General features: G+C 38.3%; 2 protein-coding genes across 4 annotated transcripts; both read right to left on the bottom strand.

Moving 5' to 3' along the window:
- Window positions 1-14,754: 14,754 nt before the first annotated feature.
- Window positions 14,755-74,196, bottom strand: LOC6651878 (very long-chain specific acyl-CoA dehydrogenase, mitochondrial). 3 transcript variants are annotated; one of them, XM_047012980.1, is made up of 6 exons: window positions 74,040-74,191; window positions 53,717-53,918; window positions 53,537-53,632; window positions 43,418-43,807; window positions 15,114-16,103; window positions 14,755-15,036 (listed from the first exon to the last, which is right to left on the bottom strand). In XM_047012980.1, the coding sequence occupies exons 1-6, from the start codon at window positions 74,096-74,098 to the stop codon at window positions 14,896-14,898; spliced, it is 1,878 nt and encodes a 625-aa protein (XP_046868936.1). In that variant the 5' UTR covers window positions 74,099-74,191; the 3' UTR covers window positions 14,755-14,895. The 3 variants fall into 3 exon arrangements, with proteins under 3 accessions (XP_046868936.1, XP_046868937.1, XP_046868938.1); XM_047012981.1 differs by lacking the exons at window positions 14,755-15,036; window positions 15,114-16,103 and adding an exon at window positions 26,913-27,091 and having other exon boundaries at window positions 74,040-74,196; XM_047012982.1 differs by lacking the exons at window positions 14,755-15,036; window positions 15,114-16,103 and adding an exon at window positions 27,888-28,177 and having other exon boundaries at window positions 74,040-74,195.
- Window positions 74,197-127,333: 53,137 nt separating this feature from the next.
- On the bottom strand, window positions 127,334-129,835 carry LOC124461452. The gene is made up of 4 exons (XM_047012976.1): window positions 129,673-129,835; window positions 128,861-129,429; window positions 127,762-128,806; window positions 127,334-127,710 (listed from the first exon to the last, which is right to left on the bottom strand). Exons 1-4 carry the CDS (start codon window positions 129,833-129,835, stop codon window positions 127,334-127,336), a joined length of 2,154 nt encoding a protein of 717 aa, XP_046868932.1.
- Between the last annotated feature and the right edge of the window lie 14,344 nt (window positions 129,836-144,179).

Raw genomic sequence — 144,179 nt, forward strand, 5'->3', positions numbered from 1 at the left:
CAAGCATCAGTGTCAACGGTTTCCGTTGAGCCCAGGAGTCCATATATCTTGTCGTATAATATTTTGGTGGTAATAATGATACTACGGAAACTTCATGAAGAGAATCTTCATTGTGTAAATAAGGCACTATGCGGAATAGCTCGGCAACAGGACCACATCATTAAGGTGAAGCACTCAGTTCTTTAAACAAGTCATGGGAGACTTACCTGTGCACCGGGTGTCTCAAAATAGACCCTTTCTCAATTCCGGAGTAGACTATTGTGGACCATTCTGGATCCACCATAAGTTTCGAGGAAAACGTCCCGACAAAGCCTACATTGCAGTATTTGTATGCTTTGCAACCAAGGCGGCCCATCTGGAGTTGGTAGGAGACTTGTCCACCTCCTATTTTGTAGATGCACTTTAGCGCTTCATTGGACGCAGAGGCAGATGACAGATGTTATATAACTTTGTTGAAGCAAACAACCAAATGAAGAAACTGACCGAAACAATACACTCAGAAAAGGCAGCAGGTACGATCAAAGAATTTTACTGTTACTGTTACTACTATCGCCAGGCCAGCTTCGGGAACAGCTGAGCCAACTTAAGAGACATCTTCCGTTTGGTTTGGATTTGCCAGTTCCAGATAACGACATCTTGCAATTATATGCCTTAATGAAGGCACAGAACACAATCGCGAACAATCATGTGATATTTAAAGTCACGTTTCCATTAGTGGCAATGCAGACAGTTCAACTATATAACCTGGTACCCATTCCAGCAATTGGAACTCATGGGATTGTAATCATGAACATTAAAATTCCCATCATTGCTGTCAACAAGGAACAGAATCAATACATTGGGCTCTCAAGAGCCGATTTGGAACAATGCCATCAGCTCAACAACGAGCAATATATTTGTTTTGATAAACAAACGACGTTTTCGGCTAATAGCAACTGTGAGTTCCAGCTATTCAAAAACACAAAATCATCAACTTGCCAAATACAACACACAAACAGATCATTCGTGTGGTACGACATATATCACAAAAATCAGTGGATTTTTGCCACCGCCAGACCAATTGAACTCGCAGTGGCCTGTGACGATAATATACAAGGTGTCACTATCAAGAAGACTGGATTGTTAACTCTAGACCCATATACAGCAAGGAGTTCTGCTATCCGACTAACAGGTCACTGTATAGCTACGACAGACACAATGAAACTGTCATATGTCCGGATTGGCAACTTCAGCATTGGCCCAACAAAAGTAGCGCCAACAACAACACATTTTACAAAGATGCAGCTAAGCTACGACGAACTAAGCAACATTCAAGGAAAACTGGAAACCAAGCAAAACTGGAAGTTACCAGAAGACCCCAGACAGCCGGCACACCATGCTATTGTCTACTACGTAGCGCTAACAATACCACTGGTACTTGTTATGGAATATGGAATAACGATATGCTCCCAATTCCCAAGGTACAATGATCCAGAGCAGACAACCGTGAGGATCGTCAAGCCTATACCGACTCCTGCTGCAGCAAACCCAGCCCCCAGTAATTTTGCGGTCAACGTTGGATAACATTGAACAGGTGTTCAACGGCCGGGAGTATGTTGATGTTTAGATTATATAAAATAAGATAACATTAAGATAATTATAATATAGAACAAATGGAAATGTATGTCAAGATAAGTATGTTACCCGATTATAGATATCGATGGCTCATCAGTCATAAGTAGATCTGATATGGTCAGCAGTCAGCACAATAAAGACCTAGTTAATTAAGCTGCTATGCTTGGCTATTATCAATAAAGACGTATTTTCCTGACCTAACACTATGTCGAACTATGCCTTGGTGAGCTCTCTATTTTTACTTTAAAAGAAATGCATTATTCTTGGTAAGATACCAATTGTAGCTACATCGGGTGTGCATCGCTGTGTCTTTGGCCCCCATCTCTACCTTTGTATTCTCACTCCGATGTCCACCTAATTTATGTGTTGGTTGGGACAACCTTTAGTCACTGGTTTATGTGCTAGTGCCTATTTACATATATAAACAAATAAACATTAAATAAATTCAAGAAATACTAATGTCTTTCATTGACCAGCAATATTGCCGGGGTCTCATCGTACCTGTACGAGGTGATATGGAGCTTATTTTTGGGGAGAAAGCTGGTGTACGCTACGTCGACTGTATCCGTTCAGTGCCCGGTGTCTGCAGGAGTGCCTCAGAGCTCAGTACTGGGTCCCCTCATGTGGAGTATCATGTATGATGGCATCCCTTCCCTAGACGTGGCGGATAAACGCGAGCTAGTCGGCTATGCGGACGACGCACAGTTGGGCCTCTGCTCGGATAGCGTTGCAAAAATACGTTTTTTCATGATCGCGTTTGGCAAAAATGATATATGCAATCGGTAGGAAATACTTCAGAGATTATGAATCCGAAAAATTTTTGAAATCGGTTAAGATTCATGGGTGCTAGAGGCGCCCAAAGTTGAGACATTTTTAGTGAAAAAGGAAAAATGGTAATTTTTAAAAAAAATCGCAACTTTATTAAGTTTTTTATTAATAGCATGTTTCATAAATTTTATTATTTAATTACTTAAATAGGTATTGAATTAGAAGCCTTTAAAAAATGTACTAAATATTGGCATTTTTTGAACTTTGATGGAATAAAACTAGCAAGACTCAACGAGTATCAATACCGGACTATATACACTAGGTAGGTGAAATATTTACCTATCAGATGTATATAGTCCCAATATGCGGAGACCTGCGACAGCGATGCGTAAGCCATAAAACTAAGGCAACCTCGCCTAAAAATGCGCTGCAGGTATAAGGAAGAAGAAGAGCGCATGCTTATTGGCCTGTAGCTTCTTTGTATTTAAATGATAACATTGCGTAATGCTGTTTTGCAAATACTACCTGTTTACATATATGCCTTTCTAAAATGATAAATTGTTAATTACCTGCTTTGGAAAAAATGACAAGACAGGTAAATGTTATTAAAGTTGATGAAAAGTTTGTTCTATTTGTGGGTTGGTCGTTTTTATTTCCGTTTACCTAACAACTTAATGTAAATATTAAGTTGTTTACCTAATTAATACAAAAAGGGTAATACCGATTTTTCGTTCTACCTAGTTAATTAAAAAAATATAACATAAAGAGCTACTTATTCCTCTCGTTTGCGACAGTTTATTTTTAACTTCATAAGTGGAAACACCTTAAATCAGGACTGAATAGTATTTGTCAATATAATTCAAGACAGTTTTATTTAATTGTGCAAAAATGTTGTTAAAGAATGAAAGGATTTTGAAAGTTTTCAAAGAGTGTGAAAACTTAAATGATTTTTAAATGGGCGTTTTGCTAAAGGAGATGAGCGTTTCATTCGAAAACGCTAGTACGGAGCTTAAGTTGAAAATCAAATATACACAAAATAACTTAAGGCGAAAATGGATCGCAAGCGGCAGAAATCTGGCAAATTTCGTAAAAAAAAATGAAGTTTGGCTTGAGGAGTATACGACATTCGTAGATTCGGAGCACGAAGATGATCAACCATCAATCATGAAGTGACATCTTTTATAACAGGTGTTAGTCAAGAGATCATTAAAAGGTTGACTGTTATCTTGAATATTATAAATTGCAAGGAAACGGTAAATGGTGAAAAATTTGCCGAATATACTTCAAAGACTGCTAATCTTTTGAGTGAATTGTATCCGCAAAAAAAACTTACCCCAACGGTACATAGGATTTTGGATCACGGAAAGGATTTAATAGAATATCAGTGTTTACCACTTGGAGAGCTATCCGAAGAAGCACAGGAATGTAAAAACAAGGACTACAAAAGGTTCAGATACACTAATACATTAAAAACTTCTCGTGTTAGACAAAATGAAGACCTTTTTAACATGCTAGCAGCCTCTTCGGACCCACTTATTGCATCACTGAGACACGTGCGATTACGAAAGGATTTGGAAAATAGCAACTATAGTCCCGAAATGTTGAGTTTATTAGATACTGATGTAAATATTGAAAATTATTTTGAAGAAAATCAGCCATCAATAGCAAATTTTCAAAGTTAACCTAAAAAAAAAATTAAAAAAATTTTTTTTTTTCTTTTTGTAATTATGTTAAAAAATCAAATTAAAACATTAAAAAATGTTACATAGTCGTCTAAAACAATGAAAAATTCCATTTGTGATTAAAAAAAACCGGGTTTCGATCCATTTTTAAAGGAAAAACATGCTTGGAAATATTTTCTGACTTTGACCTTGAATATTTCAGCACCACGAACACCCAGCACTTTTGACAAACATTCATTTTGAAGCTTAAGGTATTCTTTATCTATTATTTAATTTTTTATTATCTATTTCTATTATTTAAATTTTTGAAATCGCTTTATTGGTTCAGACGCTATGATTTTTGCAATGCTAAATGCCAGAAGGCCCCACTGTGCGACGTCGCAGTCGTAGTGGTGGCCAAAGAACTGAAGGATGTCGAGTTAACTGCAAGTGCAGCCATCGCATCTATAACGAGCTGGCTGCGTTCAGTGGGCCTAGTCCTGGCGTCCCACAACACAGAAGCGGTGCTAATCAACAGCCGAAAGCTAGTCGAAACGGCCACCGTTACAATCGACGGTATCGAGATGAAATCAGCAAGGGCAATTCGCTACCTTGGAGTGTTTGGCTCGACACAAGAATGTGCTTCAGAGAACACCTAGCGGCGGTACAGCGGAAGGCAGCAAAATGGGAGAGCACTCACCAGGATTATGCTCAACACAAGAGGGCCCAGGCAGAAACGCAGACTGCTAATGATGATCGTAGTCAAATCCCAAATGCTATAAGCAGCGCAATCTGGGCCGCATCGGCCATGGATCAAAAGTTACCGTCGACTCATCAGTACCACATACCGATCCTGCGCTCTCAGAGTCTGTTGCACTTTCAGGACGGTTTCAGAATGCAGGACCGCTGGGACGAGTCAACAAATGGTAGATGGACGCATAGTCTCATCCATAATATTGAAGCATGGGCTGGCAGAAAACATGGGCAGGTGGGCTTCTACCTCATGTAGGTGTTGACGGATGCTGCACGGATGCTTCCGCCAATAGGTTTGGCCATGACCAATTGACATCATGCCCCGTATGTCCATAGCATGATTGAGGACGCCCACCACGTGGTCTTCAGTTGCGCCTGCTTCGTTACTGACAAAGAGCGAGTAAGCGGGCGATTGGCCAAACTCTAACACAGGCCAACTTCGTATCCAGCATGCTGGAAAGTGAGGCTAACTGGGAAGCGGCGAGCAGGTTCACTGGAGTCATTATGGAGAAGTTTAGGAGACTTGAGCGGGTTACAGGTTATCTTAGTTTTATTAGATCTAAAACCCTTTCTTAGGGTCCTAGGATGTACGATCAATTTTAAAAAATTTTAAAATGTGTCTTTTTTTGCCAGCTCTAAATTTTGAAGCTATTTATCATCATCTCAATAGAACGACCGAATCAACGTTATAAATTAACACATCAAAGCTCACTTACATTATATAAAAATCGTATAAAATCAACAATTAGGGTTAAAAAATGTATGTCTCAACATACCCACTATATATGTACATATATATGCAGCTGATTGTCGAAAGTGTTTCACAAAAAATCGTACCACTTACGTGTAATTAAATTGTCAATGCTTTTGATCAAATGCAAGACACAGTATAGGATTCTGCGTGATCTATGGGATAAGACAAATGCTGAAAGGTGCACAGGCTGCTATAAAAAAGCGGGAGATCTTTCACCTTTAAATGTCTAAAAGAAAAGTATAAATTGGCAATGAAATTGTGCCTATCGGGAATACCCACTGATGCTGCTGGATGTTGGGTAGTACATACATGAAAAAAAATAAACATTAAATAAATTCAAGAAAGACTAATGTCTTTCATTGACCAGCAATATTGCCGGGGTCTCATCGTACCTGTACGAGGTGATATGGAGCTTATTTTTGGGGAGAAAGCTGGTGTACGCTACGTCGACTGTATCCGTTCAGTGCCCGGTGTCTGCAGGAGTGCCTCAGAGCTCAGTACTGGGTCCCCTCATGTGGAGTATCATGTATGATGGCATCCCTTCCCTAGACGTGGCGGATAAACGCGAGCTAGTCGGCTATGCGGACGACGCACAGTTGGGCCTCTGCTCGGATAGCGTTGCAAAAATACGTTTTTTCATGATCGCGTTTGGCAAAAATGATATATGCAATCGGTAGGAAATACTTCAGAGATTATGAATCCGAAAAATTTTTGAAATCGGTTAAGATTCATGGGTGCTAGAGGCGCCCAAAGTTGAGACATTTTTAGTGAAAAGGGAAAAATGGTAATTTTTAAAAAAAATCGCAACTTTATTAAGTTTTTTATTAATAGCATGTTTCATAAATTTTATTATTTAATTACTTAAATAGGTATTGAATTAGAAGCCTTTAAAAAATGTACTAAATATTGGCATTTTTTGAACTTTGATGGAATAAAACTAGCAAGACTCAACGAGTATCAATACCGGACTATATACACTAGGTAGGTGAAATATTTACCTATCAGATGTATATAGTCCCAATATGCGGAGACCTGCGACAGCGATGCGTAAGCCATAAAACTAAGGCAACCTCGCCTAAAAAATGCGCTGCAGGTATAAGGAAGAAGAAGAGCGCATGCGTATTGGCCTGTAGCTTCTTTGTATTTAAATGATAACATTGCGTAATGCTGTTTTGCAAATACTACCTGTTTACATATATGCCTTTCTAAAATGATAAATTGTTAATTACCTGCTTTGGAAAAAATGACAAGACAGGTAAATGTTATTAAAGTTGATGAAAAGTTTGTTCTATTTGTGGGTTGGTCGTTTTTATTTCCGTTTACCTAACAACTTAATGTAAATATTAAGTTGTTTACCTAATTAATACAAAAAGGGTAATACCGATTTTTCGTTCTACCTAGTTAATTAAAAAAATATAACATAAAGAGCTACTTATTCCTCTCGTTTGCGACAGTTTATTTTTAACTTCATAAGTGGAAACACCTTAAATCAGGACTGAATAGTATTTGTCAATATAATTCAAGACAGTTTTATTTAATTGTGCAAAAATGTTGTTAAAGAATGAAAGGATTTTGAAAGTTTTCAAAGAGTGTGAAAACTTAAATGATTTTTAAATGGGCGTTTTGCTAAAGGAGATGAGCGTTTCATTCGAAAACGCTAGTACGGAGCTTAAGTTGAAAATCAAATATACACAAAATAACTTAAGGCGAAAATGGATCGCAAGCGGCAGAAATCTGGCAAATTTCGTAAAAAAAAATGAAGTTTGGCTTGAGGAGTATACGACATTCGTAGATTCGGAGCACGAAGATGATCAACCATCAATCATGAAGTGACATCTTTTATAACAGGTGTTAGTCAAGAGATCATTAAAAGGTTGACTGTTATCTTGAATATTATAAATTGCAAGGAAACGGTAAATGGTGAAAAATTTGCCGAATATACTTCAAAGACTGCTAATCTTTTGAGTGAATTGTATCCGCAAAAAAAACTTACCCCAACGGTACATAGGATTTTGGATCACGGAAAGGATTTAATAGAATATCAGTGTTTACCACTTGGAGAGCTATCCGAAGAAGCACAGGAATGTAAAAACAAGGACTACAAAAGGTTCAGATACACTAATACATTAAAAACTTCTCGTGTTAGACAAAATGAAGACCTTTTTAACATGCTAGCAGCCTCTTCGGACCCACTTATTGCATCACTGAGACACGTGCGATTACGAAAGGATTTGGAAAATAGCAACTATAGTCCCGAAATGTTGAGTTTATTAGATACTGATGTAAATATTGAAAATTATTTTGAAGAAAATCAGCCATCAATAGCAAATTTTCAAAGTTAACCTAAAAAAAAAATTTAAAAAAATTTTTTTTTTCTTTTTGTAATTATGTTAAAAAATCAAATTAAAACATTAAAAAATGTTACATAGTCGTCTAAAACAATGAAAAATTCCATTTGTGATTAAAAAAAACCGGGTTTCGATCCATTTTTAAAGGAAAAACATGCTTGGAAATATTTTCTGACTTTGACCTTGAATATTTCAGCACCACGAACACCCAGCACTTTTGACAAACATTCATTTTGAAGCTTAAGGTATTCTTTATCTATTATTTAATTTTTTATTATCTATTTCTATTATTTAAATTTTTGAAATCGCTTTATTGGTTCAGACGCTATGATTTTTGCAATGCTAAATGCCAGAAGGCCCCACTGTGCGACGTCGCAGTCGTAGTGGTGGCCAAAGAACTGAAGGATGTCGAGTTAACTGCAAGTGCAGCCATCGCATCTATAACGAGCTGGCTGCGTTCAGTGGGCCTAGTCCTGGCGTCCCACAACACAGAAGCGGTGCTAATCAACAGCCGAAAGCTAGTCGAAACGGCCACCGTTACAATCGACGGTATCGAGATGAAATCAGCAAGGGCAATTCGCTACCTTGGAGTGTTTGGCTCGACACAAGAATGTGCTTCAGAGAACACCTAGCGGCGGTACAGCGGAAGGCAGCAAAATGGGAGAGCACTCACCAGGATTATGCTCAACACAAGAGGGCCCAGGCAGAAACGCAGACTGCTAATGATGATCGTAGTCAAATCCCAAATGAGATAAGCAGCGCAATCTGGGCCGCATCGGCCATGGAGGTCAAAAGTTACCGTCGACTCATCAGTACCACATACCGATCCTGCGCTCTCAGAGTCTGTTGCACTTTTAGGACGGTTTCAGAATGCAGGACCGCTGGGACGAGTCAACAAATGGTAGATGGACGCATAGTCTCATCCATAATATTGAAGCATGGGCTGGCAGAAAACATGGGCAGGTGGGCTTCTACCTCATGTAGGTGTTGACGGATGCTGCACGGATGCTTCCGCCAATAGGTTTGGCCATGACCAATTGACATCATGCCCCGTATGTCCATAGCATGATTGAGGACGCCCACCACGTGGTCTTCAGTTGCGCCTGCTTCGTTACTGACAAAGAGCGAGTAAGCGGGCGATTGGCCAAACTCTAACACAGGCCAACTTCGTATCCAGCATGCTGGAAAGTGAGGCTAACTGGGAAGCGGTGAGCAGGTTCACTGGAGTCATTATAGAGAAGTTTAGGAGACTTGAGCGGGTTACAGGTTATCTTAGTTTTGTTAGATCTAAAACCCTTTCTTAGGGTCCTAGGATGTACGATCAATTTTAAAAAATTTTAAAATGTGTCTTTTTTTGCCAGCTCTAAATTTTGAAGCTATTTATCATCATCTCAATAGAACGACCGAATCAACGTTATAAATTAACACATCAAAGCTCACTTACATTATATAAAAATCGTATAAAATCAACAATTAGGGTTAAAAAATGTATGTCTCAACATACCCACTATATATGTACATATATATGCAACTGATTGTCGAAAGTGTTTCACAAAAAATCGTACCACTTACGTGTAATTAAATTGTCAATGCTTTTGATCAAATGCAAGACACAGTATAGGATTCTGCGTGATCTATGGGATAAGACAAATGCTGAAAGGTGCACAGGCTGCTATAAAAAAGCGGGAGATCTTTCACCTTTAAATGTCTAAAAGAAAAGTATAAATTGACAATGAAATTGTGCCTATCGGGAATACCCACTGATGCTGCTGGATGTTGGGTAGTACATACATGAAAAAAAATAAACATTAAATAAATTCAAGAAATACTAATGTCTTTCATTGACCAGCAATATTGCCGGGGTCTCATCGTACCTGTACGAGGTGATATGGAGCTTATTTTTGGGGAGAAAGCTGGTGTACGCTACGTCGACTGTATCCGTTCAGTGCCCGGTGTCTGCAGGAGTGCCTCAGAGCTCAGTACTGGGTCCCCTCATGTGGAGTATCATGTATGATGGCATCCCTTCCCTAGACGTGGCGGATAAACGCGAGCTAGTCGGCTATGCGGACGACGCACAGTTGGGCCTCTGCTCGGATAGCGTTGCAAAAATACGTTTTTTCATGATCGCGTTTGGCAAAAATGATATATGCAATCGGTAGGAAATACTTCAGAGATTATGAATCCGAAAAATTTTTGAAATCGGTTGAGATTCATGGGTGCTAGAGGCGCCCAAAGTTGAGACATTTTTAGTGAAAAGGGAAAAATGGTAATTTTTAAAAAAAATCGCAACTTTATTAAGTTTTTTATTAATAGCATGTTTCATAAATTTCATTATTTAATTACTTAAATAGGTATTGAATTAGAAGCCTTTAAAAAATGTACTAAATATTGGCATTTTTTGAACTTTGATGGAATAAAACTAGCAAGACTCAACGAGTATCAATACCGGACTATATACACTAGGTAGGTGAAATATTTACCTATCAGATGTATATAGTCCCAATATGCGGAGACCTGCGACAGCGATGCGTAAGCCATAAAACTAAGGCAACCTCGCCTAAAAAATGCGCTGCAGGTATAAGGAAGAAGAAGAGCGCATGCGTATTGGCCTGTAGCTTCTTTGTATTTAAATGATAACATTGCGTAATGCTGTTTTGCAAATACTACCTGTTTACATATATGCCTTTCTAAAATGATAAATTGTTAATTACCTGCTTTGGAAAAAATGACAAGACAGGTAAATGTTATTAAAGTTGATGAAAAGTTTGTTCTATTTGTGGGTTGGTCGTTTTTATTTCCGTTTACCTAACAACTTAATGTAAATATTAAGTTGTTTACCTAATTAATACAAAAAGGGTAATACCGATTTTTCGTTCTACCTAATTAATTACAAAAATATAACATAAAGAGCTACTTATTCCTCTCGTTTGCGACAGTTTATTTTTAACTTCATAAGTGGAAACACCTTAAATCAGGACTGAATAGTATTTGTCAATATAATTCAAGACAGTTTTATTTAATTGTGCAAAAATGTTGTTAAAGAATGAAAGGATTTTGAAAGTTTTCAAAGAGTGTGAAAACTTAAATGATTTTGAAATGGGATTGCTAAAGGAGATGAGCGTTTCATTCGAAAACGCTAGTACGGAGCTTAAGTTGAAAATCAAATATACACAAAATAACTTAAGGCGAAAATGGATCGCAAGCGGCAGAAATCTGGCAAATTTCGTAAAAAAAAATGAAGTTTGGCTTGAGGAGTATACGACATTCGTAGATTCGGAGCACGAAGATGATCAACCATCAATCATGAAGTGACATCTTTTATAACAGGTGTTAGTCAAGAGATCATTAAAAGGTTGACTGTTATCTTGAATATTATAAATTGCAAGGAAACGGTAAATGGTGAAAAATTTGCCGAATATACTTCAAAGACTGCTAATCTTTTGAGTGAATTGTATCCGCAAAAAAAACTTACCCCAACGGTACATAGGATTTTGGCTCACGGAAAGGATTTAATAGAATATCAGTGTTTACCACTTGGAGAGCTATCCGAAGAAGCACAGGAATGTAAAAACAAGGACTACAAAAGGTTCAGATACACTAATACATTAAAAACTTTTCGTGTTAGACAAAATGAAGACCTTTTTAACATGCTAGCAGCCTCTTCGGACCCACTTATTGCATCACTGAGACACGTGCGATCACGAAAGGATTTGGAAAATAGCAACTATAGTCCCGAAATGTTGAGTTTATTAGATACTGATGTAAATATTGAAAATTATTTTGAAGAAAATCAGCCATCAATAGCAAATTTTCAAAGTTAACCTAAAAAAAAAATTAAAAAAAATTTTTTTTTTTTTTTTGTAATTATGTTAAAAAATCAAATTAAAACATTAAAAAATGTTACATAGTCGTCTAAAACAATGAAAAATTCCATTTGTGATTAAAAAAAACCGGGTTTCGATCCATTTTTAAAGGAAAAACATACTTGGAAATATTTTCTGACTTTGACCTTGAATATTTCAGCACCACGAACACCCAGCACTTTTGACAAACATTCATTTTGAAGCTTAAGGTATTCTTTATCTATTATTTAATTTTTTATTATCTATTTCTATTATTTAAATTTTTGAAATCGCTTTATTGGTTCAGACGCTATGATTTTTGCAATGCTAAATGCCAGAAGGCCCCACTGTGCGACGTCGCAGTCGTAGTGGTGGCCAAAGAACTGAAGGATGTCGAGTTAACTGCAAGTGCAGCCATCGCATCTATAACGAGCTGGCTGCGTTCAGTGGGCCTAGTCCTGGCGTCCCACAACACAGAAGCGGTGCTAATCAACAGCCGAAAGCTAGTCGAAACGGCCACCGTTACAATCGACGGTATCGAGATGAAATCAGCAAGGGCAATTCGCTACCTTGGAGTGTTTGGCTCGACACAAGAATGTGCTTCAGAGAACACCTAGCGGCGGTACAGCGGAAGGCAGCAAAATGGGAGAGCACTCACCAGGATTATGCTCAACACAAGAGGGCCCAGGCAGAAACGCAGACTGCTAATGATGATCGTAGTCAAATCCCAAATGCTATAAGCAGCGCAATCTGGGCCGCATCGGCCATGGAGGTCAAAAGTTACCGTCGACTCATCAGTACCACATACCGATCCTGCGCTCTCAGAGTCTGTTGCACTTTTAGGACGGTTGCAGAATGCAGGACCGCTGGGACGAGTCAACAAATGGTAGATGGACGCATAGTCTCATCCATAATATTGAAGCATGGGCTGGCAGAAAACATGGGCAGGTGGGCTTCTACCTCATGTAGGTGTTGACGGATGCTGCACGGATGCTTCCGCCAATAGGTTTGGCCATGACCAATTGACATCATGCCCCGTATGTCCATAGCATGATTGAGGACGCCCACCACGTGGTCTTCAGTTGCGCCTGCTTCGTTACTGACAAAGAGCGAGTAAGCGGGCGATTGGCCAAACTCTAACACAGGCCAACTTCGTATCCAGCATGCTGGAAAGTGAGGCTAACTGGGAAGCGGTGAGCAGGTTCACTGGAGTCATTATGGAGAAGTTTAGGAGACTTGAGCGGGTTACAGGTTATCTTAGTTTTATTAGATCTAAAACCCTTTCTTAGGGTCCTAGGATGTACGATCAATTTTAAAAAATTTTAAAATGTGTCTTTTTTTGCCAGCTCTAAATTTTGAAGCTATTTATCATCATCTCAATAGAACGACCGAATCAACGTTATAAATTAACACATCAAAGCTCACTTACATTATATAAAAATCGTATAAAATCAACAATTAGGGTTAAAAAATGTATGTCTCAACATACCCACTATATATGTACATATATATGCAGCTGATTGTCGAAAGTGTTTCACAAAAAATCGTACCACTTACGTGTAATTAAATTGTCAATGCTTTTGATCAAATGCAAGACACAGTATAGGATTCTGCGTGATCTATGGGATAAGACAAATGCTGAAAGGTGCACAGGCTGCTATAAAAAAGCGGGAGATCTTTCACCTTTAAATGTCTAAAAGAAAAGTATAAATTGACAATGAAATTGTGCCTATCGGGAATACCCACTGATGCTGCTGGATGTTGGGTAGTACATACATGAAAAAAAATTTGTAACTAATATTTAAATGAAGTACTAAGCCAGTATACATACTAAATTTGGTGACATTAGCTTTGTTAGTTTTCGAGAAAGTCAGTTTTGTTTAAATTGCGGGGGCGGAAATGGGCGTGGCAAAATTTTTAAATAGTCAATACCTGCGCGTCTATTAAGCTAGCTTACATACCAAATTTAATGTCGGTAGCTTTCATAGTTTTTAAGAAAATCTGTTTTATGTAAATTCCGGGGGGGGGTCTAACTGCGCGCTAACTAAACGAGTATATAAACCAAATCTGATGTCTTTATCGGTTATACTTTTCAAGGGGGGTTTCTACCTTGTTGGGCCGAAAAGGCGCTTTTTTGTAAGAATTTTTTTTTTTGAGAAAAGTCAAATAGATCAAGGAATGAATTTTTCCACAGTTGTTGGGAAAACTTTATTCTATGTATAATCATTTTTTTTCGGCGATCCGTGGAAAGGGGGAGGGGTGAGGAATTTTCCAATGGCATTCCCATTTTGTCCTTATGGAAGTCCTACCGTTCGCAAATGAAGTCTGAATCCAAAAATTACACTTTTTTTAGTCTAGACACTTTTCTGCAGCGCTGGTAGTAGAATTGGGAAAAAAGGATGAAAAATGAAAAAATTATGAACTTTTTTAGAAAAAAATCTATCATCAGCAGAATTCGCTAAAGAATCCACAATTGTAATGGCCATACCATATCTTCAACGCTAAAAGTAGTTGAGAATTCATACATGAAGCGAAAAAAGAACGGCAAAGTTTGCAACTGTAGATTCCACCTGTTTTGTGTGCATACAGCATGGGCGCCAGCTGAAAAAAGGTGGAATCTGCAGTTGCAAAAAAAATCGATTTTTTTTATAACAGGGGTAGAAACCCCCCTTAAGATAAACCGTTTTATGTAAATTCTGGGGGCGTAAGGGGCGTGGCCAAAATTCCAATTAACTCTGTACATTTATATACCACACGAGTCTACATACCACTCGGTTGTTGATCCTGATCAAGAATATATATACTTTATGGGGTCGGAGAAGCTTCCTTCTGTCTGTTACATACATTTTGGCGACTTTAATTAAAAAATCTCTGCCTGTTGCTTACCTTTAATCAGTCGACCGTAACAGTTTTAGGGTTTATTCAAAACAAAAAACAATAATAAAACTTAAGCGGCTAAAATATGGCATGAAATGATTTTCATAATAATAATGTTTTTTCATTAACATCAGAAATGGTTTTAAATTTTAATTTATTTTAACAATAAAAATTAATAATTAACACTGAAGATTTTTATAAAAATTATTGTATCAATGATTTTTTCAAAAAATATTTAAAAAATTTTTTGTTCCGTTTTTTTATAAATTTTCATTGCTCTAATTTAAATCTAAAACACCAGTGCAAACAACACCATTGTTCTCACAAACTGTTTGTGCTATGCTTGACATCTTTTTCGTGAGTGCTTCCGAATTTTTTGAAGTAGCATTCCTTAAATTCCTCAATGCTCTCTCGGATGCCTATATAATATACATAAAAAAAAATAATTTGTATATTAAAAAGACCCCAAAAATATGTAACTCCTCGATACACCTACCTGAATGGTTAAAGCTTTTGTCAAATTAAGTTCATGTTCTGCAGTTGTTAGTTGAAGGCTGAAAGCTCGAGATGACCGCGACTGCGTTACAACCATGGCATAGATATCAATGGCAGCGTTTGCTAAGCAATTTAACACAAACTGCTCGTTTACTATATTCTTCTTATATTTTAATAAAAGCTCCTCTACAGTTTGGCCAAAAACATTAATACAAACAGCAGTATTCTTCGCATAGGGTTTAAGCTCTGCAACTACATGTGAGTTCAAGTCAACTCCACCGAGACCAATGCTGGACGCTGCACGTCGTGAGGCTTCTTTAAATATTAGTCCCAAATTTGCCGATGGATTTTTAAATGCTCGTTGCAAGTCTGTTAGGTGAGAACCTGCATATTGTATTCCAGTCAACGCTACAAACAAACGTAGAATGTCATTTGTGCCTTCAAAAATGCGAAAAATTCGAAGATCTCGTAAAATTCTCTCCACACCAGCTTCCTTCATAAACCCCATTCCACCAAGTATTTGAATAGCTTCGTCACAAACGTACCATGCGCTTTCAGAAGCATAAATTTTTGATATAGCAGCTTCCAAATGGTAGTCTTGACTTCCGGAATCCATGATTTGCGATATTGTGAATGCCATAGATTCAGTGGCATAATGAAGTATACTCATTTGCGCCAATTTTTCTTTAATAGATCCATAGTTTTTTAATTTTTGTCCAAACTGAGCCCGGTTATTAGCGTGTGCAGTGGCGATATCAATACATCTTTTCATCGTGCCAGACAAAGTGGCACCCATTCCAAAGCGACCATTATTAAGAATGTTCATGGCAACTTTAAAGCCGTCTCCTTCTTTTCCTAGAACATTTTCGATAGGAATCTTTACATCTTCAAAATACACTTCTGCTGTATTTGAAGCTTTTATTCCCATTTTTTTTTCTGGTGGACCGTGAGAAACACCTCCGAAAGATCGCTCTACTATAAACGCTGTTACCTACAATATATAAATGCAGAAATAAAATTCATTATAAAATAACTTTTTTGCAGCTCTGATAATATTTAGAATTTCATCTTCTTTTAGTATCTGGCATAGCTTTTTGTGGCCGGAATAACTTCGGTAGTGCCGAATTTCGTATTCTCTTGCAAGTTTTCCTTGGCTTACTGACAGGCGGCAAAACGAAAAAGAGTTCGAATTTCTACCAAACAATGAACCACAAACTTGCATAGCATAGCTACCTGATTTTAATCAAATTAACACAAAATATAGATGAATTTGTAATTATGTTAACACTTGTCGGACCGTCGGTCCTTTTAAGCATGGATATACGACTATTCTTGTAACTCGAAAACGAATTAAAATTTTAACCAAGTTTATTCACATTATAAAAATTGAAATAACAAGAAGCCATGTCGACCAACCCAAGATCTCTCGATGCTAGCGAGCAACAACTAAAAGAACAACTAGTACTAAACGACTCAACCGCCGTCTTTGCGAACAACGTGTACTTTTCGGTTCTGTCGCTGACCCCACAAGATGCACTGAGATGGAGGTGCAAACAACTCACCAACCAACAACAATTTACTGTGGAGTGCTCAATGCGATTCTCGATCATCGATTGCACCGACCAGCACCGACCAAAGAGTTGATGTTGACAAGCACAAGAACGACGACAGCAACAAAAACAATTATGTCAACAGAAACTATCGGAACGGCTGCAAAAGTATTGACCCACAGTAAGTGCCAAGCTAAAACGGAGGACAATTTCCGCATCATAGAAAAATACCTCCGTTCCGGTAACATCAATGTCTTTTTATTATACCATTACAGAGGGTATTGTAAAATTGGTTAGATGTTTGCAACGCACAGAAGCAGACGTTTCCGACGCCAAAAAGTATATACATATATACATAAATCAAATTGACCTTCCCCGAACTCCCAACGATAAAAAACAATGAAAAAAATCTCAGATTTCTCCTGTATTGCCGTGTACAACGCCCTACGACTAATATCTAAAAACATCTCCTCCATCAATAACTTGCGTGACGGCAACCTGCTGATGCTGGTTAAAAATCAAACCGAGGCTGTAAAATTCATCAACTCACCTTCTCTACCGGGCATTTGCGACATCACATGCAAAATGCACGAAACTCTAAACCAAGTAAAAGGCACAATATACTCCGTACCTCTCCGACGTTCCCAACGAAGATATTGTAGAAGAACTGCGATCCCAAAATGTCATTGATTTATTCAAATTCACCAAAACCACGAATACTGGCACTAAACCCTCCGGAGTCATTCTGGTTACATTTGATTTATACAATCTTCCCAGAGAAATCTATATTGCATGGCATTCGGTAAAAGTACGGGAGTATATACCAAACGCAATGAGGTGTAAAACTTGCCAGCTGCTTGGCCATACAGCTAAACACTGCAATAATGAACCACTTTGTGGTAATTGCGCTTTACCTCCCCATTCGCCTGATAACTGCACACAAACGAAATGCGTCAACTGCTCAGAAGATCACCCATCTTACTCTTGCCAATGCCCGAAATATCAGCAGCAAAGAGAAATTTTGAAAATCAAGACAGCAAAAAAATGTACAATGCGCGAAGCTAAGTTAATCTTCAATGCAACAACAACAAAGCAATCCAACCCTTCTTCCTACGCTGCAGTAACGATGGCTGGACACCATAGAAACGAAAAAACATCTGATCAAAATAACAACAAAAACTACAACTCAAGACCAAATCACAACAAACTAAGCAAAGATAAGACAATTACTGTCACAAATGAAGGAACAACAACAACATTATCAAACACCTCTACGCCGCTGTCTTACCAGCAAAAACAACACGAAAATGACAAAAACGCATCAGCCGATTTCGACTATGCTACTCTGGGCTGCTCGCCTAAAACCACTGAATATTTAAAACAACCCCAAACTAACAAAATTACCAAATTTTCTAACACAAACCTCCCAACTACCTCCACAAATTTAACTCAAAAAGAATATAACACCACATCAGAAGAGTTTATGGAGGACTCTGATACGTAATTAGATATAAACTTTCCACTGCATACACAGCTGTGTTCACTAAAATAGCAGTGCCCCTAAGCTTTGACTTTAAAGTTGATAAATCATATTAAAAAGACCATAAATGCACCAATCTTTTATAAATTCATAATCTATACTTATATATGTATAATAATATTAGTACTATTTTGGACTGAACAAAGAGTCCCCCATTTTCAGAAACGAGCAAGATACTGAAGGAAGGGCATTTTGAGCTGTTCATTAAAATAGCAGTGACAACTAAAAATTAAAATCTGTCGATTCTAAATTATTCGAAACTTCAAATTCAGGTCACCTTTGGTTCTTTGGACTTAATACTTAGTCCTGAACCAATTATTGGCAATAGCCGGTGGGCACCTGCGCCGCACCGACTCCAGCAATGCTGAACTGGGATCTGTATCCATTTTTCATGGATAACTTCCCAATGCTAAGCTTTATTGGAAGGTTTTCTCCTTGTGACGCTTCTCTGAATGTTTCCCCATACATATTTAATGGGTTACCAATCCGACGACTGAGCTGGCCCTGGCATAACATCGATTCTTTCGAATTGAAAACAAATTTTTTGAGCTTGCTCCTAGGTATTGGGTCGTTAGACCCGTGATATGTCCATTTTCTGGGCAGATTCCATATGATATAGGAGAGCTTAACCTTCCTTATGATGTCCACGTAGATATTTCGATTCAGATTTTCATGAATCTTATGTATTGGACCAAGTCCTTTGTATGAGAAACAAGTCCAAATCATGCCGGATTGCTTAACCGTTTTAGCGTGTCGTTTGGGTGGTATTCCGTATATTCTGGGCGACGTACATACTGTTTAGACCCTGCACCACCAAACAGGACTACTTTAAGGACGCCAGGACGCTATAAAGTCTATATAAGATTCATATAGACTTTTGTCAAAATACAAACGTGATTTACAGGCTTCAAAGTCAAGAGTGGGACATTCCTTCGACTTCGCGATATTAGCTCTTGTACTAGGAGTCTACACCGACAAGTGACACTGCTTACCGACATGTTTAGATCATGTTTGACGAAATTAGACGATGCAAACTGATTGAATCTGCTGTATATAACAAAGTGCCAGTCATCTAAAGACGTTTTTGCACGTTTTACGCCACGTTTTTTGGTTATTTTTGGTAGTCTGGGGCAGCAGAGATCATCTTTGCAGAACATCCAACTAAAATTTGGGTTTCTTAAAAAGTTTTGCATGGTTTTTAACGTTTTGGAGCCACTCCGTCTTTTCAGCATACCAATGCGTTCCTTTTCCGACTGCCATGAAATTTTTAGCATTAGTTGACGCAAATAATAGTACACCATAATTATCTAATTAATTACACTTACGTCTAACAGATTTGTAAACTTTTAATTTGTTTTTTTCGCAATTAAACCAGACACTGCTATTTTTGTGAACAGTTAAATTTTTGGGGTTAAGCACAAAAATGTGAAAAACTACCCAAAAATTAGAAAAATTAACGAAATTTTTTCGGGTTTCCTATGCCTATATACCATTTTACAAAACCAAAGTCAAAAAACTGAATGTATAAAAAGGAATATGTAAAAAATTTTTGAATCTTTGTCAGCAACTACTGCACTGCTATTTTCGTGAACACAGCTGTAGTATCCACTTTACGCCTTCAAAATAATGACCCTTACAATTCTGCAATGGAATATAAACGGTTATTTCAACAATTACATTGATCTAGTATTATTAATTAAACAAACAAAACCGGATATTATATGCCTACAAGAGACTAATCTCAAATCTAACAATACTAATGTTGCAACTCCCAAACCATTTCTTGGTTATTTTTTCAATAACTCTCCCAATCATCATGCGAAGCATGGCGTGGGTATACTTATACGTCAAAACATCCCACACAAAACTCTCAACATAATCTCTTCCACTTGCTCCATGGGCATTGAGGTTTTATCCCACCCCAATATTATAATATTTAATTCCTATATACCCCCCAACCAAAGACTAATAGCCTCAGATTTAATAAATATTGTAGAGTCAGCTCATAAGCCTATAGTCTATGTCGGGGACTTCAACGCTTGGAGTCCTCTTTGGGGGTCCAGCTCTCGCAATCCCAAAGGTTATCAAGTTAAAGATCTCATAGTCAGAACAAACTTAGCTATTTTAAATGACGGCTCTGCCACCCACCATTCAACTCACAACTCTTTTACTAACATTGATCTGAGTATGACTTCCGTATCGCTAGTACCATACAGCAAATGGTCCATTTCCCAAAATTTACACGGGAGCGATCATTTTCCTTTTACTATTAACCTTCTGACTCATTTAAAACCTGAAAAGATCCCACCTATAATTAGGTTCAAAACTGACTAAGCCAACTGGAATATCTTCCAATCGGTTTGTAAAAAACACTTCCAGTTCCCTTTGACCAACGACTTTAACCTCTTCGTTGCCAGAATTACGAAAAGCATAAAAACAGCAGCCAACGCAACCATTCCACAAAGCAATCCTTAAAAACAGATAAGAAACCCTGTTTGGTTCAGCCCAAGTCTCCAAGATCTAAGAAAACAAAAGCAGACTCTCTGGCATAACTATAAAACCTTTCGAAACTCCACCAATATAGTAGCCTACAAAAAAGCGAGAGCCCTGTTTGAAAGAGAAGCTATTAGAGCTAAACGAGATTCTGTTTGCAATTTTACTTCTAACATTAACCCACTTTCCACAACAAAAAAATTATGGGAGGATATCAACAAATTAGTCGGAATTTTCCCAGGGCCTCTTAAATCCATCGGAGATAATAATGTTGAGCTACAAAATTCGGTTGACATTGGTAATGCTTTTGGAGCTATGTGGTCCAATTATTCCAGCGATGAAAACTTCTCTAATGTGTATAAAGTAAATAAAGAAAACTTCCTCTCTCTAGCATACTCGCCCAATCACATTTCCGCAGATGCTAAGTATCTTGATGCTCAGATCACATCGATTGAGCTAGAGTCAGCCCTGCAGCACGCTAAGGGGAAATCTCCTGGTTATGACCGCATCTCATACCCTATGCTTCGAAACTTGCCAATAGAAGAAATGCAAAGATTGCTAGAAATTTACAACAAAATGTTAGATACAGGTAGCTATCCTTACAGGTAGCCAATCCTTAAGCCAAAAAAACCTTCCCACGAATTATCATCCTTCCGTCCCATATCCCTACTCTCTTGCTTGAGCAAAACACTGGAAAAAATTCTTGCCAAAAGGATCTTGTGGTTTATTACCAAAAATAAACTTATCAGCCCCAACCAAACTGCATTAAAACAACAACACAGTACCATGGACTCACTATTGCATATCCATCATTACGCGTCAGATGCTCTTTCCACAAAAAATCATGTAACCATTCTGGCTACTGATTTTGAAAGAGCTTTTGATCGCGTTGGTGTGCACACCGTACTGGAGCAACTTTCCCGATGGGGGGTAGGTCCTAAGACCTTCTACCTAGTGAAGGCTTTCATGACCAAGCGATTCATCCGTGTTAGAGTTAATAATACTTTAACTAATTTCTATAAATTACACAACGGCATTCCACAAGGATCACCACTCTCAGTGGTATTGTTCATGCCACTCCCTAGACAATATAATACTAAAACACAAAAAAATACAACTCTCCGTTTACGGGGATGATGTTATGATATACAGCAACTGCAAAAATACAAATTCACTATTTCTTACTTTTAAACAAATACTCATGGATATCGTTGAATGGGGTAATTTCTCAGGGGCAACTCTTGCCTTAAACAAATGTAAATTATTTCATATTTGTAAAAAACATCGTTGTACATATCCAACTCTAACGGTAAATAACACAACATTAGAATATACATCTAGTCTTAAAGTTCTAGGCCTTACGCTCGACAGTAGACTTACGTTTAAGCAACATTGTGTTAATCTTAGAGATAGCCTTAACAAGCGCCTTAATATCATTAAGTTTCTTGGGTCTAAGCGTTCTCTTGTCCATCCAACATCTCTAATTCATGCGACAAGAGCCCCAATACTGGCCAAAATCGACTATGGGCTGGCAATCTAAGGATGGTGTGCGCCATCCAACATCAAATTGTTCTCCCCCGCATACCATGCAGCAGTACGGCGTAGCATTGGCGCCTTCCCCACAACTCCGACGAAATGCCTTTTAGCGGAAGCTGGGCTTTCTGAAGTACACACGAGAGCCGCGCAACTGACTTTTAAGCTCATACCTAAAATTCTCTGCTCGACCAACCAAATTCTGCTAAAAGACTTCAATACAACGGTTAAACAGCGACGAAGGTTCAAAGTCAAGTCTACTATACGCAGATGTTCCAGTTTCTTCAAAAAACATCAACTGGATATGCCATATCGTTGGAACAAAATCAGCCCATCTCCTCCTTGGCAACTTCCGGGCCACACCGTGAACACGTCTCTCAACTTATTAAAAAAATCAAAAACACCAAAAAATGTATTTCAGCAAATGCTAGCTGCCGAAACGGAAAAAGTCCACAGCTGGACCTGGCTTTACAGTGACGGATCGAAAACAATTGACTCCACGAGCTTCGCAGTCGTTAGCCAATCTGGAACCCTCGTCTCATCTGGAATTCTCCCCTCATATTTCTCAATATTTTCTGCCGAAGCGGTTGGAATCCTTAAAGCAATTAAGCACGCTCTCGAACTTAAAGGCAAATTCATAGTATGCAGCGACAGTCTTTCTACCCTCAATGCAGTTAATAACATATACAACCAAACTAGCCTGATATGTGAAATTCGACATCTTTGCATAAAACACGCTAGCAAAATAAAACTCCTTTGGGCTCCTGGTCACATGGGCGTAAAAGGTAACGAGCTTGCAGATGCAGCGGATAAACAGGCAGGACATTCTCCTTGCCTAACTGTCATCCCTGGTGTCAGAGAAGACTTATGGCGGAACATTGAGGAGATACTAAGGAAAAAAGGAAATCACTCAATGGGACAGTTATGATCATAGGCTTAAACAATTTAACCCAAGCAAGGTACCAGTCCGATATCCACCTTCATGCAACAGAAGACATTGCAATATCGTCACCAGCCTCAGAACGGGTCACTCCGCCTTAACCCACGACCATCTGCTAAATGGAAAAGCTATGCCCAGATGTGTGAAATGCGAGGGAGAATTATCAACCAAACACATATTGGATACCTGCCCACAACTGCATAATTCAAGGATTCGTCTATTTGGCCAAACCCAACCCACCTCTCTTCTTATTTCACCCACACTCAATAACATAAAATCAGTAATCAAATTCCTAGATGTAAATAACTTACTCAATAAGATATAAGTTAACGGTCGAGTCGATGGCCTTAGCAGCTAGCACTCTTAACCCGTTAGTTATTATATTATTTTCTAATAATTAATAATAAATAATAATAATAATAATATATAAAACCATCAGATCCGAAATTTTAATTATATCGAATAAATAGAACGCAAGTTACACTCAATATAAATCGGCTCCCATTTTTCAAGGTAACTTAGGAGACCAGAACGCATTGTCCAAATAACAATAAAAATATCAAAGAGGCTAACTTCGGCTATGCCAAAGTAGTACCCTTGCAGTCTCATTGGCAATAATTTTTGTACATTTTGAAATTTCTTTTCCTGCAACTCAATTCATCAATACACAAAAACAAAACATATTACTATTTTTGTTGCGTCTGTGTGTGTATGCATGTGTTCTGTTGATTTGATGATAACGTAGTATGCAGCAAAAAGCACTACCGGCAGGGGTTGAACCGATTTATATTGACTGTAACTTGTGTTCTATTTATATAATCACATTCAAATTTTGGGATCTGAGATTTTATATCCAATACTAACATATTGGTAAATTTCATGGGGATACTCCAATTTCTGCAAAAATGTTTTTTTTAGAACTATATGATATAGTGTTCCGATCCTGATAATTTTCATACTCCTTCTCTGTGTTACAAACATCTGACCAATTTTATAAAACCCTCTGCCCGGGTATAATTAGCACCACAACGTTGGGTACTTGTGTATAAATCAAACGCGACCAATTACAGAAACAAACGTAGCACCAAGTGATTAGGTTGAATCAGATTATCAACGTCACAGTGCTACAACAACCGTGGTGAAGTCAAGTCTTTCTTTGAGCAGACTTAATTGTGAAAAAACCTTAAAGAAACCAGCACAAAATTATTTTTTTTCTCCACACTCCGATCTCTGGAAGTTTTCATCGGTTACATGTACAGTTGCGGACAAATATCTTTCGGTAAACGGCATTGAAATGTAAAAAAATAGATATGCCACAATTTAGGGGACAAGCAGTTTCAACTCTTCGAGAAAAAAAATTGTTAGTTAAACTGTGGAAAGTTATGGACAAAGAACATAAAAATTAGCTTAACAAAAGTCTACATACGCCGCAATCCTTCCTTTAAATGAGTTAAAAAGGCAAGGAAATGAAGCACAATTCTGGATTTGATAAACAGCTGCATTGTCCATCTGAGTAAGTCCTAATTAATTTCGGCAATAATAGGATAAGGTAGTATCGATTATGGAGTATCCTTACAAAAGTCCTTCAAAAGCCAAATCGAGTGCATAATAAATGACCAAACACACCGCGTTATGTTTCTTACGGAATAAAGAAATAATTTTTGGCCAGAGGGCGTAATTGTACACTAGTTTGCGTCCTATAAGCGCTCACGCCCGTTGACTGTACACCTTCCTAACTTATCTTCTTCGTTGTCTGCTTGCTCTGTCATAGCCAAACCTTTCCTGCCAAACCTGTCATATTAACTTTTTCTGAAACTTACCTCAACTCCTCTGTTTTAGATAACGAAATTCTTGTAGGCTTGATCGTGTTGTTCGTCGGAGCGATGGAGTTCTCATTGCTGTCAACTCGAATCTGTGTTCAAGTGTTGTGCCGATTGATCTGCCCTTAGGTGTTACATGTTCCAACTTTAGCTTCTATATTTCTTGTTCATATATTCCTCCAGCTTCTGATATCATGACCTACTTATGCACCATGCTGATGCTTTGCAAACTATTTTTAGTCGTCTTAAAGACCGTGATTTCCTTATAATTTTAGGTGATTTTAGCTTGCCTAATATTTCTTGGCTGTTGTTGATGATAATCTATCTTTCTTAATTCCTTCATCTCAACATGTTTTTCTTGATAGCCTACTTGAATGTCCGCTATATCAGTTGAATTCTGTCCTTAACTCTTCTAAAAGAATCCTTGATCTTGTTTTTGTCTCTGATCCCACTGTTTGTGCTGTATCACAAACACAGCCCCTAGTGAAACCTGAAGATCCTTATCACCCTACCATTGAAGTTATTATTTCTTATAATTCCGTTACTAATTCATTTTACAACATCTCAGTTTCTCGTCGTAGATGTGTTCGTAAAACAAATTTCAATCTTCTTAACAACCTTATTTCCTCTTTTGATTGGTCATTTTAATTTGAGTGCTGTGATATTGATTGTGCAGTGAATTTTTTCTACTCTGCTCTTAATTCTCTAATTAATAAATGCGTTCCTTATGTGAATGTCTCTACCGTCTCCAGCGCGCCAGTCTGGTTCACACGTAGGCTCTCTAATCTCCGTAACATTAAATCGAGATATTTTAAAAGATTTAAAAAAACTGGTTCGCGACTTGACTATGCAAATTACTGTATAGCCAAATCTCAATTTTGTCTTTTAAACACTCAATGCTGTAATAATTATATCGTTCGCTGTAAGGTTGAATTTTATAAGAACCCCAAAAGATTTTACAACTTTATTAATTCCAAAAGACGCTCTAATGTACTACCTTCCACCTTCAGACTTAAGGACCAGACTGCAAATAATGATTCAGATATTGCAGATCTGTTTGCTAAATTCTTTCAGTCGACTTATTCTACTACTGTTTTGGAACCCACATTTAAATTGTATGTTTTTTCTTAGTATTACTGAAGACTGTATTATCTCCAGCTTGTCATCTATCTAAGCCTTTATCTCGGTTATTCTTTATATCGAGTGAGACTTGTAGCTTTCCTGATGTTCGGAAGAAGTCTTTTATTATTCCGCTTCAAGTTACCTCAGGTATCCCCTAAGGCTGTCATCTAGATTAATGATTTGCCCTTGGCCTTGGATCATTCACGTGTGCTCATGTTTGCGGATGACGTCAAGATTTGTTATTCATATAATAATCCTTCTTTCCAACAGTACTTGCAATCAGATCTCGATGCGTTCTGTGATTGGTGCCACGTTAATAAATTACACCTTAATGCCTCTAAGTGCTCTTTTATAACTTTCAGTCGCTTGTCTCCGTTCCTAGTTTTCCTACTTTTTAATAATCTACAACGAAACCGCTGAATATATTTTCGACATCGCATTGCTTGCAACTCTTCCCTGACCACATTGGCTGTAAATCGGGTTATAGCTGGCACCTTTTACAAATAAAACACCTCCATGGGGTCGGGGATGTTTAGTTGTTTATAAGGCTAAACTTACTTTCTTCAATTAATTGTTATCTAATTTTTAGCTTGAGCTTTTTCGACGACTGCTGTGTAAGTTGACGTAAATAAATAAATAAAGTTAAAGCTTTTATAATTTAATAAAATTTTTATTTTTAATATCATAGTATTGGTATAAATGTCTGTGTCCAATTCTTTGTGTATTAACAAAAAATATGAAAGAAGCTAAATTCGGTAATGCAGAATGTTTAAATGATACAATGGACTTCACTGAATCACCACTCAAAACCATTATATGTGAACGTCCGGAAAAACCTTAAAGGCATTGGCATTGGCAAACAAATAAATTTTAACCTTAAGGATGCTTTACCTCTTTTTTTAACTTCATCAAAAGTTTATACCGTCTGTTGCAAGGATTCCCTGAAGAACCTGTCTGCAAAGGCAAAAAAGGCATGTCACCCTGAAAATATCACCACATGGGAAACTTGGGCTGAAGTCGATTTGCAAAATTAGGATTATCTACTCTTCATGCATGGATTCGATTCTTTGAATGCATAATTCATATTTCTTATCTATTGCCCATGACAAAATGGCAAATAAATTTCGAGTGCACGGAGAAAATAAAGATATTGTAGCACTAAAAAAAAAAAAAAAGGAATTCAAAAAGGTCTAAGCAAAGGAATGGGAATTTCAGTTGGTATCCGTTCCTAAATCATTTTTGTCTCAAAAAAAAAAATTTTATATTCTTGAATCGTAAAAATAATGTCAAAATGGGACATTGGCATTAAAGTAGCCCTTTTGCGTTATTTCGCCCTTTTTTTAACCTCCCTCGTTCTCTTTAGAGTTATCCAATTTGAAAAATGTGATGACTCGATATTTTCAGAAGTTTCAAAAAACACGTCGTTCATCAGATTACGCTCTATATACAGTCACTCGTTCAAAATTCATGCACAATGATAAAAAAATTATCTTCAGCGCTGTAAGCTTCAGTTTTCCTCTGACCCTAAACAATTTTATAATTTTGTTAATTCCAAGCATAAGACTTCGCTTGTATGGCCTATTTTAGAGTATGGATCTTGCATTTGCTTACCTCAATATGAGTCGCACCAGACTAGACTTGAATCCGTTCAAAAGTAGTTCTTGATGTTTGTGTCAATTTGCCCTCGTATTCTAGTAGACTTTTTTTGATTAACCTTCCTTCCTTAACTAACCGTAGAATAATGCTTGGTGTTATTTTTATCCACAAGCTCCTAATTGGTGATATTGACTTGCCTGAACTATTGGCTCAGCTAAATCTGTCGGTACCATGTAGAAGGCGTAGACATCCTATTATACCTTTAACCCTTAGTCGTTGTTCTTCTAACTATGCCCCGCATAAACTATTTAGCGTTATCTGCTCTGATTACAACCTTCCATTCCCTCTAATCTGCTCAGAGTCTTTTATTACTTTGGCATTGTCCTGGTGTCGTATAGTCGCATAGTATCATCAACGTCCGCTATTTAGACTTTGTGCACAGATCGAATTGTTGTCACCGTCGCCATAAAGCTGTAAAGGAAGAATATTTATCCCAACACGTCTTTAGCATCGAAAAGTGTTTTTTAAATTGGATTTAAGCTTAAGTGCTGTGGGCATATGGTTATCATACATACAACAACATACTACACACTACATTGAACAACTAATAACGGAAAAACGACGTCTCAGAAGAAAAAGGCAGAGTTTGGTTTTCCTGCCAAATACTACATTAAACTCGTTTGTTCTACTCCCTTCTAGTAATTTAAGCTCCAGGAAATTATACACAAACTGTTCAGAGCTATAATTAAACTTGGCTTAAGTTTCCCTGAACGTGAAAAACCCTGACATCATCATTCAGACCGCCAATTAGTCTGCTGTGGTGTCATTTGAAGCTATTTGAAAAGGTATTGCAGACTTCGAAATAAGAGCAGATGAACTGCAAGGAAGCTTACTCGGAATGTTGCTCTACATTCAATACAGTTAGGGCTCAGGGCTTGCATCGTCCACATCGGTCCGTTTTTTTACTTTGGTTTTGTAAAATGGTATATAAGCATAGTAAAACCAAAAAAGTTCCGTTAATTTTAAAAATTTTTGGGTTGTTTTTTACATTTTTGTGCTTATCCTGACAAATTATAATTAGATAATCATGGTTTATTAGTATATGCATCAACTAACGCTAAAATTTTCATATTAGTCGGAAGAGGAACGCATAACTCTACCGAGAAGACGGAGTGGATCTAAAACCTCAAATCAAGGTAAAACTTTAAAAATAATTCAAAATTTAAACGTGCGCAAACGGGTTCAGATGGCTATGAACATATGAATCTTCCCATTGCAAAGTAGCGTAATATTCTCGGGCCAGACGTCCGCAAAGTACCGTTAAAACGGTTAAGCATTGTGTCAGGACTTGGGCTTGTTTTTCATAAAAACGACTTGGTCCAATTCATAAGATTAATGGGAAAATGAATCGAAATATCTACGTGGACATCATAGGGAAGGTTAAACTCTCGTATATCTTATGGAATCTGCCTATAAAATGGACATATCACCGGTCCAACGACCAAAAACATAGAAGGAAGCTCGAAGATGTTGATTTTAGTTAGAAAGAATCGATATAATGGCAGGGCCAGCTCAGTCGTCCAATTGGTAACCCATTAAATATGTATGGGGAAACATTCAGAGAAGCGTCACAAAGAAAAAGGCGTCCAATAAAGGTTAGCATTGGGAAGTTATCCATGAAAAATGGCCACAGATTCCAGTTCACCATTGCTGTAGTCGGTGCGGCACAGGTGCCAACCGGCTATTGAGAATAATTGGTTCAGGACTAAGTATTAAATCCTAAGAACCAAAGGTGACCTAAATTTAAAGTTTAAAATAATTTGCTATTTTAATGAACACGTTAAATCACTATCTTGCTCGTTGCTGAAAATGGGGGACTCTTTGTTCAGTCCGAAATGGTAGTAATTTAAATATATGTAAATATAGATTATGAATTAATAATATATTGGTGCATTTATGCTGTTTTTAATATGATTTAACAATTTTGAAGTCAAAGCTTAAGAGCACTGTTATTTTCGTGAACACAGCTGTACATATGTATATAAAACAAAACTTTAGTTCTATCTGGAAGATCCTGATGCATGTAAACTTTTTAGTCTTCTTGGTGTTATATTATCAAGTAGCCTTTGAGCTAATTTTATTTTTAAATCAAGTAAATTGTAATTAATAAATATTTTAGTCGAACATTTCCATACATTTTATAATTTTAATCAATCATTGTTTTTTTTTTGTATACCCTTGCAGAGGGTATTATAAAATTGGTCAGATTTTTCTAACGCACAGAAGGAGACGTTTCCGACCCCATAAGGTATTAATATTCTTGATCAGCATGAGAAGCTGAGTCGATATAGCCATGTGCGTCTGTCCGTCTGACCGTCTGTCCGTCCGTCGGTGCGGTGAAACTTGGGATTTAAGCTACTTATAAGCCGGGTAAGATAAAGTATGAAAATCATCAGGATCGAACCACTATATCCTATAGCTCTAGAAAAAACATGTTCATCAAATTTGGAGTATCCCCATAAAAATTCTAATATGATAGTGTTGGATACAAAACCTCAGATCCCAAAATTTGAAACTGATCGGATAAATGGAACACAAGTTACAGTCGATATAAATCGGTTCAACCGCTGCCGGCAGCGCTGCTTGCTGCCTACTACGTCATCATCATCATAGGAATCAACAGAGTACATGCATACAGACACAGACGCAACATAAACTGTATGTGTATGCGTGCCGTGATTTGCTTAGGGAATGATGGAAGAAGAAAAAATTGTAGTAAAAAGAGTAATAATGTTTTGTTTGTATATTGATGAATTGAGTTGCAGCGAGAAAAATTTCAACATGTAAAACTATTATTGTTAAGGACTGCAAGGGTAGCTTCTTTGATATTTTTTTCAAGCATTTAACAATTTTATTATACCCTTGCAAAAGAGGTATATCAATTTTTGCCAGTAGTGTGCAACGAAAAAAAGGAAGCTTTTTTGACCATATAAATATATGTGGAAAATGGCATTTAGAGAGCAGAGAGCAAACACGTAGTGGCCGAACATTCTAGTAGTAGGAGAGAGACCAAGGCATAGGATCAACATATAAGTTGAGAGACATCATGTTAGAGAGGCCCTAAATCATACGTGAAGAAACTGTGAATAAAATCTTAACAATATATTAAACTTCATTGTCATCAAACAATTAAAATATTAATAAATAAATAAATATAGTAACGATCATTAAATCAACGCTACATATATATATTCTTGATCAGCACGACAAGACGGGTTGAAATAGCCATCTGCGTCCGTCTGGATCAACGCAAACTCTTCCTAGACCGTAAGAGCTACAGAATTTTGCTGGTAGGCTTGTATATACTGCAGGGGTTGTATATTTTGGATTCAGCCGGATCGGACCACTATATCATGTAGCTTCCATAGAAACGTTAAAAGTCAAGAACAGCGACTTTACACTTATAAACGACTGTGTTAAGATCGGGTGACAGTGAATTTTATGAATAACTTTATTACTTTTGACGCGACTACTTTGAAATTAAACACTTGACAGTTTTATATATCTGTTAATGACTGTGAATTGGATCAAAAACTTCGTTATTTGCTATGCTAAGATTGTATGCCGTTCTCTAGCAAACATTAGACGTTTTAGATAAAAAGTTTTTCCCGTTTGGCGGCTATAGGTAAGGAATGAGTAACAAAACTGGCAAGGGTATACAAATTTTGAAGCAGGGGAAGTTACAAATTTTGAACACCCGGCACTCTGGTGTTTTATACGTGTTACCTTGTTTTCCAAGGTTTGGATCAACTCCGTCTTCTCGGTAGAGTAATGCGTTTATCTTCCGACTACCATGAAAATTTTAGCGTTAGTTGACGCAAATAATAGTACACCATAATTATCTAATTAATTACTACTGACAGATTTGTAAACTTTTTATTTGTTATTTTTTTCGCAACTAAACGAAACACTACTATATTTGTGGACAGCCAACTTTGTGGGGTTAAGCACAAAAATGTGAAAAACAACCCAAAAATTAGTAAAATTATTATAGTATAAAAAGGAATTTGTGAAAAATTTTTGAATCCTTGTTAGCATGTACTGCACTGCTATTTTCGTGAACACAGCTGTTTATTCATACCCATACGTACCAATATGCACACATTTGTATAAATTCACAGTTTCTTCACGAATGATTTACGGCCTCTTTAACAAGCTCTCTCTCAACTAATATAATGCTCCTATGCCTTGCTCTCTCTCCTACTACTAGAATGTTCGGCCACTACGTGTTTGTTTCTTCTCTTCTATCACTTCAGATGCTTTTCTCTCAATGCCATTTCCTACATTCGGCCCTTCTGACAGTACATTCGACCCGAATGGCGGTCCCCACAATTTCCCAGGCCCTTCCGCCTGTCCGACTATCTCTACATCATATCTTCTACTTTCCCTTAAGTTTTAGACCAACGCCATATTGGGTACGCTTAATAGCAACCAAATCATTTATTTTGAATCGTTTTCCCTCTTTTCTCTTCAGATTTTCCGACTTCTTGTGTATTTCGTATTTTCTTCCTATGTTCTGCTATTTCTTCGATTAGCAGATTATCAAGTACCTCAGTGAAAGACGCATATGTGCATTTTTTCTTGTACTTGTATTTTTTTAAATCTGTCCGTACATTGATTTGGAGTATGCATGATTTTGCATGCATACCTATAGCATATGTACACATTCCACGACTTCTCTTTGGACTTCATTCTTAGTACCGTTACATCAAATTTGCGTGTCAGATGGTCGGTTTCTTGTGAAATAAGTATGTATATGTGCATTCTGCGAATAGTGTGCTTTAATGTAAAGTAAAGCGTTCAGGAGTACACAACACAAATTCTTTCCTAATTAGAAAGTGATCAAAACGATTTAAGTTCTGTTTGAGCTCAACAATCTTGTCGCTAATTTGATATTAGACAGCTGCATGACTTCATTCACTTAATAAGTAAAATAGAGTATACTCGGATAGAATTGAATAGAGTGAGTGACAGACGCACAATGAGTGAGTGTGTATGGGTATTAGTATATTTTGGTACTCAAACAAAGCAAATTAAATGACACTGAGTACTGACTGAGTACTGAGTAAAACGGAGTGTCAAATTTGACACATCTAAAAACATTCGAGTTATCCAAGTATCAGGGTACATATTTTGTGTATTTATTTTCTTTGCATCGTTGAAACACAGCAGTCGCAAAAATGGAAGGAGGAAAAACTACCCAAAGTGAGAAAGTATGTAATTTAAAGCGTATTTTGTTGTTTTTGTTTTCGTTTGTTTTGTTATTGCTGTAGTCAAATATTGCATATATCTTTCTGCTTAGCTTGTGGCATGTCCATAAATGTTTTTTGTGTAATTTCTTTCAGATTTAATTTAGTTCAATTAAAATATACAGGTTGTTAAAAGAGCGGCGAGCACAAGAGAGATCCTTGCACAGGAAATAAAGGAGAATCTGCATTCTGGATTGTATAGCTTAATAGAAAAGAGGGGTCGAAGCGAAGTGTGTCAATTTTTCTCAAGAATAAAAAATGAAAATGGAGATGAGCTAGTTGAACTTGTAGCCTGCAAGATGTGTTTGTCAGTCTTGAAATTCACAGGTAGCACTTCAAATTTAACGAAGCATAAATGCTACATAGTCAATGCCAGCAAAACTCAAAAATCTTCCCCGGTTGATGTGAGTTCAGAAACTAAACAGGAAGGCGTAGCTGTTGCCACTGAATGGGTTGTCAAGAACTGCCGCCCATTAAAAATTATAGCAGATTCCGGACTAAACAAATTTGCATCATTTTTAATTAATGTTGGTGCAACTTATGGTCCAAATGTAGACGTGGATAAATTGTTACCACATCCAACAACAGTTTCCCGGAACATAGCAGCGATATTTGACTCGCACTTTGTTCCAATAAAAGAGGAAATTATTAAATACAAAGTTTTTGGATACGCAATCACTAGCGATATATGGACAGATAACTTTTCAAAAGATTCATATTTATCGTGCACTGTGCATTATGTAAAGGAAGGAGTACTTGTTGATAGACTCATGGCCATGAAATCAATGAAAGGAATGTCCTGCACAGGTGTGTTAACTTAATGAACGAGTGTACTTGATTTTAATAAATTTTTCTATAACTAGGTGCAAATATTCGGGCAAAAATAGGCGATATCTTAAAAAACTTTGAATGTGATCTTGAATTGGACAACCCCGTAATCGTTACTGACCGTGGGTCAAATATGGTTAAAGCTTTCCACGATTTGCAAAAAATTCATTGCGTCAACCATCTCCTCAATAATGCTGTTGAAAAAGGTATGAATGCCGTACCTGAGCTGGGCTATATGTTCAGTACGTGCACCAAGCTGGTGAAATTTTTTAAAAAATCGGGAAAGAATTCATATTTGGGATTTACGCTGAAAAGTTTTTGCCCCACTCGTTGGAACACAGTTTACTACCTGCTTAAATCAGTTGAAATTAATTGGATAGAACTGACAACAATATTAAAAGATAAGAACCAGACCAATAGAATCGAAGGTATTAACGTCAACCACTTAGGTTCTGTTGTTCAAATTCTAAAAGAGTTCGAAACCGTCTCAAAAAAATTGGAGGCAACCAAAAGTCCAACAACACATTTAATTATTCCAAATTTAAACAAATTAAAGAAGATCTGTCTGTCCGATTCCAATGATATTGTAAATATTCAAGCTCTAAAGTCCGCATTGTATACTCAAATTTTATCGACAATTGAACCAAATTTATCAAAATATCACAAAATAGCCCTATTTCTATTTCCACCCACAAACAAATTGTTACAATTTTCTCCGCATGAAAAGAAAACCGTAATTGACGAGTGCAAACTAATTATGGAACGTTTTTTAAAAAACAGTGGGTCTAACTCTTTACAAATACCAATAGCAAATGACGAATTTGCTGATTTTGTAGAGGTTCAACAAGTTGACCCGAATAATAACCAAATTGACCAAGAAATAAAATGGTACTCCAATATAAATGTACCGTACAGCACAAATTTCGATGCACTGGCTTGGTGGGACATGCACCAAAAATTTTTTCCATTATTGCACAAAGCAAGTTGCAATATTTTTTGTATAGCGCGGCGTCTGAAAAAACCTTTTCAAACGCAAGAAATTTAATTACTGAAAAACGCTGCTTAATTGCTGCAAATGCAGATAATATTAATAAAAATAATGTTCTTGAACTCAAACTTGAATTAAATGTAGTATATATGTAAATAAGTATATGAAATGAATATTAAAATGTAATCTATCTATGTATTTGCTTTCGTTTTTATGGGTTTTGAAGTAAAGATTCTGTACGCACAACAAAAAAACAACAAAAATGCTGTGTCGGCACCTGTCATTCGGATACATTCCGAAACATACTCACTTATACTCACTTATACTCTCTGTTTTAACATTGGGCGGCCGAGTATAAAGCAAGCCTATCCACTCACTCATACTTATTCCGTTTCGCACTCATATTCACTCAACTCAATTTGAGAGTAGTATATCCGAATGTCACTTTTTTGACATTCATGCAGATGTCTATTTGATATTCGGTTAGAATGCCTTGTGGATCACATTTGTCGCAGAAGGGCCAAGGTCTGATCCTTGGATTGGCCGAAGCTGGAGAAAAAATAGCATATATTGCTTCCAGAGTCAAAAGACATAGAAATACAGTGGCCAATTTCCTCAGAAACCCAGAAAACTACGGAAAAAACAAGCGGACTGGCCGACCTACCGAAATTGATATTCGCTGCAGGAGGCAAGTTCGACGGCTGGCCGTGGAAGAAAGCATGTCGTGTAGTGAAATCAACTGAATGTGTCGAGTAAAAGAGTTAACCAGATTTTACAGGAGAACGAGTAAAAGAGTTAACCAGATTTTACAGGAGAACGACACGGTAATATATTCTTACCGTGAGGCTATGCCTAGGCTATTGAAACGTCACATAACAGCTCGCTTAACGTTTGGCGAAAAATATAAATTTTGGTCAGAAGAATTCAAAAACGTTATTTTTTCGCAAGAAAAAAAGTTTATCTTAGACGGGCCAGACTGTTTCCAAAAGTATTGGCGGGATATAAAGCAAATACGCAACCACGGTGGAGGATCATTGATGATTTGGGCAGCATTTGGTTATGCAACAAAGTCTCCACAATGTTTTATACCCACGAAAACCAATGCAGAACTATATATAGAATTGTTAGACACAATACTCATTAAGTTTGCTGGAGACCTATACGGAGATGACTGGATTTTCCAGCTGGACAACGCACCAATTCATACTGCGGGGAAAACCAAACAATTTTTTACAGATAGAAAAATACCTCTTTTAGAATGGCCTGCGATCAGTCCTGACCTAGACCGAAAAAAAAATTCTTTGTGGAGTATTGTCACGAAAGGTGTACAGGAATAACCGCCAATTTGATACAGTTAAGGACCTTAAAAAGGCACTAATCGATGAACGGAATAAAATTGACCTTCCAACACTACAAAACTTGTTAAATTCAATGGAAAATCGAATTAATCAGGTGCTTGTTAACAAACAATTTAATTTTTCTTTTTTTTTTCATTTTGCACATATACTTTCTTAATATGAAATGAATTTTATTAGTTAAACATTTTAAGTTTCTTGCTGAAAAGTAAATGAAGTAAGTAAGTCGTCTCGCCGACTTAGGTATACCTTACACCAGTAAAGCAAATATTTCAACTTTATTAAACAAATGCAATTTCACATGCTTTTTACAAGCATATCTTAGTATCTCGTTCACTCAATCATACGAGCACCCTAGCGCCCCCACCAGCCAACGGCCAACTCCGGCCTTATGGAAAAACGTTTATATGCATAACTCGACTGTTTTTTGTCCGATTTTGATCAAATTTGGTATTTTGCTAGATATTAGTATTAAATTTAAGTGTGCCAAATTTGATTGCATAAGGTAAAAAAATACGGGAGATAATCAAATTTTCAAATTACGGAGGCGGAAAAGGGCGTGGAAAAATTTGTACACATAAAAAATGTGTGCATTTACTAAGCGAATATACATACCAAATATGGTGTCTCTAGCTGGAATAGTTTTTGAGACAAACGTTTTTTTTAAATTGCGGGGGCGGAAAGGGGCGTGGCAAAAATGTGAAATAAACTTGATCACTCTACATACTACACGAGTCTACATACCAAATTTGGTGGCTCTAGCTCTTACAGTCTCCGAGATCTAGGTGTTCATACGGACAGACGGACGGACGGACGGACAGACGGACATGGCTAGATCGACTCGGTTGTTGATCCTGATCAAGAATATATATACTTTGTGGGGTCGGAGATGCTTCCTTCTGCCTGTTACATACATTTTGGCGACTTTAATATACCATTTCACCCTATGGGTGTATGGTATAAAAAATTCTTTTTTAAGGGGGGTTTCTACCTTGTTGGGTCGAAAAGGCGCTTTTTTGTAAGAATTTTTTTTTGAGAAAAGTATAATAGATCAAGGAATGATTTTCCACAGTTGTTAAGAAAACTTTATTCTATGTATAATAATTTTTTTTCGGTGATCACTGAAAAGGGGGAGGGGGGAGGAATTTTCCAATGGCGTCCCCATTTTATCCTTATGGAAGTCCTACCGTTTGCAAATGAAGTCTGAATCCAAAAATGAAAATTTTTTCTTAATCTAGACACTTTTCCGCAGTGCTGGTAGTAGAATTGGGAAAAAAGGATAAAAAATGAAAAAGTTATGAGCTTTTTTAGAAAAATTTTGATTTTTTGCCTATTTTTCGTTATTAATTAATTTTTTAAATTAACAATTTTGAATATTTTATGCCAATTCTACTACCAGCGCTGAACAATATCCTAAAGAACATGTGTAAAATATTTCATAGCGATTCGTTTATTTTTGCGCCCTGTAGGACTTCCATGAGCTTCAAAAATGTAGTTTTGAGAAAAACGCGTTTGAAAATTTGCGCTACGGCACAGAGCGCTTGACACCGCACCACTTAACGGCCGACAACTTTCGTAATTTTACAGATTTCAACTTGAAATTTTTACACAGTATTTTTGAAACATATATCTATCTGAAAATGCAAAAAAAAAAAATCGAATTTTTTTATAACACAAGGTAGAAACCCCCCTTAAAGACTAAAAAATGTTAAAAACTGAAAAATTTTAATTTAGTTTATATTGAGTTTTTGTTAAAAAATTGCAATGCACATATACTTCTTTCACTGAGGTAGTTATTTAATGAATACAGCAAGAGGTTGTTTATTTATTTATTTACGTCAACTAACACAGAAGTCGACGAAAAAGCTTCAGATAAAGACAGATAGTAATTAATTGAAGAAGGTAGCTTAGCTTTATACACAACTAAACATCTCCGAGGTGTTTTATTTGCACAAGGTGCCAGCTATGCCCCGATGGTCAGGGATGAGTTGCAGCCAATCCAAGTCTAGAATGTTTTAATTGGTTTCGCTGTAGATGATTAAAAAGTATAGCGCGAAGAGAAGTGACAGAAAGATGAGGAGAAATTAGGTGAGAAAGGTTGTTAAAAGATTGGCAAAGAACACGAAAAGGTTCGTGAAGAGAGTAGTTAGTCAGGCATCTACTAAGGTGAATAGGAAAAAAGTTTCTAGTCCGACGTGAGGGAACACAAAAATATAGCGTATCTAGTAAATTAGTAGAAATGACTTCGCCGTTGACTAGTTTATGGAGAAAGAGAATGCCAAAAACGAGCCTACGGTTGTAAAGTGAAGAAAGATTAATAAGAAGAAGTCTGTCAGGTAGGCAAAGACTCTGATCCCAATTAAGACCGGCTAACGCGAACTTAAGGAATTGGAAGTACTGTTGGAAAGAAGGATTATTATAGGAATAACAAATCTTGACGTCATCCGCAAACATAAGCACGCATGAATGATCTAAGGCCAAGGGCAAATCATTTATAGACAGGGTAAAAAACAGTGGGCCAGATGACTGCCTTGGGGAACACCTGAGGTAACTCCTTTGGGTAACCTTTTGGGTTCTGCCAATAAGATACGACTTTAACCAAGCCAATAGTTTCGGGGAAAAACCCATGATGTTAAGTTTCGCGAGAAGCATAGAATGATCAACCGTATCGAAAGCATTACTAAAGTCAGTATAAATAACATCAGTTTGACACTTCTTACGGAAGCCGTGGTGTAAAAGGGTAGTCAATTCTAAAAGGTTGGTAAGCGACGAACGACCTTCCATAAGGGCATGCTGACAAGGAGAAATATTGTATCTGGATAGATGTTGAAGGGAAGACGTAATAATTTTCTCAAACAGCTTAGGTATTGCCGAAAATTTGACAATGCCACGGTAGTTAGAAACATCCGATTTGCTACCCTTTTTAAAAAGCGGAATAATAAAAGGCTCCTTCCAAATATCAGGAAAGCTACAAGTCTCACTCGATATAAAGAATAACCGAGATAAAGGCTTAGATAGGAAAATCGAACACATTTTAAGGATGCAACTAGGTATATTATCAGGGCCGGAAACGAAGGAAGACTTCATAGATGACAAGCTAGAGATAATACAGTCTTCAGTAATACTAGGAAAAAACGTACAATTTAAATGTGGGATAGAAAAGGGATAGGGTGTGGGATCCGAAACAGTAGTAGAATAAGTCGACTGAAAGAATTTAGCAACCAGATCTGCAATATCTGAATCATTATTAGCAGTCTGGTCATTAAGTCTGAAGGTGGAAGGTAGTACATTAGAGCGTCTTTTGGAATTAATAAAGTTGTAAAATCTTTTGGGGTTCTCATAAAATTCAACCTTACAGCGAACGATATAATTATTGTAGCATTGAGTGTTTAAAAGACAAAATTGAGATTTGGCTATACAGTAATTTGCATAGTCAAGTCGTGAACCAGTTTTTTTAAATCTTTTAAAATATCTCGATTTAATGTTACGGAGATTAGAGAGCCTACGTGTGAACCAGACTGGCGCGCTGGAGACGGTAGAAACATTCACATAAGGAACGCATTTATCAATTAGAGAATTAAGAGCAGAGTAGAAAAAATTCACTGCACAATCTATATCGCAGCACTCAAATAGAAATGACCAATCAAAAGAGAAAATAAGGCTATTAAGAAGATTGCAATTTGTTTTAAGAAAACATCTACGACGAGAATTTACGATGTTATTATATGAATTAAAAACGGAATTATAAGAAATAATAACTTCAATGGTAGGGTGATAAGGATCTTCAGGTTCTAGGGGCTGTGTTTGTGATACAGCACAAACAGTGGGATCAGAGACAAAAACAAGATCAAGGATTCTTTTAGAAGAGTTAAGGAAAGAATTCAACAGATATAGCGGATATTCAAATAGGCTATCAAGAAAAACATGTTGAGATGAAGGAATTAAGAAAGATAGATTATCATCAACAACAGTCAAGAAATATTAGGCAAGCTAAAATCACCAAAAACTATAAGAAAATCTTTAAGACGACTAAAAATAGTTTAAAGTTGGAACATGTAACACCTAAGGGCAGATCAATCGGCACAACACTTAAACACAGATTCGAGTTGACAGCAATGAGAACTCCATCGCTCCTACGAACAACACGATCAAGCCTACAAGAAATTAAGTTGTTAGAAAGAATTTCATTATCCAAAACAGAGGAGTTAAGCCAAGTTTCAGAGAAAGCTAATATGTCACCCGAAAAGGTTTGGCTATCACAGAACAGGTTCGAGAGCTTGGTAAGAAGTCCTCTTACATTTTGATAATGAATATATAACGGATGCTGTATACAACAGATGCCTAACATATCGGACCCAATTTTTCGTGAAGAAACAAAGGAAGAAATAAGACGAATTTTAAAGGATAATGACTTTCCAATCCACACCATAAGGACTTTACTAAAATATCACAAAAAGAATAACAATAAAGAGGTTTCGTCACATACGTCCCACAACTGTGGAAAAGATTAGCAAACTCGGATTGCTATGACACAGAACAAATACAGATTGCACACAAACCCAACAACACGTTACGGAGTATTTTCAACAGGACAAAAAACAAGATTGATACAATGGACAAGAGCAACGTAGTAGAGAAAATACCGTGCAACGGGACCAACGAAGAAAAGTGTGATAAAATGTATATAGGGACAACCAAATCGAGGCTAAAAAGTAGACTATCACAACATAGATCTGACTATAAACTTCGTCAACACTCCAACGTACAAAAAACGGCACTTATGGTCCACTGTGCCGCCAGTGGATATTCCCCACATGTTGACGAAGTAAGCATAATAGACCAAGAACAATATTACAATAAACGTTATACTTTCGAGATGCTGCACATAATAAATACCCCGACAAATATAAGACTTAATTATAAGGTAGATACAAACAACTGCGCGCATTTATACAGGCATTTATTAGGGACAAATACTGATTTGCTACACGTTGGTGTAGCTCCACGTCTCAGTGTGCGGACGTGTAAAAATAAGTAGGTGTTTCTTGTTGTTAAGTTAAAGTTATGATAATTATCATTTTTTCATTTAAACAAAAAAATGGACTTCGAGCCGGCTAAACATACCACAAACAATCAACAGGTCGCTAAAATCAACAAATTAGACCTTTCGCGATGAGTATAGCGATTTATTAAAAATAAGTAAGGCAATGAATTTAAATTGAATATTATAAATTAGCTTCACGAAAGAATGAAAGACAAAAATTAAGCGAGAGCGCAAAAAAAACACGACCGACTTCGATGAGTGACAATAAGAATCTGTCTTTACTTATGGCATTTAGAGCTCGAACACGAAAACTCCGATATCGGCTTGTCAGTGTTTTTAGATGTCATGATCCGGGATTTTGTTGTTTTTTTTTTTGCTTTGGGACTTGCGCTAAGACTTGCAAAGCGGTTATCCCCTAGATTAGGGTGCAGGGGGCATGGTTAGAAAAGTTAAACCACATTACACTGTGTTTTAGATTAACACGTGAAAGATTAAGAATAGAATATTAAAAAAGAAGGGAAAAACGCACTGGCGATAGGAAGGCAACGACGCACAGTTGGGCCTCTGCTCGGATAGCGTTGAAAAAATCATTTGTTTTCTGTTCGCGTTTGGCAAAAATTATATATACAATCGATAGGGAATACTTATTTTTGAAATCCAAAGATGAGACATTTTTAGTAAATGGGAATAAATAATAATTTATACAAAAAATCGCAACTTTAAAACTAAATATTGGGCGATTTCAACAATCGATCTCGAATTTTTTGATCTGAAAAGTATGTTCTTTATTAGTAGCATGTGAAATTTTAATAATCACTTAGTTATTGAACTAGAAGCGTTTAAAAAATACACTACATATAGGCGTTTTTTGTTCTTTGGTGGGAGAGAACTAACAGGGATCAACTAGTATCAATATTTACCTATCATATGTATAAGGTCCCAATACGCGAAGAGCTGCGAAACCGATGCGTAAACCATAAAACTAACGCAACCTCGCCTAAAGAATGCGCTGCAGGTACAAGGAAGAAGAAGCGCGCATGCGTATTTGCTTGTAGCTTCTTTGTTTTTAAATACAACATTGCGTAATGCCTGTTTATATATATGCCTTTCTATTTGAGAAAAAACTCAAAAAGAATTTCACGACTTAGACGATTAGACGAGTGAAGAGAACTGCTACGAATATGGAATTTCTCCGTTGAATTGCAGAATAAAGTGTATGGATTTTATGCTGAAGCTAGTTACACACTTCCTCGGCCAGGAGAAGCAAATATGGATAAAACACTTGGTGAGGATATTCAGAGCAGGAAGGAGATTATACAAGCTGAATTCTCTCGGAAGCTGGGACTGAAAGTTGACTGCGCAAAGCACTGATACGAAAACACTTTAAGGAGATTTTTTGAAAATGATGAAATGACATCTTTAATAACAGGTGTTAGTCAAGGGATCGTTAAAAGGTTGGCTGTTATAAATTGCAAGCAAATTGTAAATGGTGAAAAAAGGATTTTGGCTCACGGAAAGGAAGCACAGGAATGCAAAAAACAAGGACTACAAAAGGGTCAGATACACTAATACATTAAAAACTTCTCGTGCTAGACAAAATGAAGACATTTTTAACATGCTGGCAGCCTTTTCGGACCAACTTATTGCGTCACTGAGACACGTCTGATCACGAAAGGATTTGGAAAATACCAACTATAGTCCCGAAATGTTGAGTTTATTAGATACTGTTGAAAATTATTTTAAAAAAATCAGTCATTAATAGCAAATTTTCAAAATTAACCTAAAAAAATTTTTAAAAATTTGTATTTTTTAGTTTTTGTAATTATGTTAGAAAATCAAATTAAATTTTAATCGACGTCCGCACTCGAAGAGAGATAGTCGGTGACTGTCTACCCGTATTATACAAATAGGACGACAAAATAAAAAAAATTAGCACCATTTTTCTACTAAACTTTCATTTGTTATTACGTTTATATGTAGCGTGAATGCAATTGTTATTGTAAAGCTCAAGCCCTTTTGCGGTAGAAATTGTAAGTTGTACGTAAAATATCCATCACTATGTGCAACAAAATTTCTAGATAAGAATTTTTCTTATAAGCATAGATTATTATGAAAGAAAAGACAAAACAAATGTCACTTGTGTTTCCGCAGGTTATAAATAAATTGATTTTATATGAGAAAACTTACCTTATCTTTTTTTTGACCCGTTTTTTTATCCACTTGCTCTGTTTGTGCAAAAACGGTCATAATATCAGCGATTCCTCCATTAGATATCCAAATCTTTGAGCCATTTAGTATATAATAATTGTTATTTTTGACAGCCCGACATCTGATTGACCCAGCGTCAGAGCCTGAACTAGGCTCGGTTAGTGCGAATGCAGCATACACCTTTCCAGAGGATACCATAGGCAAGTATTTAGCTTTTTGCTCAGGTGTACCATAAAGAAGTATTCCCTTAAAACCTATACTTTGATGTGCACCAATTGTTATTCCAAGGCCTAGATCGTTCGCACCAACTATTTGACAAAGTCTTCCGTATTGCGTGTTATTCAAGCCCAAGCCACCATAATCAACAGGCTGCAAAACATGAGAACAATATTTAGAACAAATGAATTATATCTAAAGATGTTAGTTAAAATTATACGGATTATTCGAAAGCATTTAAATTTTATTTCTTATTCGGCAGCTTTTTTGACTAGATATCGTTTCTTTTGAGTTTATATAATTGAAATTTCTATTTTGATGTAATTTTTTGTATTCAAGGATTTTAATACAAGAATTTCTAACTATAAGCTACATTCATTAAGTTTCTTCAAGGCACATAATATTCTACAGAAATGTACCTAGTCTTATAAGTACATTAGTAGTGTAGAACTTTTACGATTAGAGGTCTTTTTACTGCTTCCGACAAGACCAAGTAATCAGATTATGTAGCTTTCATTCAATTAATGTATTGGAAACAAAGGTTGCCATTGTTTTTCTGTCTAATTGTGACCTAATTTGTGGTTCTTTGTTGCAAGTATTATTATTTACATACATTTATATAGTCAATAAATATAAGTATACCCGCAAAAATATTTGTGTGTATTCCCTTCGAGTTACCAGTTTCGGATACATTTTGAAGTCTTGTCCGTAACTTCAGTTTAAGAAAAAATTAAAATTTTTCCCGGTTATAGTTATACGCTAATATAAATAAAATGAAAACGACAAAAGGTAACGGCATTTAAAAACTCTGGGTTCAATGCCTTTAAACCACACCATAAGGACATTACTAAAATATCACAATAAGAAAACAAATAGAGAAACCTCGACAAAACGCTTTATGTCCGTCACATATGTCCCACAACTGTCGGAAAAATTGGTAAACTCGGATTGCTATGACACAGAACAAATACAGATCGCACACAAACCCAACAACACGTTACGGAGTATATTCAACAGGACAAAAAGTAAGATTAATACAATGGACAAGCAAAACGTAGTTTATAAAACACCCACCATGTAACGGGACTAATGAAAACCAGAGGGCCGGGGCTAACTTCGACCGCGTCAAAGTTTGTATACCCTTGCAACTTTTATGGTAACTCTTTCCTTACCTATAGCCATCAAAGTGGAAAAACGTTCAAGCTAAAAAGGCTAACATTTGCGAAAGAACGGCCTACAATCTTAGTATAGGAAATAACGAAGATATTGATCAAAGTCACTGTTTTCCACCGATTGTTCCTATGGGAGCTATATGATATAGTAACCCGATCTTTATCAAATTCAGCACAGTCATTAACAGATATATTAAACTAACAAATGTTTAATTTAAAAGCAATCGCGTCAAAAGTAACGAAGTTATTGACAAAAGTCACTGTTTTCGAAAGATCGTTTCTATGGGAGCTATATGATATAGTCACCCGATCTTGATCAAATTTGGCACAGTCGTTTATATGTGTAATTAATTCACCACAATTTCATGACAATAGCTCAGAAAATAACAAAGTTATTGAGAAAAGTCACTGTTCGTGACTTTGCCATTTGTATGGGAGCTATATGATATAGTGATCCGATCCGGCTGAATCCGAGATATACAACGCCTGCAGTATATACAAGCCTACATGCGAAATTTCAGCTCTGTAGCTTTTACGGTCTAGGAGGAGTTTGCGTTGATCCAGACGGACGGACAGACGGACGGACGGACGGACGGACGGACATGGCTATTTGAACTCGTCTCGTCGTGCTGATCAAGAATATATATACTTTATATGGTCGGAAATGCTTCCTTCTATGCGTTGCACACTTCTGACCAAAATTAATATACCCTTTTTGCAAGGGTATAAAAACTGTGATAAAATGTATATAGGGACAACCAAATCGAGGCTAAAAACTAGACTATCACAGCATAGATCTGACTATAAACTTCGTCAACACTCCAATGTACAAAAACGGCATTTATGGCCCACTGTGCCGCCAGTACACTTTCATCAAATTTTGACGCAGCAAACAGATTAGACCAAGAACAACATTACAACAAACGTTATACTTTGGAGATGCTGCACATAAAAAATACCCCGAAAATATAAAACTTAATTATAAGGTAGATACAGACAACTGCGCGCATTTATACAGGCATTTATTAGGGACAAATACTGATTTGCTACACATTGGTGTAGCTCCACGTCTCAGTGTGCGGACGTGTAAAAATAAGTAGGTGTTTCTTGTTGTTAAGTTAAAGTTATGATAATTATCATTTTTTCATTTAAACAAAAAAATGGACCTCGAGCCGGCTAAACATACCACAAACAATCAACAGGTCGCTAAAATCAACAAATTAGACCTTTTATATAAAGCATTTTTTCTTGTTAACGGCTATAGGTAAGGGAGGATTGACAAAAATTGCCCCGGCCCTCGTGTCTTATTTTATGTAGTTGAGTTTGAATTTACTCACTCTTACTTGTTAAACGTGGAAGGTATTCTTGCATATGATGATAAAATAGAAGACCCCTAATACTAAAAATCAATCACAATAAAGTAATTTAGCATCTCTCTAAAATCAGGAGCTTAAGGTAGAAAACCTAAATCTTAAACGGCGGACACTTCGAATCAATAGCGCTTAGATCGCTCATAGCAACAACCAACTCAAATTGATGAATTGAGTTAAACTTTAAAGTCATTTTCGGGGAAATGTAATTTGAAAATTTGAATTTAAATAATTCAGTTGGATAAACTTAAAACCTCTACCTCACCATTTTATTAATACTGGAAAAGCCTTCTAATAAGTACAAAATGGGAGTATTCAATTTGATGCATGTCTTATAGGTCCCATAGTTTCTTTAACGTGCAGTTATTTTATATTAGTTTGCAGAAATTTGCAAGTACTTTTAATCGGAAGAGCTAGGGAATGGTTTGAAGCTATCAACCCTCAACTGCTGCAAAATTATAAAGCGATCGTCAGTTAATTAGAAGTGGTTCGATCGAACGTCTGCATTGCTTACCGCGAATCATCATGAGGAAGACGTCATTCAGTTAACAGAATAATAAGAAGAGAGGTGCAATACGAGGAAAACCGAAAACCTCTTCTCCTATATAATATTCCGTCGATAGCAAAGCGAGTGATTTTGGAAATCGATTCTTTGATATCTTTTAAGTTGTGTCCAGAATTCTCATTCAAATTCACTCCGTTGATCAAGATAAGAAATGTTCAGTAACCGCGGAGCAGAAAAAACGATAAAGTAATGTTGGAATTGTTGGTCACGACATATCAAAGAAGCAACTTCAATTAAACAATGCTTTTATCACGTGTCTCGAACAGTTGATGTGCAAAGGATTCGATTGGATGGTAAAAACGGGAGAATATCAAAAGAGCTAAGCAAATATAAAATTGGCCAATTTCGAAATCGATTGATCAGACCAGAGGTTTCGTAGGTGTTGTTGGTTGGTAAGTAAATTAGGTGTTCAAGCGTTTCTGGAAAATCCGTCACCCTACATATCCTGCAGATGATGCAGTGTAGTAGGTTAAACTTGTTCGCATGGGTTGTAAAGCAGTGTCCGGTGAATATGCCGGTAAGCATCCTCAAATCCATGCGGTTCAGACAAAGCATCTGCGCTGGCAGTCTATCGTTTCGCGTTCTGCACATAGTTTTGGTTATACGGCAGGTGGTAATGGTTTCCACCGCTCTTTTGAACGGAACGTTTTTAGAATGAGGCGTTTAGAGGCAGGCTCTACGCCTGCCTTTGCTTCTTCTTGAGCAAAGACCTCCGTTTTGAATATGCTGCAGTAGTCAGGTAGTTTTTATGAGAGTTGAACCAGGTGGGTTTCGGTAGTACACCGCTGACCCCAGTCCTGCCATTTTATAAAGAGGAGTGCCCTTCTTTGCGCACTCTCCACACAAACACACCATAGAAAAGTATAGGTCGCACCACTGAGATGAAAATCCAATGTGTGAGTTGGGGTGAAAGCCATTAAGTGCTACCCAATATACGGTGGGCTGTGTAGAGCGCATTGCTTCGCTTCTTAGCCATTTCCATTATATCGGCCTTCCAGCCCAGTCTGTTGTCTATAATTAAACCAAGGTATTTTATCTGGTTTCTTGGTGTTAGAGACATACAGCCTATCTTGGGTGGGATCCAGTGCGGAACATTATATCTCTTGGTAAAGTGAATCAGTTCGGATGCACGTGCCCTTTCTAGCATAACACCGAGAGAGTAGTACATTAGAGAACTAACGGTTGTGGGACATCTCTCCGAGATGATGATGCTTATGTCATCTGCTTAGCTAGCAATCTTGGAGGAAGTCCTCACATACCTTTTGAACTGTTCGTTAACAACGATTTTTCATAGGGGATAAATCTTTCTTTGGTGGGTTCCACCATGAACCTCTTTTATAATGGACATTGGTCCCATTCAATGGATAGGAATTGCTCTTTTATCTCTATCGTAGTGTTAATTAAAATTTTCAATTAATTCAACAAGTTTTTATTGACGTTATATTCATCGAGAAGTTTTAAGTAAAAGTTATATGCAAAACAAAAATTCTTTAATATTAATTTTAAAACGTTCACAAACGTACATTTTGTTTTGTTGCTGCGCTCCCTAGTTTTACAGTTTACAGTTTGTTTTTGTTAGTGTGGTGTTGCTGCTTTCTCTTCTTTGTTTGTTTCCTTTTTTCATCGCGCTCACTCATGAGACAAGTTTTTGTTGTTGTGTGTTTGAATACTAACAATATTCTTTTTTTCTCTCTTCTTTTCCGTTTGTATGTTGCAGTTAGATGATGCGTTGGTTTGTAAACGCCTCTCTTAACTTACATATTTTCCTTGATATTTATAAATAAGTTTCCATATTGATTTATAAATTAGTTTTTTCCATTTAAAGTATTAAATAATGACTTTCTGTTACAAATATAATTGCAATAATCCCAGCAAGACAACTGAAGAATTTCTTTACTGTTGGCTGTGTGACAATGTAATGGACTTTAAATGTGCTGGTTATACAGTCAAACGGTGACGGCCTCAAATTGGGCTGTGATTCGTGTCGTGGCTTGTAGCTCGAGATGCGAAGTTTTATTAAACAGACTGGCGATGCATTTAAAACCCAGTCGGCTGGCGTTAATCAGCTTGAAGGGGAGCTTTTAGCGATGGAGGTTCACCTAAGAAGTTCTAAACGTTTTATTGAGTCTCCGACGCGAAAGTGCATGAGGTTTACGGATGCGTCATTCAGCTCGTAGGCACATCGATCTTTACCAGTTCCGGCTGCCAATAATGACCCTATTTTAACAAATGTACAGGGTAGTCATTTGGGTCCATTGGTATTCACTCTTTTTATAAATGATCTTCCATTGGTAGTGACACATTCTCAAGTGCTTATGTACGCAGATGATGTTGAGCTTTCCCTGATTTTTAAAGACATTTTCGTCAGCAGGCAAGAACTGCTTCAATCCGATCTTAATGATCTTCAGAGTTGGTCTGTTAAACCAAAACGGCTCTAAATGTAAAGTTATGTATTTTTACAATTGCACTCCATACTTAGCAACTTATTATCCTAACGACACTCCCTTAGAGCGGTTAGATATTATCAATGAATTTGGTGCTCTTATGGACCATAAATTAATTTTTAATCCTCTTATTTCTGCTACAGTTAGTAAAGCTATGAATGTTTGTTGGTTTGTGAAACGATGGTCAAAAGAGTTTGACGATCCGTACACAACCAAAATTCTGTATACTTCTTTAATCCGTCCTATCTTAGAGTACGGATCTTGCATATGGTCACCTTAATATGAGACGCACCAAAGTAAAATTGAATCTGTTCAAAAGCAATTTCTGCTTTTTGCTCTTCGCGGTCTAAATTAGGATCGCAATGTCAATTTGCCATCATACTCCAGTAGGCTTCTCTTAATCAATCTTCCTTCTTTAATTAATCGTAGAGTAATGCTTGGTGCTTTCTTTATTCATAAACTTTTAATGTAGGTGAAATAGACTCTCCTGAGCTATTGAACCAGTTAAACCTATCTGTACCCCATAGACCTACTAGATATTTTATTCCTCTATCCTTAAAACACTGTAGTTCTAACTATTTTTTGCATGAACCTTTTCGAGTCCTATGTTCTGATTACAATCTTCTGTATCCCGTAATCAGATCAGAAGCCTCTCTTTCTCTTGTGAAAACCTCTATTTTAGCACATTTAACTCGTAATTAGCCGTAGTTATTCATATTTTTAATTGTTGTCCGATATGCGGCTGCGCCCCACGGTCGGTCGGGCGGGAGGTGGACAGCGCTCTACTTGGGCTCGCGCGAAACAGGCTATGTCCTGGTGTCGTATGGGACACTTGTCAATGTCCACATTAGACCGACCTCGTAACTGCCATTTATCAAGGCGGTAGTAGATTCAAGTCTATGTGGTTGCTGCCATGCCCCCTCTTTTATTTTAAGGGGTACGACGAGTGTGCGTTGGTATATGATGCTCACGGTAGTCCTCCTAGGTGGGGGATTTCCTTGGCGAGAGCCCTTATGTCGATAGACTATACAGGTAGATCCAGGGTCCAGGGTTCCGATGCCTTTTCTTCGCGTGTAGTGCATCTGGAACGGCTTTTAAGCCGAGCTGCTTAAAAATCTTGTTGTCAATGAGCCTTAGTGCCGATTCTTCATCTAGAAATTCAAGAGTGTTAGTAAGTTTCGTTTTATTAATGATTTGTATTGGCAAGACACGGAAATAGGTTGAACCAGACTCTCTGGGTCGCTGGATGTGCTTGCGGCGTATGCACGTTGGTGACCATAGATGGCCCGTTTGGGCTGCTGATATTGGCTGCATCTGGAGGCTCAATGGGTGATGTTTGCTTCGTATGCCACAAACCTTTTCAAGTTGGCCCTTTTGGTGATAAGTGTTGACCTGCTCTTTTGGTGCTTCTGGGTGATGGTTTAGGCTTACGCTCTTCTTATGGCAAAGTGGCAATGTTACCTGTCTTGCTGCTTCAGCTATGTCGTAGATGCATTTGCTAAAAGATTCCATTGATGGTGTCTTAGTGTCTTGGGGAACATTGCCCACTGCAGCTTCAATTGAAACACATGCGTAATGTTTGTATGATTTCAGGGACTATTGTTGGCAAAATGAGTTTGACGCAGTCGCTGTTCGAGCTGTTCTCAAATTTCTCGTTTTTTACTGCAACGCAGTCAAAATGGTACCAGAAACAGCATCGATTGCATTCACCATACGGTCATTGTCTTCCTGCATGCATTTTTTGCAGTGGAATATTAAGTGGAATATCCACTTGAAAGGTCTTGTGGTACAATGATACTCTTTATACTCTTTAAGCGATATTGATTAAATACAAGACCTATGTAGGTCGTAAACGGTTGACCGTTGAGGTTATGAATCACAATTTAGTGATTGGTTAAGCAATTATCGAGGTTAACCACAATATGATTGGTGTGTATAACCGTGGGTTGACCCGTCGAGTTGACTTAAAGAATTAACCTTCTGAGATCATTTAGTGGCTTACCACTGTTAGATTAATTAACAGAATTGTTGAGTTTGGCGCTAAGTTCGATTTTTTAGCAGGCCCACAAGAAAACTCTTCCACTTTCACGTGATACGTCATTCATTTCTTCAACGTGTATTTCTTATGTTAATGGTGGGCTGAGCTATAAATTAATCGCCCTTACTCGCGGTTGTAACTAAACTGTTGTTAAAGCGCAAGATGCAACGGTTAATTTCCCAGAACGTAGGCTGGCGCTTAAGTATAAGTACGAAATGATAGAGAATGAGTGATATGGATTAACTTATTGGCGGCCGCGTCGGGTCTGCTGGGCAGTTAGCGGATTTCGGCGGCAACAGTAGGTATTACAGGAGTCTTAGTACCAAATTTCGAGACTCTAGCTCTTATAGTCTCCGAGGTCTACAGACAGACAAACGCACAGAGGGATGCCGAGCCATTTTTTAAACACATAAGTCAATTTTTAAAAGTTTTTGAAACCGAAATATTTTGATGCCAATTTATAGATAAAATATCCAATCACATTTCTGCATACTAGGTTTTTTAAATTTGTTCAACACTGGTAAGAATAACGCTGTCGAAAACAAGTGTTGGGAACAAAAGAAAACTGCTTTCATTTGGTGCAAATTGTTGCTTGACTTTGAGTGTATATAACTTTTAAAAGAAAGATGTGATGGATAAAACTGAAGATGCAATTGAAAAAGTCGGATTTGTCCTATGTGTTAGTAGATTTGATTTGTTATAAATTTAGGTGTGCTTCTTCAAATCTGGCTAATTCTGAGCGACTCTCAAAGACAAAACCTGTTACGAAATCTCAACTTTAGGAAGAGTTTTAAAAAAATGTCTACCAGTGTCCAGTCTAAAACTTTTACTATTGGATAGAATAATAAATTCTTTGTAAAATAAAAAAGTCTCAATATCCACAAATAACTACTTTTTTTGCAATTTAACTTTTTAGCGCATAACCTCATATTCCTGCATATGGACGAGATTTTAATATAGCAGGAAACAACGAATTAGGAATTAAGTATATGGAGTTAATGTTTATAGGCGCATGTAGTGTACAGTACTCCAGGTGTATTGGATGCAAAATTATAAGTTAATAGCGTTTTTTTTTTTTTTGCAATAAAACATTTAGGACAAATTGAATGTTTTTAAGTTTAGCTTTTTAGATGACAGATGCAAACGACCTTTTGTATAATAGGGAATAGCTCCAATAACAACACCACAATTGTTTGCGCGACTTTAATGTCTCATTTATGCATACACAAAGAGGAGAACGAATCAGAAAATAAAGTTAGCTACCGAAAGCGGTAAGGAGTACTACACAGTTCCTGGTTGCTATACATATAAGGCGAATCGTCACGCCAAGAAGAACAACAGAAACGCATATTTTAAAAACACTTTCCGTATAAACGTGGATGTTCAGATCCCTTGATTTTCGCTTTAAACCTAGAAAAAAGCATTTCTCTAATTCCACGACCGACAGAAGAAGTTACTTGCTTAAAGTGTCTATATTACTTATGCTGATAATGATATAAATCAACTTTAAAAACATTTTCTAGATTTTTCTATGAATCTTGGCCCTGAATTTTAAGAAAATATTAAAATCACAACGGTTGTATGAAAAGTATTATATTGAATGAGATACTTAGCATACTTTTTTGGGCAAAATACGGTTTTTTGACCGTGGAGGCGAGATGCCACGCCCATTATCTATAAAAATTTTATTACAAAATTACAAAATATATTTATTACCTCACGCAATGCAATGAGACTGAAAATTTTTGTTAAACATACATTTTTGGAACGGACGGATGGACGGACGGACATTGCTAGATCGACTCGGCTGTTGATCCTGATCAAAAATATATATATATATTTTATGGGGTCGAAAATGCTTCCTTCTGCATGTTACATCCTTTTTGGCGACTTTAATATACCATTTCACTCTCTGGGTGTATGGTATAAAAACTCGTTCGAACGAATAAACAGAGTTGTAAGACTGATTTTCTTATCAACAATAACTAGTTTAATTGTCGTAAATAAATGAAAAGTTCGTTAAAAGCTTTGAATGAAATGTTTTCCTTGAAGGCGATTTCAATTTTTAAAGCGTAGGAATGGCTATGTTTTTTAATTTATGTACGTAAACACTTGCTCAAATCAACCTTAGTACTATCAACAAATCAAGAGCCCATTCAACATCGGTTAAAACCACAGCATTTTATTCAGTTTATTGGATTCAATGGCGTCTGCAATTCCATATTTTCCACTGTGTACTCGACCAAAACTCTAATTTTTTCAACCAAGAAAAATATATATTTCAAATAATTACCACTTGAATACCAAACGCGCCTAATTCCCATAATGCGGTCAAGGTGTTTTCATCGATTTTTGAATTGTCATCATTGCGAACGGCATCGTTGACTCCCTTTAAAATGAATGTTAAACATTTAGGATTAATTTAACTATACGAGTAATTGATTATCAATGATGTGTGGACAAAAAAACTCACCAAAAAAAATCGTTCAAATGGATTTATTAGACTGTTGGTAAATTCTTTTTGTTCGGTAGTTAAAACATCAGGATAAGGGAATACATGCTTGCACATCAAGGATCCACGAAATATATTTGCCATAAAGGATTCGTTTGGTTTTGGTAATAAATCTTCATTATGCTTCTGATGAATATTTGTGTTGGAGACAGCTGTAAAACACCTAAGGAATAGACAAATTGCAGTCATTGACATTAGAAATGCGCAAAAACACTTAAGCAAATAAGAATGACCATACCGATATTGCTGGAAAATATATCAATAAATTAGCAATTGAGCGGTATAGAGGTTTAAGCTGGACGAAGTGTTGCGTTGCCGAATAAGTCTGTTCATTTTTTGGGTAAATAAATATATTAATCTAATATAAAGGGAAGTTCATGTCTAGTAGACTCAAGCCCTAAATATGTATATGTTTAAAATTCAAGTTGAAGATTAGAATATGCCTGAGCTCGATAATATAAATAATGTGTGCCTAATGGCACTGCCAAGACAAGCTATCATTTCCATCACTTCCCCTAGAACTGCAAACATGCCAAAGTTATAGCAGTTTAAAAGCCAAATAAGCCAGCCAAACTACCAAATATAACCAATTTAATAATTTTATTGAAAAAATGGGTAGTGGGTAGACGTGTACCATTGAGGAAAGAGCAATCATTCACCGGCCAAGTTTGTCGGGTAAATAGCCAGAAATCGCTGAGCTAATGAAATGTTCCAGAAAAATGGTATACCTACAATGCACTTGCCTTGGTCATGGCTTGCAAGAGCAAGGCTGACCCTTGCTAGATAATGTGTGCCTAATGGCACTGCCAAGACAAGCTATCATTTTCATCACTTCCCCGAGAACTGCAAACATGCCAAAGTAATAGCAGTTTAAAAGCCAAATAAGCCAGCCAAACTACCAAGTTCTTATCGACCCATATCTGTGTTCATAAAAATAGCAGTGCTCTTAAGCTTTGACTTCAAAGTTGTTAAATTATATAAAAACGACCATAAATTCACCAATATTTTTTCGGATTCAGCCGGATCGGACCACTATATCATATAGCTCCCGTACAAACGCCAAAATCACGAATAGTGATTTTTCTCAATAACTTTGTTATTTTCGGAGCTATTATCGTGAAATTTAATATAAGAAATTTGATTACACATATAAACGACTGTGCCATATTTGCTCGGGTGATCAAATATCATATAGCTCCCATAGGAACGATCGGTCGAAAACAGTGACAATAACATCGTTACATTTAACACGATTGCTTTTAAATTAAACATTTGTTAGTTTAATATATCTGTTAATGACTGTGCCGAATTTGATAAAGATCGGGTAACTATATCATATAGCTCCCATAGGAACGATCGGTGGAAAACAGAGACCTTTATCAATATCTCATTTATTTCCTATGCTAAGATTGTAGCCAATTCTTTCGCAAACATTAGCATGTTTAGAAAAAACGTTTTTCCACTTTGATGGCTATAGGTAAGGAAAGAGATACCAAAAAAGTTGCAAGGGTATACAAACTTTGACGAAGTTAGCCCCAGTCATCTAGTTTTATCTTAAATTGTGATTTCATTCGATTGTTATATAATGTTAATTTACAGCTTTCAATTGGTCATTCTATTGAGATAATGTTCTGTGAATTTCGTGTGTCTAACGGTTTTTTTTAAAAATGAATTTTGATAAAAAGCCCCAAAATTCGGATTAAATATTTATTACCTACTGCATCTTCTGATTGCTTGCCTGTTCGCAAATGTCGCTTTTACCTACTTAGCGGCGTTTTGCATCAAAAGAAAGAGAGGAAAATAATTGGGCTGTATATAGTCCCCCATTAAAGTAAGTAAAAAAAAGAGCATTTTGAGCTGTTCATAAAAATAACAGTGACATCTAAGAATTAAAATCTGTCGATTCCAAATTATTTGAAACTTTAAAGTCATGTCACTTTTGGTTCTTAGGACTTATTACTCAGTCGTGAACCACTTATTGGCGGCTTGGCACCTACGCCGCACAGTGGGGCCTTCTGCAAAAATCATAGCGTCTGAACCAATAAAGCGATTTCAAAAGTTTAAAAAGTATATGATAAAGAATACCTTAAGCTTCAAAATGAATGTTTCAAAAGTGCTGGGTGTTCGTGGTGCTGAAATATTCAAGGTCAAAGTCAGAAAATATTTCCAAGCATGTTTTTCCTTTAAAAATGGATCGAAACCCGGTTTTTTTTAATCACAAATGGAATTTTTCATTGTTTTAGACGACTATGTAAAATTTTTTATTGTTTTAATTTGATTTTTTAACATAATTACAAAAAGAAAAAAAAATTTTTTTTAATTTTTTTTTTAGGTTAACTTTGAAAATTTGCTATTGATGGCTGATTTTCTTCAAAATAATTTTCAATATTTACATCAGTATCTAATAAACTCAACATTTCGGGACTATAGTTGCTATTTTCCAAATCCTTTCGTGATCGCACGTGTCTCAGTGATGCAATAAGTGGGTCCGAAGAGGCTGCTAGCATGTTAAAAAGGTCTTCATTTTGTCTAACACGAAAAGTTTTTAATGTATTAGTGTATCTGAACCTTTTGTAGTCCTTGTTTTTACATTCCTGTGCTTCTTCGGATAGCTCTCCAAGTGGTAAACACTGATATTCTATTAAATCCTTTCCGTGAGCCAAAATCCTATGTACCGTTGGGGTAAGTTTTTTTTGCGGATACAATTCACTCAAAAGATTAGCAGTCTTTGAAGTATATTCGGCAAATTTTTCACCATTTACCGTTTCCTTGCAATTTATAATATTCAAGATAACAGTCAACCTTTTAATGATCTCTTGACTAACACCTGTTATAAAAGATGTCACTTCATGATTGATGGTTGATCATCTTCGTGCTCCGAATCTACGAATGTCGTATACTCCTCAAGCCAAACTTCATTTTTTTTTACGAAATTTGCCAGATTTCTGCCGCTTGCGATCCATTTTCGCCTTAAGTTATTTTGTGTATATTTGATTTTCAACTTAAGCTCCGTACTAGCGTTTTCGAATGAAACGCTCATCTCCTTTAGCAATCCCATTTCAAAATCATTTAAGTTTTCACACTCTTTGAAAACTTTCAAAATCCTTTCATTCTTTAACAACATTTTTGCACAATTAAATAAAACTGTCTTGAATTATATTGACAAATACTATTCAGTCCTGATTTAAGGTGTTTCCACTTATGAAGTTAAAAATAAACTGTCGCAAACGAGAGGAATAAGTAGCTCTTTATGTTATATTTTTTTAATTAACTAGGTAGAACGAAAAATCGGTATTACCCTTTTTGTATTAATTAGGTAAACAACTTAATATTTACATTAAGTTGTTAGGTAAACGGAAATAAAAACGACCAACCCACAAATAGAACAAACTTTTCATCAACTTTAATAACATTTACCTGTCTTGTCATTTTTTCCAAAGCAGGTAATTAACAATTTATCATTTTAGAAAGGCATATATGTAAACAGGTAGTATTTGCAAAACAGCATTACGCAATGTTATCATTTAAATACAAAGAAGCTACAGGCCAATACGCATGCGCTCTTCTTCTTCCTTATACCTGCAGCGCATTTTTTAGGCGAGGTTGCCTTAGTTTTATGGCTTACGCATCGCTGTCGCAGGTCTCCGCATATTGGGACTATATACATCTGATAGGTAAATATTTCACCTACCTAGTGTATATAGTCAGGTATTGATACTCGTTGAGTCTTGCTAGTTTTATTCCATCAAAGTTCAAAAAATGCCAATATTTAGTACATTTTTTAAACGCTCTAATTCAATAACTATTTAAGTAATTATTAAAATTTATGAAACATGCTATTAATAAAGAACATACTTTTCAGATAAAAATATCCAAGATCGATTGTTGAAATCGCCCAATATTCAGTTTTAAAGTTGCGATTTTTTTTTAAAAATTAGCATTTTTTCCTTTTCACTAAAAATGTCTCAACTTTGGGCGCCTCTAGCACCCATGAATCTCAACCGATTTCAAAAATTTTTCGGATTCATAATCTCTGAAGTATTTCCTATCGATTGCATATATCATTTTTGCCAAACGCGATCATGAAAAAACGTATTTTTGCAACGCTATCCGAGCAGAGGCCCAACTGTGCGCCGCACCGAATCCAGCAAAGTTGAACGGCGATATGCTGCCACGTGTCTTGGATACTTTCACATGTGAAGCTATAATTGTACTGTTTATTCTTTGTGACTCTTCTATAAATGTTAACCCATACATTTTTAATGGGTTACCAATCTTCTTTTATTTTTTAAATTGAAAACAATTTTTTTGAGTTCATTTACCATTGTCAAACTATTTTTTGCTTATGGGGTGGTATTCCGTATATTCTGGGCGATGCGACGTACATACTGTTTAGACTCTGCGCCACAAGACTACTTTGCGAGGGTCTGCCCGAATGTATTACGCACTTTGTAATATGAAGGTTTGTTGAGTTTTGTCAAAAGACACGTGCTTTTAGAGGCTTCGAAGTCAAAGGTCTACGCCGACAAATGACAGGTCTAAGGTCTATAGATGATTGTATGTCTAATGTAGAATGAAGTAGTCGTCTCGCCGACTTGGGTATACCATACACCAGGTGAAACAAATATTTAGAATTTTGAAAACCAAATTGTTTTAACATGCCTATACCATATGCTATCTCGCTCACTCTACAAACACACGAGCACTCTAGCGCCGCCACTAGCCAACGGCCAAATCTGCCCTTATGGATCGCGTAGCAAAATACGTTCATACGTATATTTTGTATGTTTCTAGTCCGATTTCAATCAAATTTGGTAGTTTGATAGAAATAGATAAGATTTATTAGTCTGCCAAATTTGATCGCGATAGTCAAAAAATTGCAGGAGCCCATCGGTTTTTTCTAAATTATGGAGGCGGAAGTGGGCGTGGCAACATATTAAAATATATGTATTCTGCGCGCATACTAAGCCAATATACATACTAAATTTGGCGACTTTAGCTTTGTTAGTTTTCGAGAAAATCAGTTTTGTTTAATTTTCGGGGGCGGAAATGGGCGTGGCAAAATTTTTAAATAGTCAATATCTGCGCGTCTATTAAGCTAGCTTACATACCAAATGTTAATGTCGGTAGCTTACATAGTTTTTAAGAAAATCTGCTTTTTGTGAATTCCGGGGGCGGAAGGGGGCGTGGCAAAAATTTGAAACAAACTCGATAACTGTACATACTACACGATACTGCATACCATTTGGTGGCTCTAGCTCTCTCTTATAGTCTCCGAGATCTAGGTGTTCATACGGACGGACAGACGGACATGGCTAGATCGACTCGGTTGTTGATCCTGATCAAGAATATATATACTTTGTGGGGTCGGAGAAGCTTCCTTCTGACTGTTACATACATTTTGGCGACTTTAATATACCATTTCACCCTATGGGTGTATGGTATAAAAATGGATGGATTTGTGCACGTGCACTCCCATTTATGCACCCACTTCCACCCACAGAAAATATTTAATTTTTGTTTTTATTGTAAATTTTATTTTTAAATTGTGTCTTCTAATAAGTCGATTGCAGACCTTTAAAGCGTTGATCTGTGTTTATTGGAAAGTTTTCTGATTCCTGAAATTAACGGATCTGAGCTTAAAAGTAATCTATTCATTAAGTCAGTATTAGTTATAACTCTTAAAAGTTTACGGGTGTGCTTGTATATTTAATATCTTTATTTCTCGCCTCTGCGGATTCTTCAGAAAGCTCTCCGATTGTTACCAAGCAATGTTTTATTACTTCAGAGCCGTGAATTAATAACTTATGGACAGTCTGAGGAAGATAGTACCAAGGATATTCACTGACAAGCAGCTTAGCGGCTTCATAGTCCCTGAAATTTTCTTCATTTATTTTGAGTCCTGAAGACATGGCCTGAAGAATTGTTGAGCATCTTATAATCAAAACCTCATCGAGTCCTGTAATTTAACAGATTCATGTGGATTCCACTTCCACCAGATTTGGGTTTGTCGACTATTAATCCCATTACATTTCGAAAGTCTGTCTGAATTTGTTGTTTCCTTTTTAGTCGCTTCTGCTTTCCTTTATGTGTGCGAATTTGCGACGCTTTTTACGAAATATGAAGAAAGTATTCGAAGAAACTCATATATGAATGTAATGTGGAGAGCCCAAATCTATAGCTTTCATCTCGAACTGGTTTTTCGATGCATTTATCTAAATCATTTGTTACCGTAGGCTTTGCTCCGCATATATAACTCTTAGCTGAGGATTGCATATCTTTCCATCCACCATAGTGAGCTGTAGTGAGTGTTTTATTTTTATCTTCTTAATTTCACTTTCCAATATTCTTGGTTTAAGCATGTCAATTTTGTGTCGTTTCTCTTTTAAATTGAAATCGAATGGGCCTACAAAAACGGGAGGATGATGGTCGTGAATTCTTTCAAATAATTTTAGACCCATCAGATTTACTTATTAATCTGAGGATCATCATTTCACCCTATGGGTGTATGGTATAAAAATATATAGGCGGTCAAAAACACACCTCTAAGATTCGCCTACCAAAATAAAATCCAAACGAACAAATAAAAAAAAATTAAAATTATTATTTAATAAACAAAAAACTTTGCAACGATATACACAACTGTTATTTACCCTGTCCCACTGTTATTTACCCTGTTTATTAATGATTTGCCCTTGGCCTTGGTTCATTGACGCGTGCTCATGTTTGCGGATGACGTCAAGATTTGATATTCCTATAATGACCCTTCTTTCTAACAGTACTTGCAATCAGGTCACAATGCGTTCTGTGATTGGTGCCACGTTAATAAATTACATCTTAATGCCTCTAAGTGTTCTTTTATGACATTCAGTCGTTTGTCTCCATTCATAGCACATTACTCTGTCAAGTCTGTTCTGTTAGATTGTGTACCATCATTCAAAGACTTAGGCGTTATGTTTGACCCAAAACTTTCATTTAATACTGATATTTCTTCAATTGTCAATAGAGCATGCAGCCTTCTTGGCTTCATTAAACGTTGGGCCAAGAATTTGATGACCCCTACGTAACAAAGGTTTTATACAGTTCGTTAGTTCGCCCAACTCTAAAATATTGCTCGCCAGTGTGGAACTATCAATATGATGTTCACCAGCGTTTTTATTGTTTTAATTTGATTTTTTAACATAATTACAAAAAGAAAAAAAAATTTTTTTTAATTTTTTTTTTAGGTTAACTTTGAAAATTTGCTATTGATGGCTGATTTTCTTCAAAATAATTTTCAATATTTACATCAGTATCTAATAAACTCAACATTTCGGGACTATAGTTGCTATTTTCCAAATCCTTTCGTGATCGCACGTGTCTCAGTGATGCAATAAGTGGGTCCGAAGAGGCTGCTAGCATGTTAAAAAGGTCTTCATTTTGTCTAACACGAAAAGTTTTTAATGTATTAGTGTATCTGAACCTTTTGTAGTCCTTGTTTTTACATTCCTGTGCTTCTTCGGATAGCTCTCCAAGTGGTAAACACTGATATTCTATTAAATCCTTTCCGTGAGCCAAAATCCTATGTACCGTTGGGGTAAGTTTTTTTTGCGGATACAATTCACTCAAAAGATTAGCAGTCTTTGAAGTATATTCGGCAAATTTTTCACCATTTACCGTTTCCTTGCAATTTATAATATTCAAGATAACAGTCAACCTTTTAATGATCTCTTGACTAACACCTGTTATAAAAGATGTCACTTCATGATTGATGGTTGATCATCTTCGTGCTCCGAATCTACGAATGTCGTATACTCCTCAAGCCAAACTTCATTTTTTTTTACGAAATTTGCCAGATTTCTGCCGCTTGCGATCCATTTTCGCCTTAAGTTATTTTGTGTATATTTGATTTTCAACTTAAGCTCCGTACTAGCGTTTTCGAATGAAACGCTCATCTCCTTTAGCAATCCCATTTCAAAATCATTTAAGTTTTCACACTCTTTGAAAACTTTCAAAATCCTTTCATTCTTTAACAACATTTTTGCACAATTAAATAAAACTGTCTTGAATTATATTGACAAATACTATTCAGTCCTGATTTAAGGTGTTTCCACTTATGAAGTTAAAAATAAACTGTCGCAAACGAGAGGAATAAGTAGCTCTTTATGTTATATTTTTTTAATTAACTAGGTAGAACGAAAAATCGGTATTACCCTTTTTGTATTAATTAGGTAAACAACTTAATATTTACATTAAGTTGTTAGGTAAACGGAAATAAAAACGACCAACCCACAAATAGAACAAACTTTTCATCAACTTTAATAACATTTACCTGTCTTGTCATTTTTTCCAAAGCAGGTAATTAACAATTTATCATTTTAGAAAGGCATATATGTAAACAGGTAGTATTTGCAAAACAGCATTACGCAATGTTATCATTTAAATACAAAGAAGCTACAGGCCAATACGCATGCGCTCTTCTTCTTCCTTATACCTGCAGCGCATTTTTTAGGCGAGGTTGCCTTAGTTTTATGGCTTACGCATCGCTGTCGCAGGTCTCCGCATATTGGGACTATATACATCTGATAGGTAAATATTTCACCTACCTAGTGTATATAGTCAGGTATTGATACTCGTTGAGTCTTGCTAGTTTTATTCCATCAAAGTTCAAAAAATGCCAATATTTAGTACATTTTTTAAACGCTCTAATTCAATAACTATTTAAGTAATTATTAAAATTTATGAAACATGCTATTAATAAAGAACATACTTTTCAGATAAAAATATCCAAGATCGATTGTTGAAATCGCCCAATATTCAGTTTTAAAGTTGCGATTTTTTTTTAAAAATTAGCATTTTTTCCTTTTCACTAAAAATGTCTCAACTTTGGGCGCCTCTAGCACCCATGAATCTCAACCGATTTCAAAAATTTTTCGGATTCATAATCTCTGAAGTATTTCCTATCGATTGCATATATCATTTTTGCCAAACGCGATCATGAAAAAACGTATTTTTGCAACGCTATCCGAGCAGAGGCCCAACTGTGCGCCGCACCGAATCCAGCAAAGTTGAACGGCGATATGCTGCCACGTGTCTTGGATACTTTCACATGTGAAGCTATAATTGTACTGTTTATTCTTTGTGACTCTTCTATAAATGTTAACCCATACATTTTTAATGGGTTACCAATCTTCTTTTATTTTTTAAATTGAAAACAATTTTTTGAGTTCATTTACCATTGTCAAACTATTTTTTGCTTATGGGGTGGTATTCCGTATATTCTGGGCGATGCGACGTACATACTGTTTAGACTCTGCGCCACAAGACTACTTTGCGAGGGTCTGCCCGAATGTATTACGCACTTTGTAATATGAAGGTTTGTTGAGTTTTGTCAAAAGACACGTGCTTTTAGAGGCTTCGAAGTCAAAGGTCTACGCCGACAAATGACAGGTCTAAGGTCTATAGATGATTGTATGTCTAATGTAGAATGAAGTAGTCGTCTCGCCGACTTGGGTATACCATACACCAGGTGAAACAAATATTTAGAATTTTGAAAACCAAATTGTTTTAACATGCCTATACCATATGCTATCTCGCTCACTCTACAAACACACGAGCACTCTAGCGCCGCCACTAGCCAACGGCCAAATCTGCCCTTATGGATCGCGTAGCAAAATACGTTCATACGTATATTTTGTATGTTTCTAGTCCGATTTCAATCAAATTTGGTAGTTTGATAGAAATAGATAAGATTTATTAGTCTGCCAAATTTGATCGCGATAGTCAAAAAATTGCAGGAGCCCATCGGTTTTTTCTAAATTATGGAGGCGGAAGTGGGCGTGGCAACATATTAAAATATATGTATTCTGCGCGCATACTAAGCCAATATACATACTAAATTTGGCGACTTTAGCTTTGTTAGTTTTCGAGAAAATCAGTTTTGTTTAATTTTCGGGGGCGGAAATGGGCGTGGCAAAATTTTTAAATAGTCAATATCTGCGCGTCTATTAAGCTAGCTTACATACCAAATGTTAATGTCGGTAGCTTACATAGTTTTTAAGAAAATCTGCTTTTTGTGAATTCCGGGGGCGGAAGGGGGCGTGGCAAAAATTTGAAACAAACTCGATAACTGTACATACTACACGATACTGCATACCATTTGGTGGCTCTAGCTCTCTCTTATAGTCTCCGAGATCTAGGTGTTCATACGGACGGACAGACGGACATGGCTAGATCGACTCGGTTGTTGATCCTGATCAAGAATATATATACTTTGTGGGGTCGGAGAAGCTTCCTTCTGACTGTTACATACATTTTGGCGACTTTAATATACCATTTCACCCTATGGGTGTATGGTATAAAAATGGATGGATTTGTGCACGTGCACTCCCATTTATGCACCCACTTCCACCCACAGAAAATATTTAATTTTTGTTTTTATTGTAAATTTTATTTTTAAATTGTGTCTTCTAATAAGTCGATTGCAGACCTTTAAAGCGTTGATCTGTGTTTATTGGAAAGTTTTCTGATTCCTGAAATTAACGGATCTGAGCTTAAAAGTAATCTATTCATTAAGTCAGTATTAGTTATAACTCTTAAAAGTTTACGGGTGTGCTTGTATATTTAATATCTTTATTTCTCGCCTCTGCGGATTCTTCAGAAAGCTCTCCGATTGTTACCAAGCAATGTTTTATTACTTCAGAGCCGTGAATTAATAACTTATGGACAGTCTGAGGAAGATAGTACCAAGGATATTCACTGACAAGCAGCTTAGCGGCTTCATAGTCCCTGAAATTTTCTTCATTTATTTTGAGTCCTGAAGACATGGCCTGAAGAATTGTTGAGCATCTTATAATCAAAACCTCATCGAGTCCTGTAATTTAACAGATTCATGTGGATTCCACTTCCACCAGATTTGGGTTTGTCGACTATTAATCCCATTACATTTCGAAAGTCTGTCTGAATTTGTTGTTTCCTTTTTAGTCGCTTCTGCTTTCCTTTATGTGTGCGAATTTGCGACGCTTTTTACGAAATATGAAGAAAGTATTCGAAGAAACTCATATATGAATGTAATGTGGAGAGCCCAAATCTATAGCTTTCATCTCGAACTGGTTTTTCGATGCATTTATCTAAATCATTTGTTACCGTAGGCTTTGCTCCGCATATATAACTCTTAGCTGAGGATTGCATATCTTTCCATCCACCATAGTGAGCTGTAGTGAGTGTTTTATTTTTATCTTCTTAATTTCACTTTCCAATATTCTTGGTTTAAGCATGTCAATTTTGTGTCGTTTCTCTTTTAAATTGAAATCGAATGGGCCTACAAAAACGGGAGGATGATGGTCGTGAATTCTTTCAAATAATTTTAGACCCATCAGATTTACTTATTAATCTGAGGATCATCATTTCACCCTATGGGTGTATGGTATAAAAATATATAGGCGGTCAAAAACACACCTCTAAGATTCGCCTACCAAAATAAAATCCAAACGAACAAATAAAAAAAAATTAAAATTATTATTTAATAAACAAAAAACTTTGCAACGATATACACAACTGTTATTTACCCTGTCCCACTGTTATTTACCCTGTTTATTAATGATTTGCCCTTGGCCTTGGTTCATTGACGCGTGCTCATGTTTGCGGATGACGTCAAGATTTGATATTCCTATAATGACCCTTCTTTCTAACAGTACTTGCAATCAGGTCACAATGCGTTCTGTGATTGGTGCCACGTTAATAAATTACATCTTAATGCCTCTAAGTGTTCTTTTATGACATTCAGTCGTTTGTCTCCATTCATAGCACATTACTCTGTCAAGTCTGTTCTGTTAGATTGTGTACCATCATTCAAAGACTTAGGCGTTATGTTTGACCCAAAACTTTCATTTAATACTGATATTTCTTCAATTGTCAATAGAGCATGCAGCCTTCTTGGCTTCATTAAACGTTGGGCCAAGAATTTGATGACCCCTACGTAACAAAGGTTTTATACAGTTCGTTAGTTCGCCCAACTCTAAAATATTGCTCGCCAGTGTGGAACTATCAATATGATGTTCACCAGCGTAGTATTGAATCCGTTCAGAAGCAATTCTTTAAGTTCGCGTTACGCCGTCTTAATTGGGACCCGAGTAGTAGTAGGGTAGGCGAAGGCCTACCTTCTTATTCTGACAGACTTCTTATTAATCTTCCTTCACTTTACAAGCGTAGGCTTGTATTTGGCATTCTCTTAAACTATAAACTAGTCAACGGTGAAGTCATTTCTTCTAATTTACTAGATACGCTATATTTTTGTGTTCCCTCACGTCGGACTAGAAACTTCTTTCCTATTCACCTTAGTAGATGTCTAACTAACCAATCTCTTCACGAACCTTTTCGTGTTCTGTGCCAATCGTTTAACAACATTTCTCACCTAATTTCTCCTCATCTTTCTCTCACTTCTCTTCGCGCTATACTTTTTAATCATCTACAACGAAACCGCTGAAAATGTTTTGACTTGGATTGCTTGCAACTCATCCCTGACCACATTGGGTGTGAATCGGGGCATAGCTGGTACCTTGTGCGAATAAAACACCTCCACAGGGTCGGGGATGTTTAGTTGTGTATAAAGCTAAGCTACCTTCTTTAATTAATCTGTTATCTGTATTTTAGCTTAAGCTTTTTCGTCGACTGCTGTGTTAGTTGACGTAAATAAATAAATAAAAATAAAAAAAATAAATAAATAAATAAATGTATTACATGCGAATACGAAAACGAAGACAAACAGTAGGTAAACAAACTACTTGCATCGCAAAGTGACTTTGAAAGAACGTAAGTCGCCTTTAATATTGTTTCGTTTATACGAACATCTGCCAATTTCTGTAGCTAAACTCAATACAATTATTACCTTAAATCGAGACAAACACAGTGACATATAAACCAATTGTAGAACTTTCTGGAAACACAACTAAAACTCCACCTAAACATAAAAAAGACGTTCACAAAACACATAAAATACATTGAAACAAATAAATAAATCTTAGATAAACAATTTTAGTATTTTGGTAATTATTTATTCAAAGACTTGAAGTAAATACCTTCAACATTAAATTCCATTATAAATAATATAATCGTAGCACTTTACTAAACGACTGACCACTTTGAGGAGCAACTTTTTTGTGACAAAAGCTAACTGCGTTCAGTTGCATTGAAAACGTGAACATGATTTCAATGCTATTTTTAGAAAGCACAGTTAGATTTCCAGTAAAAACCAATTTGGGCGAACGAAGACTAGACATATCAGAGACAAAATAAATACATTTCGCGAATATATTTTTGGTCGAGAATTTTGATTTTTAACCTATGGGCGCAACCACTGTGCAATGTGTCAGTCATCGTATTTTTTTTTTTTTTTTTTTTGGAAATCTAGTGCAGTAGACACTATTTATGTCTTATGTCTTCTCGGTTGAGTAATGAAAATTTTAGCGTTAGTTGACGCAGTAGTAAACCATAATTATCTAATTAGTTACACTTACTACTGACATACTTGTAAACGTTTTATTTGTTTTTTTTCGCAACTAAACGAAACACTGCTATGTTTGTAAACATCCAAATTTGTGGGAATAAGCACAAAAAAGTGATTCAAGACTAAAAAATTAGTAAAATTAATGGAACTCTTTCGGTTTTCCTATGCCTATATACCATTTTACAAACCCAAAGTCGAAAAAATTATATCCATAAAAAGGTATTTGTGAAAAATTTTGGAATTTTTGTGAGCACTGCTATTTTTGTAAACACAGCTGTAGTGTAAGTATACTTTCGACTGTCAGAAACTTTTTAGAAAACATTTCACAGCTCCACAAAAAAAAAGCTCAGTACTTTTAACGCAACGTATCTACTTACAGTGGCGAGCACATGTGCATACATGTTTTGATACTGTGACTTTGAGTGGCTGTAAAAGCCACAAAAATGCATTAATCGATTCCAAATTTTTAACATAAATCCACTAATAATATAAGAAGTGAAAAACAAAGAATTTTATTCATTATATTCTCCTTACCTCGAATTATCCATAAAAAAACTTAAAAATTAGCATATATCCACTTTTGCTCGTATAACAAAACTTATAGATTAAGGAATTTTTTCAATATTTAGTCCAAGGGTCTTTGGCTGTAATCACACTTTTAATGCACCTCGGCATACTTACCACCAATGTATATGTATTTTGATGCGCTGAATCCGAATTAGAAATAAAAAAAGTTGGTAAAAAAAGGACAAGAAAATTTAATTGGTGTTTGATTTTAGTCCATGTTTGGCATAGTATAAACGGTAGCACAAAGTTCTAAACGAAGTATACTTTGTGGTTTGGGTGGGCGCAACTCTTGATCTTGAAGTGATTAATAAAGTTACATATTTTATCCCATATTACATCCCATAGGTAACAGTATTCAATTGAAATAATTGAATAGGTTCTTGCGGTGACTTTCTCCACAAGATTTGTTGGAAATTTCTATCCTCAGGTGCGACGAGAAATTGTCTGTACATTTTTGTTATGTCAGCTGTAATGGCATGGCGATACAAGCGAAACGATAATAATGTTAGGATCAGATCTTGTTGAATAGTAGGACCAACCATGAGAATATCATTTAATGATATATTTGATGATGATTTGGACGAAGCGTCAAATACTACGCGAAGTTTAGTTGATGTGCTCTGCGGTCTGAGGAAACAATGGTGAGGAATAATGTAATGATTTCCCGATTGCAAATAGTCTAACAAAGCTACCTCCATGTGATTCAACTTAAGATATTCATCTAAAAATTCGACGTACATTTCCTTTAATTGGTGTTGAGATGTAATCCGTCTTTCGAGTTGAAGAAATCGTCTTTTTTGCACCGGAGAACGAGTCTCCAAGTTGTTCAGGCGATTTCTTGAACGGCAACCGAACCTGTATGCGCCTTGAATTTAGGAGTTGTGTGCGCACGTGCTTGTTCTTCTGAACTTAATGATATATCTTTACTTTGAATTCCATGTATTTCATCCATTTTTCAAAACCTTTCTAATAATATTTTAAGATCTTGCTGCGTTAAATTACACGTGTAGTGTCAAGTTGATTGAGGTTCAACAATCTTACCACCGACGATCTATCCTAATGCAGTTTCTACTAGATGAGAAAAAACAGAAAACACCTTTACACATAAATCTTCCTCAATTTCTTTGGGAATAGCACAATTTGACACATCTAGTTTCTTTTCAGGCTGAGGTAGAGATATAGATTTAGTCACGATAAAGTCCATACTCCATGCTTATGGAGATATTCTTGAACGAATTTTGGTAGATCCGGAATGTTTTATATGTGTACGTATTTCACCGATTCCAGCAATCTCATTACTCGTAACGAAACGGAAGCTGAAGCCGTTTGGCTAATTATTTAGTTATAATGGTAAGCTCAGAGCGGGAATCAAATAATGCTCTTGCGAGATGAAACCCACCAAATTTGTCTTGAATTAGAACTATTGCTATTGGAAGCAATCCCCTCCGAGGTTGGCGAGTCAACATCGATGTTCCAAATGTTTTACCTTCGTCATGAGTACGTTTGAATCCTTATGCATGTTTGTGTGATGTAATTTGTCGACATCTGTTCAATGTAGAACACTGTGAGGCTGGATAACCCTTATTGAGGCAATTAAAACAAAGTCACGCTGTCTTAACAATCTTTAATCACTCTATAAAAGGTAGCGAATTAAAAATTGGACAGAATGCTAACCTATGCTTAGTTGACTGACATTGCATGCATCTGCTTTGGGCTGCAAAGAATACTTTCGAAGTACAATGAATATTGTCTCTGACGGGTCTTTCCTTTTGTCGATTTCGCAGACACCCTTCTAAATACTGATCATTGAGGCCGTCTAGAGACTTGGGATAATTTTCGTCTGATACTTGAAATGGCGACACTGCTTAGAGCTTTAGGAAACTAAATTCTTCTGCTTTTTCCTTGCACCGATGTGCTGTAATATGATTGACTTTGTTTCGATAAAAATATTTTCTATTTCAGCCCGGGTCGCGATTGCTGGATCTAGCTTCTCAATATTGGTAAGAACTTGTAATGCAACTTTTGATATTTATTTGCAGTTGATTCCGTTGTTGTCTAAGAGGTAAAAGCTGACTTTGAATTGTTGGTCGAGTCATTTTGTGCCATTAATGGAAGAAATGTAGCAAGTTAGAAATGAATTAAAGCTGAGCTAGACGAGTTCTAGTTTTAAGAAAACACTAAAAGCATTAAGTTAAGGGTTTCTACATTGTATGATAATAAATGGTGGAGTGATGACAAGCGCTACATGGCACAAAAATCGATATGCAATTTTTTACACATGTTCTTTAGGATATTTTGCATCGCTTGCACCGCTCATTCAAAAAAATAATTACTAGCCAAAAAAAAAGAGAAAAGGGCTATGATATACATAGCCATATATATATGTATAATAGGGCTCTAGTTTGAATTTCCCACATTAATAAGTTCCGCAAAGGTCAGGAATTAAGAAGTCCAATGACGACTATCCAAGATGATTATGTAAAGATGAATGGAATCAAATTAACGAATAAGCGAATTTAAATAGTTTTCATGTTGGGTCCTGTCATGAGCCATGTAACAAAAACTTTTTGAACATGTTAATGTAAATACAGTGGTAGAAATTCCAATTATCTTAAACAAATAATATAAAGAAATCCTCATATATACAATTTATTAGTTATTTAGTCTTAACATTTGTCAAATTTGATAACTCTCGACAGTACCAGGGAGGTCTATTAACTCTCTCCTGTCTACTAAAAGGCACACAAATCAAAGAGTGAATTAGGAGTATCATAAAAGAAGCGAACAACTAGGATCATATCCTTACAATTGTGCAAATAAGACCGATCGGGGGGAAAAATAATTTCATGGAGGCTGGCAAATTATGTCTTACGATAGCACCAAGTTAAAGGTTTTTCATTGAATCCAAGTAATGAGATAGAGAGATCAGATCGATTTTAAAATTTAATGTAGGATGAGATTTGTCTTCGGAAGAACAAATGGTTCGATTCTAGAAACATCGCAATAAGAAGAATATAATACAATAATAAGAATTGCCTCCAAATGATTTAAATAGACCACAATGTCTGACGATGGTGGAATATAGGAACAAGTAATAAAAGCATTAAAAGATTTAAAATTTACTTTAACACCGACAAACTCAATCTTCTAGTTAGTAGAAAATTGAATTATTTCAGACGATAAAGCAGCATCAACATCTATAAAAACGCCACCGGATCATGAATGTCGGGTTTTAGCCACGTCTCCGTAAAAGCTAAAATGTTATGATCAAAATAAAGAGATTCATAGAGATTAGGAAGATTTCAGTCCTCTAACGATCTTAACCTGGGTTAAGGGACGGATCTAGTTTTTTAAAACAACAGCAGTTGCTGATGGGGCAGGAACAGTGTTAGTTGTTGTTGTTGGCAGGCGAATCGGTTGCCGATTTTTCTTCTTTACAGTATATTCCTTCACTATTATATGCTTCGGCCAAAAATCTTCTCGACATATAATGTCTAAGATATTGGAAGAAACACAATAAGAACTGGCTAAGCATGACACATGCGCTCGCGGACTACATTCAGGGCAATCAGCTACACTGGCGGTCATGAAAACTGCACCACTTGAAAATTTCATGTTTTTTTGGAATCGTTCAGATAAAAATAAGAGAATAAGGTTTCTTTATTAACAATAAGATAATTTACTAGGAAAAAGACGTTATGGAGTAAAATATTTATTTCTATACTATTGATATCCTTGATTTTTGCCCCAAACAAAAAAACAGCAAAATTGACCAAAATTCAATGGTTAGCGGAAAAAATTTCTTGTCGGCTCATCTCCGATGTAAGGTTTATAACTCATTTAATTTTTTAAAAGTAATGTTAAATGAAAATAAAAAAAATACTAATAGGTTGTCACGCCCCCTTTAGCCTGTATAACTGCCATTATTCGCGACGGCATTGAATCAACAAGGACTCGCAGAGTATCCTCGGTAATAACGTTGTCCCAAACATTTTCCAAGGACGAAATCAGCTGCAACTTATTTTGTGGTTTCTGGTCTGCCACTTTTCGTTGCATTTCGTGACATAAGTGCCCAATAGGGTTTAAGTCGGACGAATTTCCCGGCCAAGTCAAGCGAGAAATTTCTATGTCCTTAACACTTTTGTTAACTAAAAAAAGACAACATTTTTTAAAATATTTTTTTTTTTAGTAATTTCGTGTTTGGAAAAGGTGACAGCAGCAAATAAAAACAATACCTGCACATTTGGCTCGATGGCATGTTGCAGAGTCGACTTGGAAAATTGCATACTAATTCTACTACAAATGCTCTTCTATTGCCGGTACCAAAAACTCGTAGAATTAGTGTGCGATTTTCAAAGTCGACTCTGCAACATGCCATCGAGCCAAATGTGCAAGTATTGTTTTTATTTGATGCTGTCACCTTTTCCAAACACGAAATTACTAAAAAAAAAATATGTTAAAATATGTTGTCTTTTTTTAGTTAAGTGTTTAACTTTTTTTCTTAATCAGCCATTCTGGCAACGCCAATATCAACTTTTACCAACATTGCCTTTGAATTTTTGTCAGTTTTACGTTTTTCAACATTGACATCTTCTACCGACCTACTTCTGTTTATAATTGCGTCTTGCTATCAAAACTCGGGGAAGGTTTAGTAGAAATGTTCGTAAAACAGTGTTTATCCTCCAAACGAATTTCAAAAGCGATGGGCTTGATTGACGAAGCAATGGAGAATTTTTTTAAAAAACGATCCTGACAATGACAGATGTTTTAAGGTATCCCAGGCGGTAGCTGCAAACATCAACTGCTACCAAGAAATTTATTTAAATTTACAAAAAAAAAGCTATTCACCAAACCCAAGTTTTTGGTGAACGAAGCCACTAAAAACTCATAAAGATAAATAATTGAATAGGTTATTTTGATTTAATGGAAGCAGTTTTTTTTTAATGAATGAATACAATAAACATTTTTGTTATTACAAATGTTTACTTTGTTCAATTTTTCTTTCTAAAAATTAGTATTTTCATGGCCCGGGAACCTATCTTTGATCTTTCCATGGTTGCCTATAGAAAATCTTAATTCACTTTGCGTCGTTTCAGTTTGCGTCGTGTTTTTTTGGAACGTATCCCCAACGCAAAGCGAGGTATATGTAGGTGTACTCGTAAGCTTCTTGGTCTGTAGCCTCGTTGTAGCTGGTCATTGCCGGTACCTGAGGAATCAGCTGCTAAATTGCAAAGATTCGTCCAAGAGTCATGCATCACCGAGGACGGCAATGAACTTAGAAGGGGAGAAGTTAACAAACACTCTAGCGAACTGCACCCGCACTAAGTCTTAGAAGAATCTGTGCAGCTGCAACGTCGATGTGACGAATTCCACATAAGCACAAATACGCTGACACAGCGTCTGACCAAGAGCTCATAGCATGACCATACGCCTTACATATTTACTTTTTATGTATTTAGCTTTAGATTCATATTCCCACTTATGTATTTAGCTTTAGATTCATATTCCAATTTATGTACTTAGGTTTAGTTCTCTTTTATTTCCTTCAATATATTCAGTTTTTGTATAACCCTTTAACAATAAAGAAGCATAACTCCGGCACTTAGCCGAAACATAATTTATCATATCTAATATATTGCTGATCCACAAGGACGGTGATTCAGATACCTAATCGTATCTCATCCTAATCAACATAAATCAACCCATAAGTTGGATCCCACCAACGGCAACTCCCAACAGGAACCAGTGAATGGACCCAACATCATAATTTACACACAAAATTCGTGCAAAAACGTTTCAATGGAAATGTCGCTCTGTTGAAACGCCACATACATATGCACATCCATATGTACATATGTATGTATGGATGTTTGTACAAAAATATGTACATCCATATGTATGCTGAATATTCTTGTTTTGTTTTCCTTATCTTTTAACATGAACTTTGCACCAATCAATGTACCTACATTCATATACTATGTACACACATACATATGTATGCTGAACACTTCTTGTTTTATTTTCCTTATCTTTTAACATGAACTTTGCACCAATCAATGTACCTACATACATATGTACATATGTATGTATACTAAGTACATATTAGAAACATTACGTAGAAACATTAGTAAAATGTATGTATGTATTTATTATTGAAGTCTATGAATGCGTATACAGTACATATGTACAATACGTACATCCATTGACACTACATAAAATGCAGTCAAAAATTACCTATGTTGAAAAGCGCCGCTTACCAACTTTTTGGTTACGAAATTGTTAAACTTTGTCATATTTACAGTCCACTTTTTCGCTTCCAACGATACTTTATACTGAGAATTTTGTTATAGGGCTGGCAAATCCGTCAACGAAAATCTTTGTCTCGACGAAACCACTGCATTGCGATAGATCGATAAAAATTGTCGAAACATCGAATTTGTTTTGAAACGAAAGAACAAATTTATATACATACATATGTATGTATGTATGTATGTACATTTGTCTAGGTTTAAATTTAATTTGTATGGCAGATTTAAAATATAAATTAGATTAATTAATTCTTTTGCACTTATTATTATATCCTACTAGCAAACCCGGCGAACTTCGTAACGCCTAACAGTCAAAGAATTTCGTGTTACCTTTTAGCTGAACTAATTTATGCTTTGATTAACATAATATAATAATACAAAACAATAATAATATAGATAGAAATATAAAAGTATTTTATTATAATGATCATAAAAACATACAGAGAGTAAAAATTTAAAAAACAGAAATAATTAAGTTTTCCAAACACATGTCAAAAAAAATCATTGAAAACTATGCTGTTCAGGTTGGGATACACGTCATAAAATCTCAATTTAGCCAGGGCAGCAACCATTCACCTGGATAAAAGCGAAGACACGAAATTTGAACGGCAGAAAAATATAAAACTCCAGCGTAATATTCAACATCAGGCTCATACTGAAATGCTAGTCGAAGAAATGAATGTGATGTAAATGCTCGAAGTACTTGTTGATGTTGGTCAATCCCTCTACGTCTGTTGGCTACGAATCTGCGCGCTTCTCTTCGTTCCAATTGTCTTTGTTAGTTTCGCTCATCTCGTACCTCTTGTAATTGTGATGCACGTAACTGCGCCATTCTTACACGGACATCTGCATTACTTTGTTGCCTTTCTGCATCTGATCTTATTGCTCTTCTATCTTGCATGCCTCTAGATCTGTTTGTTTGACGACTCAAATTAGCCCCCCTGCGTGTTCGTGGCATTGTTGTAATAAATCAAGTTGGAAAACTGATTGGTGTATTATTTTCTTGATCAATAATTAGCGCAGCGAGTTCGGTCGCACTCGAGTTGTAACAACGACTGAACTCGAGACGCACAATTCTTGTGCGCGCCTTCCACCGAACCACACTCGGCGACAGCGACAGAACGCTGGCGCCCCGCTAAAACGGTTCTTCTTAAACCACAAATGCGCCGCCATAATGATGAAATTACTATTATTGTGAAATACCCGAAAACACAAACACACACTCTCACACTCACGCACCGACATATATGTATTTTGCTCATAACATGAGAACACTGAAAGCTGAGTGAAAAATTGTGAGAGGACAACGCATGCGACAGAAGCCGATTTTTGCATTCTTCTTTCTGTCGCATCCGCAAACGTTTCTTGCTTGGATGCAAGTATTAGTGTGTTAAACAAATAAACAGAAAAGGAAATGCTCCGTAGCAGTAGCACAAAAATTTATTTTGCTTGCTCCGCTCTCATCTCGCTTTTAATGCTTGTGCTATTGCTACAACTACAAATAGCGTATCGAAAATTTTTTCTCTTGCTATTGCTCTGTGCTCCGACGATGTATGCTACGGAGCAGATGCAAGAGCAATCGTTTTCCGTTTGTGCTCTCTGCTATGCAACGTAGCCCTTCGAAATCAGAGCAGTAGCAGGAGCAGAGCAATATTTTTATTGAAATTGCTGCTATGTAGCAGCAAATGCAAACACTGGTTTATATGCTACATAATATAGTTATACGATTTTGAACAATATTGCCAATACTGGTAATTTATGTAGGCACTGCTATTTCAGTAAGTACTAAATTCAAACGATCTTCCTAACTTTAAATTTTCGACTGCTTTCTATTATTTAATTATTTATTATTTGGGTATAAAAAATAGATGTTGGCCGATTCTCAGTCCTACACGATCTGCATAAAAAATTTCGTGAGAATCGGTCGAGCCGTTTCGGAGTAGTTTGGTAACAAACACCGTATGTGGTGTTCGAGAATTTTATATATATAGATTTCCATTTCTGAGAAGTTTATTGTTGCGTAATAATACTTAAAATTTTGATAAAGTCTTGTAAATCAATGATACCAGTCATTGGTTGAAAAAATGTCTCCATTGGGATAATATACGAACTTGGTGCTCAGATGCACAACAAACAAGGCAAAGCAAGAATACACTCGGCAGTTCGTTTTCAACTGAGTCGCACGGATGCCGAAGCGCGAGAGCATTCTTTATATCCTTGCAGAGGGTAATTTAAAATTGGTCAGATGTTTGTAACACACAGAAGGGGACGTTTTCGACCCCATTAAGTATACATATATGTATATTCTTGATCAGCAAAAGAAACTGAATCGATTTAGCCATTCCCGCCTTTTCGTCCGTCCTTCGGTGCGGCTCTAACGCTGGAGCATGGTATACTGAAGATGGCGAGACGATTTACTTAATTTTTTCTTCGCTTGGAAAATTTTAGACTTTTCGAATTTTATCGTTTGCATAGAAAAAGTACTCTACTCAAGAACCGAAATGGAAAAAAATATATGATTGGTGGCAAAAAATGAGGCTGGCCAAATTCTTTCTGACAGGAAATCCGTCTTACAGGTTAAAAGGGACTAGAAGAATTTTAAGGGTATTACAATCCGGATCATATATGTAGCAGGCTCTCTCTCTCTCTCTCTGACCACTCTGGCATATTTCTCAGAGAGCGAACGATTATCACATCTGCGAGATTCATGAGATAGATCAAAAGAGGCAGTCTAAAAGAAACGGTTGAACAAGGCGGTCGTGTAATTAAACCTAAGATTACCCATTGTGCACCTAATTATTAATCAACGCTGTGTATTAAAGAGACTATTTATAAAATCACTTAATCGAACTAAATCAATAAATATATATAAAGTTAAACTTTCGGTTACATCCATCAGAAGTGTCTTTATCCACATTATGAGTAACGAAATTAATATTGCAGATTACTCCGTAGACCAACTGAAACAATGTTTTGTAGCACTAAAAACGAACGATCAGGATTATTCAAGCCACGAGCAGTTACCCAGACAACTACATCACACTACGACGCCAGAGCGACGCCAATGAAGACGACGCCGTGCAGCAAGAAACGGTAAATTCATTCTCGTCGATTCGACGGTTGTTTGAACAACTTCAGTTGTTGGTTCAAGGCCACAAACAAGCTCCTAAATATCAGAAATAAAAGTCAAGAACATTAATGTAAAGGACCTGTCTAGTAAAGGTAGACAAAACTGATGAAATGTTTAATGTACATATGTGAATATGTTAATGTACACAAAGATGTTAACGACAAATTTATTAATGAATATGAACATGTGAATGAAGAGTTCGATAATGTAAATGAAAATGTTACTCTTAATGAACAAGTCGTTAATGCAAAAGATGTAAATGAAAAAATGTTTAAGGATAATGAAACAAAAATTACAAGAAAAGAACTATTTAGTGCAGACAAAAACACAAAAATTGATCACAAACCACAAGATACACTAACAAACGAGACTTTCATAGGAGAAACCAGAGATCAACTAAGAAACAATAAAGAGAAATTGTACTTGGTAGAGGATTTTGACAAGAGCATGCTAAAGATTTATTTATTTATTTATTTATTTATTTATTTATTTATTTATTTATTTATTTACGTCAACTAACACAGCAGTCGACGAAAAAGCTTAAGCTAAAGACAGATAGTAATTAATTGAAAAAGATAGCTTAGCTATATACACAACTAAACATCCCCGACCCGGTGGAGGTGTTTTATTTGCATACGGTGCCAGCTATGCCCCGATTCACAGCCAATGTGATCAGGGATGAGTTGCAACCAATCCAAGTCCAGAATATTTTTATTGGTTTCGCTGTAGATGATTAAAAAGTATAGCGCGAAGAGAAGTGACAGAAAGATGAGAAGAAATTAGGTGAGAAAGGTTGTTAAAAGATTGGCAAAGAACACGAAAAGGTTCGTGAAGAGAGTAGTTAGTCAGACATCTACTAAGATGAATAGGAAAAAAGTTTCTGGTCCGACGTGAGGGAACACAAAAATATAGCGTATCTAGTAAATTAGTCGAAATGACTTCGCCGTTGACTAGTTTATGGAGAAAGAGAATGCCAAAAACGAGCCTACGGTTGTAAAGTGAAGGAAGATTAATAAGAAGAAGTCTGCTAGAATAAGAAGGTAGGCGAAGACCCGGGTCCCAATTAAGACCGCATAACGCAAACTTAAGGAATGGCTTCTGTACCGATTCAATACTACGCTGGTGAACATCATAATGCGGATTCCACACTTGCGAGCAATATTCTAGAGTAGGGCGAACTAACGAAGTGTATAAAACCTTTTTTACATAGGGATCATCAAATTCTTTGGCCCAACGTTTAATGAAGCCAAGAAGGCTGCATGCTCTATTGACAATAGAAGAAATATGAACATTAAATGAAAGTTTTGGGTCAAACATCACGCCTAAGTCTTTGAACGATGGTACACAATCTAACATAACAGACTTAACAGAGTAATGAGCTAGGAACGGAGACAAACGACTGAAAGTCATAAAAGAACACTTAGAGGCATTAAGGTGTAATTTATTAACGTGGCACCAATCACAGAACGCATCGAGATCTGATTGCAAGTACTGTTGGAAAGAAGGATCATTATAGGAATAACAAATCTTGACGTCATCCGCAAACATGAGCACGCGTGAATGAGCCAAGGCCAAAGGCAAATCATTTATAAACAGTGTAAATAACAGGGGGCCCAGATGACTGCCTTGGGGTACACCTGACGGAAGTCGAACAGTTTTAGATATCGAGGAACGAAAAGACACCTTTTGGGTTCTGCCAATAAGATAACCAACCAAGCCAACAGTTTTGGGGAAAAACCCATTATGTTAAGTTTCGCGAGAAGCATAGAATGATCAACCGTATCGAAAGCCTTACTAAAGTCAGTATAAATAACATCAGTTTGACACTTTTTACGGAAGCCATGGTGTACAAGGGTAGTCAATTCTAAAAGGTTAGTAAGCGACGAACGACCTTTCATGAATCGATGCTGACAAGGAGAAATAGTGGATCTGGATAGGTGTTGAAGGGAAGACGTAATAATTTTCTCAAACAGCTTTGGTATTGCCGAAAGTTTGGCAATGCCACGGTAGTTAGAAACATCCGATTTGCTACCCTTTTTAAAAAGCGGAATAATAAAAGACTCCTTCCAAATATCGGGAAAGGTACAAGTCTCACTCGATATAAAAAATAACCGAGATAAAGGCTTAGATAGGGAATTCGAACACATTTTAAGGATGCAACTAGGTATATTATCAGGACCGGGAACGAAGGAAGACGTCATAGATGACAAGCTAGAGATAATACAGTCTTCAGTAATACTAGGAAAAAACATACAATTTAAATGTGGGATTGAAAAGGGATAGGGTATGGGTTCCGAAACAGTAGTAGAATAAGTCGACTGAAAGAATTTAGCAAACAGATCTGCAATATCTGAATCATTATTAGCAGTCTGGTCATTAAGTCTAAAGGTGGAGGGTAGTAGGTACATTAGAGCGTCTTTTGGAATTAACAAAGTTATAAAATCTTTTGGGGTTCTTATAAAATTCAACCTTACAGCGAACGATATAATTATTGTAGCATTAAGTGTTTAAAACACAAAATTGAGATTTGGCTATACAGTAATTTGCATAGTCAAGACGCGAACCAGTTTTTTTAAATCTTTTAAAATATCTCGATTTAATGTTACGGAGATTAGAGAGCCTACGTGTGAACCAGACTGGCGCGCTGGAGACGGTAGAGACATTCACATAAGGAACGCATTTATCAATTAGAGAATTAAGAGCAGAGTAGAAAAACTTCACTGCACAATCTATATCGCAGCACTCAAATAGAAATGATCAATCGAAAGAGAAAAAAGGGCTGGTAAGAAGATTGAAATTTGTTTTACGAAAACATCTACAACGAGACTTTGAGATGTTATTAAACGAATTAGTAACGGAATTGTAAGAAATGGTAAGTTCAATGGTAGGGTGATAGGGATCTTCAGGTTTCACTAGGGGCTGTGTTCGGGATACAGCACTAACAGTGGGATCAGAAACAAAAACTAGATCAAGGATTCTTTTAGAAGAGTTAAGGAAAGAATTCAACTGATATAGCGGACATTCAAGTAGGCTATCAAGAAAAACATGTTGAGATGAAGGAATTAAGAAAGATAGATTATCATCAACAAGCCAAGAAATATTAGGCAAGTTGAAATCACCTAAAACTATAAGGAAATCGCGATCTTTAAGACGATTAAAAATAGCTTGCAAAGCATCAGCATGATGCATATAGGTCGTTATATCAGAAGCTGGAGGAATATATGAACAAGAAATATATAAGCTAAAGTTGGAACATGTAATTTCGACGCAAATAAACTCAACACCTAAGGGCAGATCAATCGGCACAACACTTGAACACAGATTCGAGTTGACAGCAATAAGTACTCCACCGCCACGACGACCAACACGATCAAGCCTATAAGAAATAAAGTTATTAGAAAGAATTTCATTATCCAAAACAGAGGAGTTAAGCCAAGTTTCAGAGAAAGCTAATATGTCAGCCGAAAAGGTTTGGCTATCACAGAACAGGTTCGAGAGCTTGGTAAGAAGTCCTCTTACATTTTGATAATGGATGCAAAGACTAGACGTTATTAGTTTTTTGAAGCAGAAGATAAATTAGGAAGGTGGACAGGCAAGACGGGAGCGCTTATTGGGCGCAAACTCGTGTACAACTAGGCCCTCTGGCCAAAAATTAGGGTCAACCATAGCTGAGAAATACTCATTAGGTACTGTAATTTTAAAAGAGGAGATTTCGCGAGGCCTAGAAAACTTAAACTTTTGAATTAAAACTTTAGCAGGGCATATATTACTAATGTAAGCTGCCACAGACGACTCAGAAGTATCAGGAGCAAGCCTAGAGATAAATAATTGTTTTCGATGAGGCACTACAGTTAGTGGAGGCGGAGGAGCATTGGGATCCGCAAGTGATTGAGAGCTAGAAGGGATAGAATGAGGTACACCAGGGCTAGTAGTGGGTACTTCAATCTGAAAACAAGAGCATAAAGAGGGACAAGAAGATGGTGTAGGCGAAAGTAAAATGGAAGACGATGTAATAGAGAGTGCTGGCGACTGCTTGCAAGGCAACTGAAGGGTACATTTTTGGGCGACTTCTCAGAAGGTGGAACAAACTTGAATTGCGACAATAAATGTTCGCTAGAGTCACACTCGTTAGACAGCTGTTTAGCCAGTTTGTTTAAAGAAAGAAACTTTAAACGAATATCCCTATACATACGGCTAAAATCAAGCTGCTGGCTGGCACAAGATGGGCAAGTCCAGCGCATTAAGCCAAGCTCAGGCTTTGACACAGACAAACCAGAAAATTTGTCGTAGTCGCGGCCATTGAGGCCAGCACATTTTAAGTGAATGACATTATCGCAAAGCCAACAAGATATTGCTCTATACTGATCATCAAAACGATCAGAATGCTTGCAAGTAGGTAGACAACAAGCCATTATAAAGCCAAAAGAAACACAAGGCAAAAAAAAAAACCAGAGGGCCGGGGCTAACTTCGACCGCGTCAAAGTTTGTATACCCTTGCAACTTTTTTGGTAACTCTTTCCTTACCTAGTGGATAAACGTTTAAGCAAAAAAGGCTAATGTTTGCGAAAGAACGGCCTACATAGGAAATAACGGAGATATTGATCAAAGTCACTGTTTTCCACCGATCGTTTGTATGGGAGCTATATGATATAATTACCCGATCCTTATCAAATTTGGCACAGTCATTAACAGATATATTAAACTAACAAATGTTTAATTTGAAAGCAATCGCGTCAAAAGTAACGAAGTTATTCACCAAAGTCACCGTTTTCGAAAGATCGTTCCTATGGGAGCTATATGATATAGTCACCCGATCTTGATCAAATTTGGCATAGTCGTTTATATGTGTAATTAACTTACCAATATTAAATTTCATGATAATAGCTCAGAAAATAACAAAGTTATTAAGAAAAGTCACTGTTCGTGACTTTGCCATTTGTATGGGAGCTATATGATATAGTGATCCGATCCGGCTGAATCCGAGATATACAACGCCTGCAGTATATACAAGCCTACATGCAAAATTTCAGCTCTGTAGCTCTTACGGTCTATGAGGAGTTTGCGTTGATCCAGACGGACGGACGGACGGACGGACATGGCTATTTGAACTCGTCTCGTCGTGCTGATCAAGAATATATATACTTTATATGGTCGGAGATGCTTCCTTCTATGCGTTGCATACTTTTGACCAAAATTAATATACCCTTTTTGCAAGGGTATAAAAATAAATTTATATATATAAGAATAAATAGAAAAATTTAAATACACAGCACAAAGATAATTATCGATAAGAAATCAATAATTACAAATAAAACAAAGAGAACAGCTAGAGTGCACAGCACAAGAGAGAGTGCAAGAACAGTTATAAGCCGAGCTTTGAGAGGCGGCCTTACAAAAGTGATTACGCGGGAGAGAAGCTGAGCACAAGCACAAAGCAGATAGAACAACAAAGCCACTAGCACTGATGGTATGATGGGGACGATGAGGGGAGCAACTGCAGAAGCAATGACGAAAGAGAAAAAAAAAAAGAAAAAAAAAAAATATGTAAATGCACCAAACACTAATCACGAAAAAGAAAAAACTGTTTAAACTGATTAATTTGGCGAATTATGGAAATAAAACACAAGGGAGTCAAGCGAACAACACCAGCGGAAGTGTAAACAAATTAAGCACAATTAAAAATTGAGAAAAAACAATAAATATTAATAAAAACTCAGGAGCTATGCAAAAACACGACCGTCACGTCAGAGAGCAGAAGCTTTATATGCCACATTAACGAAGACGATTTAGAATCAGAATATGTGATTAGTTAGAATATCGAGTATAAAACGTGTCGCCAACTTCAGCAATTAATTAGAGACAAGTATATTGATGCCTATAGGCCAGATACACCAGATATCAAGTGCTCGATGAAGCTAAGCTTACAGATTTCTAAACCGTTTAGTTATGCACCTAGGCGATTAGCATATACAGAAAAGGAAAAGCTACAACTTTTGCTGGATGAATACCTGAAAGAAGGAATTATTAGGCCAAGCGATTCCAAACACACGTCACCCATTATGTTGGTAAAGGAAAAAACTGGTGATATACGTTTATGCATAGACTTTAGAAAATTAAATAAGGTTATTGTTAAAGACAATTACCCCCTACCACTAATTGACGACTTATTGGACAGACTAGTAAACAAACGGGTCTTTTCAAAATTAGATTTGAAGAACGGATATTTTCATGTCTTTGTTGACGAAGAGTCAGTCAAATACACATCCTTCATTACACCACTTGGACAATATAAGTTCTTAAAAATGCCAATGGGGATAAAAAACTCATCACATGTATTTCAAAGATTTATTAACCGAATTTTTGAAGATATGATTCGAAGAGGAGAAGTCCCCGCCTACATGGACGACATCATGATAGCTAGTGGGAATATAAAGGATCATAAGCAAACGTTAGAAGAAGTTTTTGAAAGATTAGTTCAGAACAAATTGAGATTGCTAATGGATAAGTGCGAATTTTTTATGTCAAGCATAAAGTACCTGGGCTACAAAATCACGGAGAATGGAATTAGTGCAGATGATAAGGGCTTAGATGCAGTTAAAAATTTTCCAATACCAGACAGATTATGCTCATACTTTCCAAGATTTATAAAAGATTTCTCAATAATAGCCAAGCCTTTATATGATTGAATGAAGAAAGATAAAGAGTCTAAATTTGGAAAGATTGAACTAGAATGTTTCGTAATGCTTAAACAGAAACTTATTGAGGCACCTATATTGGCAATTTACGATCATAGAGACGAAACAGAACTGCATTGCGATGCTAGCGCCTTCGGTTTTGGCGCAGCCTTATTACAGAAGAAAGCGGATAGCAAGTGGCATCCGATATTTTATTTTTCCAAAAGAACGAGCGAAGTTGAGTCGAAATATCATAGTTTCGAATTGGAAACGCTAGCAATTGTATATGCCTTGCGTAAATTCAGAATATATGTTCAAGGCAAACATTACAAAATTTTAACAGACTGCAACTCCTTGACGCTTATGTTCAATGAAAGACGTTAGTGTTTCTTGAAGTTATTAAATGTTTATTTATTTATATATGTGGGATGTGCATTTGCAAGTGTATCAATCCCACTGTATACGAGAGACGAAGACGAGACAACGATCAAGAGAGAAAACGTGAGCGTGTGAGAAGGCACGATCAAAGAGGGATGACGAACGAAAGAGAGATGACGACGAGGAGAGTTGGTTTTTGCGCGTCAAACAAGACGGACGTGTTTTGAGGTCTTGCGTCATAGTCAGATGCAAGGTCAAGTCGAGTACCATAGACGGGTGCTAAAAGTCGTGTGTCAAAGTCGGACACTTAAAGTCGAGCGCCAAAGTCGGGCGCGAAAAGTCGAAGCGTCATAGACGGACGCCAAAGTCGAGCCGAAAAATAAAATATCTCTATAAAGTCGTATTTTCATGTAAACCCCCTAGACTATAATTATATCGTTAAATAAAACCCCACATATTTTGGGTGCTCGACCGGGATAGATTCGAGTAAGAGTGGCGCTCATCCGGTTACAAAGAGTTTTCCCCGACATATTTTGTCGTGATAGAAAGAGTGCCGGATAGAAGAGAACACCCCACATACATTTTTTGTGCGTTCGTGCGGGAGAAGAGTGAAAAAAAAGTGATTTTTTTTCTTTAACAATCCTGTCGTATTAAGTCGGTCCTGCTCTACTAGTGGTGAAATTAAAACATTAACTATGTCGTGTCTAAATGATTTAATAAGTGGTACTCTGAAAACGGGTAAAGTAGACAATATCAGAGCATTGCATAAATTTATCTATGAGAGCAAGGGAGATAGGAATAACCGCAAAAAAATTCGAGAATTTGCTGGGTTCGATTACGATGAAGCGAACGCAAAATACGAAGCAAAAGCGGAATATGTACGACGAAATTTGACTTGTGATCTTGTTTCGATTTGCAATGTATTGGGAATCAAGTACAGTGTCGACGACCTGTGATGATAAAGGGAAAGGTAGAAAGTGCTACAAATGTAATGAATTTGGTCATATACATATGTAGCTAAAAATTGTAATAAAAGAGAAATGAACGGTAAATTTGAACCAAACACAAGAAGTTTAACGTCGAAAGAAAAAATAACCTGTAAAGTTATTAAAATTGACAATATTGAGTGTAAAGCATTGTTCGACACCGGAAGTAAATTTTGTATCATTCGCGAAGATTTGTATAAACGTTTGAAACAACCCGAGTTGAGTAGCTGTGACGGGTTTCTAATTGGATTCGGTGGCGGAAAATCAAATGAGATAAAACCAATTGGACACTTCGTGAATTCCATTTTGATTGACGACCAATCGTTCGTGTTAGATTTTCATGTAGTTCCGATTAGATTGTTAGATGTCGAAATGATCATAGGCGAGGAATTATGTTTGCAAGCTGACATTATATTTAGTCGAAATGGTGTAAGAGTAGAAAAGCTAATAATAAAGATGAACTTAATATAGACGAATGTGAAAGCACAAAAAAGAGCTAAAAAAGCTGCTAAAAAAGAGCTATTCGATTTGATATCTAATTATCAACCGGTAGCAATAAAGACAACCAATGTAGAAATGCGAATAATTTTAAACGATGACACTCCGATATTTGCGCGACCCCGTAGACTTGCATTTAAAGAGGCAGAGTTCGTGAACGAGAAAGTCGAAGAATGGTTGGCTGAAGGCATAATTGAAGAGTCAACGTCCGAATACACAAGTCCGGTGGTACTTGTGAAGAAGCATGACGATTCCTACCGGCTATGTGTCGATTTCCGTAAAATAAACAAGGTATGTGTGCGTGACCATTATCCATTGCCGCTCATCGAGGATCAATTGGATCGTTTGCAAGACGCTACGATTTTTACTACCATTGATTTGAAGAACGGATTCTTTCATGTGGCAGTTGCAGAATTTAGTCGAAAGTATACGTCGTTTGTGACCCACTGTGGTCAGTACCAATTCAAGAGGGTTCCGTTTGGATTTACTAATTCACCTGCAGTATTCCAAAGACATGTAAATGCAATATTTCGGCATTTATCCAAGAGAGGCATTGCGCTGCCATACGTTGACGATGTTATCATCTTGGCCAGAGATGAAGAGGAAGCTGTTAAGAATCTAAAAGAGGTAATCGTAACCTGCGAAGAGTATGGTTTAGAGTTAAACCTGAAGAAGTGTCATTTTTTAAAGAAAAGAATACAATTTTTGGGGCACATTGTCGAGAATAAGAAGATATATTCATCTCTAGATAAAATTGAGGCTGTTGCAAAGTTTAAAATGCCTCAAACCGTAAAGCAAGTTCAAAGTTTCTTAGGTTTGACTGGTTATTTTAGAAAGTTTATTCCAAACTATGCGTGTATAGCGAAGCCTCTGACCGAATTGACCAAGAATGCACAAAAATTTGTCTGTGGCCCTGAAGAAGAAAATGCAGTTAAAATCTTGAAGAAGTTACTAACTGAAAATCCAGTCTTAAGTATCTACAACCAGTCGTACCAATCTGAAGTCCATACTGATGCATCCATTGAAGGAATTGGAGCAGTTTTACTACAAAGATGTCCAGACGACGGTGAACTCCATCCCGTATACTATATGAGTCGAAAAACCACAGACGCACAGAGAAAGTATAGCAGCTACGAATTAGAGATTCTCGCAGTCATAACAGCGTTAGAAAAGTTTAGAGTTTATCTTTTGGGCATGCATTTTAAGTTAATCACGGATTGCGACGCATTTACAAAGACGCTGGAGAAGAAGAGCCTTTGTACCAGGGTAGCTCGTTGGGTACTTTTTCTTCAAGAATACGATTTTGACGTTTGACATGTTGACGCCCTCAGCAGATATCCAATTATGCAAATTAACGACTATGGAATCAGCGTTGGCATAAAGAAGGCACAGTCACAAGATGAGAAAATAAGAGCCATCATAGAAGTTCTGAAAGACAATTCGAAAACTTATGATGATTATTTTCTGAAAGCCGATATCCTGTACAAATTAGTCAATGACGTTGATTTAATTGTTGTCCCAAACGCGATGCAGAAGCAGATTATTGGTCAGGCACATAACAAAGTATATTTCGGGGCAAAGAAGACGAAAGACTTGATTTGCAGAGAATACTTTATACCGCATCTCGAGGAAAAAATCCAAAAATATATCGAATGCTGTATTCCTTGTATTATCAGTAGCCGTAAAGTTGGCAAGCAAGAAGGCTTGTTGCATCCGCTTCAGAAAGATGATATTCCACTTTTAACTTACCATATTGATTTTCTAGGTCCTCTCGAGTCTACTCACAAAGACTATAAGCATATTCTGGCAGTCATAGATGCATTTATGTTCTGTTGGTTATACCCAACCAAATCGACGACTAGCAAGGAAGTTATTACGAAGCTGTCGATTCAAAGCACAATTTTTGTCAACCCTACGTTTATTATCTCGGATCGGGGTTCCGCCTTTACATCCCAAGATTTTCTGAAGTACTGCGACAACGAAGGTATCAAACATGTTAAGACGACTACAGCACTTCCGAGAGTAAACGGCCAAGTCGAACGTTTAAATGCGATCATCATTCCTGTTCTGTCGAAGTTGAGCGTTGATGATCCGACGAAGTGGTATCGACATGTTAGCAAAGTTCAGCAAAGTTCACCAGAAGTATTGGCACTTCTCCATTTGAGTTACTAACTGGTGTAAAGATGAGGACTAACGATGACCATAAACTGAGAGATCTTATCGACCAAGAGACGAAGGCAATATTTACAGACGAAAGAAGCGAGCTCCGTGCCAAGGCGAAGGCACACATCTCCAAGATCCAAGACGAAAACAAGAAGTACTACAACCTACGTCGTAAGCAAGCTCGATCTTATAGTGTTGGCCACCTGGTTGCAATTAAGAGGACGCAATTTGGCAGTGGTCTCAAACTAAAACCAAAATATTTTGGACCCTACCAAGTTAAGAAGGTGAAGCACAACAACGCATACGATGTCGAAAAGGTAGGCAAGTGCGAAGGGCCTAAAGTGACGTCCACATGTGCAGAGTACATGAAGCCCTGGAGCCCAAACCGAGACAATGAAGAAGATGACCCAGCATTCGGGTCGAATGCGTAATCAGAATGGCCGAATGTGGGATGTGCATTTGCAAGTGTATCAATCCCACTGTATACGAGAAACGAAGACGAGACAACGATCAAGAGAGAAGACGTGAGCGTGTGAGAAGGCACGATCAAAGAGGGAAGACGAACGATAGAGAGATGACGACGAGGAGAGTTGGTTTTTGCGCGTCAAACAAACTCCTGAAGCCGTGGATGTCACTTACCTTGGCATCCACCTAGACAGAAGACTAACTTGGCGCAAGCACATCGAAGCAAAAAAGTCACAGCTTAAACTGAAAGCGAGTAGCCTACATTGGATCATCAATGCTCGGTCCCCTCTACGTCTGGAGTATAAAGTCCTCCTATACAACTCCGTACTGAAACCCATCTGGACTTACGGAGCCGTACTATGGGGAAATGCAAGTACCAGCAATGTCGATATTATACAAAGAGCGCAGTCGAAGATTTTAAGATCAATCACGGGGGCCCCGTGGTATATACGAAACGACAACATTCAAAACGATCTAAATATACCTAGCGTAAAATCTGAAATAGGTACTCAACAACTAAAGTATTCTGCGAAACTGGATGCACACCCAAATGTTCTTGCCAATTCCCTTACGCGAACTAATAATAGAACTCGTCTTAAAAGAAATGACAGACCAACCCAATAACAAGTGATTAGGGCCGCCTGCAATATCCCCAGGATTTATCTTAAGTACTAGTCTAAGAAAAATATCTCAAACTTGTTGTTAGGCTCTAATTTAAGAGTAGATTCAACAAATATATATTAAACGTTAAAAAAAAAAAAAAAAAAAAAACAAGACGGACGTGTTTTGAGGTCTTGCGTCATAGTCGGATGCAAGGTCAAGTCGAGTACCATAGACGGGTGCTAAAAGTCGTGTGTCAAAGTCGGACACTTAAAGTCGAGCGCCAAAGTCGGGCGCGAAAAGTCGAAGCGTCATAGACGGACGCCAAAGTCGAGCCGAGCCAAACGTCGATTGTCATTTCACATAGTGTAATCTCTATAAAGTCGTATTTTCATGTAAACCCCCCAGACTATAATTATATCGTTAAATAAAACCCCACATATATATATCTAGGCACTAGCACATAAACCAGTGACTAAAGGTTGTCGCAACCAACACATAAATTGGGTGGACCTCGGAGTGAGATTACAAAGATAGAGATGGGGGCCAAAGACACAGCGATGCACACCCGATGTAGCTACAATTGGTATCTGATCTTAGTAAGAATAATGCTTTTCTTTTATAGTACAAAATAGCGAGCTCACCAGTGCATAGTTCGACATAGTGTTAGGTCAGCAAAGTACGTCTTTATTGATAATAGCTAACCATAGCAGCTTAATTAACTAGGTCTTTATTGTTTACTGCTGACTATATCAGATCTACTTATGACTGATGAGCCATCGATATCTATAATCGGGTTACATACTTAACATTGACATACATTTCCATTCGTTCTATATTATAATTGGCTTAATGTTATCTTATTTTATATAATCTAAACACCAACATACTCCCGGCCGTTGAACACCTGTTCAACGTTAAAAAGTTGACTGCAAAATTACTGGGGGCTGGGCTTACTGCAGCAGGAGTCGGTATGGGATTGACGATCCTCACGGTTGTCTGCTCTGGACCATTGTGTCTTGGGTGTTGTGAGCATCTTCTTATTCCATATACCATCACAAGAACCAATGGTATTGTTAGCGCTACGTAGGAGACGATAACATGGTGAGCCGGCTGGCTGGGGTCTTCTGGCAATTTCCAGTTTTCCTTGAATGTTGCTTAGTTCGTCGTAGCTTAGCTGCATCTTTGTGAATTGTGTTGTTGTTGGCGCTACTTTTGTTGGGCCAATGTTGAAGTTGCCAAATCAGACATATGACAGTTTCATTGTGTCTGTCGTAGTTATACGGTGACCTGTTATTCGTATAGCAGAACTCCTTGCTGTACACGTCGGGTCTAGAATTAACAATCCAGTCTTCTTAATAGTGACACCTTGTATATTATCGTCACAGGTCACCGCGAGTTCAATTGGTCTAGTGGTGGCAAAAATCCACTGATTTTTGTGATACATGTCGTACCACACGAATGATCTGTTTGTGTGTTGTATTTGGCAAGTTGATGATTTTGTGTTTTTGAATAGCTGGAACTCACAGTTGCTATAAGCCGAAAACGTAGTTTGTTTATCAAAACAAATATATTGCTCGTTGTTGAGCTGATGGCATTGTTCCAAATCGGCTCTTGAGAGCCCAATGTATTGATTCTGTTCCTTGTTGACAGCAATAATGGGAATTTTAATGTTCATGATTACAATCCCATGAGTTCCAATTGCTGGAATGGGTACCAGGTTATACAGTTGCACTGCCTGCGTTGCCACTAATGGAAATGTGACCTTAAATATCACATGATTGTTTGCGATTGTGCCTTGTGCCTTCATTAAGCCATATAATTGCAAGACGTCGTTATCTGGAACTGGCAAATCCAAACCAAACGGAAGATGTCTCTTCAGTTGGTTCAGATGTTCCCGAAGCTGACCTGGTGATAGTAGTAACGGGCTTATTTTGCTATGATGGGCATCTGTAAATACTCGGGAAATTTCGGTTTGAATTCGTTGCAAATTCCCTGCAATAACTGTCATCTGAGTAGTTAGCGTGATATACCATAGCAATGGCTTTACCGCATTGTCCTGGACCTTGGTCATGTCGTTCATTTGTTGTTCCATTAGTTTCATCTGATTTTCAGCAAGTTCAATAAGTAATCTTCATTTGATTTAACTTTTCGTATGGTGCCTGACATCTCTGTTGCATACTTTGAGTCCAGCACACCAAATAAGCCGTTTGCAATGTTCCCAATTATATCTAAAGGCGATCGTCGTTGGCGTTCTATGTGAAGGAGATCATTTCCTGTCCGTAGCTCTGAGTTGACATGCTCGAAGTGCCTCTGCATAGCGGTGCATGCCTCTGGAACCTTCATTAACACGCATATTTCTCCAACCTTTACTACTCCGTCTGAAAATGTCTTCAGGTCGGCCCAATATGGTTCGAGATCGTAGAATGCCACAATAGTCCAGTCAGACGTTGCCATCTATCCTGTGCCAATACTTTCATAGTATATTCCGGGGTTGAATCGAGTTATATTAGTTCTTTGAGCAAATGCTATAGGCAGTAACAACAGCATTAGGCAGATCGTCATTGCCAACGGTGGCAGACCGATCGACAACCGTCGTTTTGTCTCTGGTTCTGCGGTGTCCTGGATACCAGGGTCTTCTTGGGAAGTCGATTCTGTGTCATCTGCCTCAATTTTACGTTTTGTCGCCGTCTCTCTAAGCAAGGGAGCCCATTTATGGATAGCCCGCTTGTAGGTGCCTCTGGCTGTTTTAACGTCTACCACGCGGACGTATCCATCCAGGCCTGGATATAATTTAACAATTCGTCCAATTGGCCACTGCAAAATTGGCACATTATCCTCCTTTAGAATTACCATCATGCCTTCTTTGACATTGTTATATGGTTTTTTCCACTTGGATGTACCCTGCAATTCTTGTAGGTACTCTTGAGACCATTGTGTCCAGAATGTATGCTTAAGCCGTTGCACTAATTCCCATTGCTCTGGAATCGATCGCTGTGTTATCGGCTCTGCATCTGGTTGGGCTACTAATGGTTCTGCAATCAATAGGTGGCCTGGGGTTAAATCGTTGGGATCGTCTGAGTTTGGCGTTAACGGACGAGAGTTCAGCACTGCTTCAACATTGACAATGATGGTAGACAGTTGTTCGAACGTTAAGTTTGCTGTCGATACGTTTTTCAACAGTAAATGCTTAGCGGACTTTACCGCAGCTTCCCATAATCCTCCGAAATGTGGAGACCGTGGTGGTATGAACTTAAATTGCACTCCTTTTTGATTGCAAAATTCCTTGATACTACCTGCTGCCGTTTCTGAGTGTATTGTATCGGTCAGTTCCTTAAGTTGGTTGTTTGCTCCAACAAAGTTTGTTGCATTATCGCAGTACAATGGCTGGCATCTTCCTCTGCGCCCAATAAAGCGCTGAAGCGCGCCCACAAATGAGGAGGTGGACAGGTCTCCGACCAACTCCAAGTGTACTGCCTTGGTTGCAAAGCATACAAATACTGCAATGTTGGCTTTGTCGGGACGTTTTCGAACGTTTTCCTTATGGTGGATCCAGAATGGTCCACAATAGTCTACTCCGGCATTGAGAAAGGGTCTATTCTGAGATACCCGATGCTCACGTAAGTCACCCATGACTTGTTTAACGAACTGAGGCCGGTACTTGGTGCATACTACGCAGCCCTGGATCACATTCCGGACCATCGGTTTCACCTTAATGATATGGTACTGTTGCCGAGCTATTCCGTGTAGTGCCTCATGTCCACAATGAAGATTCTCTTCATGAAGTTTCCGTAGCATCATTTTTACCACCGGATCATTATACGGCAAGAGATATGGATTCCTTGTTTCCGTTGATACTGGTGCTTGTTGTAGCCGAGTTGCTACTCGTATGATTGAATGTTCATCCAGTATTAGTGGCAATGTTGCCACCGTGCTTTTGCGATCTAGCGGTTGATCAGGTCGTTTCTTTAAGTGCCGTAATTCATATGCAAATCCTGTTTCTTGAATTTGCTTAATGATCACTCTCCGTGCTTGGTCCAGCTCTTCCAACTCTAACTGAGCCGTTGGTTTCCTGTTCTGCTTGTGACAAAACCGTAGCACATACGCCACTATTCGCTGTAGCCGGTAAAACGAATTTCTGTGATTTACAGTATATATCCATTCACTCTTGTTGTTTGCCGTGGGACTCACCATGCTGAATACCTTGGTTTTCTTCTCAGCGGTATCCATCGTGTGCTCTGTAGGCTTAAATGGTGCTGGCCAGCCACGTTGTGGTCCATGCAGAAATAGTGGTCCATACAACCATAATGTATGTCTGCTAAGCTGAACTGCTGATATGCCTCGAGACAGAACATCAGCTGCGTTGAGCGCTGATGACATATGCCGCCATTGGCTTGGATGTGATACTGCGTTGAGTCTGACCAGAGAAATGATTCCACACTTTCTGATCCGAATTGGAGATCCTGTCGAACTCTATCCGTGAGTTCAGCTCCAAGTACAGCTGCACATAGTTCCAGCCGGGGCAGTGTCTGTTTTTCCAAGGGAGCCACTCTCGACTTGGCGCACAACAATCTGACCGAAATTTGGCCATTTTTATAGGTTGATCGGACATAAACTGCCGCACCATACGCCTTTTCTGATGCATCAACAAATGTATGCAATTCCTTTGTAGTGGGGACCTTGCCATCAAAAATATGCCTTGGAATTTTCATGTGGTTTAGTGCCTGTACATCCTCTCGGTAGGCTTCCCATTGCTTCTCCAAATACTGCGGTAGGTCACCATCCATCTCAATTCGTTCGGTAGCAACATGTTGAAGAAAGAGGATCAAAGATTAGACCGACTTCAGATAGCACCACTCGTCTGGTTATTCCTTTTGTATGTCTTTGAGCCTTTCCACATAATTGGTCTTCTTTGGGTGCCCATATGATTCCCAATGTTTTGACACTTGTTTGTTCCAGTGTGTCACCGAGATTGATGTCAGCAATCGTATCTTCCTTTGGAATTTCCTTTAGAAGTTGACTGCTATTTGAACACCATTTTCGTAAGTTGAAACCCTTAGGTCTCAAGATTTCTAGAAGCTCTTGTCTTATTTGCAGGGCTTCTGGTAAACTGTCTGCTTCTGTGAGACAATCATCAACATAAAAGTCATTTTTTAATGTTGATGCTCCAGACGACCATTTTTCCATGTTTTTCAGTGCCAAATATTCCAGACACTTCGTCGCTAAATATGGGGCTGACGTGGTTCCATAAGTTACCGTTTTTAAACGATAAAACTTTAGTTCTTGAAAGCACACAGGGTACTGTTTGTCCCAGATGCTGTTGCGCATGTCTTCCTTGGATTTGGTTTGTCAATGCTGCGATTTTCGTTTCTTGGTTTCCCAATCGCCTCCAATGTTAGGAAGCGCTGTTCCAAGAAGGATAGGAAATCCTTTACTTCCTGCAGATCCCTTGTGTTGGAAAGAGATTGCTCATATAGTGCGTGGTTCAATCTATCCAATTTTCTTGTCATATGAAACATTATGACAGCATCTGTTGATTCCATATTGACGCCTACATTTTTTTAAGGCTTGCAATTATTCAAAAATGTTATCATGCAAATTCTTTATAGAAGCTGCGTCATTTCCCACATTTGGGTGATCAAACAGCTTTGCCAGTATGGCTGTTACTAGAACGCTTTTGTTATTAAAACTTTCCTGCAACACTGACCAAGCAGTGTTGTAATTGGCTTCTGTTAATTCCAGGTGCCGTATCAATCTCTCTGCTTCTCCAGAAAGGTTTGATTTTAAGTACCACATTTTCTCTATCGTGGATACATTTGACTCATGAACCACCTTTTTATAGATGTCATGAAATTGTTGCCATTTCAGATAATCCCAATCAAATTTTGGAATGGGAATTTTGGGTAGTTGCAATGATTGTATCGATTGCAATACAGGTGGTGATTGTATCACTACATTTTCTGCTGGTGCCACACAGAATTTCAGCATTGTATTTTCTGCGGCCACAAACGTAGCTATATTATATCCGGCTTCGGCTGGATTTTCAGCTAGCCGATGAATCTCATAATGGATTTCTTCAATTTGCATCCATAATTTGTCGACTACCGATTTGTAAGTCATTTTTTCTTCAGCCACTATTTGTCTTAATGTCCTGGACAATGAATCCAGCAGAGCACTTTGCTTGCGAACCAGTGGTTTGATCACGACTCGCTCTTCCTCTCGTTGGCGAGCTTGTCTCTCTAGCTATATTTTTGCCAAATGGTCCATTTGATTTTGCTGAAATAGTCCGTTACAAAGTAGTCATCTTCAGTTGGCACGTTATTTAATTTGTCCATCAACTCCTGATGACTTTTCTCGAAGTTCTCCCACATGTATTCCAGGAGCTCAAGTTTCTCCTCGAAATAAGATGGCTTCGTTTTCCTGGCGAAAGAATCTTTTTTGGTATTCCGAATAAAGGCCTGGATTGCCTCACCCCGTTCTGTCTGCTGTTTATAAAACTCCTCCATGTTCCTTTATATTCTTATGTAATTGCTTATCTGTACTAGTACTTGACCAGATGGGAGTTTATTTATTTTGTCAAAGACAGGGAACGCTCCGACTCATTCCTAAAATTGGTCAAGTGTAGCACAAATAAGAATAAGAAATAAATCGAAGTCACCTTTTGATAAGTGTTTTAACAATAGTTTTATTTTTATTTACAATATACCTATTCTTTTACACTGATAACTGCCACGACAGTGAAACCAATTTTTTGAGTTTCTTTTCTTTGTTTCAAAAATTGCTGATCAATGCCAAAATCTATACTCGTGCGTACTTACTGGGTTACTGACCGAGTTAACTAGGTCAGATATTGCTGACGCCAGGGAATGCAACAGAGTTTATGAGTTGATCAAACTTTATTTTATATAAAAATAACTTTTTATGATTTGGTCGCCTCGTTGACACAAGTCGTTATTAAATGTTTTTTATAAAGTGATCGCCTAGTTGATCAACTTTTATTCAATGGGTATGCACTGCTACCCCGTTGAGGAAAACCAACTCCTAGTTTTCCAATAAATTGTTTTTATTCGCCAAGGTGGCTACGCAATGATTGCCAAGTTAATCAATTGCGATGTTTTTAGTCGAGACCCCAGATTGATGTGAGATGTTCATCAATTTGTGCCCTCGCTTAGGATTGTCGTGTCCAAAGCGTGCAAAGAAAGTAGTCGCCTAGTTGACCAGTTTCCTTTTTGTTGAGAGATTGGTCGCCTGAGTTGACCAAATGTTCTCGCTTGATGACGGTTTCACCAAGTCTGTTACTCTTTTAACTTGGAGCCGCCAATGTCGGGGTCACCAAAATGTTCAATGAAAGACGTTAGTGTTTCTTGAAGTTATTAAATGTTTATTTATTTATATATATATCTAGCTACTAGCACATCCAGTGACTAAAGGTTGTCGCAACCAACACATAAATTGGGTGGACCTCGGAGTGAGATTACAAATTTAGAGATGGGGGCCAAAGACACAGCGATGCACACCCGATGTAGCTACAATTGGTATCTGATCTTACTAAGAATAATTTCTTTTATAGTACAAAATAGCGAGCTCACCAGTGCATAGTTCGACATAGTGTTAGGTCAGCAAAATACGTCTTTGTTGATAATAGCTAACCATAGCAGCTTAATTAACTAGGTCTTTATTGTTTACTGCTGACCATTTTAGATCTACTTATGACTGATGAGCCATCGATATCTATAATTGGGTTACATACTTAACATTGACATACATTTCCATTCTGTGTCATCTGCCTCGATTTTACGTTTTGTCGCCGTCTCTCTAAGCAAGGGAGCCAATTTATGGATAGCCCGCTTGTAGGTGCCTCTGGCTGTTTTAACGTCTACCACGCGGACGTATCCATCCAGGCTTGGATATAGTTTAACAATTCGTCCAATTGGCCACTGCAAAATTGGCACATTATCCTCCTTTAGAATTACCATCATGCCTTCTTTGACATTGTTATATGGTTTTTTCCACTTGGATATACCCTGCAATTCTTGTAGGTACTCTTGAGACCATTGTGTCCAGAATGTATGCTTAAGCCGTTGCACTAATTCCCATTGCTCTGGAATCGATCGCTGTATTATTGGCTCTGCATCTGGTTGGGCTACTAATGGTTCTCCAATCAATAGGTGGCCTGGGGTTAAATCGTTGGGATCGTCTGAGTTTGGCGTTAACGGACGAGAGTTCAGCACTGCTTCAACATTGACAATGATAGTAGACAGTTGTTCGAACGTTAAGTTTGCTGTCGATACGTTTTTCAACAGTAAATGTTTAGCGGACTTTACCGCAGCTTCCCATAATCCTCCGAAATGTGGAGACCGTGGTGGTATGAACTTAAATTGCACTCCTTTTTGATTGCAAAATTCCTTGATACTACCTGCTGCCGTTTCTGAGTGTATTGTATCGGTCAGTTCCTTAAGTTGGTTGTTTGCTCCAACAAAGTTTGTTGCATTATCGCAGTACAATGGCTGGCATCTTCCTCTGCGCCCAATAAAGCGCTGAAGCGCGCCCACAAATGAGGAGGTGGACAGGTCTCCGACCAACTCCAAGTGTACTGCCTTGGTTGCAAAGCATACAAATACTGCAATGTAGGCTTTGTCGGGACGTTTTCCTCGAACCTTATGGTGGATCCAGAATGGTCCACAATAGTCTACTCCGGCATTGAGAAAGGGTCTATTCTGAGATACCCGATGCTCAGGTAAGTCGCCCATGACTTGTTTAAAGAACTGAGGCAGGTACTTGGTGCATACTACGCAGCCCTGGATCACATTCCGGACCATCGGTTTCACCTTAATGATGTGGTACTGTTGCCGAGCTATTCCGCGTAGTGCCTCATGTCCACAATGAAGATTCTCTTCATGAAGTTTCCGTAGCATCATTTTTACCACCGGATCATTATACGGCAAGAGATATGGATTCCTTGTTTCCGTTGATACTGGTGCTTGTTGTAGCCGAGTTGCTACTCGTATGATTGAATGTTCATCCAGTATTAGTGGCAATGTTGCCACCGTGCTTTTGCGATCTAGCGGTTGATCAGGTCGTTTCTTTAAGTGCCGTAATTCATATGCAAATCCTGTTTCTTGAATTTGCTTAATGATCACTCTCCGTGCTTGGTCCAGCTCTTCCAACTCTAACTGAGCCGTTGGTTTCCTGTTCTGCTTGTGACAAAACCGTAGCACATACGCCACTATTCGCTGTAGCCGGTAAAACGAATTTCTGTGATTTACAGTATATATCCATTCACTCTTGTTGTTTGCCGTGGGACTCACCATGCTGAATACCTTGGTTTTCTTCTCAGCGGTATCCATCGTGTGCTCTGTAGGCTTAAATGGTGCTGGCCAGCCACGTTGTGGTCCATGCAGAAATAGTGGTCCATACAACCATAATGTATGTCTGCTAAGCTGAACTGCTGATATGCCTCGAGACAGAACATCAGCTGCGTTGAGCGCTGATGACATATGCCGCCATTGGCTTGGATGTGATACTGCGTGTATTTTTGTCAACCGATTAGCCACAAACGTGTGGAAATGTGATTCCCGTGAATTAATCCACGAGAGTACTACTGTTGAGTCTGACCAGAGAAATGATTCCACACTTTCTGATCCGAATTGGAGATCCTGTCGAACTCTATCCGTGAGTTCAGCTCCAAGTACAGCTGCACATAGTTCCAGCCGGGGCAGTGTCTGTTTTTCCAAGGGAGCCACTCTCGACTTGGCGCACAACAATCTGACCGAAATTTGGCCATTTTTATAGGTTGATCGGACATAAACTGCCGCACCATACGCCTTTTCTGATGCATCAACAAATGTATGCAATTCCTTTGTAGTGGGGACCTTGCCATCAAAAATATGCCTTGGAATTTTCATGTGGTTTAGTGCCTGTACATCCTCTCGGTAGGCTTCCCATTGCTTCTCCAAATACTGCGGTAGGTCACCATCCATCTCAATTCGTTCGGTAGCAACATGTTGAAGAAAGAGGATCAAAGATTAGACCGACTTCAGATAGCACCACTCGTCTGGTTATTCCTTTTGTATGTCTTTGAGCCTTTCCACATAATTGGTCTTCTTTGGGTGCCCATATGATTCCCAATGTTTTGACACTTGTTTGTTCCAGTGTGTCACCGAGATTGATGTCAGCAATCGTATCTTCCTTTGGAATTTCCTTTAGAAGTTGACTGCTATTTGAACACCATTTTCGTAAGTTGAAACCCTTAGGTCTCAAGATTTCTAGAAGCTCTTGTCTTATTTGCAGGGCTTCTGGTAAACTGTCTGCTTCTGTGAGACAATCATCAACATAAAAGTCATTTTTTAATGTTGATGCTCCAGACGACCATTTTTCCATGTTTTTCAGTGCCAAATATTCCAGACACTTCGTCGCTAAATATGGGGCTGACGTGGTTCCATAAGTTACCGTTTTTAAACGATAAAACTTTAGTTCTTGAAAGCACACAGGGTACTGTTTGTCCCAGATGCTGTTGCGCATGTCTTCCTTGGATTTGGTTTGTCAATGCTGCGATTTTCGTTTCTTGGTTTCCCAATCGCCTCCAATGTTAGGAAGCGCTGTTCCAAGAAGGATAGGAAATCCTTTACTTCCTGCAGATCCCTTGTGTTGGAAAGAGATTGCTCATATAGTGCGTGGTTCAATCTATCCAATTTTCTTGTCATATGAAACATTATGACAGCATCTGTTGATTCCATATTGACGCCTACATTTTTTTAAGGCTTGCAATTATTCAAAAATGTTATCATGCAAATTCTTTATAGAAGCTGCGTCATTTTTCACATTTGGGTGATCAAACAGCTTTGCCAGTATGGCTGTTACTAGAACGCTTTTGTTATTAAAACTTTCCTGCAACACTGACCAAGCAGTGTTGTAATTGGCTTCTGTTAATTCCAGGTGCCGTATCAATCTCTCTGCTTCTCCAGAAAGGTTTGATTTTAAGTACCACATTTTCTCTATCGTGGATACATTTGACTCATGAACCACCTTTTTATAGATGTCATGAAATTGTTGCCATTTCAGATAATCCCAATCAAATTTTGGAATGGGAATTTTGGGTAGTTGCAATGATTGTATCGATTGCAATACAGGTGGTGATTGTATCACTACATTTTCTGCTGGTGCCACACAGAATTTCAGCATTGTATTTTCTGCGGCCACAAACGTAGCTATATTATATCCGGCTTCGGCTGGATTTTCAGCTAGCCGATGAATCTCATAATGGATTTCTTCAATTTGCATCCATAATTTGTCGACTACCGATTTGTAAGTCATTTTTTCTTCAGCCACTATTTGTCTTAATGTCCTGGACAATGAATCCAGCAGAGCACTTTGCTTGCGAACCAGTGGTTTGATCACGACTCGCTCTTCCTCTCGTTGGCGAGCTTGTCTCTCTAGCTATATTTTTGCCAAATGGTCCATTTGATTTTGCTGAAATAGTCCGTTACAAAGTAGTCATCTTCAGTTGGCACGTTATTTAATTTGTCCATCAACTCCTGATGACTTTTCTCGAAGTTCTCCCACATGTATTCCAGGAGCTCAAGTTTCTCCTCGAAATAAGATGGCTTCGTTTTCCTGGCGAAAGAATCTTTTTTGGTATTCCGAATAAAGGCCTGGATTGCCTCACCCCGTTCTGTCTGCTGTTTATAAAACTCCTCCATGTTCCTTTATATTCTTATGTAATTGCTTATCTGTACTAGTACTTGACCAGATGGGAGTTTATTTATTTTGTCAAAGACAGGGAACGCTCCGACTCATTCCTAAAATTGGTCAAGTGTAGCACAAATAAGAATAAGAAATAAATCGAAGTCACCTTTTGATAAGTGTTTTAACAATAGTTTTATTTTTATTTACAATATACCTATTCTTTTACACTGATAACTGCCACGACAGTGAAACCAATTTTTTGAGTTTCTTTTCTTTGTTTCAAAAATTGCTGATCAATGCCAAAATCTATACTCGTGCGTACTTACTGGGTTACTGACCGAGTTAACTAGGTCAGATATTGCTGACGCCAGGGAATGCAACAGAGTTTATGAGTTGATCAAACTTTATTTTATATAAAAATAACTTTTTATGATTTGGTCGCCTCGTTGACACAAGTCGTTATTAAATGTTTTTTATAAAGTGATCGCCTAGTTGATCAACTTTTATTCAATGGGTATGCACTGCTACCCCGTTGAGGAAAACCAACTCCTAGTTTTCCAATAAATTGTTTTTATTCGCCAAGGTGGCTACGCAATGATTGCCAAGTTAATCAATTGCGATGTTTTTAGTCGAGACCCCAGATTGATGTGAGATGTTCATCAATTTGTGCCCTCGCTTAGGATTGTCGTGTCCAAAGCGTGCAAAGAAAGTAGTCGCCTAGTTGACCAGTTTCCTTTTTGTTGAGAGATTGGTCGCCTGAGTTGACCAAATGTTCTCGCTTGATGACGGTTTCACCAAGTCTGTTACTCTTTTAACTTGGAGCCGCCAATGTCGGGGTCACCAAAATGTTCAATGAAAGACGTTAGTGTTTCTTGAAGTTATTAAATGTTTATTTATTTATATATATATCTAGCTACTAGCACATCCAGTGACTAAAGGTTGTCGCAACCAACACATAAATTGGGTGGACCTCGGAGTGAGATTACAAATTTAGAGATGGGGGCCAAAGACACAGCGATGCACACCCGATGTAGCTACAATTGGTATCTGATCTTACTAAGAATAATTTCTTTTATAGTACAAAATAGCGAGCTCACCAGTGCATAGTTCGACATAGTGTTAGGTCAGCAAAATACGTCTTTGTTGATAATAGCTAACCATAGCAGCTTAATTAACTAGGTCTTTATTGTTTACTGCTGACCATTTTAGATCTACTTATGACTGATGAGCCATCGATATCTATAATTGGGTTACATACTTAACATTGACATACATTTCCATTCTGTGTCATCTGCCTCGATTTTACGTTTTGTCGCCGTCTCTCTAAGCAAGGGAGCCAATTTATGGATAGCCCGCTTGTAGGTGCCTCTGGCTGTTTTAACGTCTACCACGCGGACGTATCCATCCAGGCTTGGATATAGTTTAACAATTCGTCCAATTGGCCACTGCAAAATTGGCACATTATCCTCCTTTAGAATTACCATCATGCCTTCTTTGACATTGTTATATGGTTTTTTCCACTTGGATATACCCTGCAATTCTTGTAGGTACTCTTGAGACCATTGTGTCCAGAATGTATGCTTAAGCCGTTGCACTAATTCCCATTGCTCTGGAATCGATCGCTGTATTATTGGCTCTGCATCTGGTTGGGCTACTAATGGTTCTCCAATCAATAGGTGGCCTGGGGTTAAATCGTTGGGATCGTCTGAGTTTGGCGTTAACGGACGAGAGTTCAGCACTGCTTCAACATTGACAATGATAGTAGACAGTTGTTCGAACGTTAAGTTTGCTGTCGATACGTTTTTCAACAGTAAATGCTTAGCGGACTTTACCGCAGCTTTCCATAATCCTCCGAAATGTGGAGACCGTGGTGGTATGAACTTAAATTGCACTCCTTTTTGATTGCAAAATTCCTTGATACTACCTGCTGTCGTTTCTGAGTGTATTGTATCGGTCAGTTCCTTAAGTTGGTTGTTTGCTCCAACAAAGTTTGTTGCATTATCGCAGTACAATGGCTGGCATCTTCCTCTGCGCCCAATAAAGCGCTGAAGCGCGCCCACAAATGAGGAGGTGGACAGGTCTCCGACCAACTCCAAGTGTACTGCCTTGGTTGCAAAGCATACAAATACTGCAATGTAGGCTTTGTCGGGACGTTTTCCTCGAACCTTATGGTGGATCCAGAATGGTCCACAATAGTCTACTCCGGCATTGAGAAAGGGTCTATTCTGAGATACCCGATGCTCAGGTAAGTCGCCCATGACTTGTTTAAAGAACTGAGGCAGGTACTTGGTGCATACTACGCAGCCCTGGATCACATTCCGGACCATCGGTTTCACCTTAATGATGTGGTACTGTTGCCGAGCTATTCCGCGTAGTGCCTCATGTCCACAATGAAGATTCTCTTCATGAAGTTTCCGTAGCATCATTTTTACCACCGGATCATTATACGGCAAGAGATATGGATTCCTTGTTTCCGTTGATACTGGTGCTTGTTGTAGTCGAGTTGCTGCTTGTATGATTGAATGTTCATCCAGTATTAGTGGCAATGTTGCCACCGTGCTTTTGCGATCTAGCGGTTGATCAGGTCGTTTCTTTAAGTGCCGTAATTCATATGCAAATCCTGTTTCTTGAATTTGCTTAATGATCACTCTCCGTGCTTGGTCCAGCTCTTCCAACTCTAACTGAGCCGTTGGTTTCCTGTTCTGCTTGTGACAAAACCGTAGCACATACGCCACTATTCGCTGTAGCCGGTAAAACGAATTTCTGTGATTTACAGTATATATCCATTCACTCTTGTTGTTTGCCGTGGGACTCACCATGCTGAATACCTTGGTTTTCTTCTCAGCGGTATCCATCGTGTGCTCTGTAGGCTTAAATGGTGCTGGCCAGCCACGTTGTGGTCCATGCAGAAATAGTGGTCCATACAACCATAATGTATGTCTGCTAAGCTGAACTGCTGATATGCCTCGAGACAGAACATCAGCTGCGTTGAGCGCTGATGACATATGCCGCCATTGCCTTGGATGTGATACTGCGTGTATTTTTGTCAACCGATTAGCCACAAACGTGTGGAAATGTGATTCCCGTGAATTAATCCACGAGAGTACTACTGTTGAGTCTGACCAGAGAAATGATTCCACACTTTCTGATCCGAATTGGAGATCCTGTCGAACTCTATCCGTGAGTTCAGCTCCAAGTACAGCTGCACATAGTTCCAGCCGGGGCAGTGTCTGTTTTTCCAAGGGAGCCACTCTCGACTTGGCGCACAACAATCTGACCGAAATTTGGCCATTTTTATAGGTTGATCGGACATAAACTGCCGCACCATACGCCTTTTCTGATGCATCAACAAATGTATGCAATTCCTTTGTAGTGGGGACCTTGCCATCAAAAATATGCCTTGGAATTTTCATGTGGTTTAGTGCCTGTACATCCTCTCGGTAGGCTTCCCATTGCTTCTCCAAATACTGCGGTAGGTCACCATCCATCTCAATTCGTTCGGTAGCAACATGTTGAAGAAACATTTTCGCTCTTACCACTACCGGTGCGAACAGTCCTAGAGGATCAAAGATTTGACCGACTTCAGATAGCACCACTCGTCTGGTTATACCTTTTGTATGTCTTTGAGCCTTTCCACATAATTGGTCTTCTTTGGGTGCCCATACGATTCCCAATGTTTTGACACTTGTTTGTTCCAGTGTGTCACTGAGATTGATGTCAGCAATCGTATCTTCCTTGGAATTTCCTTTAGAAGTTGACTGCTATTTGAACACCATTTTCGTAAGTTAAAACCCTTAGGTCTCAAGATTTCTAGAAGCTCTTGTCTTATTTGCAGGGCTTCTGGTAAACTGTCTGCTCCTGTGAGACAATCATCAACATAAAAGTCATTTTTTAATGCTGATGCTCCAGACGACCATTTTTCCATGTTTTTCAGTGCCAAATATTCCAGACACTTCGTCGCTAAATATGGGGCTGACGTGGTTCCATAAGTTACCGTTTTTAAACGATAAAACTTTAGTTCTTGACTTGGATCCTCTCTCCACACAATCATCTGATTGAATTGATCGGCAGGGTTTATCCAAACTTGACGATACATTTTTTCAATATCTGCCGTGAACACATATTTGTGTGTCCTGAACCGCAGAAGAATTGAGAAGAGTTGACTCTGTACAACTGGTCCAGGATATAAAATGTCGTTCAGTGATTTTCCTGATGACGTTTTGCATGATGCATCAAATACCACTCTTAGCTTGGTGGTGGTACTTTCTGGTTTTAGTACACAATGATGCGGTATAAAGTAATGGTTCTTGGGAATTTGTTCTACCATTACTTGCTTCATATGTCCAAGCTGTTCATATTCTGACATAAATTTTACATACTCCTTTTTATGTCAGGGTTCATTCGCCTCTCTAACGACATGAATCTTCTTATGGCTAATTCCCGAGATTCTCCAAGAGATGACGCCTCTTCAGCAAATGGAAGCTTTACAAATAGTCGATTGTCCGCCGAAGAATTTTTCACAATTCTCTTCCTCCGGACTCCTGTACCTTTTTATTGGCTCTAGTGTCTAGCTGCCAGAATCTTTCTAGTGATTCCTCTGGATTCGTCATGCCTGCCATACATGTGATTGAAGATGACGTTGACATATTAATTCTGCCAGCAACAATCCATCCAAACTCTGAGTTTTGTAATGTTGGACGGTTTCGATTGCCCCGTCTCCTTTCTGGTAGCAGTATACATTAGTGATCATCAGCTCCCAACAGCATATCAATTTTTCCGGGTTTATCAAATGTTGGGTGCGCTAATTGAATGTTGTCTGGTAATGTGACTTTCTGAGTTATTTGTTCTGTGGGTTGGTCACCTATTATGTGTGGCAATACAAATGCCTCAACTAGCATTGCGAACTTGTTGTATCTTGACCTTACAACCAAGCTTACTCGCGCCTTGCTTATCTGTGGTTGACCACCCACTCGATTTATATGCACATGAGTCTCGCTAATTATACCATACACCCATAGGGTGAAATGGTATATTATAGTCGCCAAAATGTATGTAACAGGCAGAAGCAGCAGGAAGCATCTCCGACCCCACAAAGTATATATATTCTTGATCAGGATCAACAACCGAGTCGATCTAGCCATGTCCGTCTGTCCGTCCGTCTGTCCGTCCGTCTGTCCGTCCGTCCGTCTGTCCGTATGAACACCTATATCTCGGAGACTGTAAGAGCTAGAGCCACCAAATTTGGTATGTAGACTCGTGTAGTATGTAGAGTGATCAAGTTTATTTCAAATTTTTGCCACGCCCCTTTCCGCCTCCGCAATTTAAAAAAAGCGTTTATCTCAAAAACTATTTCAGCTAGAGACACCATATTTGGTATGTATATTCGCTTAGTAAATGCACACATTTTTGATGTATAAAAATTTTGCCACGCCCTTTTCCGCCCCCGTAATTTGAAAAATTTTATTATCTACCGTATTTTTTTACCTTATGCAATCAAATTTGGCACACTTAAATTTAATACTAATATCTAGCAAAATACCAAATTGATCAAAATTGGACAAAAAACAGTCGAGTTTTGCATATAAACGTTTTTCCATAAGGCCGGAGTTGGCCGTTGGCTGGTGAGGGCGCTAGGGTGCTCGTATGATTGAGTGAGCGAGATACTAAGATATGCTTGTAAGAAGCATGTGAAAATGCATTTGTTTAATAAAGTTGAAATATTTGCTTTACTGGTGTATGGTATACCTAAGTCGGCGAGACGACTTACTTACTTCATTTTTAAAGATAACTTCTTTACCAGTCTCTCTGAGACGAGATTTACTTGTGAGCCGCTATCCAGGAGTGCTCGAAATTCTCCTTTCCTTTCATTGATCCCTTTTACCACTACCTTGGCCGTTGCCAACAGGGTGTATTTTCTGCCAATTCCATACGCTGCAGAAGCAGATGTAGCAATTTGGTTGCCTGTATCTAAATGCAACATTGTGTTATGTTTTTTATCGCATTTAAAGCATCCCCTGCAAGAGCAATTTTTTGCCATATGGTCCGGCTTGAAGCAATTGACACACAATTTGTGTCTCTGCACCCAATTAAGCCGCTCTGCTGCGGATTTGATTTTAGACTTTTCATATTGGAAGAGTTTGTGCTTTGCTCTTTCGCAGAAAGCACACAGGGTACTGTTTGTCCCAGATGCTGTTGCGCATGTCTTCCTTGGATTTGGTTTGTCAATGCTGCGATTTTCGTTTCTTGGTTTCCCAATCGCCTCCAATGTTAGGAAGCGCTGTTCCAAGAAGGATAGGAAATCCTTTACTTCCTGCAGATTCCTTGTGTTGGAAAGAGATTGCTCATATAGTGCGTGGTTGAATCTATCCAATTTTCTTGTCATATGAAACATTATGACAGCATCTGATGATTCTATATTGACGCCTACATTTTTTAAGGCTTGCAATTATTAAAAAATGTTATCATGCAAATTCTTTATAGAAGCTGCGTCATTTCCCACATTTGGGTGATCAAACAGCTTTGCCAGTATGGCTGTTACTAAAACGCGTTTGTTATTAAAACGTTCCTGCAACACTGACCAAGCAGTGTTGTAATTGGCTTCTGTTAATTCCAAGTGCCGTATCAATCTCTCTGCTTCTCTTTCGTGGATACATTTGACTCATGAACCACCTTTTTATAGATGTCATGAAATTGTTGCCATTTCAGATAATCCCCATCAAATTTTGGAATGGGAATTTTGGGTAGTTGCAATGATTGTATCGATTGCAATACAGGTGGTGATTGTATCACTACATTTTCTGCTGGTGCCACACAGAATTTCAGCATTGTATTTTCTGCGGCCACAAACGTAGCTATATTATATCCGGCTTCGGGTGGATTTTCAGCTAGCCGATGAATCTCATAATGGATTTCTTCAATTTGCATCCATAATTTGTCGACTACCGATTTGTAAGTCTTTTTTTCTTCAGCCACTATTTGTCTTAATGTCCTGGACAATGAATCCAGCAGAGCACTTTGCTTGCGAACCAGTGGTTTGATCACGACTCGCTCTTCCTCTCGTTGGCGAGCTTGTCTCTCTAGCTTTATTTTTGACAAATGGTCCTTCCAATCTTCCACTATATTAGATACAACCGTTTTCATTTTGCTGAAATAGTCCGTTACAAAGTAGTCATTTTCAGTTGGCACGTTATTTAATTTGTCCATCAACTCCTGATGACTTTTCTCGAAGTTCTCCCACATGTATTCCAGGAGCTCAAGTTTCTCCTCGAAATAAGATGGCTTCGTTTTCCTGGCGAAAGAATCTTTTTTGGTATTCCGAATAAAGGCCTGGATTGCCTCTCCCCGTTCTGTCTGCTGTTTATAAAACTCCTCCATGTTCCTTTATATTCTTATGTAATTGCTTATCTGTACTAGTACTTGACCCGATGGGAGTTTATTTATTTTGTCAAAGACAGGGAACGCTCCGACTCGTTCCTAAAATTGGTCAAGTGTAGCACAAATAAGAATAAGAAATAAATCCAATTTTGAAACCAATTTTTTGAGTTTCTTTTCTTTGTTTCAAAAATTGCTGATCAATGCCAAAATCTATACTCGTGCGTACTACCTGGGTTACTGACCGAGTTAACTAGGTCAGATATTGCTGACGCCAGGGAATGCAACAGAGTTTATCAGTTGATCAAACTTTATTTTATATAAAAATAACTTTTTATGATTTGGTCGCCTCGTTGACACAAGTCGTTATTAAATGTTTTTTATAAAGTGATCGCCTAGTTGATCAACTTTTATTCAATGGGTATGCACTGCTACCCCGTTGAGGAAAACCAACTCCTAGTTTTCCAATAAATTGTTTTTATTCGCCAAGGTGGCTACGCAATGATTGCCAAGTTAATCAATTGCGATGTTTTTAGTCGGGACCCCAGATTGATGTAAGATGTTTATCAATTTGTGCCCTCGCTTAGGATTGTCGTGTCCAAAGCGTGCAAAGAAAGTAGTCGCCTAGTTGACCAGTTTCCTTTTTGTTGAGAGATTGGTCGCCTGAGTTGACCAAATGTTCTCGCTTGATGACGGTTTCACCAAGTCTGTTACTCTTTTAACTTGGAGCCGCCAATGTCGGGGTCACCAAAATGTTCAATAAAAGACGTTAGTGTTTCTTGAAGTTATTAAATGTTTATTTATTTATATATATATCTAGCTACTAGCACATCAACCAGTGACTAAAGGTTGTCGCAACCAACACATAAATTGGGTGGACCTCGGAGTGAGATTACAAATTTAGAGATGGGGGCCAAAGACACAGCGATGCACACCCGATGTAGCTACAATTGGTATCTGATCTTACTAAGAATAATGCATTTCTTTTATAGTACAACTAGGTCTTTATTGTTTACTGCTGACCATTTTAGATCTACTTATGACTGATGAGCCATCGATATCTATAATTGGGTTACATACTTAACATTGACATACATTTCCATTCTGTGTCATCTGCCTCGATTTTACGTTTTGTCGCCGTCTCTCTAAGCAAGGGAGCCAATTTATGGATAGCCCGCTTGTAGGTGCCTCTGGCTGTTTTAACGTCTACCACGCGGACGTATCCATCCAGGCTTGGATATAGTTTAACAATTCGTCCAATTGGCCACTGCAAAATTGGCACATTATCCTCCTTTAGAATTACCATCATGCCTTCTTTGACATTGTTATATGGTTTTTTCCACTTGGATATACCCTGCAATTCTTGTAGGTACTCTTGAGACCATTGTGTCCAGAATGTATGCTTAAGCCGTTGCACTAATTCCCATTGCTCTGGAATCGATCGCTGTATTATTGGCTCTGCATCTGGTTGGGCTACTAATGGTTCTCCAATCAATAGGTGGCCTGGGGTTAAATCGTTGGGATCGTCTGAGTTTGGCGTTAACGGACGAGAGTTCAGCACTGCTTCAACATTGACAATGATAGTAGACAGTTGTTCGAACGTTAAGTTTGCTGTCGATACGTTTTTCAACAGTAAATGCTTAGCGGACTTTACCGCAGCTTCCCATAATCCTCCGAAATGTGGAGACCGTGGTGGTATGAACTTAAATTGCACTCCTTTTTGATTGCAAAATTCCTTGATACTACCTGCTGCCGTTTCTGAGTGTATTGTATCGGTCAGTGCCTTAAGTTGGTTGTTTGCTCCAACAAAGTTTGTTGCATTATCGCAGTACAATGGCTGGCATCTTCCTCTGCGCCCAATAAAGCGCTGAAGCGCGCCCACAAATGAGGAGGTGGACAGGTCTCCGACCAACTCCAAGTGTACTGCCTTGGTTGCAAAGCATACAAATACTGCAATGTAGGCTTTGTCGGGACGTTTTCGAACGTTTTCCTTATGGTGGATACAGTCTATTCTGAGATACCCGATGCTCACGTAAGTCACCCATGACTTGTTTAACGAACTGAGGCCGGTACTTGGTGCATACTACGCAGCCCTGGATCACATTCCGGACCATCGGTTTCACCTTAATGATGTGGTACTGTTGCCGAGCTATTCCGCGTAGTGCCTCATGTCCACAATGAAGATTCTCTTCATGAAGTTTCCGTAGCATCATTTTTACCACCGGATCATTATACGGCAAGAGATATGGATTCCTTGTTTCCGTTGATACTGGTGCTTGTTGTAGTCGAGTTGCTGCTCGTATGATTGAATGTTCATCCAGTATTAGTGGCAATGTTGCCACCGTGCTTTTGCGATCTAGCGGTTGATCAGGTCGTTTCTTTAAGTGCCGTAATTCATATGCAAATCCTGTTTCTTGAATTTGCTTAATGATCACTCTCCGTGCTTGGTCCAGCTCTTCCAACTCTAACTGAGCCGTTGGTTTCCTGTTCTGCTTGTGACAAAACCGTAGCACATACGCCACTATTCGCTGTAGCCGGTAAAACGAATTTCTGTGATTTACAGTATATATCCATTCACTCTTGTTGTTTGCCGTGGGACTCACCATGCTGAATACCTTGGTTTTCTTCTCAGCGGTATCCATCGTGTGCTCTGTAGGCTTAAATGGTGCTGGCCAGCCACGTTGTGGTCCATGCAGAAATAGTGGTCCATACAACCATAATGTATGTCTGCTAAGCTGAACTGCTGATATGCCTCGAGACAGAACATCAGCTGCGTTGAGCACTGATGACATATGCCGCCATTGCCTTGGATGTGATACTGCGTGTATTTTTGTCAACCGATTAGCCACAAACGTGTGGAAATGTGATTCCCGTGAATTAATCCACGAGAGTACTACTGCTGAGTCTGACCAGAGAAATGATTCCACACTTTCTGATCCGAATTGGAGATCCTTTCGAACTCTATCCGTGAGTTCAGCTCCAAGTACAGCTGCACATTGTTCCAGCCGGGGCAGTGTCTGTTTTTCCAGGGGAGCCACTCTCGACTTGGCGCACAACAATCTGACCGAAATTTGGCTATTTTTATAGGTTGATCGGACATAAACTGCCGCACCATACGCCTTTTCTGATGCATCAACAAATGTATGCAATTCCTTTGTAGTGGGGACCTTGCCATCAAAAATATGCCTTGGAAATTTTATGTGGTTTAGTGCCTGTACATCTTCTCGGTAGGCTTCCCATTCCTTCTCCAAATACTGCGGTAGGTCACCATCCATCTCAATTCGTTCGGTAGCAACATGTTGAAGAAACATTTTCGCTCTTACCACTACCGGTGCGAACAGTCCTAGAGGATCAAAGATTTGACCGACTTCAGATAGCACCACTCGTCTGGTTATTCCTTTTGTATGTCTTTGAGCCTTTCCACATAATTGGTCTTCTTTGGGTGCCCATACGATTCCCAATGTTTTGACACTTGTTTGTTCCAGTGTGTCACTGAGATTGATGTCAGCAATCGTATCTTCCTTGGAATTTCCTTTAGAAGTTGACTGCTATTTGAACACCATTTTCGTAAGTTGAAACCCTTAGGTCTCAAGATTTCTAGAAGCTCTTGTCTTATTTGCAGGGCTTCTGGTAAACTGTCTGCTCCTGTGAGACAATCATCAACATAAAAGTCATTTTTTAATGCTGATGCTCCAGACGACCATTTTTCCATGTTTTTCAGTGCCAAATATTCCAGACACTTCGTCGCTAAATATGGGGCTGACGTGGTTCCATAAGTTACCGTTTTTAAACGATAAAACTTTAGTTCTTGACTTGGATCCTCTCTCCACACAATCATCTGATTGAATTAATCGGCAGGGTTTATCCAAACTTGACGATACATTTTTTCAATATCTGCCGTGAACACATATTTGTGTGTCCTGAACCGCAGAAGAATTGAGAAGAGTTGACTCTGTACAACTGGTCCAGGATATAAAATGTCGTTCAGTGATTTTCCTGATGACGTTTTGCATGATGCATCAAATACCACTCTTAGCTTGGTGGTGGTACTTTCTGGTTTTAGTACACAATGATGCGGTATAAAGTAATGGTTCTTGGGAATTTGTTCTACCATTACTTGCTTCATATGTCCAAGCTGTTCATATTCTGACATAAATTTTACATACTCCTTTTTTATGTCAGGGTTCATTCGCCTCTCTAACGACATGAATCTTCTTATGGCTACTTCCCGAGATTCTCCAAGAGATGACGTCTCTTCAGCAAATGGAAGCTTTACAAATAGTCGATTGTCCGCCGAAGAATTTTTCACAATACTCTTCCTCCGGACTCCTGTACCTTTTTATTGGCTCTAGTGTCTAGCTGCCAGAATCTTTCTAGTGATTCCTCTGGATTCGTCATGCCTACCATACATGTGATTGAAGATGACGTTGACATATTAATTCTGCCAGCAACAATCCATCCAAACTCTGAGTTTTGTAATGTTGGACGGTTTCGATTGCCCCGTCTCCTTTCTGGTAGCAGTATACAATAGTGATCATCAGCTCCCAACAGCATATCAATTTTTCCGGGTTTATCAAATGTTGGGTCCGCTAATTGAATGTTGTCTGGTAATGTGACTTTCTGCGTTATTTGTTCTGTGGGTTGGTCACCTATTATGTGTGGCAATACAAATGCCTCAACTAGCATTGCGAACTTGTTGTATCTTGACCTTACAACCAAGCTTACTCGCGCCTTGCTTATCTGTGGTTGACCACCCACTCCATTTATATGCACATGAGTCTCGCTAATTATACCATACACCCATAGGGTGAAATGGTATATTATAGTCGCCAAAATGTATGTAACAGGCAGAAGGAAGCATCTCCGACCCCACAAAGTATATATATTCTTGATCAGGATCAACAACCGAGTCGATCTAGCCATGTCCGTCTGTCCGTCCGTCTGTCCGTCCGTCTGTCCGTCCGTCCGTCTGTCCGTATGAACACCTAGATCTCGGAGACTGTAAGAGCTAGAGCCACCAAATTTGGTATGTAGACTCGTGTAGTATGTAGAGTGATCAAGTTTATTTCAAATTTTTGCCACGCCCCTTTCCGCCTCCGCAATTTAAAAAAAGCGTTTATCTCAAAAACTATTTCAGCTAGAGACACCATATTTGGTATGTATATTCGCTTAGTAAATGCACACATTTTTGATGTATAAAAATTTTGCCACGCCCTTTTCCGCCCCCGTAATTTGAAAAATTTTATTATCTACCGTATTTTTTTACCTTATGCAATCAAATTTGGCACACTTAAATTTAATACTAATATCTAGCAAAATACCAAATTGATCAAAATTGGACAAAAAACAGTCGAGTTTTGCATATAAACGTTTTTCCATAAGGCCGGAGTTGGCCGTTGGCTGGTGAGGGCGCTAGGGTGCTCGTATGATTGAGTGAGCGAGATACTAAGATATGCTTGTAAGAAGCATGTGAAAATGCATTTGTTTAATAAAGTTGAAATATTTGCTTTACTGGTGTATGGTATACCTAAGTCGGCGAGACGACTTACTTACTTCATTTTTAAAGATAACTTCTTTACCAGTCTCTCTGAGACGAGATTTACTTGTGAGCCGCTATCCAGGAGTGCTCGAAATTCTCCTTTCCTTTCATTGATCCCTTTTACCACTACCTTGGCCGTTGCCAACAGGGTGTATTTTCTGCCAATTCCATACGCTGCAGAAGCAGATGTAGCAATTTGGTTGCCTGTATCTAAATGCAACATTGTGTTATGTTTTTTATCGCATTTAAAGCATCCCCTGCAAGAGCAATTTTTTGCCATATGGTCCGGCTTGAAGCAATTGACACACAATTTGTGTCTCTGCACCCAATTAAGCCGCTCTGCTGCGGATTTGATTTTAGACTTTTCATATTGGAAGAGTTTGTGCTTTGCTCTTTCGCAGAAAGCACACAGGGTACTGTTTGTCCCAGATGCTGTTGCGCATGTCTTCCTTGGATTTGGTTTGTCAATGCTGCGATTTTCGTTTCTTGGTTTCCCAATCGCCTCCAATGTTAGGAAGCGCTGTTCCAAGAAGGATAGGAAATCTTTTACTTCCTGCAGATTCCTTGTGTTGGAAAGAGATTGCTCATATAGTGCGTGGTTGAATCTATCCAATTTTCTTGTCATATGAAACATTATGACACCATCTGATGATTCTATATTGACGCCTACATTTTTTAAGGCTTGCAATTATTAAAAAATGTTATCATGCAAATTCTTTATAGAAGCTGCGTCATTTCCCACATTTGGGTGATCAAACAGCTTTGCCAGTATGGCTGTTACTAAAACGCGTTTGTTATTAAAACGTTCCTGCAACACTGACCAAGCAGTGTTGTAATTGGCTTCTGTTAATTCCAGGTGCCGTATCAATCTCTCTGCTTCTCTTTCGTGGATACATTTGACTCATGAACCACCTTTTTATAGATGTCATGAAATTGTTGCCATTTCAGATAATCCCCATCAAATTTTGGAATGGGAATTTTGGGTAGTTGCAATGATTGTATCGATTGCAATACAGGTGGTGATTGTATCACTACATTTTCTGCTGGTGCCACACAGAATTTCAGCATTGTATTTTCTGCGGCCACAAACGTAGCTATATTATATCCGGCTTCGGGTGGATTTTCAGCTAGCCGATGAATCTCATAATGGATTTCTTCAATTTGCATCCATAATTTGTCGACTACCGATTTGTAAGTCTTTTTTTCTTCAGCCACTATTTGTCTTAATGTCCTGGACAATGAATCCAGCAGAGCACTTTGCTTGCGAACCAGTGGTTTGATCACGACTCGCTCTTCCTCTCGTTGGCGAGCTTGTCTCTCTAGCTTTATTTTTGACAAATGGTCCTTTCAATCTTCCACTATATTAGATACAACCGTTTTCATTTTGCTGAAATAGTCCGTTACAAAGTAGTCATTTTCAGTTGGCACGTTATTTAATTTGTCCATCAACTCCTGATGACTTTTCTCGAAGTTCTCCCACATGTATTCCAGGAGCTCAAGTTTCTCCTCGAAATAAGATGGCTTCGTTTTCCTGGCGAAAGAATCTTTTTTGGTATTCCGAATAAAGGCCTGGATTGCCTCTCCCCGTTCTGTCTGCTGTTTATAAAACTCCTCCATGTTCCTTTATATTCTTATGTAATTGCTTATCTGTACTAGTACTTGACCCGATGGGAGTTTATTTATTTTGTCAAAGACAGGGAACGCTCCGACTCGTTCCTAAAATTGGTCAAGTGTAGCACAAATAAGAATAAGAAATAAATCCAATTTTGAAACCAATTTTTTGAGTTTCTTTTCTTTGTTTCAAAAATTGCTGATCCATGCCAAAATCTATACTCGTGCGTACTACCTGGGTTACTGACCGAGTTAACTAGGTCAGATATTGCTGACGCCAGGGAATGCAACAGAGTTTATCAGTTGATCAAACTTTATTTTATATAAAAATAACTTTTTATGATTTGGTCGCCTCGTTGACACAAGTCGTTATTAAATGTTTTTTATAAAGTGATCGCCTAATTGATCAACTTTTATTCAATGGGTATGCACTGCTACCCCGTTGAGGAAAACCAACTCCTAGTTTTCCAATAAACTGTTTTTATTCGCCAAGGTGGCTACGCAATGATTGCCAAGTTAATCAATTGCGATGTTTTTAGTCGGGACCCCAGATTGATTTGAGATGTTCATCAATTTGTGCCCTCGCTTAGGATTGTCGTGTCCAAAGCGTGCAAAGAAAGTAGTCGCCTAGTTGACCAGTTTCCTTTTTGTTGAGAGATTGGTCGCCTGAGTTGACCAAATGTTCTCGCTTGATGACGGTTTCACCAAGTCTGTTACTCTTTTAACTTGGAGCCGCCAATGTCGGGGTCACCAAAATGTTCAATGAAAGACGTTAGTGTTTCTTGAAGTTATTAAATGTTTATTTATTTATATATATATCTAGCTACTAGCACATCAACCAGTGACTAAAGGTTGTCGCAACCAACACATAAATTGGGTGGACCTCGGAGTGAGATGACAAATTTAGAGATGGGGGCCAAAGACACAGCGATGCACACCCGATGTAGCTACAATTGGTATCTGATCTTACTAAGAATAATGCATTTCTTTTATAGTACAACTAGGTCTTTATTGTTTACTGCTGACCATTTTAGATCTACTTATGACTGATGAGCCATCGATATCTATAATTGGGTTACATACTTAACATTGACATACATTTCCATTCTGTGTCATCTGCCTCGATTTTACGTTTTGTCGCCGTCTCTCTAAGCAAGGGAGCCAATTTATGGATAGCCCGCTTGTAGGTGCCTCTGGCTGTTTTAACGTCTACCACGCGGACGTATCCATCCAGGCTTGGATATAGTTTAACAATTCGTCCAATTGGCCACTGCAAAATTGGCACATTATCCTCCTTTAGAATTACCATCATGCCTTCTTTGACATTGTTATATGGTTTTTTCCACTTGGATATACCCTGCAATTCTTGTAGGTACTCTTGAGACCATTGTGTCCAGAATGTATGCTTAAGCCGTTGCACTAATTCCCATTGCTCTGGAATCGATCGCTGTGTTATTGGCTCTGCATCTGGTTGGGCTACTAATGGTTCTCCAATCAATAGGTGGCCTGGGGTTAAATCGTTCGGATCGTCTGAGTTTGGCGTTAACGGACGAGAGTTCAGCACTGCTTCAACATTGATAATGATGGTAGACAGTTGTTCGAACGTTAAGTTTGCTGTCGATACGTTTTTCAACAGTAAATGCTTAGCGGACTTTACCGCAGCTTCCCATAATCCTCCGAAATGTGGAGACCGTGGTGGTATGAACTTAAATTGCACTCCTTTTTGATTGCAAAATTCCTTGATACTACCTGCTGCCGTTTCTGAGTGTATTGTATCGGTCAGTTCCTTAAGTTGGTTGTTTGCTCCAACAAAGTTTGTTGCATTATCGCAGTACAATGGCTGGCATCTTCCTCTGCGCCCAATAAAGCGCTGAAGCGCGCCCACAAATGAGGAGGTGGACAGGTCTCCGACCAACTCCAAGTGTACTGCCTTGGTTGCAAAGCATACAAATACTGCAATGTAGGCTTTGTCGGGACGTTTTCGAACGTTTTCCTTATGGTGGATCCAGAATGGTCCACAATAGTCTACTCCGGCATTGAGAAAGGGTCTATTCTGAGATACCCGATGCTCACGTAAGTCACCCATGACTTGTTTAACGAACTGAGGCCGGTACTTGGTGCATACTACGCAGCCCTGGATCACATTCTGGGCCATCGGTTTCACCTTAATGATGTGGTACTGTTGCCGAGCTATTCCGCGTAGTGCCTCATGTCCACAATGAAGATTCTCTTCATGAAGTTTCCGTAGCATCATTTTTACCACCGGATCATTATACGGCAAGAGATATGGATTCCTTGTTTCCGTTGATACTGGTGCTTGTTGTAGTCGAGTTGCTGCTCGTATGATTGAATGTTCATCCAGTATTAGTGGCAATGTTGCCACCGTGCTTTTGCGATCTAGCGGTTGATCAGGTCGTTTCTTTAAGTGCCGTAATTCATATGCAAATCCTGTTTCTTGAATTTGCTTAATGATCACTCTCCGTGCTTGGTCCAGCTCTTCCAACTCTAACTGAGCCGTTGGTTTCCTGTTCTGCTTGTGACAAAACCGTAGCACATACGCCACTATTCGCTGTAGCCGGTAAAACGAATTTCTGTGATTTACAGTATATATCCATTCACTCTTGTTCTTTGCCGTGGGACTCACCATGCTGAATACCTTGGTTTTCTTCTCAGCGGTATCCATCGTGTGCTCTGTAGGCTTAAATGGTGCTGGCCAGCCACGTTGTGGTCCATGCAGAAATAGTGGTCCATACAACCATAATGTATGTCTGCTAAGCTGAACTGCTGATATGCCTCGAGACAGGACATCAGCTGCGTTGAGCACTGATGACATATGCCGCCATTGCCTTGGATGTGATACTGCGTGTATTTTTGTCAACCGATTAGCCACAAACGTGTGGAAATGTGATTCCCGTGAATTAATCCACGAGAGTACTACTGTTGAGTCTGACCAGAGAAATGATTCCACACTTTCTGATCCGAATTGGAGATCCTGTCGAACTCTATCCGTGAGTTCAGCTCCAAGTACAGCTGCACATTGTTCCAGCCGGAATTTTCATGTGGTTTAGTGCCTGTACATCCTCTCGGTAGGCTTCCCATTCCTTCTCCAAATACTGCGGTAGGTCACCATCCATCTCAATTCGTTCGGTAGCAACATGTTGAAGAAACATTTTCGCTCTTACCACTACCGGTGCGAACAGTCCTAGAGGATCAAAGATTTGACCGACTTCAGATAGCACCACTCGTCTGGTTATTCCTTTTGTATGTCTTTGAGCCTTTCCACATAATTGGTCTTCTTTGGGTGCCCATACGATTCCCAATGTTTTGACACTTGTTTGTTCCAGTGTGTCACTGAGATTGATGTCAGCAATCGTATCTTCCTTGGAATTTCCTTTAGAAGTTGACTGCTATTTGAACACCATTTTCGTAAGTTGAAACCCTTAGGTCTCAAGATTTCTAGAAGCTCTTGTCTTATTTGCAGGGCTTCTGGTAAACTGTCTGCTCCTGTGAGACAGTCATCAACATAAAAGTCATTTTTTAATGCTGATGCTCCAGACGACCATTTTTCCATGTTTTTCAGTGCCAAATATTCCAGACACTTCGTCGCTAAATATGGGGCTGACGTGGTTCCATAAGTTACCGTTTTTAAACGATAAAACTTTAGTTCTTGACTTGGATCCTCTCTCCACACAATCATCTGATTGAATTAATCGGCAGGGTTTATCCAAACTTGACGATACATTTTTTCAATATCTGCCGTGAACACATATTTGTGTGTCCTGAACCGCAGAAGAATTGAGAAGAGTTGACTCTGTACAACTGGTCCAGGATATAAAATGTCGTTCAGTGATTTTCCTGATGACGTTTTGCATGATGCATCAAATACCACTCTTAGCTTGGTGGTGGTACTTTCTGGTTTTAGTACACAATGATGCGGTATAAAGTAATGGTTCTTGGGAATTTGTTCTACCATTACTTGCTTCATATGTCCAAGCTGTTCATATTCTGACATAAATTTTACATACTCCTTTTTTATGTCAGGGTTCATTCGCCTCTCTAACGACATGAATCTTCTTATGGCTACTTCCCGAGATTCTCCAAGAGATGACGCCTCTTCAGCAAATGGAAGCTTTACAAATAGTCGATTGTCCGCCGAAGAATTTTTCACAATACTCTTCCTCCGGACTCCTGTACCTTTTTATTGGCTCTAGTGTCTAGCTGCCAGAATCTTTCTAGTGATTCCTCTGGATTCGTCATGCCTACCATACATGTGATTGAAGATGACGTTGACATATTAATTCTGCCAGCAACAATCCATCCAAACTCTGAGTTTTGTAATGTTGGACGGTTTCGATTGCCCCGTCTCCTTTCTGGTAGCAGTATACAATAGTGATCATCAGCTCCCAACAGCATATCAATTTTTCCGGGTTTATCAAATGTTGGGTCCGCTAATTGAATGTTGTCTGGTAATGTGACTTTCTGCGTTATTTGTTCTGTGGGTTGGTCACCTATTATGTGTGGCAATACAAATGCCTCAACTAGCATTGCGAACTTGTTGTATCTTGACCTTACAACCAAGCTTACTCGCGCCTTGCTTATCTGTGGTTGACCACCCACTCCATTTATATGCACATGAGTCTCGCTAATTATACCATACACCCATAGGGTGAAATGGTATATTATAGTCGCCAAAATGTATGTAACAGGCAGAAGCAGCAGGAAGCATCTCCGACCCCACAAAGTATATATATTCTTGATCAGGATCAACAACCGAGTCGATCTAGCCATGTCCGTCTGTCCGTCCGTCCGTCTGTCCGTATGAACACCTAGATCTCGGAGACTGTAAGAGCTAGAGCCACCAAATTTGGTATGTAGACTCGTGTAGTATGTAGAGTGATCAAGTTTATTTCAAATTTTTGCCACGCCCCTTTCCGCCTCCGCAATTTAAAAAAAGCGTTTATCTCAAAAACTATTTCAGCTAGAGACACCATATTTGGTATGTATATCCGCTTAGTAAATGCACACATTTTTGATGTATAAAAATTTTGCCACGCCCTTTTCCGCCCCCGTAATTTGAAAAATTTTATTATCTACCGTATTTTTTTACCTTATGCAATCAAATTTGGCACACTTAAATTTAATACTAATATCTAGCAAAATACCAAATTGATCAAAATTGGACAAAAAACAGTCGAGTTTTGCATATAAACGTTTTTCCATAAGGCCGGAGTTGGCCGTTGGCTGGTGAGGGCGCTAGGGTGCTCGTATGATTGAGTGAGCGAGATACTAAGATATGCTTGTAAGAAGCATGTGAAAATGCATTTGTTTAATAAAGTTGAAATATTTGCTTTACTGGTGTATGGTATACCTAAGTCGGCGAGACGACTTACTTACTTCATTTTTAAAGATAACTTCTTTACCAGTCTCTCTGAGACGAGATTTACTTGTGAGCCGCTATCCAGGAGTGCTCGAAATTCTTCTTCCTTTCATTGATCCCTTTTACCACTACCTTGGCAGTTGCCAACAGGGTGTATTTTCTGCCAATTCCATACGCAGAAGCTGCAGAAGCAGATGTAGCAATTTGGTTGCCTGTATCTAAATGCAACATTGTGTTATGTTTTTTATCGCATTTAAAGCATCCCCTGCAAGAGCAATTTTTTGCCATATGGTCCGGCTTGAAGCAATTGACACACAATTTGTGTCTCTGCACCCAATTAAGCCGCTCTGCTGCGGATTTGATTTTAGACTTTTCATATTGGAAGAGTTTGTGCTTTGCTCTTTCGCAGAAAGCACACAGGGTACTGTTTGTCCCAGATGCTGTTGCGCATGTCTTCCTTGGATTTGGTTTGTCAATGCTGCGATTTTCGTTTCTTGGTTTCCCAATCGCCTCCAATGTTAGGAAGCGCTGTTCCAAGAAGGATAGGAAATCCTTTACTTCGTGCAGATTCCTTGTGTTGGAAAGAGATTGCTCATATAGTGCGTGGTTGAATCTATCCAATTTTCTTGTCATATGAAACATTATGACAGCATCTGATGATTCTATATTGACGCCTACATTTTTTAAGGCTTGCAATTATTAAAAAATGTTATCATGCAAATTCTTTATAGAAGCTGCGTCATTTCCCACATTTGGGTGATCAAACAGCTTTGCCAGTATGGCTGTTACTAAAACGCGTTTGTTATTAAAACGTTCCTGCAACACTGACCAAGCAGTGTTGTAATTGGCTTCTGTTAATTCCAGGTGCCGTATCAATCTCTCTGCTTCTCTTTCGTGGATACATTTGACTCATGAACCACCTTTTTATAGATGTCATGAAATTGTTGCCATTTCAGATAATCCCCATCAAATTTTGGAATGGGAATTTTGGGTAGTTGCAATGATTGTATCGATTGCAATACAGGTGGTGATTGTATCACTACATTTTCTGCTGGTGCCACACAGAATTTCAGCATTGTATTTTCTGCGGCCACAAACGTAGCTATATTATATCCGGCTTCGGGTGGATTTTCAGCTAGCCGATGAATCTCATAATGGATTTCTTCAATTTGCATCCATAATTTGTCGACTACCGATTTGTAAGTCTTTTTTTCTTCAGCCACTATTTGTCTTAATGTCCTGGACAATGAATCCAGCAGAGCACTTTGCTTGCGAACCAGTGGTTTGATCACGACTCGCTCTTCCTCTCGTTGGCGAGCTTGTCTCTCTAGCTTTATTTTTGACAAATGGTCCTTCCAATCTTCCACTATATTAGATACAACCGTTTTCATTTTGCTGAAATAGTCCGTTACAAAGTAGTCATTTTCAGTTGGCACGTTATTTAATTTGTCCATCAACTCCTGATGACTTTTCTCGAAGTTCTCCCACATGTATTCCAGGAGCTCAAGTTTCTCCTCGAAATAAGATGGCTTCGTTTTCCTGGCGAAAGAATCTTTTTTGGTATTCCGAATAAAGGCCTGGATTGCCTCTCCCCGTTCTGTCTGCTGTTTATAAAACTCCTCCATGTTCCTTTATATTCTTATGTAATTGCTTATCTGTACTAGTACTTGACCCGATGGGAGTTTATTTATTTTGTCAAAGACAGGGAACGCTCCGACTCGTTCCTAAAATTGGTCAAGTGTAGCACAAATAAGAATAAGAAATAAATCGAAGTCACCTTTTGATAAGTGTTTTAACAATAGTTTTATTTTTATTTCCAATATACCTATTCTTTTACACTGAGAACTGCCACGACAGTGAAACCAATTTTTTGAGTTTCTTTTCTTTGTTTCAAAAATTGCTGATCAATGCCAAAATCTATACTCGTGCGTACTACCTGGGTTACTGACCGAGTTAACTAGGTCAGATATTGCTGACGCCAGGGAATGCAACAGAGTTTATGAGTTGATCAAACTTTATTTTATATAAAAATAACTTTTTATGATTTGGTCGCCTCGTTGACACAAGTCGTTATTAAATGTTTTTTATAAAGTGATCGCCTAGTTGATCAACTTTTATTCAATGGGTATGCACTGCTACCCCGTTGAGGAAAACCAACTCCTAGTTTTCCAATAAACTGTTTTTATTCGCCAAGGTGGCTACGCAATGATTGCCAAGTTAATCAATTGCGATGTTTTTAGTCGGGACCCCAGATTGATTTGAGATGTCCATCAATTTGTGCCCTCGCTTAGGATTGTCGTGTCCAAAGCGTGCAAAGAAAGTAGTCGCCTAGTTGACCAGTTTCCTTTTTGTTGAGAGATTGGTCGCCTGAGTTGACCAAATGTTCTCGCTTGATGACGGTTTCACCAAGTCTGTTACTCTTTTAACTTGGAGCCGCCAATGTCGGGGTCACCAAAATGTTCAATGAAAGACGTTAGTGTTTCTTGAAGTTATTAAATGTTTATTTATTTATATATATATCTAGCTACTAGCACATCAACCAGTGACTAAAGGTTGTCGCAACCAACACATAAATTGGGTGGACCTCGGAGTGAGATTACAAATTTAGAGGTGGGGGCCAAAGACACAGCGATGCACACCCGATGTAGCTACAATTGGTATCTGATCTTACTAAGAATAATGCATTTCTTTTATAGTACAAAAAAGCGAGCACCAGTGCATAGTTCGACATAGTGTTAGGTCAGCAAAATACGTCTTTGTTGATAATAGCTAACCATAGCAGCTTAATTAACTAGGTCTTTATTGTTTACTGCTGACCATATCAGATCTACTTATGACTGATGAGCCATCGATATCTATAATCGGGTTACATACTTAACATTGACATACATTTCCATTCGTTCTATATTATAATTGGCTTAATGTTATCTTATTTTATATAATCTAAACACCAACAGCTTTCTTTAAACAAAGTAGAATTAAACCCCAGAATAGCAAGATGGGCGCTCGAGCTCCAAAAATATGACTACGAACTAGTACATCGATCGGGAAATCAAATGCAGCATGTGGATGCTTTAAGTAGATGCGCCAATGTTATGGTAATAGAGCCCAACAGTATCGAGGATAATTTAGTTATTTGCCAGGGGAAAGATCTAGAGCTGCAGGAAATTAAGAAAATATTAGAGAATTCAGAGCACAAATGGTATGAGATGAGGAACGGGGTTGTTTATAGAAAAACGAATGATAAAAGAATTCTTTTTTATGTTCCAAAAGGTATGAAGAATCATGTCCTATATAAGTACCACGATGAATTGGGTCACGTAGGTAGGGATAAAAGGTTAGATGCAATAGGGAAAAGTTACTGGCTCCCAAATCTTAAAGATAAGACGACAAAACACATACAAAACTGTTTGCGATGCGTAGCCTTCTCTCCCAAATTCGGCAAGTCGGGAAGGGTTTTTAAACAGCATCTCAAAAAAGGGACAAACCATTTGACTTAGTCCATATTTACCATTACGATTGAAGCAGGAAGAGCAAAGAAACATATATTCGCAGTAGTGGAGGGGTTTACAAAGACTATATACGACAAAGAGAACGAGTACCAAAGAGGTGATAGAAGCATTAAAAACATATTTCAGGAGTTATAGTGGGCCAAGATGTATAGATAGGGGTAGTTGTTTCACTTCATCAGAATTCGAGGCGTTCTTAGATAGTCAGGGTGTGCAACATGTGAAAATAGCGACAGGATCCCCGCAAGCCAACGGGCAAGTAGAAAGGCCAAACCGAAGTATGAGACCTATGATAGCAAAGTTAGCAGAACCAGACAAGGGAAATCATTGGGAGACAGTTGTCGAGGATGTAGAACACGCACTAAACAACACTTTTCACAGAAGCATCAATCGATACCCCAGCATAATGTTATTTGAAATAGCTCAAAGAGGAAACGTTATAGACGAATTTAGAGAAAAGTTTGAAGAATTGGATAGTACAGACAACCCAATAGATTTAGAAGAGATAAGAAGATTAGGAGCTTTACACATTCGTCGATCACAAGAATATAACGAAGGGCACTACAACAGCAAAAGAACTTCAGCAAGAGAGTATAAAGAAGGCGACTATGTTATGGTTAAGAACTTTAAACGAGGTATACTTCGTAAGCTTATCCCAAAAAGCAAGGGACCACACGTTATTCAAAAGGTTCTAAGGAATGATAGGTTTTTATAAAAATATGTGGAAGGTTTCCAACTTTCCAGAAGTCCATATCAAGGAATATGGCGTGGACAAAACATAAAACCATGGATAGAAGATGTTAAATTAAAGTTAAATTTTAAGCTTGAATTATATAGTGTATATAAGATTGAATTGTATAGTGTATATGAACAGTAAGATCAGTAAGATGTCAGGACGGCCGAGTTGTAGCTTTCTCTCGCTGTGACCACTCTGGCATATTGCTCAGAGAGCGAACGATTATCAGATCTGCGAGAGTCATGAGAGAGAGCAAACGAGGCAGTCTAAAAGAAACGGTTGAACAAGGCGGTCGTGTAATTAAATCTAAGATTACCCATTGTGACCTAATTATTAATCAACGCTGTGTATTAAAGAGACTATTTATGAAATCACTCAATCGACCTAAATTAACAAATATATATAAAGCTAAACTTTTGGTTACATCCTGTCATATATATAAAATGGATATCTGGATATTTCCATTTTTTCAATTTCTACCAGAAAAGGGTTTAAGCTTTGCAATAACCATTTTTATGCACGCTACACATAAACATATTATGTATATACAAATGAACCTTTAGTAAAAAAATTGTGCTAAATTTGTTTTTTTTTGCCATTGGTTTGGAGGGCATTTCGGTTTCTGCTGATGACGAGCTCACGTCTTATTTACGTAACGAAGACTTGAACATCCCGAATTTGCAATAAATTATCTGAATAATAAAGGTGGAATTAATTCAAATTATTCCATTATGCGTTTTTAAAGGATTAAGAATAAATGTTAAGGTAGAAAAGCTAGCAAAAAGTAGATAGTAGAATTTAACTGCAAACGATCTATCTAGTTCATTTGACGAAATTTATTCTATCTAACTATATGTACATATGTTTATGTCGACAAGGCTAAAGCCAAATTTGGTGTGTTGACTCGTCTTATATGTGCGCAAACTATACCCTTTTTCAAAAGGTTATATTAATTTTCGTCAGAAGTGTGCAACGCATAGAAGCATCACCGACTGAAAAGTATATATATTCTTGATCAGCACGGCGAGACGAGTTTAAATAGCTATGTCCGCGAACTGCTAGACCGTAAAAGCTACAGAGTTGAAATTTTGCGTGTATATACTGCGCAGTTTGTATATCTCGGATTCAGCCGGATCGGACCACTATATCATATAGCTTCCATACCACCGACAAAGTCACGAACAGTGACTTTTCTCAATAGCTTCGTTAGTTTTCTGGTCAAACAGTGACTTTTGTCAATAACTTCGTTATTTTTGAAGCAATTGTCTTAAAAATTAATATTTCTCAGTGTTGAGTGTGGCGCTAAGGTTCGATGTTTTAGCGGGCCCACAAGAAAACACTCCACTTTTCACGTGATACTTCATTTATTTCTTCCAGGTGTATTTCTTATGCTAATGGGTGTGTGTATGGTGTGTGTGCCGTATGCGAGTCGTTATTATGCGAGCCGTTTGTAAGCGAGCCGTTTGAGAGCTGCTATGATTGTAAGCGAGCCGCTATAAATTAATCGCCCTTACTCGCGGTTGTAACCAAACTGTTCTGTCCGCCGCTTAGTAACAAGCATAGAACCTAACATGTAAGCTTAAAGCGCAAGATGCAACGGTTAATTTCCCAGCACGTAGGCTGGTGCTTAAGAATAAGTATGAAAATGAAAGAGAATGAGTGATATGGGTTAACCCATTGGTGGCTGCGTCGGGTCTGCTGGGCAGTTAGCGAATTTCGGCGGCAACATTCCCCCCCCAGTAAAGCTGCTCTCTTCAGGGGGTTGCTTTGCTCCAAAACAGCCGACATCTAATACAGCTACTTTAGCCACGGGCCGTTGAAGAGTCCCGTTGGCAGTTCTGATGATCACTCGACGCACCTGGTTGTCTTTGGCCAGGATTGTTTGCTCGACTATACCTTTTGGCCATCTATTTCGGGGCAGAGTCTCGTCCAATATTACAACGACGTCTCCAGCTGCTATTGGTGGTCTCTTCGTAAACCATTTTCCTCGCCTCGCTAAATCTGGAACGTATTTAACGAGGCGAGGAAAATGGTTAGGGGGTGATAGCCTCGTTAGGGGTGATAGCCTCGTCGTCTTTGCTGTCCAGAGAGACAAAAGTAAGCGGTCTGGAATTTAGGATGAATTCCACTTCCCAGAGTGCGCTTTGTAGGCCCTCGCTGGTGAATTTTCTCGCTGGGCAGATTGCGTAGAGTACAGTCTTGACGGAACGAACAAGTCGCTCCCATGCTCCCCCCATATGAGGAGCGGCTGGTGGATTAAATTTCCATTTGATGTCATCGAACGCCGGTTGCACGGCGTTGAAGTTGATCGTCTGCGCTTTGTCACAGATAATCTTTTCAGCAGCTTTGAAGTTAGTGCCATTGTCGCTGTAAATTTCTCTCGGGGTCCCGCGCCGATTGATGAAGTTTCGGATGCACATTATGCACGATGCAGTGTCCAAAGAGCACGCCAGTTCTATATGCACTGCCCGTATGGTTAGGCAGGTGAAGATAACGCCTCATCTTTTTTCGCTTCGCCGTCCTACAGCAACCAAGAAGGGCCCGAAGTAGTCGATACCGACGTAAGTGAAGGGACGTTGGTAGGCAGCCAGCCTGGCGATGGGCAAGGGAGCCATTTGCGGTGGAACAGGCATGGCGCTCTCATTTTTACAGCGTTGGCAAGACTTCCGCATGCCTTTGTATAAGACTCGTAGACGTGGTATGTAAAACATGCCTCGAATCCTGTTAATATACGTCTCATGGGATGTGTGGTGCATTTTCTGATGATACCAGTTCACTATGAGCCGAGTAATGTGGTGCCCATATGGGAGCAGTATTTGGTTTTGGCCGTTTAGGTTTTCTGCTCGCCCTCGGGTACGTAGGAGCTGGTTTTCACCTAGAAAGATATTCAAACATATGAGTTTAGAATTTGTTTTTAAAGGTTTACCTCTCGTTAAGTTGCGAATTTCTGGGTTGAATTCAGATGACTGCGCATGCCGCAGTAGGAGTGTGCGTGCCTGCTGAATCATCTCGTAAGACACCTCTGTAGGTGGCGATGCCTTCTTTTGTTTCGCTTTGAGTTTCTCAATGTAGAGAATAAAGCGCGCTAAAGCTCGATATAGCCTGCGCCAGTCGGAAAAATATTCCGCGTTAAGTTTTAGCTCCATCGGCGAATTGTCGATGAAGAGTATGTTATGCCTGACTTCAGCATTGTTTGGTGGCCCCAAATCATCGCATTTTGGCCACTCGTGTTGATTCTGCAGCAAATAGTCTGGACCGTGTAGCCAAGTTTTATATTTATTGGCGTTGTTTGTTTTAGTAGCAAGATCTGCAGGGTTAAGGTTGGTTGGAACCCAGTTCCATTGGCTAACGTTTGTGAATTCCAGTATTTCGCCCACGCGGTGCATGACGAATTGCTGAAACTTTCGTAGATCCATACGAAGCCATTTGAGAACAGTCTTTGAGTCGGACCAATAACAACTAGAGTTAATTGACAAACTTGGATTGCGTTGGATTCGGTTACTCAGCTTTGCTCCGATAACTGCGGCCTGCAGTTCCATCCTTGGTATAGATAGTGGACTCAACGGTGCCACTTTCGCCTTGGAGGCCACGAAGCTGAGGTAGGTTCTTTCCCCCTGGCGTATCCGAAGGTAGTAGACTGCTGCGTATGCCAATTCGCTGGCGTCAACGAACGTGTGTAACTGGACATCATGGATTTGATCGCTGCTGTTGAAATAACATCTCGGGATGGTCAATCCGGCGATCGTTGTAAGGATCTGTTTCCATCGTATCCATTTGGGTAACAATGCGTCGGGCAAACCAGTATCCCAGCCAATGCCGCTTCTCCAGACTTCTTGCAGTAGGATTTTCAGCTCTATTGTAAAGCATGAGATGAAGCCGAGTGGGTCGTACATTGACATAAGTACTTGCAAGAGCTCGCGTTTGGTTGGTGTTTTGTCGCTGTCTAAAACGTTGCGCTTCAGCCTGACGAACTTTCAGATGAATGTGAATACGTCGGAGTTCGGCATCCAATATAAGCCGAGTACCTTTTCTGTTGCGGTAATTTCGACAGCTTCGGGGAGTAGCGAATCGCTCTTTAGTATTCGTAGGACCTCCTTTGAGTTCGAAGACCAATTGCGTATGTGGAAACCACCTGTTGCATGGATGTCTCTAACTTGGGTTGCGATGTTTCCGACTTCCACGTAGTTGTCGCCGCTGTATATAAAATCATCCACGTAGTGGTAGTCCTTCATGGCTTGTGCTGCTTGAGGGTACTGTTGGCAGAATCGATCTGCATTTTTGTCACGAATAAAGTGTGCAATGCAGGGTGCGCAATTGATTCCGAAAGTAAGCAGTTCCATAACATAGACGTTAGGCTCTTGCCTCTCGGATTTGCTGTCGAACCACAGAAACCTTTGCGCATGGGTGTCTGCTGGTCTTACTCGGATCTGGTGGAACATCTCGGCGATATCGCCACAGATCGCCACTCGTCCCACTCGGAATGAGAGTAAGAGGTCAAACAGGGAGTTTAGGAGATCTGGACCACTCCAGATGTAGTCATTCAGGGCCTTGCCGCCGGATTGGGCGGCTGCGTCCCATACAAGCCGGACCTTCTCTGGTTTATTTGGATTTTTAGTTATGAAGGTTGGTAGATACCATGTCCGTCTGTTTGGTGCAGCTATTTCCTCCGGCGTCAGCATGCGAGCATAGCCCTTTTCGACGAGGTTTTCGATTTGCTTGGTGATTTGCTCCTTCAACTGTGGTTGTCGGGAAAATTGCTTTTGTAGGCATTTAAGCCGTTTTAGTGCGTTTGCGTAGCTATCAGGTAATAAAACTTCAGGGTCTTTCCACATTAGACCGACCTCGTACCTGCCGTTCTTCAAGGCGGTAGTAGATTCAAGTCTGGTTAGAGCTTGAGTTTCTTCTGGTGATGATAGCGGTTTTGCTGTGGTAGCGTCTGATGAGAACGCTTGTTTGATGATCTCATGCAGCTTGGCGTCTGCGTCTCGGCATCCACACATGTGAACGCTGACATTAGCTCTAGTGGCCCTTGATGGCGTGGAGCTTTGTAGTGCCCATCCCAGTCGCGTCTTTGACGCTATTACTTGGTGCCATGCCCCCTCTTTGATTTAAAGGGGTACGGCGAGGTTCCAGTTATTTGTGCCGATTAGGATGCTTGGGCGTGCGTTGGTGTATGATGCTATCGGTCCCGCTAGGTGGGGGAATTCTTTGGCGAGAGCCCTTATGTCAATAGACTGTACAGGTAGATCCAGGGTATCTACACTGTGAACCTCTTCCAAGTAGAATTGATTGCCATTATGTGGATTGGCAACCGTAAGCGTGACACGTTCCGATGCATTTTCTTCGCGTGTTGTATCGTTGGTCCATTTTAGGCACAGTGGATCTGGAACGCCCTTTAAGCCGAGTTGCTTAAAGACCTTGTTGTCGATGAGCGTTAGTGCCGATCCCTCATCTAGAAATGCAAAAGTGTTAGTGACTTTCGTTTTATTGATGATTTGTATTGGAATGACACGGAAATATGTTGAGCCAGACTCTCTGGATCGTTGGGTGTGCTTGCCCTCCGGCGTATGCACTTTGGTGACCATAGCTGGTCTGTTTGGGCTGCTGGATTTCGCAGCCTCTGGCATCGGCTGCATCTCATGGATCAATGGGTGATGTTTGCTTCGGCAGCCTCGTATGCCGCAAACCTTTTCACGTTGGCACTTTTGGTGATGACGGTTTAGGCATTGTTGGCAGAGCTTGTGATTTTTCAGAAAAGACATCTTTCGTTGATGTGGCGTGGCTTTGAACGATGGGCAGCTGTGTATTTTGTGCCCAGGTTCGTTACATACGACGCACGTAATTTCCTTGACCTGCTCTTTAGGTGCCTCTGTGTGATGATTTAGGCTTCCGCTCTTCTTATGGTAAAGCGGCGATGTTACCTGGCTTGCTGCTTCAGCTATGTCGTAGATCCATTTGCTAAAAGATTCCATTGATGGTACCTTAGTGTCTTTGGGAAACATTGCCCACTGCAGCTTCAATTGTGTGGGGAGTTTCTCTAGTAGCTCTTGTACGAGCATTGGGTTTTGCATGTAACCTGTGAGTCCACATGCTTCCATCGTTGAGTAGATGATTCGTACACACAGTGCGTATTCGATAAGTGGTTCAAGCTTATCTTTTATTGCGGGTAGTTGCCGCGTTTTTTCCAGTAAGTTGTGCAAAATATGCTCTGGCCGACCGAAACACATACGTAATGTTTGTATGATTTCAGGGACCATTGCTGGTAACAGGAGTTTGGATTGAACTAACTCACGTGCTTTTCCCTTCAGGCTAGCTTGCAGCCGCATAAGATTTTCTGCATTCGTATACCCAGCGATTTCCGTACTTGTCTGAAAACTACTGTAGAATAGAGGCCAGTTCTGAGGATTGCCATCAAATGTTGGAAACTCTTTCGGTATCGCTTGACGGGCTGCAAGTTGTGCCGCGCTTGGTATTGCTGTGTTTAGGTCTATGTCAAATTCCAGGGAGCCATCGGCGTAGCACTTAGGTGCGGTTGTTCGCGTGTCGTAGCACGCCTGTTGTTTGAGGTTAGGAACGGCAGCTGCGGTGCCTCGTGATCGTAATGCCACGTGTCACGCACAGCTGAGTGTGTGACCATCGCTTTTTGTTTGGCAGAAGTAAAAATAGGAACAGCCGTCCTAGCTGTGTCCGGGAATATTTTTGGCGGGCATAGTCCAAAGTCCCGATACGGTTCTGGTAGCGGCGCCGTTGGTTTTGCTGGTGACGAAGTAGCCTGAGGTTCGCCTGCTCGTGTGGTATTTCCGAGGTTCTGCAGGGCGTTGCTCAATATGGTTGTGATGACTTCCGATGACACGTTGACGCAGTCGCAGTTCCAGCTGTTCTCAGATTTCTCGTCTATTACTCCAACGCAGTCGAAATGATACCAGGAACAGCATCGATTGCATTGCACCATGCGGTCATTGTCTTCCTGCATGCATTTCTTGCAATGATATATTCCACTTGATAAGTCTTTTGTTGCCATGGTTTACCAATGAGTTTATACTTTTAAGCGATGTTGATTAGTTATGTGACCTATGTAGGTCGTAAACGGTTGACCGTTGAGGTTATGTATCACAATTTAGTGATTGGTTATGCAATCATCGAGGTTAACCTCTATATGATTGGCGTGTAGAACCGTGGGTTGACCCGTCGAGTTGACTTAAAGAATTAACCTTCTGAAATCATTTAGTGGCTTACCACTGTTAGATTAATTAACAGAATTGTTGAGTTTGGCGCTAAGTTCGATTTTTTAGCAGGCCCACAAGAAAACTCTTCCACTTTCACGTGATACGTCATTCATTTCTTCAACGTGTATTTCTTATGTTAATGGTGGGCTGAGCTATAAATTAATCGCCCTTACTCGCGGTTGTAACTAAACTGTTGTTAAAGCGCAAGATGCAACGGTTAATTTCCCAGAACGTAGGCTGGCGCTTAAGTATAAATACGAAATGATAGAGAATGAGTGAAATGGATTAACTTATTGGCGGCCGCGTCGGGTCTGCTGGGCAGTTAGCGAATTTCGGCGGCAACACTCAGTTTAACATAGCGATTAATAACTGTCCAAATTCAATCAAGATCGGGTGAATATATTACAGGTCTGTATGAATACATTCATTTCCATCAACAAAGTGCTGTACAGTAGTATAGTGTTTCTAAAAATAATGTACTCATTATTTGCTGTGCACACTACTGTACAAATAGTGTAGAAAAGTGTTAAAGGTTTTAAAGCCCCCCCAAAAAAATAAACACATTTTTAAACATTTTTGTGAAGATATGAATAATCTGGAACGATTTGTTTTATATAAATTAAACACAATCTTAGTTAGTCGCACAAAAAAATAAAGTTTTTATTTGATTTATTCTTTACTGAGTACACATTTACAAATCTATCTTTTTTACTGGAAGTCTTTGTGACTACTAGACTGAACCAAGATCGCGGAGCTCTAACGAAGTGACAAGTTTGTACTAGGATTAAAGACTGATTTGAATAGATCGATTATGTTTGAATGAAGCCTCCACTTTCGGGCGTCGATGGTGACAGCGACGCTTGTTGAGTCTAAGGGTCAACGCGAGCGTGGGATCTGCTTAATCATGAAATTGATTTGGGCGACGTGACGGCTGGTGCACCGAACATGATGCTTATTGCCGAATCGATGTTTAACATGAAATCGATTTGGGCGACGTGACGGCTGGTGCACCGAACATGATGCTTATTGCCGAAATAGTTTATGGGATTGGGCGGCTTGCTGTTGATGTACCGAATTTGGCACCATTCCCCTAGGGATGTTTAGTCTGTCGATCGTGTGAAGATGATTGTGTGTTGCAAGGTTATCGGGTGACATTCTTGGCGTTGCCTTCTATGATCGTGCCGATGCTCGTTATGTTAACTCTTAAGTGTTCTCTATGGGTGTGGTGTGAGTGTGATTGTGATGGTGAAGCATATCTGGTCTTAACTCCTCCCCTCTTAAGTGCGGACGTCCTCGGTCGCTACCACATATTGTACAGGTGTAACCGGCATTACTATTGGTGGACTGTTATCCTCTGGTCTGTGGTTGCATTTCTTCTTGATCACCCAGTATGTGATCGCTGCGATCGCTAATATTGTTATGATGATTGAATAGGATGATGAAATTATGACATTGTCAGTCTGGATTTTTTCCAGGCTGTTCGTGTTGTTCAAGTGCAGTTCTTTAATCATCTCCAGAGATAGGGTTTCGCCTTGGTGCTGTTTGTCCGATAATAGTTGAAGTAATGGGGGTTGAACTTCTGCTTCACGCTTTGTCTTCATGATGTACCACGAATCGTCTATGTTGATTGTTGCATTCTGTGATTGGATTATGAAAGTTCCGTCCAGAGTAGGGTTTTCTCCATCGACGTTGATGATACCCTGGAATTGGTTTAGTAGGATTGTGCCAGGAGCTACCTCCGAGTGTGATTTCACATGTTGATTGTTGGTTGTTTGGCAAGTTGGTTTTTTCCTGTGAAAATACGCTCCTATGCATTTGCTATTTTTTAAGTCAGTCAAATCTTCCAGTTTACATAATATTTTGTTGTTTTGGGTTTTACATTTGTTCTTATTAGCTAAACCGAAATATTGTTTATTACATTTTAATATGTGATTATAATCTATTTTTTCAATTGTTTTTCCAGATTTAATAGGTAATGCCATGATTTTCTTACATTGTTCTTTAATCACCCTAGGTATGCTGACAATATAAAGGAGAGCTCTGCCATTCGAAGCAACACTTACTTCAGCAAATTCTATGAGCTCTTCGATATTTACAAATGTTAAGCTTTCTTCAGCATATGTTTCAATAATATTTATTTCTGCTGGTGATAAAATTAAAGAATTTATTGTATTGGCTTTAGCCCAATCTATTGCATAAATGATATTTGTAATTTCCTCTCTTAATAGACTCAGTTTAAATTTTGTTACTTCTATTTCTTTTACTTTATCTTCTGTTTCCGGTTTTTTATGTAATAGTAAAATGTTAGTTATTTTAATCAAATCGTTTATCTTATTTTCTACTAGCTCATTAATTACTACTTGTTTGTTATTATTTTTGAGCTGTTCATTAATTTTATCGATTACAATTTTATGGTCCTGGTGATCTGGGGTACCCGCGAGCCACTTCCACGCTGTTCCAAGTATGTCAAGAGAGCGTTTAGCCCTGAACTTTATAGGCTTTAATCTTTTGATTTCATTCTCGATTCGGGTTATTTCGTAAATAAGGAAGGGGTAATACGGGTTTGTTTTAGTTGAATTTAGTACGACCTCCTTTAACACCGACAATGCCTGTTCATACTTTTCTACTTCTACAACATGTATAATTTTGAACGTGCCGTTCTGCCTCGCTGCCATCCCAGTTTCCAGCATTACTACTCTTGATTTTGAGTAGTCCAGGATAGTCGTATGTCCCAAACATACTGGTATCAACATTAACCTGTCGAAGATGGATATTGGTCAATATTTCAACTGGTTTTTATGTACTATCCTGCCTGACCTTGTTTTAATCTTTGTATTCAAATCTTCAGCTACCGTTTCCTCTTTATATCTTGGTGTTAGCTTAGAACCCAATCTCTTGTTTATTTTGACATAAATTATTTCTCCTGGGTCATAAATTTTTATGGGTTCTTTACTCTTGTTATGGTATTGTAAGTCTGCAGATTGTTTGTCTAAAATTCTCTTTGAAGTTTTTTGTCTTTCTAGTGCTAGTTTTTCCGGAGAGTGTGCCAAGTCCAATGCGAAAAAGGTTTCTATTGGTTTTTTGTTAGTTGTACTGTGGATCGTTCTATTGTATTCGTCTACTGCTCTGAATATTAGGTCTTCAAATTCTAATTCCGGATGCTCAACCTTTAGGCATCTCATTAACTCCGTGAATGTGGAATGGAATCTTTCTACCTGACCATTGCTAGACGAAGTATACGGTGGAGTTGTGTGTACATTTATACCCAATTGATCGTTCAAAAGGAACTTTATTGAAGCGGAGTTCAACGACTTTTCATTGTCCATTACCACTGTTTTGGTTGCTCCAAAGGCTACCAATAACTCACGTTATGGTACCTTTAAGTGCTCTGCTGCTTTTGAATTCACTAACTTTATTTGTGCATATTTTGAAAATTTGTCTATTGCCGTTAAGATGGTTTTATTCTGAGTCGAGTAGAGGTCTATGTGGATTATTTCTCCTGGATAATTTGGTATAGGTGTTGACTGGATTTCTTGGTTTGGGGGGTGTCTTTGGTATTTAGAGAGTTTGCATGTTTGGCATGCTTTTACTATTGCTTCTATTTTTTTCCTCATTCCTGGAAAAAAGACTTTAGATAAAATTTGTTTTTTGTTCTCTATTGCATTTCTATGTGCTCTGGTATGTTCTTTAGTTATGATCTCTTGCTGCTCACTGTTCTCATGGACATCTGTAGTTTGGATCTGTGTAAACCTAACTTTATAATTCCTAAAATGTTCTGGGAATATCAGCTGAATTTTTCCCATGATACTTTCTGAAGTGAAAATACCATTCACTATTCTAGGGTCTAATTTTGCTTTTAAGATTTCTACGAGATCACTTTCCGAATAATTTCTTCGAACTACCGTATGCCTGTGATAAGTGGGGAATGGTAATTCAAATGTCGTGCTTTCGTTTTCGTTTGTGAGGAGTATTAGTTGGTTCTTAAATACATTGATAGGGATGTCCATAGTCGGTATTAATTCATGCCCTGAGCTTTCGTCGCTATGCATAGTAGCTGCCGACGTACTACTGGCATTTATGCTAGTAGGGTTTCTCGAAAGTGCATCTGCTACTACATTGGAGCTACCCGGTTTATACTTCAGCTCGTAATTGTATTCCTCTAGGTAACTCTTCCATTTTTTCAGCTTCGTGTTGTTGTTTTTAGGACTCAGCGCATAGGTAAGCGGTTGATGGTCTGTATAAATGACCACTTTTGATTTCCCGTAAAGGTACATCCTCAATTTTTCTAAGGCCCATACTATGGCCAACATTTCCCTTTCATTCGTTGCGTAATTTTCCTCTGTCTTGGATAATGCTCTTGATATGAATGTGATTGGTCTGCCATTCTGTTCTAATGAGGCACCTATCGCTATATTCGAAGCATCTGTAGTCAGATGAAATTCTTTACTGAAATCGGGGTACGCTAACAATACATCCTGCGAGACTAGTGCATTCTTGACTTTTGTGAAAGAGTCTAGTTCTTCTTTACCAAAACGAATCTCAATTTTGTTAGAGACATTCTTCTTTGTTCTCCCGTGCTCACCACGTAACAGATTTGTGAGTGGTCTTGCTAGCTTTGCGAAGTCTTTAATGAACCGCCTATAGTAGCTAGCTAAACCCAAGAATGATCTTAATTGCTTCAAATTTTTTGGTATAGGAAAATTCTTTATTGCTTGTACTTTCTCCGGATTAGTTTTAACACCTTCGCTTGATATCACCACACCTAGGAAATCAACGCTATGCTTTAAAAATTTGCACTTATCGACTTGCACTTTCATATTGGCTTCAGCTAAGGTAGAGAATACCTGGGCCAGATGGCTAAAATGTTCCTCCTCTGTTTTGCTGAATATTATGATGTCGTCGATGTATACATAACATATTTTCCCTATATGTTCTCTTAAGACATCATCGAGGGCTCTCTGGAATATGGCAGGGGAGTTTTTCAACCCAAAGGGGAGTCTGGTAAATTCATATTTTCCTCCATTTATAAAAAATGCTGTTTTTTCAATGTCGGATTCCTTTAGAGGGATCTGATGAAATCCACTCTTTAGGTCAAGAACGGAGAAGTATTTATTGTTGCCCAATTGAGCAATCATTTCTCCAATTTCTGGGATAGGGTATCTATCCGAAATAGTGACCGAATTTAGTTTTCTATAATCTATGACCATCCTATACTTCTTTTTTCCTGAACTGTCACTTTTTTTCGGAACAATCCATACAGGAGAGCCATAGGGCGACCGTGAGGGTCGTATTATACCATCTTTTAGTAGTTCCTGAATTTGTTCTTCTACTACTTCTTTCAAAGATGCTGGATACGGGTAATGTTTCGAATAGACTGGAGTGTCTGATGACGTTCGAATTTCACCTTGAACGTTGGTGGTATAAGTCAGCTTCATGTCTGGACTTGCAAATAGGGCTTTGTATTCCTCCTGAAGTGCCTCTAGCTTTGACTTTTGATTACCCGATAGTTGATCTGAATTGATCGTGTGGACCTGCTGAGCTCGCATCTGTCTCACTTTAACAACATGAGAGTTGTTGACTTGTAATAAATCTTTTCCCACATCTATAATAGCATTTAGTTCTTTCAATGTGTCGTTACCTAGGATTCCGTGAAATGATTTCAGATTTGGTAGTAAAAAAAAAATTATGGGTTTATTAGGCTCATTAAAGAGACCCAGGTGGACGTGCTCTGTAATTAGGATGCGTCCACTCACAGAATTCGCGTAAAATTTATGTTCATTTGGTTTTATATTTTTTGCTACTTCAGGTTGGATATAATTTTTATTTGAACCGGTATCTATTAAGAAATTATATACTGTTCCGTCTTTGTCCCGGACTACAAAGTACGGCAAAGAGGAACATTTCATCCTAAAAAATTGACAGTGTCTTCAATTTGTGGGAGAGAATCTTGAACTGTAGGTTGTGATATTTCCCTATCTTGCGGACTTAATTCGGACGGGCCACTTTGAGTGGTAAGGTATTCTTGCTGTTGTTCATACTCCGAAAATTGTGAGTATGGGACTAATTGGAAATAGTCTTCTTGTTCTTGATACTCGGACAACTGGGCTTCAGTTACGTTGACCTGAAATTCTTCTGGTAGTGGGTCACTGTATTGCCCTTCTTGAACTTCAGCTCCGATGTGGAACTGTCTCTGGACTTTATTTGGGAAATTTGTATTAAAAGGATTTACTCTTTTTAATAGAACTGGTTGTGTAGGAGTTATGTTTGGCCTATTCATATAATTCACATTTCTTGTCATTACAGAACCGTCTACATCCATTGGTGTAGGCTTAGGTTGAGGCTTTGGGGCAAGTGGTCTAGGTGGTGTGTTGAAGAATGTTTGATTACTATTACGGAAGGGAATATTTTGGGAAATACCCTGGTTCTGAGAAAAATTATTTTGTGGTGTAAAAGTGCTTGGAATCTGTCTAGGATTGTACCAATTTACGTTATTATTATGTGGTTTCGGTGGAAGTACCGGAGGGTATGACCATTGTGGAGGGTTGTTAATTCTGGTATATTGTCCCGTCTTGTGTGTTGAATTTGGGCGAGGGTGTTGATAACCCGAGCCAATCGAGTTTTTAGTATGTTTATTAGTCAAATCTTCTATCATTTGCAACGCATGCTTCAAATTGAGAGGTTGCGCTAGACTTATTCTATCGGACAAATCGCCGTTCAGGCCCCTGATAAATGTGTCTAAGGCTCTGTCCCTTATTTGTTTCGACAAGACTGCCATGACTTCAGGGCCATGTCCCATATTCTTCATTTGACTAATAATTAAGGACATTTGATGATTTACCGCAAGGTAAAACTCGTGGATTGTACTATTCTTTTGACTCATAGAGAACAATTGATACTCCAATGTGCCCAAATCTCGTCTGTCTGAGTACTCTTCTAAAAGGCATTTTGAGATTGCCTCCCAATGTAGCGCGGTATCATTTACTTTCAATACAATGTTCGCATGCCCTGTGATCTTATCTCTGACTGTTAGTAAAATCGCGAAATATTTTGGCGTACCTTGCAAGGGAGCGAAGGCATTCATTACACGCGAGGTTGAAGCAAACCAAGTTGTGAATTCTGCTGGGTTTCCAGAGAATTCTTTAAGGCCTTTCACTAAATCTGGAACCTTATCTACCTCATTCCAATTGTCTTGTAAATTCAGAGTTAAGTCTCTGTATTCTGAAGTTATTGGCTGGGCCAGTTTTATTTGTTCAATATAAGATCCCATTCTAGCTGTTAAAAGACTATCAACTACTGCGTCTAACCCTTGTATGGATATAGCCTCAATACTTCTGTTTGCAGCGGTTGAGGTTGACGCACCCTGTGACTCTGTCGTAGGGCGACCTCCTGACTGAAGGACTGCGGCTTTTACCCAATTGTCGGTTTCAGACATTTTCAATTTCAAAGGAGATTAATTCACTTCAAAAAAAACAAACGATTGTATTACGCGTCGAATAATTATTCGAAAAAACAAGAAAATTTGTTCGCGACGCGATACCGTTTAGAGAAAAGTTTTGATGGAAATGGCTTTTGGTTTAAAATTTTTGTTAGTAGAGATGGTTATTGTAATTGTTGGTTAGTTTTTCGTTTCTTATAATGCTAATTCGTTTCTTATTTGAAAAAAAATTGTTCCTTAAGATAGTAATTCGTCTCTTATTTTTTTTAAATTTGGTTCTTAATATTTTAATTCGTTTCTGTTTTGATTTTCCTTTTTAAATATTGTTTCTTTCTTTTCCTTTTTTAATTTTTCTTAGTTTCGACTTAACTTACATTAAAAATAGTTTCATTTCGGTGCTTGTATCAGTTGGTCGGTTGGGGTCCTCGCTTTTCCCTCGTTGGGTACTAACGCTCCAGTTCCAGACACCTTTGTACCGATTTCCCTTCGAACAGATACTAAAGGGATGCAGCGATCAGTTTTTATTGTAACCCCGTCTGACCTCAGCGAAGTTTTTATTGGCACTGCGTATATTTCGGTTATCGTTCAGAAGGCGTATTTATTTGCGTTCACTTTTGATTAACACTTATCACAATTGCCGTTTCACTTCACTTGATCAACTTTTAAACGCGGGGTCCCTGCTCGGGCGCCAATTAAACACAATCTTAGTTAGTCGCACAAAAAAATAAAGTTTTTATTTGATTTATTCTTTACTGAGTACACATTTACAAATCTATCTTTTTTACTGGAAGTCTTTGTGACTACTAGACTGAACCAAGATCGCGGAGCTCTAACGAAGTGACAAGTTTGTACTAGGATTAAAGACTGATTTGAATAGATCGATTATGTTTGAATGAAGCCTCCACTTTCGGGCGTCGATGGTGACAGCGACGCTTGTTGAGTCTAAGGGTCAACGCGAGCGTGGGATCTGCTTAATCATGAAATTGATTTGGGCGACGTGACGGCTGGTGCACCGAACATGATGCTTATTGCCGAATCGATGTTTAACATGAAATCGATTTGGGCGACGTGACGGCTGGTGCACCGAACATGATGCTTATTGCCGAAATAGTTTATGGGATTGGGCGGCTTGCTGTTGATGTACCGAATTTGGCACCATTCCCCTAGGGATGTTTAGTCTGTCGATCGTGTGAAGATGATTGTGTGTTGCAAGGTTATCGGGTGACATTCTTGGCGTTGCCTTCTATGATCGTGCCGATGCTCGTTATGTTAACTCTTAAGTGTTCTCTATGGGTGTGGTGTGAGTGTGATTGTGATGGTGAAGCATATCTGGTCTTAACTTATACAAGGTGGCGCAAAAGAAGTCATCCGGGCCAAAAGAAGTCACCCGATGTTGTTTGGCTCTAATCTTTTTTTTTTTTTTTAAACTTTGATTCTGTTTTTAAATTATGATTATTTATACATTGAGAAATTTATTGGCCAAATAAAAATAATTTTTTTTTATTTAGAAAAAATGAGAGCCAAACAACATCGGATGACTTCTTTTGGCCCGGATGACTTCTTTTGCGCCACCTTGTACATGTTGTTAATTGACATTTGAAGTTGCATTGGTAAAATTTTGAATTCTATATATGTATGTACATTCTATTCTATATTCTGTGGCAGGGTATCTGCTGAGGCTCTATGAAAAAAAGGGTTTGCGGTCTTGGGTTATAGGATCATCCGAACGAAAAAAAATGAATTGCTTTTAAAAGCTAAAAGATATATTTTTCGATTTTTTTTTTGTTTTTGGCACCGCTTTAAAGTAAAAATTTTGTTTTTTTATCTTTATCTGTTTTATTTCGATTTACTTCATATTTTTTCACACAACATTCTTCAATTGCTAAAGATAAAAAACTATGAAAAATAAATTTTTGAAACGGGGGTAACCCGCCTTAAATTACTAAGATATACATATGTTATTATACCCTTGCAAAAAGGGTATATTAATTTTGGTCAAAAGTGTGCAACGCATAGAAGGAAGCATCTCCGACCATATAAAGAATATATATTCTTGATCAGCACGACGAGACGAGTTCAAATCGCCATGTCCGTCCGTCCGTTCGTGTGGATCAACGCAAACTTCTCCTAGACAGTAAGAGCTACAGAGCTGAAATTTTGCATGTAGGCTTGTTGTACTGCAGGCGTTGTATATCTCGGATTCAGCCGGATCGGATCACTATATCATATAGCTCCCATACAAATGGCAAAGTCACGAACAGAGACTTTTCTTAATAATTTCGTTATATTGTTAAGGTAATTACACATATAAACGACAATGCCAAATTTGATCAAGATCGGGTGACTATATCATATAGCTCCCATAGAAACGATCTTTCGAAAACAGTGACTTTTGTCAATTACTTCGTTACTTTTGACGCGATTGCTTTCAAATTAAACATTTGTTAGTTTAATATAACTGTTAATGACTGTGCCAAATTTGATAAGGATCGGGTAACTATATCATATAGCTCCCATAGGAACGATCGGTGGAAAACAGTGACTTTGATCAATATCTTCGTTATTTCCTATGCTAAGATTGTAGGCCGTTTATTCGGACACATTAGCCCTTAAACGTTTCTCCACTTTGATGGCTATAGGTAAGGAAAAAGTTACCAAAAAAGTTGCAAGGGTATACAAACTTTGACGCGGTCGAAGTTAGCCGCGGCCCTCTGGTTTTACTAAATATTTGTGATCACCGAACTGCACACCAATGTACACGTTTTTAAAATGAATGATTTAGTTGAACTTTTGGATGCATTCATGGAGATGTCTAGAATATATCATATCGCTCCTTCGTTTTTCCTATGCTAAGATTGTGGGCCGTTCTTTCGCAAACATTCGACCTTTTAGATAAAAAGACGACGGCTATATTAAGGTAGGGAAAGAGTAACAAAAACCTTGCAAAACTTTTACACATTGGAAGTTAGTCCCAGCCTTCTGCTTTTTTTAATCGATTTGGGGAACTGGATTTTTTGAAGGCTGGTTATTATTTTTTATTATTTTTTTTTTGTGTTTTGTTTTTCCAGACCATGTAATTAAAATATTAACCAACAGATACAGCCTGACAATAGACAAGAAATTAATGACAAACAAACGAATTTTATTCCAATTCTCAGAAATATCATTACAATCCACATTTTACAATGAAGATGAAGTAAAAATAATCCCATTAACCTGACAATACATTAAGACACTTACTTTTCACGCGATTTTCAAAAAAAATTTGGTGGTTTTATATCCCTACTTACTTTTCACGCGATTTTCAAAAAAAATTTGGTGGTTTTATATCCTTACTCTGCCAAATCTGATCAAAATCTGATAACTAAATTATATAGCTGTCAAATAAATCTTAATTTTTTTTTATATCTTAAAATTTGTTGACAGTTTATTTATATTCTTTGAGGCTTAAGTATTTAAAAGGATTTTTCTTGTATTTTTCACATTTTCGTCGAAAATATAGATCACAAATAAGTTTTAGCTTTGGTTGATATAGTCCAATACGTCTTTTATAATAATATTTTGTGCTCGCGCCAGTTACGCCTTTGATCTTATAGGAGTTCCTACTCATTTTAGCGCTACAAAACTGTCCTACAATTTCGCAAAGGCTTTCTAAAAAAAATTGATTTCTATAGCCATCGGAAAAATCTATCAATACATCGAATTTTATTAAAATCCGAATAAAAATAGTCTAGTTATGCACATAAACGTTTTTCAATAGGTGAAATGAGTTGGACGTTAATAAACGTTTTAATTTACTAATAAAGTTGCAATGGATAAGACTGAGTATAACAAAAAAAAAAAGATAGTATACTTAACTATTTAAATACATATCGAACTTTAAGGAAGGACCCAACCACTAGACTACAGACCAGAATAATGATGATAATGAATACAGCAAGAGGTTGTATACAACGGATGCTCAACATATACGACCCAATTTTGGTGGAAAAATTATACAAACATGAACTTATTTCACGGACCGAACGAAATAAGCTTATAACAAACACATCAATTCCACCAAGAATATATGGATTACCTAAAATGCATAAAGAAGGTACGCCATTGAGACCAATCTGCTCATTAATTGGTTCTCCATCATACGGACTATGCAAATACATAGTCAACATATTAAAAAATATACAACGTAAAGAACGCCTCAGAATTTAAGACAAGGATTAATGACACATTTATTTGCGACGATGAAAGATTGATATCATTTGATGTAGTCTCACTTTTTCCAAGTATTCCTATAGAATTGGCACTTGACACTATTACGGAAGAGTGGATAAAAATAAAAGCGCACACTAACATTCCAAAATTAACATTCATGGAAAAAGTACGTTTTTGTATACAAGAGAACATATATTTTAAATACAAGGACAACATATACACACAACTAAAAGGAATGCCTATGGGCTCACCAGCATCACCAATAATAGCCGATATAATTATGGAAGAACTCTTAGACAACACGATGAAAACACTACAACGACCACCTAGAGTTATGACGAAATATGTGGATGACCTTTTTGCCATAATTAAAGAAGACGAGATCCAAAACACACTTGACAACCTAAATTCATTTGCCAGAGACATTAAGTTTACAATAGAGTTAGAAAATGACAACAAATTGACATATCT

This window comes from Drosophila willistoni, unplaced genomic scaffold, assembly GCF_018902025.1.
Source record: "Drosophila willistoni isolate 14030-0811.24 unplaced genomic scaffold, UCI_dwil_1.1 Seg485, whole genome shotgun sequence".
Lineage (NCBI taxonomy): Eukaryota > Metazoa > Arthropoda > Insecta > Diptera > Drosophilidae > Drosophila > Drosophila willistoni.

Bases quoted from the DNA above. Each gene is read 5' to 3' on its own strand.
- LOC6651878 (XM_047012980.1), bottom strand. From the start codon at position 74,098: ATGACAAAGTTTAACAATTTCGTAACCAAAAAGTTGGTAAGCGGCGCT. The intron at 53,633-53,716 runs GTGAGTTTTTTT...TTCATTTTAAAG, and splicing joins CATTTGAACGATTTTTTTTG to GGAGTCAACGATGCCGTTCG. The intron at 15,037-15,113 runs GTAGGTGTATCG...TATATTATATAG, and splicing joins CAAAAGCTTTAACCATTCAG to GCATCCGAGAGAGCATTGAG.
- LOC124461452 (XM_047012976.1), bottom strand. From the start codon at position 129,835: ATGTGTGGATGCCGAGACGCAGACGCCAAGCTGCATGAGATCATCAAA. The intron at 129,430-129,672 runs GTCTAATGTGGA...CAAATAAACCAG, and splicing joins GAACGGCAGGTACGAGGTCG to AGAAGGTCCGGCTTGTATGG. The intron at 127,711-127,761 runs GTAAACCTTTAA...ATATCTTTCTAG, and splicing joins AATTCGCAACTTAACGAGAG to GTGAAAACCAGCTCCTACGT.